Below are 144,179 nucleotides of genomic sequence, written 5' to 3' on the forward strand. Positions count from 1 at the left end.
TTCATCTCCTGCTCTGTTTTAATCTTAAATTTTTCATCCTTGTAATAAAATAATATGCCTTCAGGGTACTCCCATCGAAACCTTATTTTGTTTTCAGTCAATTTTTTTGTCAACTCTTTGTAAACATTTCTTTTAAATAAAAACCGGTCTGGAATATCTCTGTACACCACAATTGGTTTCCCGTCTATATACCACTTCTCCTCCCTACTTTTCTTCATAATTGTATTTCTGGCTTCTATTGAACTCAATGTTACTAAACAGACCCCTGGACATTTTTTTGATCTTGTTTTGGGTGAGTTAACCTTTATTCTGAATGCATTGGTTATCATATAATCAACTTCCTCTTCTTTCAAATCTAGCAACCTAGCAGTTTCTCTAATTAATTTACCCCTTAGGTTTTCCCCCTCCATTTCTGGGACACCGCAAAATCTTGAGTTCTTTGATCTTTCATTCATTTGAAGAAGCGCCAGGTTGTCCCACATATTCTCCTGTGCCAAACTCTTCTTCTCCTTCTTCAGGTATACTGGGCCAAGGCTGTTCTCTTACAATGGCAATTGTGCCCAGCTGAGAGATGCCGGAACTGAGTTGTGGTAAGTTGTTCTGCCTTCCCGCACTGGCAGCTAACCAAGGAGGACCTTGCCAACAGAATTAGGGGGTTTGGTGAGGGACGGCGGCCAGACAAACACCACCATGCACCTGCAAATCCACCCGCCCCTCACATAATGCACTTCAGTATGTCCACAGTTTGATAACATGTGATTTCATGTAGGATTCTGCCCTCCTTTACCATATTATCGGTGGGTTGGGGAAATACAAAGTAAGTGAGGGAAAATTCACCTCGAACTGCTGTGGGCACACAGCACCAGTCAAATGCTGGAATATTTGCCGTATAATCATCAACCTGCTGTTATTGTTTATTTATATTTTCTCTCCTTTTACCTTGTTGTACACCATTTCAGTAGCTTCTGGCTTTATCCAAATTCAAGAGAGTGGCGAGGGGTTGTGGTGGTGGGGGGACGCAGCACACAATCTAGGATGAAGTGGATACTCAAGCATGCTAAGAACTAATTAATTGGACATGGGCTCCTAATAGCAGAAACGACCCTACTGTGTTTATGCCTCTCTATTAATATTGATTTCAAACTACACAGACACAGATTGTTAAATTTATAAATTGGGAAGCGGAGCATTATAAGGCTTCCGACAGCTCTCATCAAGATGCGTCGGCACACCCGCCGTTCAAACAAAATACGCTGAAAATGGAGCTCCTTTAGGCAGAACAGGGTTGTTCTTATTGTTGTTCTTATTGTTCTTATTACTCAGGTGATTTATATCCCGCTTAGCATCTTGGGCAAAATCTCTAAGTGGCCTTCAAGAATCTGGAAGCATTAAATATCAAAATAGAGTAAAAACCAACCAATAGAAACCAGTAAATTCATCACAAAAACCCCACCATTCAAAGCTGCTAGCAAAGAAGGAGGATAAAGTCTCCTGAACATAGGCCTGAACAAGGCAAGTGAATATGAAATATACTCGGAGTCGAGAATGAATTTCATGCTCTTTATTCAGCTCATAGTCATCAAGGAGAAGAAGAGAAGAATGCCCTTTTCCCAAAACCATCTGCTTATATACATTATTTACACAATGGGCTTTGCGTGATTGGCTACTTCAGGGCTACACCTGTGGGCCAATCAGTTTGTGGATTGACTTCTGCCAGCAACCTGATTGGCTGCTCCTGCAGGCCAATCAGGTTGCGGATTCACTTCCACCTGGAGTTGGATTGGGTGGCTCCTGTGGACCAATCAGACTGCTGATTCTGGATCCTATTGTTCTATGATTCAGCTCAGTACATAACAGAATATTTAAGGGATGCTTCCGGTTTGCCATGAGGGCAGAAGCAGGCCAGTGCCACTGCCACAGCAAACTGGCTGCTGGTTTTGGGGTGGCTCATAGGCAACAAGCGCCCCCAAAAAGGTCCTGAAAACGACTGGGACGTTTGTAAAATATTTATTTTGAAATGTAAAATTGAAAACTTATATATAAGTGGGGAGGAGGGAGGGAGGCACCAACTTGAAAAAAATATTGTCCCCCTAAATATTTTATTGGAGGCCCCTGAAAGAACTAGGGCTTCACAGAGTTGGTCTCCCCCCCCCCTATCCAGTACCAGGGCGAATCAGTTCTGATATCTTTCTTTTTGAAATGCCCAATTTCCCATCTCTTTTTCCTCCCCCTCCCCCCCGACAAAGCAAACCTAATATACCGAGATATCGCAACAGGCTCATTCTGCTGGAGCAGGGCTTTATGTGTGAGTAGCACACTTGGAATTCAATCAAGGGTTTAAAAATAACAATAATTTGAGAGAGTCTTTTCAAGTCTCTTGCCACTGCGATATTTCAGGTGATTGTGTTAGATTTTTATTCCAAGAGCCTCAGAGGTACTAGCTCACTGTCAAGATAATTAGGTAAACGCTGTACCAAGATGTAACTATTAAGGAAACAAAAGCAAGAGAAAGTCTCAGCAATATTTAATGCTTCATTCATTGCTGTGCTGCTGTGCGCTTCATTTCTTACAGTATGACAGCCTTATGTAGGACTAAGACTTCAGGACAGGCCCTCCAAGTGTCCCCATTTTCCAGGGACAGTCCCAGATTTGCAGAAGCCGTCCCTGTTTCTGATTTGATTCTGGAATGTCCCGCTTTTCCTGAGGACATCCCTAATTTTATCGGGGAAATGTTGGAGGGTACTGAGTTATGCAACACCCTGAGCCAAAGAATTGAGTAACTATACAGCCTTTAGAAGACAAAAGGGGAAGTTTTTTAAGTCTGTGTGTGTGTGTGTGTGTGTGTGTGCAACCCAGTTAGATGGGCAGGGAATAATAATAATAATAATAATAATAATAATAATAATAATAATAGAATGAGACATCCCTATTTTCATTGGAGAAGTGTTGTAGGGTATGGGTGGACGTATATTTGGGACGTAGGAAGCTGTCAAAGTAGATTCACCCGGTCGACCAATTGACAGAAAACAGATGCAGTGGACTCACTGATAGAGCTGTCAAAGTAGACTCATCCGGTCTACCCATACAAGGTGTGGGAGCGTGTCTGTCCGGAGGGACGAGGTGTCAGCCAGCCCTTATTTACAGGGGGCCATAGAAGAAAGGAGGCTACGTGAAGAAGGGGGGTTGCTTGTGGGACTGTGTGAACCTATATTTAATGTAGAAGGATTGGGGGGGGGGTATTTCTACAACATGGCGAACCAGAGCGGCACACGGAAACGCCGTTTACCTTCCCGCCGGAGCAGTACCTATTTATCTACTTGCACTTTGACGTGCTTTCAAACTGCTAGGTTGGCAGGAGCAGGGACCGAACAACGGGAGCTCACCCCGTCGCAGGGATTCAAACCACCAACCTTGCTATCAGCAAGCCCAAGGGACTCAGTGGTTTAGACCACAGTGCCATCTGCTTCTCACTAGCCACCTCTGAAAGGTCGCAGGTCCACTCTAATTAGGAGCCTCTGCAATAAAGTGGAAGCTTACATTTAGATCTGTTCATACCTGACTGGGCTCTCCTGGCCATGTCTGGCTCTCCTTCTCTGTGAACATTCGCCATTACTTTATTGGGCAGGGAATCACAGAGCAGGGTCTGTGGAACCAGCTGTTTTACAAGTGCCCCATAATGTTGATCTACACTTGCAAGGAATTGACCTTTGGTGTGGCAGTGCCTACTCTTTGAAACTCCCATTGACATTTTAATCATTGAGATCACACCTTTACTAGTTTACCTCTGGCACCCACTGAAACCATTTTTTTTATTTCACCAAGCCTAGATGGAATATGAGAGGGACGCAGGTGGCGCTGTGGGTTAAACCACAGAGCCTAGGGCTTGCTGATCAGAAGGTCGGCGGTTCGAATCCCTGTGACAGGGTGAGCTCCCGTTGCTTGGTCCCTGCTCCTGCCAACCTAGCAGTTTGGGAAGGTAAACAGCATTTCCGTGTGCTGCTCTGGTTCGCCAGAAGCGGCTTCGTCATGCTGGCCACATGATCTGGAAACTGTACGCCAGCTCCCTCGGCCAATAATGCAAGATGAGCGCTGCAACCCCAGAGTCGCGGGGATTCGAACCACCCAGCTCACCCCGTCGTGGGGATTCAAACCACCGACCTTCTGATCGGCAAGCCCTAGGCTCTGTGGTTTAACCCACAGTGCCACCCACGTCTGTTACAAAACCTGGGACCCAGGAAAATCCCCAGAGGGCACTATGTCGGCTATCATAGCTCCTTTCGTTAAAAAAGAAAAGAAAAACGCCTCACAACTTTTTCTGTTCTTCTGCAAACCTTGGGGTTTTCCTCAAGCATGTTGACATCCTCTTCTGTGTGGGTGGGGGTGTTTTCACTGTGCTAGTCTTGGTACTCGCAGAATGAGTTTCCCATTAGTGAGAAGATGAAAATAAAATCAATCACATGAGCGCACTCCCCCCAGCTGCTATGGTACAGTCCAGAAATTCCATTGTAACCTTGCCACAACCCTGCAAAATAGAGTGTGCCGAGGGGGAACAACTGGCTTAGCGTCATCCATTGAGCTTCATGTTCAGTGCCGGATTTACCTATAAGCTAAACAAGCTATAGCTTAGAGCCCCACTCTCTTAGCACCCCTTCCAAAAAAAATTAAAGGGAAAAAAATCAAGTGGATATACATTTCCAAAATATAAGATAAAAAACAAATAAAATAAAACCTACATACAGCAACAGTGTTTGGTGTTGCGTAGGCTCCTATGATGTAAGTCATGGGCTCCCAATCATTTTAAGTTAGAGCTTAATAATTATTTCACTATTAATATACTTCTTAATTGTATTTCAGTTCAACAATTACTTCGATAAAATACATACCAGTATTTTGTTATGTGCAAATGGCTTTAGATACCTATTAGGTCCATAAATTACCATATGGCATATATTCAACACAAAAAACAGTGACAAATTGTTGTTGACAAAGGACAGCTGGACATACAAAGGGCCCCATTACCTTCAGTAGCTTAGGGCCTCATCAAACCTATATCTGGCCCTGTTCATGGGTGAGTGAAGATTTGAACTTACCATATATTCCGGCGTATAAGACGACTGGGCGTATAAAACGACCCCCAACTTTTCCAGTTAAAATAGAGAGTTTGGGATATACTCACTGTATAAGAAGTACGACCCGGCGTATAAGACGACCCCCGACTTTTGAGAAGATTTTCCTGGGTTTCCTAGGTTACCCTCCTAAGCCTCCTCCGTGTAACTTCAGGACACAAACCACCACCTCCCTGCCTGAGGTGAGTTTTGCCCTCTCTTGAGTCACCACGGCTGTGAGTCCTGGTACCTCGCTGGAAAAATACAAACGGACCTCTTGTTGGCAAAAACAGAGATGAAGTTTTATTGTGTTAAAAACATGAGTGATTCTTTAACGTGTCATTTATTAATTAGCTTTGTTCCAGTTGTACAAAATAAACTCAGTCAAACATTTAACTTTAAGTTTTCCTAGCCTCTTAACTGTCTTCATACAAGCCACCTCATAACACCACACCACACCTTCCTCCCTCTCCCTCCTAACTCACCAAACCGACACTCCCTCCTTTCAAACCGGGCACAGTCCCGCCCCCATCAGAGTTCTATGTCAGTCAGGCTGGAGGTGGGTTAACTCTTTGCCAGCCGGGCAGAAATAAACATTTTAAAAGTGCTTCAATTTGTCACAGATGTTAATATTGGAAAATGCCCCCCTGTGTAGCTTGCCGGATAATTAAATGAGGGAGACCCAAGAACGGAATCAGCATTAACTTGCAAATGTTCGCAAGCGTTTGTTTTTAGACTCAAGCAGGATCATTAGGCAAAAGCATTTAGCGCTCGATGCACAGGGATTTAGCAGTGGGACACCCTTTAACATTGCCAGGAGATATGTAGCTCGATTTCAGACATACAAACGTTAACTTAATAGAATCCTCCTCCTGCATAGATTAAAGGCACTATTAAGAGGACGGAGGGAAAAGAGCAATCTATGCCGAAACAATTCCACCAGATTGAATCGGAAGCTTCCTAAACTTAATGGCCGTTGAAGTTAGTGTGCTGATGTCCGTGGCTGGGGTGTGCAATTCTAATGCTCTGGGCATTTCATATACGCAGAGGACTATTTTGGCTCCCTTGAGCCATTGACCAGGAGATGCATCTTTGCCATGGACCAGAAACTCAAAAAGAAGTCCGCCAATGACTTCTTCTGCAGCCATCGGAGTGGGCTCTGCTCTGCACCGCCTCCCCTCCTCCTCCTTTGGCCCACCTGTCTGCCCAGGGCTGAATTACTACAAAAATAGAGTAGGCACTGGCCTATGGCCTTTTAGGGGCCTGGCGACAACAGATCAAAATAATATTGATTTGATCTTGAAAGAAAATTACAGTCAAGCTTTCTTAGTTCAATGCAAGCCCCCCCCTCCCCCCAGATTTTGACTGCCGAGTGGCCTCCACAAGGTTTAATCTGGGACTGTGTCAACCTTGCTCCCTCCCTCCAATCGCTGCTTTCCCTCCTAGCCAAAGCCAGTGGGATTTTTGCATCCCCTGGGCATGCGCCCGAAGCAGACCAACCTGGCCCCCACAGTCACTTGCAGAGGAGCCGACTTGGTCCCTAGGTTATGGGTGCCCAGGTTATGGGGCCCCAGGCTGTGGGTTATGGTTCCATACCTACCAAGTTCCTGTGGGAGAAATAAGGGACCGGACCGGAAGTAGCAGACCGGAGGTAGCACTGCTGCCATTTTGGAACTGGGCGGAGCATGCTCAGAAGCGACTTTTGGTGCTGCTTTGCCCAGTTCAAAAACGGCCGCCACGCCAGACGTCGCACTGCAGCCATTTTGGAACTGGGCAGAGCAGCATCAAAAGTCGCTTCTGAGCATGCTCCGCCCAATTCCAAAATGGCTGCCGCGCCAGAATAAACCGGGAAAAAACAAAAAAATCCGTTTTTTCAGCTGAGAACAGCTAGAAAAACGGGGGTTTCCTGGGGAATACGGGAGACTTGGCAGCTATGTATGGTTCACTCCAGGTTATGGGTGCTGGAAGTCGCGTTCTGAGACCTCGTGAGATCTCAGAAAGCATCTCCTTAAAAAAATAAAAACTAATCTAGATTTTCAAGCTAGCCTACAAAAGAGAACCATAAAACAAATATAAAACAGATCAAAAACATCAGAAACTAAAGCAGTCATGGTAACAACAGTAAAAATACAAAAAAAAGCAGTAGATATAAAATCAGTTAAAACCCTGGGCACTCTTTTTTGTGTGGGTGCTCAGGCACCCAGAGCCCCTGATAGTATTTGGCGCTCCTGGTCATTTACAGACTCACTGTTAAGACTGTGTTCATGGAAGACAATCTTACTTGGCTGTGAGTGATCACCAGAGAAGATGCCCCTGGATACCCGAGTACCAGCAGGGTCGGATTTCGATGCCTAGAAAAGCCACAGGTATCTAAGGAGAAGGTGTGGTTGGCTTGTATGGTGCCGGAAGCCCTGAGAGGAAGCCAAAGTCTGCACCCCCATTCAGAGGAGTGAAGGGCACAACGAGATGCCATCGGTGGCATTGCAAGGCTTGGAAGGAAGGCTGCACAAGATGGCTTCTGCTTCCCAACCGCTGCCATGCTTTGTTGGGGAGGGCCTTCTCGGTAGTGGCACGCACCCTGTGGAACACCCTCCTACCAGATGTCAAGGAAATAAACAACTATCTGACTTTTATAAGACTTCTGAAGGCAGCCCTGTTTAGGGAAGTTTTTAATGTTTGATGTTTTATTGTGTTTTTAATATTCTGTTGGGAGCCTCCCAGAGTGGCTGGGGAGGCCCGGCCAGATGGGCGGTGTATAAGTATTATTATTATTATTATTATTATTATTATTATTATTATTATTATTAGTGCTTTTTTTCTTTAAATTTTTTAAGGGTTATTTTCATTTTGACTCAAGGAAATTATCATTTTATAGTTCAAATCAAGGAAAATAAATACAGTAAATGGACAAAAGTACAAAGATTCACAAAATGTTTAGGGGTATGTGTACCCCTGCATCCCCCCAGGAAAAAGCGCTGGTTATTACAGTATTATTTGTTCTCCAGGAACACCTGCCCTAGTCATTTCCTCTTCCTCCTCCTCTTCCACTTACCAGGTGCTGGGAAGAGAGCAGACTGGTTCTTTTGTCGCCTTCCCCCCACACAAAAGGAAAAACAAAGGGAACACTCAAATGGTAGAGCAGGGGATGTGGAGAGAAGGAATTTATTAATCTAATTAATACCCTGCCTTTCTCCCAGTACAGGACCCAAGGCAGCTCACAGCTTAAATGGAAACAGATGCAAGTAAATATGCACATTAGAAAACAATTAAATTAGTAACCCCATTAAAAATAGCATACCAGAGTTTTTCTTTCATATGGAACTCAGTTCTGGCACTTCTCAGGTGGGGACCATTGCCATTATACGGTAAGAGGTGTTCATGGTGATTTCTGGCACCTCTTTTTCTAGAAAAGCAGCACTGTTTAAAGCCATAGAAAAGCACACACACACAATCATAAAATATGCCACACCCACCCTCAGAAGACCCTGCCACAGCAGCCCAATGCTTGTTGGAACCAAAAAGTCTTTATCTGCTGGGAAAAGGAAAACAGAGGATGGATCTAGATACCCCGGGGGGTGGGGGGAGAGAATGCTATAAATAAGTCAGGAATTAGATCGCTATAACAAAAGAAAGAAATCCCTATGGAAATCCGTGTTTTAAAAATTCCTGCTCTCTGGCGCCATCTGGTGTTGCATGATTATAGCGCATTCAAATTGCTGTTTCTTCACTAATGTAGCTGAGTCCCGAGAGGGGGCTAGCCAAGGATCTGGTTCAGATGACATACAAGACCCTCTCCTGCTCTAGTTGTCTATGATTTTAAATCATATGGTAGTGTGAGATGATGGTCTGCACAACTCTGTTCCTGATTTTCCCAATCTGTCACTAAACACAGCTTATAACATATATTTTTTAAAATGCATTTTCTTCTGCTTTTGAGAGCTAGTGTTTGACCTGCTAACTTGTGAGTTGCTGCCAGGTGGCAGTGCTACACAGAGTAAGCTAACACAGAACTTGCAATGTGAAGACCCTCTTTAAAAGTGCTAAGCAACTACCTACTGATCACATATCCTATCTGGGCCCCTCCAGACAGGCACATTTTCTTTTGCAAGTAACATGCCATCGAAACCATAATAGTTCACAAGTGGCAAATTTAGGCAGAACCATCCAGCCACCATTTGGGTTTATGAGTCATTCTGTAGCGCTTCCCAAACATGATCACATTATTTCCATCTGGAGAGGCACTCCTGCGCTGTAGCACCAATAAATAAATAAATTGGTGGTATCAGGCAATTGGTGGTAAATAAATTGCCTGATCATTGCTGGACCAGGCAGGCTAAGTACTGTATGTGCTTTGGGCAGCAGCAGAGCAGGGCCTTCCCCCCTCGTAAGATGAGATTTCTTTTTCTCCCCACCCCCCAAAGAATATGACAATAGGTTTTTTTTTTTAAAGGCATGGAAGGAGGGGGTGAAATAATGCATGGATATCAGATCCTTTTGTGTGTTGCAATAAATCTACGTTTTATTACTGTTACGTTCTTTTGAGTTATACATCCTGGATTTGTTTTTCACACACAATATTATATAATTCATCTGAAAATCTCAGGGCGGTTCGCAGCATAAAACCACAAAATAAAAGCACAAAATAAACAAGAACAAAGTAAACCAATAACCAATAACACACACACACACACACACACACACACACACACACACACACACACAATATGTAGATATAAATTAGTGTGCGTTGTGTAATTTGGATTAAAAAAACACACACACACAACACCAGATAACTGAGATAAGAGGCAGGATAAAATGTAACCAGTAAAATGTCATTTTACGGTTTAGTATTGCTTTGGCTTTAAATTCCACATGTGAATTACATAAAGGTGTTGTGCGGATGTGGCCTAACTTAGGTCCATTAATTTCAGTGGGTATACCTTGAGTAAAATTTGGCTGAGTTCTACCTTGAGTAGAACCAGGCCTACGTTTCCTGGTTCAGAGTCAGACCACTGGTCCAATGAACTCAGAATTGTTTGCACTGACTGACAGTCGATTTCCAGGGCTTCAGAGCCCTACTTGGAGAGGCTGAGGATTGAACCCAGGACTTGCTCTTCTGCCCTTTGCCGCTGACAACCAGCTCCTCTTAGGCCTCCTTGTTCCTGGCTTCCATTTCCCTTGGGACTGCTGCCTTTGGCTGAGCCCTGACCCTGTAATGCGAGACTTCTCCGCAAAGCCAGACACTTTGGTGTCGAACCGTCACATTCCCCACCCACGCAGCTGATGCCTTTGTGAGACATCAGCAAGCACCTTGCCGTACACATAAATTATTTTTTCTGATGCGCTGGGAACAGGAGCCGAGTTCATCAATCTGCAAAGTTGCACAAATTAGATCATCTCAGCAAGAGGAGCCCGGCGAGGCGAGGCCTAATCAGCACTATTGGCTGTTTATGGAATGATTTATTTGAAAAGGGAACAACGGGAAATTCCGACTTGGTGTTATTTCAACGCTTTCCCAGCTCGGCACGAGGCAGACTTATCTAGTGGAGTCTGAGCCAATGCAATAAATGCTGGAGCTTCGCCAGTCCCCAGTCGCAACAAATCACTTCATTATGTAGTCGAATAGGTATATTTCACTTTAGTAGCATCAACATGAGAGATATTCTGTAACCTTGGTCAGATACTCACTTTGTTAGGTAGAGTCTGTTTTGAGGAGTCAGGCGGTCTTAAAGTTTGGCTCCATGAGTATTTTAAAACAGTTTCAAAGCACTTCCGGCAGGTTTAAAAACATTTACAGTAAAAGCATTTTCGGCAGCAGTCTTGCGCTCAAGGGATGAGTTGCTTGTCTTACAGGTCCACCTATCCTGTTTGAAGGGAAACATTTGTTTCCTGTGAAAATCTCTGTAAGGGACAGATACTTGTGGCATTCTAACATTTTTGGGAGAAGCCTTGTCTCCCTTTTCGCTTTAAAAATGAGCTTTACACTCCATTCAGCAGAAAGGTCCATTCAAAAGAAAGTATGTACAGTGGTGCCTCAACTTACGAATTTAATCCATTCTGAAGGCACCTTTGTAAGTCGAAAAATTCGTAAGTCGAAAAACACCATTGGAAACGTGATTTCCCATAGGAATGCATTGGAAACGGAAAAATTCATAAGTCGAAGCAACCCTATCTAAAAATCCGTAAGTCGAAAAATCCCGCCGCGGTTTTTTCCCGGATGTCGAGACATTCGTAAGCGCGCGGCCATTACCCCCATTTGTAAGTCGAAAAATTCGGTTGTGGAGTCGTTCGTAAGTTGAGGTACCACTGTAGTTGTTTTGCTTCTGCTTTTGGGTGTTCTCAGGTGCCAAAGTTAGCCTCCTGGCCTTGCTCCTCCAGTATACCACAGCAATGGTATACCCAGTATGAATTCCCTGGTTGGTTTTTCATTGACCATAAGCAATATCCCATGTAGCTAGGTGGCAATACTCCCTGGAGAGAAATGCCCCACCTTCGGTGGTGGAACATATGCCCGTGCTGCCCAGGGCGGATGTACTCCCGAATGTGGTGTGGGGCATGGAGGGTCCCTTCCCAGGGGTGAGATAGCTGCTCGGGTGCACAGAGCAGCGCGTGCGCCCTGCAGCCGGGGGCTGAGCAAGCCACCCACGGGAGTGGAGTGAGCCATCGATGGTGGACGTTCGGCGCACCACCGACCGTGACTCCCAAGCCTCCCCGGAGCTGTCGAAACGAAGGAGGAAGGGGGGTAAGCGGCGCAGCTCCCCCCTTCCCCCGATGGCTCGAGGTAGGCTTGGGAGTCGTGGGCGCGCGGCGCGCCAAATGTCACCCTCCTTAGCGAAGGCACCCAGGGTGGGCCACCCCCACAGCACCCCTTCCTCCGCCCCTGCCCACCTTGCCCATCTTTGGGGTTTTAGTTTGGCTTTGGTTTTGCAGAGAAGGAGAGCCAAGAGCGGTACCAGGCAGTGCGATGCCTCCCTTCCCATTGGAGCAGCCCCAATCCCATTCCTACTTGCGTGCAAGCAGGAGGGGGCGGGGATCCCTCAGCTGGGAAGGGAGGCTTCCCAGGAGATCCCTGCCCCCTCCTGCTTGCACGCAAGCTCTGATAGGCAGCATGAAGCCTCCCTTCACAGCTTAAGTTGCTGGGGTCAGGGAATGTGGAGGCAGCCCGGAAGCTGAATCTTAGAGCCCCTGCATCACCCTCATATAGGGACTTCCAAGCAGCTCCTGAAGCCAGCCAGAGGCAACTGCTCTGGGCTGCCCAGACTGCCGCTGCTGCATTTCCCGGGAACATTAAATGAAATCCAGGGGCATTCCGGGGATGGAATTTGTCCGGGGACTTATTCACAAATCTGGGGACTGTCCCCAGGAAACAGGGACGTCTGGTAACCCTAACCCTGCTCTGCCAACACCATAGTTTCTCAATCTACCAGATTTGCACAAAACAGCAGACATTTGTGTGTGTGTGTGTGTTGCTCCAGGCCAGGAAAGCTGAGATCCATGGGTAGTTCTTTACATGTGCACATACACCTTTTGTGATCTACCATGCTTGCACAAAAGAGCAATCCAACAATAAAAATAAGTGATGCCTCACTTGATGTAAAAATTGGGGTTTAGCTTTTGCTGCCCAACTCCCCAATGGGATGCTGAGTCCCCTAAGTCCATGATTGGTCAGAGAAAAATGGATGGAGACTGGATCCACTGGAAAGCAAGGCAGATATTTATTTTTCTGTTGCAACAGAGCTCCCTCTCCTTCTTCCAAGGAGGGAGAGACCCTGAACAAAAGTGTGCAAGAACCTTTAAAGACTTTTGACAGTGCCCAACCCCCTTAGCCAAAGCCAACCCCAAAATCATAATACATACATCATAGGCGGTGGTCTACAGCAGAAATCCTGTCTGCCAGGATACCTGATAATGGTCTCTGATTGCATTACCTGGGCAACCTGGCCATTCTTTTGTGATGGTTAATACTTTAGTTCCTGAATCCAGGTCACAGGCTCACCCTATTCATACACAAATATGCCCTTAAGACGGGATTTGTAAGCGAAAAGACTATGGGAAGGCTTTCCCCATTTGCCTCCCTTACTGCAGAGGAATATTTGAGGTCATTGGGAGAGTCAAAATGGTTTCAGGATTGCTCTCCTGTACTATTTCAGACACGTCATGGTTTATATATTTTCTTATGTGTGCATTTATGAATATTTATTCTATATTTGAGAGCTTAAAATTCTTATACCAGAAGTCAGCGAGGTCCTACTCATCTGTTAATGGAACATGACATAGCTTGCTTTCCACGACACTTTTATTTAATCAGCTACATTCATAACTGCCTTGTTCCACACCAGCCTATTGGTCCATCTATCTCAGTAGGCTCTCTAGGGTTGAGACTGGGGTCTCTCTCAACCTCTCATCTTAAATGACCAAGCAGAGAATTTCCAAGACTCTGATCCAATCATTACACCACTCCGGTTCTCTACTCCAAAGTACTATTATTGAGGTTGGCATTAGATCTTGGAACTGGTGTCATGCCAAAATCAGGATGCTAACATTTCTATGAACCCTTGTGCTGGTAGTCAGCTTGCAGTAATGCTTATCTGTGTACACACACACACACACACACACACACACACACACACACACACAGCCTGTTTAAACCCACTTGATCTAGTAACATGAATATGCCAGGTTGCAGCTGCTGATTACTTGGGTTTTTAATATAAAGTGGAACCTCGGTTCATAGCTGCCAAGTCTCCCGTTTTTCATGGGGAAACCCCCGGATTTTAATCCGTTTCCTGCTGTTATCCCGAATAGAAAAAAATCCCGTAAATCCACCGATTTCCTACCTGCCAGGGAGGCTCCTTCTGCGCATGTCTGGACATGCGCACAACCAATTTTGGGTGCCGCTCTGCCCATGTCTGGGCACCAGAAATTGGGCAGTGCCAGCACCGGAAGTTGCTTCTACGCATGTCCAGACATGCATAGAAGTGACTTCCGGTGCCACGCCGCTGCTGATCCCAGATTTTTCAACGGGAGACTTGGCAGCTATGCCTCAGTTGTTGAACGCTTTGGAAGTCGAATGTTTTGGCTTCCGAACACTGACAACCCGGAAGTGAATGCTTCCGTTTCCGAACACACCTCAGAAGTCGAATTGCTTCCAAGGAACGTTTCTCAGTTTTTTCAATGGATTTTGCCGACCGCCCATTGTGCCTCGGTTGTCGAACGTTTTGAAAACCGAACAGTCTTCCGAAATGGATTACTTTTGACAACCGAGGTTCCACTGTGTTGTAACTTTTAACGGTTCCTCTATCTGCATTTAGAGAACTCATCAATCATTTTAGGGGAAGTCTAAGTCACAAACCTGGTTTTAGTTTTTTCTTTCCCACACTGGAAACTTCCATTTCCTAGTCACAAGCTGCGTGTAAATGGTCTTTCTTGAAAGTGTGGTGAAAAATTCCACCCCCACTGATGAAACCATTACATGAAAAGGCTGAAATTACTAAGTTCAGCTCTCAAGCAACTTGCAAATCATTTGAAGCTGCATTGCTGAGGTCAAAGCTTGCAATTTGCCCTCTGTGCTCGTTTCTCAATGGAAAGCAACCAGTTGCAGTCTGTTTACACTTCAGTCCAAGACTACTTGAAACACGTTTGTGGGGATGCCGAGCTGGAAGCTGCCCCGAGTCGAGTTGCCCAAGTCTTGGCAAGAGTAGCACCTTCGCTTCAGGAAGACGTGGAAGAGAAGATAAAGCCACTTTGGAGCTCCATCGAGATCAGTTCTGTCGAGGAGGCCAGCGGCATTTTCAACCAGGTGATGACACAGGAATTTGCCGACGGGAACACCAACTGGGGGCGGATTTTGACAATATTCGTCTTCGCAGGAATTATCGCAAAGAAGTTGCAACAGCACGGAGTTCCTTTGACAAGAGAAAACATGGAGCCGATTTGTCACTGTGTCACTGAATTTATAAACACCAAAGCTACGTGGATCAGCGAAAATGGAGGCTGGGTAAGTTTGCTGCTCAGTTTTCGATTACTAGCTCTCATCCTCGGTTGGGTATTGTTTAAAACCCTAAATAACTTGGGTCCCTATAGTACTGGATTAAACCCCATGGAGGCCCCGAGGCAGTCAAAATCTCACCCACCCCCTCACATTGAACTAAGAAAGCTGGCTTGTCATTTTCTTTCAATATCAAATATTAGTTTGCTCTGTTGTTGTGGGGCTCCTAAAAGGTGCCTACTCAGTTTGCTAATCTGGCACTGGGAACCAAATACCTGAAGGACCATCTCCTCCTCCCTCAGACACTCTTGAGGGTTAAGATCAGCAGGGGGGGCTCTCTTGGTACTGTAGTTTGATCAGCCTCCAAATCTCTTTTTATGGCGGGGGACAGGGAGAGATGGCCCAGGAGAAGGCAATGTCTGTGGCAGCTCAGAAGTGGTGGATTGCCACTCTTTTCTAATACAGTATAGACATATGCTGAATACACACTTCTTTCCCCTGGCCTCTTGACACCTGAGAGGTACGTTTTCAGGACCCACCCTATTCCTGTGAGTGCAATTTGTAACTGTTTTTGGGATAGAATGTAAAGCTCTTATAACCTGTCCTGGGACCTTAGGGTCAAGAAGAGCAGATAATACATTTAAAATACGAATGCTAATGCTCTTTTCTCATCCGGCACCCTGATAGCTGTACTGAATCTTTTTATTTATCAGTCCATCTACTTGTGTGGTGTACTGAGAAACTCCACTTGCGTCAGGTATGATGATGGATGGGTCCCCAGGTAAACCATATGTAATTCTGTGCACACTTATACCTGGGAGTAAGCACCATTAAACTTGGAGGGACCTGCTTCTGGGAACAGAGGCATAGGATCATATTGCATGTGGCATTAATTAAGTAATTAAAATGTTTATCCCCTGCCTTGCTTTCCCCAGTGGGACATACAAGGTGACTAAGCAGTCAACACATTTACGAAAAAGTCTGTACGTATTAAGAACATTACTGCTTTGCCCCCCCCCCCCAGAGAGAGAGAGAGAGAGAGAGAGAGAGAGGGAGAGGGAGAGGGAGAGGGAGAGGGAGAGAGAGGGAGAGAGAGAGATTCACAGTATCTGAAGAGCTACGTGCAAACTTGCAACAGCAGATAAAGATACAATTATTTTACTTATTTCATAAAATGTATACACTGCTTGATGGTGGGTGGAAAACAAAGCAGTTTACAAAAGAGATAAAACAATAAAATTATCAATAAAAAGAATTAGCAATAGTGATTTAAAGCATTCAAAAAACTGAAACCAACTGTAAACTAAAAACGCAACCAACATTATAATTATCTGGGGCGCAGGCTTGTCTGAACAAAAATGTTTTTAGCAGGTGCTGGATGCAGGAGCTCAGTTGGTAGAGAATGAAACTCTTCAGCAGAAAGGCCTGTTTTTTGTTTTTGTTTTTTGAATTACCAGTTTGCTGCAGATGCATTATGAAGGGATTGTGGCTTGCTGGGCTCAATATTCCTAAGATCTTATTTTATACCAGTATTTATTTATGCATGTATATACTACCTTTCTGTGTGAGGAGCTCAAGGTGGCAGACATGATTCTCCTCCTCCCTATTTCATCCACACATCAACCTTGTGAGGTAGGTTAGGCTATGAGATGGTGAAGAATGGCAAAAGAAATTACTGAACTATGCAGGACAAATTATTACAAAAAAGGGCAACTGCTTAATGCATATTTTTAAAACTATGTGTATAGATTTTTACATTAGTATAACTTTTAAAAGTCACTTGTAACAAGATGAAGAAGGTTTTAAAATTGGATTAAGTATATAAGGTTTTATGGACATGCATAAACAAGTATTTTATAATGGAACCAAGAGGGGGAGTGGAGGGAAGTTGACTAAAAAATTATGGCTTAATTCGGTTTTGTGTCCCCCCCTTTCCCCCAATTTTGTTATTTTTGGAAAATCAATAAAATGTTATTTTTAAAAAAGGCCATGAGATTGGCCCTAGGTCACCCAGTGAACTTCATTGGTGAGTAAGGATTTGAACCCTGGTCTCCCAGGTCATAGTCCAATGCTCTAACCATTACACCACCCGGACTGTCTAAGGCAGATAGTATTTGGAGGTATAAATATAAATTATAGATTATTATTATTATGTGAATGATAGGGGACACGGGTGGCACTGTGGTCTAAACCACAGAGCTTAGGGCTTGCCAATCAGAAGGTCAGCGGTTCGAATTCCCATGACGGGGTGAGCTTCCGTTGTTCTGACCCAGCTCCTGCCAACCTAGCAGTTCAAAAGCACGTCAAAGTGCAAGTAGATAAATAGGTACCACTCTGGCGGGAAGGTAAACGGTGTTTCCGTGCGCTGCTCTGGTTCGCCAGAAATGGCTTAGTCATGCTGGCCACATGGCCCGGAAGCTGTCTGCGGACAAATGCCGGCTCCCTCGGCCTATAGAGCGAGATGAGCGCCACAACCCCAGAGTCGTTCGTGACTGGACCTAACGGTCAGGGGTACCTTTACCTTTATTATGTGAATGATACCCAGGCTCATGAACTCCCCGCTACCCCTTAGACTTTCTCTTCTCCTTCAGCCTGGTCACAAGAAGGAGATCAGAACTTTTTTCACTTCTGTTTTCAATTTAACAGCATGACGTCCAACTACCAAACTGCTTAATTTTTATAGTTAACTAAAATGAACCAGCTTCATCAACCAGAGCTTGACATTGTGGACTATGATTAAGACTAGCCCCAGTTTGTCGTGGTTTGGATGTAACACTAAACTGCAGTTAGTTACAATGGGAAGTGAAAGCTTCCGATCCACTTGTAGTCTGCTCCTCACAGAACTACAGTTCCCAAGATTATTTGGGGGAAGCCAGGTGCTGCAATTGTGCTTTAAATGTATGGCATGGATGTGACCCTCTCCCCGGATGACACCACTGCTGAACATCCTCGTCAAGTTAAAATTCCCTTAATAATTTGAGGGAAGCCATGACCATTCATTTCACCATCAAAACTGATACTGATAGAGTTGTACCTTGGAAGTCAAATGGAATCTGCTCAGGAAGTCCTTTCGACTTCCAAAATGTTCGAAAACCAAATCACGGCTTCTGTTTGGCTGCAGGAAGTTCCATGATAGCTGAATAGAACCTCCAGCTTCGGAGGCAGCCTAGTTTTGAATTTCCATACGCTGCATGCAAAACAACAGGGGGAGGCTGTTCTTTTCCTGTCGAAGGCAAACATACTATCTAATGTAGGACTCAATGAACTCACTCAGCGATATATTTTTCCCACTGGCGAAATGTTTTGCACCAGCAGAATGTCCCTGTCCAGGAGAGTCTATAAGCAGGTCGCTGGTAACTTTTTTGCACAATTGATTGTGCATTCCGTTGCACAATGAGTTAGCACGACTATCGCATTGGATTGCTTTGCCCTGCAATGTTAGAATGTGCCTGTCTACTAGTGCATGACCCCTTGTGCTAGCAGAGAGAGAGAATGGTGGGTATACTGCAATCTTCTTGGCTTAAAAAGAAAGATAATGTGAGCACCTTCCTTCAAACCAATTTGCCCTCTTGGTACGGGGAAGCAAACAGCACTTTGCCATAAGAAATTGACCCCTAACGAGAATGTTATTCTTCTCCCCTACTGCAGGACGGCTTCCTTGCAAAGTTGGGTGAAGATAAGACTCCCTGGCTGGCCTTGCACTACATCAAGACAAAACTCATCTCTGCTTTCTCGTTCTTCAGTCAATATTACTGACAAACTTGGTTCCTTGGTGACCACGAGCTACTTTTATAGCCATGCCTTCCGGGAAGGATTCCTGCTATTAGAAAACCGAGACTGCCTTGTTGAGCCAAAGAGAGCCCTTCTTCCTTTCCATTTCCAAACTTATTTATCTGTTATTTATTTATGTTTTTGTATGCCTGTGTTTGAAACATTGCATCTGATACAATTCACGGTAAATCAGAACTGTTATCGCATGATGCGCAGACAGCTTCCTTTAGATTACATTAAATCTTCTCATATAATTGAGTTGAAATGGTCTCTCTCTCTCTCTCTCTCTCTCTCTCTCTCTCTCTCTCTCTCTGTGTGTGTGTAATATATCGGAGGAGAGAAGAAATAAATAATCCATTAAGACTGCTGGTTGAAAGAATAAAGAAAGGTTTCCTACTCCTGGCAAACAAGGCTATTCTGAGAACAAACTTACAAAAGGAAAGTCCAACACTTAACACTGAAGAAGAAGCAGGAAGGAAGTAAAACTTGAGAGAAGATCTACAGGCAGTTAGTTACTCAGGAAGGGATCAGCAAGGGAAAAATATGCTGTCTTTCTGCCAACTGCCTCCCAGTGGTCCAAGTAGGGCTGCCATTCAACTGGAATTTTCTGGATATAGCCAGAATACAGCAGTCTGAAGCAGTGGCTGGGAGGAAATCACTTAACTGTCAGTAGATTTTGATGAATTTCCTTAAAAATAGCTCCAAAACTTCATTATTCTTTGAGAATCTGCAAGCTTTCGTGTGCGGATTTTCACTTTAGGAAATAAGAGTATGGCAACCCTACTTATAACAAGCATTGTTACTTCACTCCCAGCATTCCAAAGGTAAACATGCAACTTACTTTTACTCAGAGTTAGACCCACTGAGATTCGTGGACCTCAGTTAGTCATGGCCATCAATTGCAATGGATCTAACTCTGAGTACACGTTAGTTGACAACCACCCCCAAATGTTTAAGATGCTTATTCCACTGGCACACCTACGCACAAGAGGAAGATATCAGCAGGCTATGGGGAACAGATGTTTGCAGAAGCACAATGTGTGTAGAAGTATGAAAATCTATAAGGGGGGGAAACCCTTAGTGAGGGGAATCCCGAAAACAATCCGCTGTGGGCTGAGCGTGCTCAGGTGGTTGCAGAAAATTGGCTTGCTGGAGGGTGGGGTAACATGTAAAAGAGGATGAAACAGAATGGCTGAAACCATGAACTTCAGTGGCTGAAAGTTTTAAGTGGCTGAAAATTGGAACTTTGTGGGTTCCAAGGCAGATATGGAAATACCTTCTGGCCCTTCAGATGCTGCTGAACTAAAACTCCCATCATCTCAGGCCACTGGCTATGCTTGCTGGGGCTGATGGGAGCTGTAGTTCAGCAACGTTTGCAGGGCCAAACGTCCTCACCCACAGGGTCTCTCTTTCTACAGCTGTTAACCCAGGCAGTGGGGGGCAGCCTCTATTCTGACCTTGTAACAGAGGGCTAACCCTCCCCTACCCACATGCTTCTTGTATGGGGAGAATCCGGTTCCCCCTAGCCTTGCCATTAGTTAAGGGGAAACAATATATGCACCTGCCTGCAGTGTTTTGTAATGAATAATAATAATAATAATAATAATAATAATAATAATAATTTATTACTTATGCCCCACCCATCTGGCCGGGCCTCCCCAGCCACTCTGGGCAGCTCCCAACAGAACATTAAAAACACGATAAAACATCAAACATTAAAAACCTCCCTAAACAGGGCTGCCTTCAGATGTCTTCTAAAAGTCAGATAGTTGTTTATTTCCTTGACATCACGTGGGAGGGCGTTCCACAGGGCAGGCGCCACTACAGAGAAGGCCCTGCGCCTGGTTCCCTGTAGCCTCACTTCTCGCAGTGAGGGAACTGCCAGAAGGCCCTCGGAGCTGGACCTCGGTGTCCGGGCTGAACGATGGCGGTGGAGACGCTCCTTCGGGTATATACAACCAAAGCCATTTAAAGGTCAGCACCAACACTTTGAATTGTGCTCGGAAACGTACTGGGAGCCAATGTAGATCTCCCAGTATGTGGTCTCGGCGGCCACTCCCAGTCACGTCTAGCAGCTGCATTCCGGATTACTGTAGTTGTAGTTTCCGGGTCACCTTCAAAGGTAGCCCTTTTTCTAATTTGGACCTTGAATTATTATCAGCCAGCCAGGGAGCAGCTGCATGTAGCTCTTTATACTGTGCATAGTTAAAACACAGAACTCCCTCCCACAATAATGTAGTGATGGCCACCAACTTGGATGGCTTTAAAAGAGAATGTGTCAAATTCGTGGAGGAGAAGGCTCTCAATGGCTACTAGCAATGAATGATGGCTATGCTCTGCCCCCATGGTTGGAGGCGGAAATGCTTCTGCAATCAAGGGCGAACGAAGGCGTTGCGACACCCGGGGCAGGGCGTCGCTACGTAGGGCGCACGTGCGGTGTCACTACATATGATGCATGGGCCGTACGTAGTGACGCCGCACATGTACTGTACATGTAGCAGTTTGCCGGGATCCCTCTGTCACCGTTCCAGCCGTGAACGGAGGATCCTCTACATGCAACTGTTGCAGTGATGGAGGGATCCCACTGCCGTCTGTACGGCGATTGAGCGGTGCCGGCATCAAACCGCTATGTACAGCGCATGTGCGGTGTTGTTACGTACAGCACATGCGTGCGACACCGCACATGCGCTGTACATTGCGGTTTGCCACTGGCACTGGGATCCTCCGCTCACGGCTGCATGATGGCTGCTCACGCCGCCGCGAGCCCCCACGGGATGCCTTCTGGTCACCCCCCCCCAGACATGGCACCCAGGGCGCACCACCCCTGCCCCCTGTTGCAACGCCACTGTCTGTAATATCAGTCGCTGGAAACCACAAGAGGGGAAAGTGCTCTGCTCCCACTTGCTGGCTTCCCATATGCATCTATCTGGTTGGCTGCTATGAGAACAGGACGAAGGACTAGACGGATCCTTGGCCTGATCCAGCAGGCTCTTCCTGTGTTCTTATGATGGTCCAGGAGAAATCCTCCTCTCAGGCACTATTATCGCATCGATGGCATGTTGCAAAATACAAAACATGAAGTGAAAAACGTAAGCAAGAAGAACTCCAATCTGCAGGGGGAAGAAATTCCCCTTCCTTATACCACGCATGCTTTCAGTTCTACCTGTGGTGAGATCAGTGCCGGATTTATTTATAAGTTAAACAAGTTATAGCTTAGGGCCCCACTCTCTTGCCCCCCCCCAAAAAAAATTTGTAGGAAAAAAACCTGGATGTACATTTCCAAAATATAAGATAAAAAACAAATAAAATAAAGCCTACCTACAGCAACAGTGTTTTGTGTTGTGTAGGCTCTTACGATGTAAGTACTGGGCCCCGCCTGCTCCCTAAAATATCACTGGTTTGCTCATTCCTATATATAGGGTGCCTACATTCTGCATGGACTGGTTGCATGGCAACATGTGCAAATATATTTAGATACCTATTAGGTCCATAAATCACCATATAGCATATATTCAACACAAAACACAGCGGCAATTTGCTGTTGACAAAGGACAGCTAAACCTAAATCCGGAGCGGGTGAGAGAAGCATTGTGACATAGCACAACCTCCTTGAGACAGTTGCTGTTCCACTTCCGTGTTTTGCAAATGGCCCCCAGCACAACTGGTGCTAAGTAAAATATTAAACTGGAGCTGGAGGAGTTGCAACAGGAGGAAGCGTTTGGAAGCCAAGTTCATCCAGTTCTGCCAATCTAAATTCTGTACTTTTCAGCTTGACCTTTAACCAGCAGACTAGAAAACAACATAACTCAGCCTTAGGTTGAGATTAAGCAACTCTAATCCTTGTTTCCATGTTATGATGCTATGCTATTGCATTTTCCTACATTTTGAATTGCCAAATATTGTTTTAAAAGGGAGACAAAGGTTTCACATTGGAAATTTTCTAAGACAAAATACTTGTTGATATCTCTAGTTCTCATTTTTCCAGCCACATTTCTCCAGCAGTTTACAACTTTGAGGAGTGGGATCCTCATTAAAATAAATCCCAGCATTTCAGAGTCCCCCCCCCCAACATACGATTTTTGTACACATTTTCTGTTTACAGAACTGCGCCACAAGATTCAGAGAAGCATGAATTTTGAAGGGCAGTTGTGTCTTTGTGTATTGGATCAAAAAGTGTGACTTAGGTAGCTTCTAATTAAATGCAAACAAAATGCAAATTCCTCCCCCACCAATTTTTTAGACCACCGTTATATATTCACTTGGCTAGGTCTTCAACAGGAAAATACTGGAACAACTTGAGTCAGGACTGTATGTTTGTGTGTTCATGAGGCACAATCTCTTTTCAAGCTACAATCATATCACATTTTTGGAAATTTGTATGATCAAGTATACTGGGGTAAAAGCCTTCAATCTGCATGGAGGAAATTCCTTCAACTTTAAGAAACAAATAACTGTGGGCAGCTTAATGTGTAATTAACATTTTAAGACCCTGTGGATTCAAAATAGAACACAAGACTTTGAACCCAGCCTTTAAACAAGAAATATACAGCTAAAGCATATATAAACTTTAACTTTCATCTATAAGACCTGGACTTAAATACAGAAAGTCTAGCTAATCAGTAAAATGATCCATTGAGACCACAAGCAAGGTTCTCCTGGATTAAAATCCAAGGCATAGTGTTATCTTTTACCAAACTGATGTATTGTTCAAACTAGGCCTGCACAACTTATTATTTATATCCACCAGGTCTTCAAGAAGGTTTAGATTATAAAAAAACCCCCACACAATTTCAACTGCTCTGTTTTTGCTTTCCAAATACTTTAATCCCTTACCACGAAACACAGTTCTGCTATAGCCCACTCCTTTTCCACCATTTTGTAACTGAGGCTATGTAAACCAGGGGTCCCCAAACTTACGCCCAGGGGCCAGATCAGGGCCAATCGCCTTCTCAATCCGGCCCACAGACGGTCCGGGAATCAGCATGTTTTTACATGAGTAGAATGTGTCCTTTTATTTAAAATGCATCTCTGGGTTATTTGTGGGGCGTAGGAATTCGTTCATATTTTTTTTCCAAAATATAGTCCGGCCCCCCACAAGGTCTGAGGGACAGTGGACCGGCCCCTGCTGAAAAAGTTTGTTGACCCCTGGTGTAAACACTCTACACCAGGCATCCCCAAACTCGGCCCTCCAGATGTTTTGGGACTACAATTCCCATCATCCCTGACCACTGGTCCTGTCAGCAAGGGATGATGGGAGTTGTAGTCCCAAAACTTCTGGAGGGCCAAGTTTGGGGATGCCTGCTCTACACCCTACATTTACATTCCCCCCAACTGAAAAAATAATGTGAACTGTAGTGTAAGAAGGGTGCTCTGTGAGGGATAAACCACAGTTCCCAAGATCCTTTGGGTCGGTGTGGGGAAATGTGCCTTAAATGTATGGTACCTTCACAGCCTTATTCAATAAAACTTAAACCATAATTCCCCCAGAGAATGCTCCCAATGGCCATACTCCTTTTATCGGGGTGAGCCAGGGTTTTTCCCATCAAGGACAGCATTCTTTTTGGAGGAGCTCTTTCTGATGAGATGGACCCAAGGCTTCTGCTGCAAAGCTCCACCCCACTGCCACAATTACATTGCAACTTGAACGATTTCAACAGGATTCTAGAAAATTCGCCATCCTAATAAAGGAGAAGCACCAGGGCAACTTTTGCATTTGACAACCCAGTTGGTCAACGCTTATGTTAAGAGATATCTATGCTTGATGCTTTTGAATTATGGTGCTGGAGGAGACTCTTGAGAGTCCCATGGACTGCAAGAAGATCAAACCTATCCATTCTGAAGGAAATCAGCCCTGAGTGCTCACTGGAAGGACGGATCCTGAAGCTGAAGCTCCAATACTTTGGCCACCTCATGAGAAGAGAAGACTCCCTGGAAAAGACCCTGATGTTGGGAAAGATTGAGGGCACAAGGAGAAGGGGACGACAGAGGATGAGATGGTTGGACAGTGTTCTCGAAGCTACGAACATGAGTTTGACCAAACTGCGGGAGGCAGTGGAAGACAGGAGTGCCTGGTGTGCTCTGGTCCATGGGGTCACGAAGAGTCGGACACGACTAAACGACTAAACAACAATGCTTGATATAATAATTCTTTTATTACGTAGAAAGCATATATTAGACCCTTTATTCTACTGTGCCCTTTTATTTTTAAACTTAAGTAAAGTTGTGCTCTTAATCCAGTTCAGATTGAAAATTTAAGTTGCTAGTTTTGCAGAGCAGTGTGTGCTAACTGAGAGATAACAGTGGTGCCAAAACACATAAATTCTTACAGCTGAGAAATATCCAGGCAGCAGCTTCCAGACAGATGTTCCCATGCATGTGCAGAGAGGACAATATTGAGATAAGCCTGTATTTTGGCAATGGTTTGTTGCTTGTGCAACTTTATGGCGTTCTGGATCGTGTGGGATGGGAGTTCATCTCCCAAGTGTACATAAAGGCAGTTCTGACTGTCACAATGTCAACTCAGAGGATATACAGGGAAACCTCAAGACAGAATGCATTTATAGGCATCTCCTTCTCATTCCTGCCCCCCCTCCCTAATTTTGCTTGTTACAAGGATCCTTAGCTCAGATACTTTGTGTCCGTATTGGAGATAAGTTTGATAATTCCTTCACTCAATTTTCTATTTCCTTGCTTTCAGGGTTACTCTCTATAAGGTAAAGGATGCCCTAGATGTGTAAAATTTTTGGTTAGGAAGGCAAGCTTTGGAACTTTCATTTTTGGTCTGGTTGTTTATCGTTAAATCCTTGTACGTTTCCGAGCACAATTCAAAGTGTTGGTGCTGACCTTTAAAAGACCTAAAGGGCCTCGGCCCAGTACACCTGAAGGAGCCTCTCCACCCCCATCATTCAGCCTGGACACTGAGGTCCAGCACCGAGGGCCTTCTGGCGGTTCCCTCATTGTGAGAAGTGAGGTTACAGGGAACCAGGCAGAGGGACTTCTCGGTAGTGGCTCCCGCCTGTGGAACACCCTCTCATCAGATGTCAAGGAAATAAACAACTATCTGACTTTTAAAAGACATCTGAAGGCAGCCCTGTTTAGGGCAGTTTTTAATGTTTGATGTTTTATCGTGTTTTTAATATTCTGTTGAGAGCTGCCCAGAGTGGCTGAGGAAACCCAGTCAGATGTGTGGGGTATAAATAATAAATTTATTATTATTATTATTATTATTTCATTCCTTTGCAAAGAAAGTACCAGGGCTGTGTACCTCAGGCCTGATCACCTTTGCATACACAACAAGGCTGTTGTTTTAAAAGTTGGCAATCCAGTTCACACTGGGTTGTAACACAGTTCCCACTGACCCTACAATCTGTTTTAGAAAGGAATCAGGAGTCATGGCTGGCTGTAATGCATTAAAATATAGAACAGCCTTGTTGCCAGAAAGAGAGTTGGGGTGCAAATCCAAGAGGTTTTCTTTCTCTGGAGCAAATGTCATTCTCACGAGAAAGCTGCATTTATCTCAGGGGCCGAAACTGAATGAATGCCATTATGTTTCAGCGAGTCCCTGCTGTCTGGGAGACAGAACTGTAGGAGACACATTTCTATCCTGAAGTTTTCTGCGCCAGCAAAATCCATGTTCAGAACAGGACATAAATACCGCCTGTGTCAGCAGCAGCACTTCACCTTGCCAAAATGTGGAAATTTTTAGGTGAAGGATGTTCATTTCCCCATCGAAGCTGTGCTGTCGCACAAAACTGTCACAAGAGTTCATTTTGCGCAGGGCTCCTTCGTGGCTGCCAGTTCCTTTTTCCAAACTGTTATCTCACACCACTCCACTCTTGCCTAACTGTTATTGCTCTGTAGCCTTGTGCTACGTGCACTGCAGACAGATGAATCTGAGTAAAAGGCAGAGGTGCCGGCTTGGACCCAAGATTTTGGCCGGGGGGGGGGGGAGCGTCACATGCCTCTGCTGTCACACACACATACCGTCGCAACTTTTGCGAACATGAACCCGAGACATCCTCAACAATGACGCACCAGGCAGCTTTTGCCTGGCAAATCTAGATGTGAGGCAGGGCAGGGCCTGACAGGGGTGACAAGACAAGACAAGTTTCAAGGCAAGGTGGGATGGAATTCAGGCTGGAGGACCCTAAGCTCACGCAATGCTCTGGAAACAATGAACTCTGAATTTGCTCCAGCAAGCTGAAATACAGCTCTTATAGGTCTTCTACAGATGAATCCTGAGTCTAGGACAGCAGTACCACAACTTTGGATTGGGGTGGGTGGGGACTGAAAGAGGAGTCCTCACAGGCTCATCTGATAGAAGCCTTAGTGGAGCTGGCCCTACTTCAGGTTCGGAGACTTTGCCGGCATCACCTGAGGAACAAAAGGAGAGCAGGGCTGGATCAGGCCAACGGCCTATTGAGTTCAGCATACTGCTCTCACTGCAATGGCTCTCATGGGAAGCACACAAGCTAGGCTAGTTACAGGTAGGTAGCCGTGTTGGTCTGACGCAGTCAAAACAAAATTTTTTTTCCTTCCAGTAGCACCTTGGAGACCAACTAAGTTTGTCATAGGTATGAGCTTTCGTGTGCATGCACACTTCTTCAGATACCAAGCTAGGCTGCAATAGATTTGCTTTGAAGTCACTTCGGCACCAGATGAAAGGGGAAATCGCCCCCCCCCCACCCGTATTTTGCGAGGACAAAGGTGAACAACCCTGGTCACTCTTGACTTGGGCGCCTCTCCCAGCGAGGAAGTGCAGCTTGTTGGCCTTTCTCCTCCGCGCTGAGGCCATTTAAGCGCAACCGACAGCTCCCGCGGAGCCCAATTCTGCGCGCGCGCTCTCTGCGCTCCTGTCCTGAACTGAGCCGGTGTCGTCGAGGCGCCTCCTCGGGGAGGCGGCGGAGGCTGCGCTGCCTATGGAGAGCCGAGGGGAGGGCGCAGCCGCCTCCGCCGGCGACATGGCCGCCCTGCACGCCGCCAAGGGAGCGCTGCGAGCGGAGCTGAAGCGTCGCCTGCGAGCCCTGAGCGACGCCGAGAAACTGCGCCAGTCGCGTCTCGTGCGCGGCAAGGTGGGTGAGGGTCAGCAAGCCTGTCTCGGGAAAAAGCACTTTCGGTGGGTTTTTTTCTCTCCCCGCCCGCGGCCAGAAGTTTCCCCAGAGGCGGCGGCCAAGTCTTCTTTGTGGCCATCGAGGCTCTTTTGCCCTCTTCCCACGCGACGCTGGTTCACGTGCAATTAGAAAAACGAAGCGGGGGGGGGGGAAGCACCTTTCTCCACGGAACGGCGCGCGCGGCTGTTCGGGAAGCGCAGCGCGTGCGCCCTCGTCCCCCCACCCCCGCGCGCGGCTGTTTAAGATAGAGGCAGAGCGAAAGTGAGAGTGTGAAGTTCTGTCTCCCGGCTGGGGAGGGGGAAATTCCCTCCCACCCAGAGAAAAACAAAACCCCCTCCTTGGGTTGAATGAGTGCGCGTAAGGTGACGTAAGGGAGCGGCCCGCACGTGGAAAGGGGCGGACGCGGATATGCCGCTGGAGAGGGTGGGAGGTGAGTGTTTTATTCGGAAGTGAGGTCGGTCCTGCGTCAACCCCCGGAAACGTGTGCCTGGTGAGCCCCTGCGCATACGCAGGCCCCTTCGGAAGTGAGATGTCCCGTTGAGTTCATTGTGGCTTCTTTCACCCCCCCCCCCAAATGGATTGCGTGTGTTTATGGAACTGGGTTTTGTTTTTTGTTTTATATTAAAAAAACCTATTGCTTTTGTTTGTTTGTGTATTCCTTTGAGGGGATGCTGTGCAAACCGCTTTGTGGCCATCGATGGTGAAAAGGTGCTTATAAATGTTGGAAATAAATGCAGAACTAAATGGGTTTAGGGACTGCAAGCCTTACACTTTAGTTTAAAAGATGGAGAGGGGCTGAGGGCTGAAACTTTTCTGGAGGCTGGCAACCTTTTTTCTTCCCATATGTGGTGAGATTGGGTAGAATTCAGCAGTTGAGGGAGATGCACTTTGTGTATGCTCAGAGGCAGCCTCTACTTTATTGACACTTCATGGATTCATAGGGCGGAACATAATACATAAAAAGCAAATCTTTGAGCACTGCTAATGCAAAGTAAGCGGCTTCACTTTTGTGCAGTATCCATCAATTCTGTCATGCCATTCATCATTAATAACCTTCTGTTTCCACTTCACTCCATTCTCAGAGACTGAAACTTCTGTTTCCATAATATTTTGAGATGAGTGAAAATGTCATAGGAATGGAATGTGTTAGTTCTGTGACCTTATACTGGACCCAGCATGAGCATCAAATAAGGACATTGGAAGCTGCCCTGTACTGAGTCAGAGAAATGGTCCATTTACTGTAACTCGAAGCGCCTTGAGAGTTTCAGTCAGGGCAAATTTCTCACATGGGAGAGACCCCTGCTTGAACTCCTGGAGAGCTGCTAGGAGTCATCGTAGGTAAAAGTAAAGGTAAAGGACCCCTGGACGGCTAAGTCCAGTCAAAGGCGACTGAGGTGCGGCGCCCATCTCACTTCAGGCTGAGGGAGCTGGCATTTATCCACAGACAGCTTTCCAGGTCATATGGCCAGCATGACTAAACCACTTCTGGTGTGACGGAACACCATGATGGAAACTAGAGCGCACAGAAACGCCGCTTACCTTCCTGCCGCAGTGGTACCTATTTATCTACTTGCACTGGTGTGCTTTCGAACTGCTAGGTTGGCAGGAGCTGGGACAGAGCAATGGGAGCTCACCCCGCCGTGTGGATTCGAACCGCCAACCTTCCAATCGGCAAGCCCAGGCGGCTTGGTTTAGACCACAGTGCCACCCGCTCCCTATATGTCACAGTGGCCGGAGTGGGCTACTTCAGAGTAACGACGCTACGCAGCTCTGCATTTTATTCTTTTATTGGTGCTGCGTATTTACAGTGCTGAAGTCATTTCTATTTACACGGAGTGATGTGGTCAGTCGGTTCCAGAACCTCCGAATGGCTTTTGGCACGTCTTTCTCCAACACAAAAGCTTTGGCAGACCCATCCTCTTTCCCCTCCTCTTTCTGCGTAATTCCGGAGTTGGGGGGATGGGTCTCCCCCCCTTATTCGCCCCTTCCTGTCCCACCTGGGACCCTGGCTCCTCTACCTTGCCTGAGCCTCGGACACGACTTCCTGCTTCCCCATTGGAATCGGAACTCTCTCTGCTTTCCCCTGTGCTCGGGGATGGGCTTGAACTCAGGAGGGGAGGGACTTCGCGATATCCCCTGTCCCTCACATCCACCCCCCTCCCAAGCTCTCCTTCACCCCTCCCCAGGCCCCCCCAGGTGTCGGTGACGACTGGAAGCCTAAGAACTCAGTGCTTTCCGAGCCCGTTGGTGTGAACACCTCCCCCCAGTCCTGCGAGCCCCCCCCCTTCCGCCTGGGAGGACGGGAATCCCAAAAAGTCCGTGGCGTCAGAGCTGGTAGGGGTAAAAACGTTCTGCCAATCTGCTCCTTCCTCTGACTGGGTGGATCTCGGTGACACCCATACCTCATCCTCTGGTTCCTCAAACTCCGCTTCCCAGCGCCATGGTGAACTGCTCTCCCGTGCTTCCTCCCCCTCCCCCTCCCTTTCCATGTGCCAGGGCTTGGGTCTATGGGGAAAGAGGGCGTGAAATTCTTCTACCAGGAATTCCTCCTGTATCTGAGTGGCTGGAACCCATTCATTCTGGGACGGTGGAGCATCCTCCCATGCCATGAGGTACTCCAGGCCCCCCACCCCCCTCCTTGAGTCCAGGATGGCCGTGGCCTCATTGAGTTGCTCCCTGCCTTCTCTCTCCCCCCCTCCCTCAGGGGTTTGTTCGCTGCCTCGGAGCCTGCTGCTTTCCCTGTATGGCGACAGCAGCGATCTATGAAACACTGGGTGCACCCTCATGTCCTCTGGCAGTGCCAGCCTGTATGCCACCGGGTTGACCTGTTGCGTGACCGTGAAGGGGCCCAACCTTCTGGGCGCCAGCTTTTTGCACCTCCCTCTGATGGGAAGGCCCTCCGAGGACAACCAAACTTTGTCCCCCACCCTAATGACCTCCCCCGGTCGCCTGTGGCGATCTGCCCCCTTCTTGTACGCTTCCTTGGCTCTCTCCAAGTGTTCTCTGAGTTGCTGGTGCACCGTCTCCAGTTCCTCTGCCCAATCCTCAGCCTGTGGGCCCTCCTCCCCCTCCCTCTCTGGGAAAGATCTGAGGTCGCGCCCGTAATTGGCCTTAAAGGGCGACACCCCTGTGGAGACGTGCACCGCATTGTTGTAGGCAAATTCTGCCAGTGGCAGGCGATCCACCCAGTCCGTTTGCCGCTGGCTGACGTAGCATCTCAGGTACTGCTGCAGAATGGCGTTGACCCTCTCCGCCTGTCCATTGGTCTGCGGGTGTCTAGCTGTCGACAAGCTGACCTCCACCTGCAGGAGGTTCATGAGCCGCCGCCAGAACCTGGAAACAAATTGGCGGCCACGATCCGAAATAACCCTTAAAGGTAATCCATGCAGTCTGAATACGTGATCCACAAACAGTTTGGCTGTCTCTTCTGCAGAGACCGCCCTGGCACACGGTATAAAGTGGCACATTTTGGACATGAGGTCCACCACCACCAACACTGCGGTCTTGCCCCTGGAAGAAGGCAGATCTGTGATGAAGTCCATGGACACCACTTCCCACGGCCTGTGTGGCGTGGCTAAGGGCTCCAGCAATCCCGGTGGCGCTGCTCTTACCACCTTTGCCCGCTGGCAGGTGTCACAGCCCCGTACATAGTCTCGAACATCTTCCCGCACCCCTGGCCACCAGAAGTGTCTCATGACTAGGTGAGCGGTTTTGTCCCTCCCAAAATGACCCGCCGTTGGGTTGTCGTGCATCTGCTTGAGGACCGTACGTCTAAGCTGGGTGGTGGGCAGGTACAGTGCACCCTTGTAGAAAAGCAGCCCCCTGCGTTTTGCAAAGTCTTTTGCCTGCTCCCCCCCCCTCTCAGTTCTCTGAAGATGCGGTTGGCAAATTCATCCGCTGCCGTCAGTGCTGTGAGTTCTGCCTCGCTCACCACTGCTGCTCCGCAGGACCATGCTGACGGGGGGAAAATGTGCCTGGGTGCCGGTGGCGCCTCCTCCTCCATGTACTCTGGCTTGCGGGAGAGGGCATCCGCCCTGACATTCTGCTCTCCCGGGATGTAGTGTATGGAGAAGTTGAAGTTCGAGAAGAACTCTGCCCACCGTATCTGCCGCTGGTTGAGCACCCTGGCAGTTCTCCAGAACTCCAGGTTCTTGTGGTCTGTGCACACCTGGATGGGGTGCTTGGCGCCCACCAGGAAGTGTCTCCAGTGCTGGAACGCAGCGTGGATCGCAAGAAGTTCCCGATCAAACACCGTGTAGTTTCGCTCTGGCTGGGTCAACTTCCTGGAGAAGAAGGCACAAGGTCTCCACTCTCTGTTGGCGTCCAGTTGCAACAAAATGGCGCCCACAGCTTTATCAGAAGCATCTGTCTCCACGCGTAGGGGCGCGTCCTGAACCACGTGGAACAGGTTCTGGTCTGAGGCGAACACCCTCTTGAGGCTTTCGAACGCTGCTTGCGCCTCAGGTGTCCACCTGAACTTCTGTTTGCCTCTCAGGCAGTCAGTGATGGGAGCCGTAACGCGAGAGAAGTTCTTGATGAACTTCCTGTAGAAGTTGGCGAAGCCTAGTAGGCGTTGGGCATCTTTGCGCGTCCTGGGGCTGTGCCAGTCCAGGATGGCCTGCACCTTGTCCTTGTCCATCGCCAGCCCCTTGTCTGACAGCTTGTAGCCCAGGAAGTCCACCTCCTTGGTGTGAAACTTGCACTTCTCCAGCTTCACATACAGGTGGTTCTCCTTCAGGCTTTGCAACACCTCCCTGACATCTTTCACATGCTGCACTGGGTCATCGGAATAGATAAGGATGTCATCCAGGAAGACCAAGCATTTCCTGAAGAGGAGGGACCCCAGGACGTGGTGCATGAAGGCCTGGAAGCATGCTGAGCCCCCTTGCAACCTGAAGGGCATCACCAGATATTCAAAAGAGCCCAGAGGCGTGAACATCGTGGTTTTCCATTCATCGCCTTCCCGGATCCTGATCAAGTTGTACGCCCCCCTCAGGTCTAGCTTGGTGAAAATCTTGCCCCTGCGTGCCGCTGTCAGGAGATCATCCACTCTGGGCATGGGGAAAGCCACTGGCTCTGTCACTGAATTCAGCCGTCTAAAATCCACCACAAGACGGCGCTGTTGCGTGTCTTTCTTGTCCACCCAGAAGACTGGGCTGCCCCCTGCTGCCTTGCTTTCTCTGATGAACCCCCGCTTGAGGTTCTTGTCGATGAAAGCGCGCAGATCCTCCAGTTCCTGGTCTGACATGGCGTACAGCTTGGCTGGGGGTATAGTTGCCCCTGGCACCAGGTTGATCTGGCAGTCAAAAGGCCTGTGTGGGGGTAGGTGGTCGGACTCCGCTTCGCTGAAGACCTCCTGCAGGTCCCAGTACGGCTTGGGTATCGCCTCACCCCCTTTGACGTGCATGGTGGCCACCGTGGCTATCGGAGGCCCCTCCCCTGGTTGGTGCTGCATGCAATGTTCCAGGCAAAAGTCCGATCCAAAAGTGATGCATCTCTGGTGCCAACTGATGGAGGGGTCGTGGCGCGCCAGCCAGCTCATGCCCAAGACGATGGGGGGGTCTGAGATGGTGGTGACGTTGAATGCCAGTGTCTCTGAGTGCCTTCCCACCGTCATTTTCATGGGGGGGGGTTTGATGAGTGATGGCCCCTCCCAGCAGCTCTCTGCCGTCAATGGTCGCCACGTGCAGAGGAAAATCCAGCTGCAGAAGCTGGATCTGGTGCTCTTCTGCAAAGTTTCTCGAGAAGAAGTTCGCTGACGCCCCACTGTCAATTAGGGCGAGGACCGTCAGGGGATAGCCATTTGGGAGCGTGAGCGTCACTTCTAGAACCACTCCTGCTCTGGGAGGGGTGGGCTGGCTCTGCTCCTCTCTGTGCGGGTGGGTGGGCTGGGGCTGTTGTCTGCTGACTGTGCCTGGCTGCTGCCCCTTGTCTCCTGCAGCCAGGCTTTCCCGTTTCCCTGCTGTGGTGCTGCGGCAGTGGGGGAGGGCACAACCGTTCCCGCCTTTCCTTGCCACTCCCTGCGATGTGGGCAGTCTCTGACGAGATGCTGGGGGGAGTTGCAGAGAAAGCAATTCCCACCCCTTCCCTCCTTGCGTCTTGGCACCGCTGGGGTTTGAAAAGCCCGCGCGCGCGCGCTATCAATCTGCATGGGTTCCTGGTCCTGGTTGGCCCCAGGCGTGGCTTGAAAGGGTTGTTGGGGGAGTGGCTTCTCCTGCGACCGTGGGAACCAAGCCCGCTTTGCGCGCGTTGCTTGCTTGTCGCTCCACCGGGATTCCTGTCTCACCCCCACCGCCAGAGCCGCTTTGCTCAGCTGATCCATATTACTGGGCTTTGGACCTCTCGAGAGCTCATCCTTCACCTCCTCATGCAACCCCAAGTAGAACGCCGTTTGCATTGGGGGTGACTCTAGTTCCCACCCCAATCTGTGCACCAGCATGGTGAATTTCGCCCAATACGCGCGAACGGTCATATTTCCTTGGCGTAAATTATGAAGTTCCTCCTTAGTCTGGTCCATATGACTATCGGACGAATACATCGTTTTCAAACCTTCTAGAAATAGTTTGACATTCTTCATGCAAGGATTCTTTGTTGCGATTAACGGTCTTAGCCACTCCCTGGCTGCCCCGGTAAGGTGCTCCACAATAAACGCTACCCTGTGCTCATCATCAGGGAACTCATCGTGGTGCAGCTCAAGAGCATACACAATCTCAGTCTCAAAGCCCTGATATTCCCTCGGGTCTCCATTGAACTTGCTTACTAGGGTCCCGGCTCTCCTTCCTGGCAGCACTTGGACTTGGGATGCCCCTCCCGCCTTGTTTTTCTCTGCATCCAGCTTGTTTCGGAGGTCTACCGCCACCGCCCTTAATTCCTGCTCTCTTTCCTGTAGCGCTCTCACCTGTTCCGCAAGTTGTAGCCGGTCGTCCTGGACCTTCTTAGTCTCTTCTTTAGCTGCCTTCAATTCCCCCTGCGCCTGCACCGACAGCTGCTGCAGTTCTTGCTGGGCTTGCTCCGCGATCTGCCGCCATCTCTCCGCCTCTGACACGCTCATCCCGGCAACTCCAAAGTAGCCCAAAAAAAGGATTCGGAGGTTGCTGTCACAGTGGCCGGAGTGGGCTACTTCAGAGTAACGACGCTACGCAGCTCTGCATTTTATTCTTTTATTGGTGCTGCGTATTTACAGTGCTGAAGTCATTTCTATTTACACGGAGTGATGTGGTCAGTCGGTTCCAGAACCTCCGAATGGCTTTTGGCGCGTCTTTCTCCAACACAAAAGCTTTGGCAGACCCATCCTCTTTCCCCTCCTCTTTCTGCGTAATTCCGGAGTTGGGGGGATGGGTCTCCCCCCCTTATTCGCCCCTTCCTGTCCCACCTGGGACCCTGGCTCCTCTACCTTGCCTGAGCCTCGGACACGACTTCCTGCTTCCCCATTGGAATCGGAACTCTCTCTGCTTTCCCCTGTGCTCGGGGATGGGCTTGAACTCAGGAGGGGAGGGACTTCGCGATATCCCCTGTCCCTCACACTATATGTTCCACTGATTTGCTTCTATATAAGGCTCCTTATTTTCCTGTATCGCTGATGGCATGTGGTGCCAGTGTTGATGCTTACGGTATCCGGGGACTGAGGGATACGAACCATAGGATGCATATCTTCTGAGCCTTCCCCCCTCCTCCCGGCATGAGTCCCCAGATGCTGTGTGTGCCTTAATTAGTATCAGACGGGAAGTGCTTTTTTCCCCCTTCCTAATTTATCACACCTCCATCACTTCTTCAGCTGTGTGCGGGGCAGAGCTGTTAAATGATTAAAAGTATTATGGAAGGGAGGCTGGGGACGTGCGTTGTAAGTTGCATATCCACTGATCCACATTCCCAACCCACAACAAAACCCAAAGCACCTTTCCTTACACTGTAGCCTGCTCAGGTTTGGGGCCAGATGAACCAAGTCCTTCTCATGAAGTTCCTAAACCTCACTAATGGTTGCTGAACGGTCTTGTGCTAAGTAAGGGATGGCTGAATAGTTTGTCTCCTGTGTAATTCCTTGCAAGCCCCCCTGACTTCTATAATAACGTGGGAATCCTTATCTCCCAACAAATCAAAGCCAGTTATTAAAACATCTCTGTTTCTTGTACACCGTGAGTGAAGTTAGGAGCCCTGCTCCATCCGATGAGAATTAACCTTTCATCTTCATCTGGCTTTTCAGTACCCTGAAATGTAACAAGATGCTGCCAGTCAGTGCCTAAACAAGATGTATTTGAGTAAAAGATGGGGGGGGGAGAGATGATAGAAGCCCGCCACTGAAATGCCAGAAAACAAAAAGGAGGTGGAGAGAAAATGTATTTATTCGAATGAATACTCATTTGACAAAGGTCTTTTTTTCTTTTTTAAAGATTTTTATTAAAGTATGAGAATTTTTACATACATTATATTCTCTCCTTCTAATTTTTAATTTCCCGTACCGTTTTTCCTTTCCTTTTCTTTCCCTTCCCTCCCCCTCCCCCACCCATAATCCATTGGAAGGGTTCAAACAGTTGTCCTCAGCCACGGGCACAATGTCTTTAATTTCCACTGAATGTCTTCTGATCCAGTACTGTAGTTGTTATCCATTGAAGATAGGGGTTCCATCTGGTCCTTATAATAGTAGACTTGGCCCTCCCATGTTATTATTTCCTGTGACGTTACTGCCACAATGTCTGACTGAATAAATTCAAACAAATAATTAGTCCAGACCTCTACTGTCCATTTTTCTCTATCTTTCCAACCCAAAGCTATTGTTGCCTTTCCTGCTAGTATCATTGCTTTGAAGGTGTGCTGGTCACCTTTCTCTACGGCCGTGTTTCCTAATAAACCCATTGACATAATTGACAAAGGTCTTCATTTGAAATGAGAGTAGCTGTACTGGGTTGACCTCACCACAGGCGTTTAATTAGCCACTGGGTGGCTTTCCTTGCTGAAAGTTTCCTTTTGTGACTGAAGTCCTGCTGGTTTGCATGCTCTGATTCGGCAATAACAGCCATTTCCTGATCCAGAAAAGCAAGCCGATTCCTTTTTTTCTTGCTTGCTTTTGGTAAACTGCTGTACAGTTTCCTGTGTTGTTCACACTGCTGTGGGGTTGTGGAAGTTTCCACTGTGGGTGTCTTCTCTGACTTTAAATAAGATCTCTGTGTCTCCCAGGGGTAGTGGGAGTGAGGCCAGAGCACATCAAAGTACATTTAATTTAAATGCAAATATAGTGGGAAATTTGCAAATTTTAAAATAACCTATTGCCTGATGTCGAAGCTTGGTTGGGAGGGAAAGGTTTGGTATCAGGAAAGGAGATCAGGTTTCTAGGCCAGTTTAAACCTGGCAATGGCCCAGGGCAGAAGTAATTCTGGACTTCTCTAAACTGGGCCAGACCTATCATTAGGTAGGGGGAATGCGACTGATTTGGGGTGTTGTGAAATGACAGCAAATCCTTCACAGAATCACAGATTTGTAGAGTTGGAAGGGACCACGGGGCAATCTGGTCAAAACCATGACCCTGAGATTAAGAGTCTCATGCTGTACTGACTCACTTGTTTGTTTAATTTCATATTTCATATCGCATTGTATTTTCACTCCCAGGGATGGAGAGGGGCTTGTGGGCCATTCAGTCTCAGGTGCCTTTGATATTCTGCGGGGAGCATAGTTTTTTCTTCCCTCTTGGGCAGCAGAATGTCTTCAGTTAGCTCTGCATCTAAGCCATGGCTTGCTCTAGAGCAGGGGTCCCCAGACTTACCGCGCGGCGGGCCGGAGGGCAGGGGAGTGCGCGCGCAGCGGGCCGGAGGGCGGGGGAGTGCGCGCCCGTGCGCATGCGCACACGCACACGGGCGGGAAAAAATCGCCAAAAATCGCTTGTGCGCATGCGTATGGGCCTCCCCCGACCCGGAAGTGCACCAGAAATGACCTCTTCCAGGTCGGGAGAGGCCCATACGCATGCGCACAAAGGATTTTCGGCGATTTTTTGCCGATTTTTTAGATCGTCGCTGCGCCGCGTGCCGTGAGAGCGGGCGGCGGCAGCGGGCGGCGGGGGTCGTCGCGGGCCGGATTGGAAGGCCGATTGGGCCGCATCCGGCCCGGGGGCCGTAGTTTGGGGACCCCTGCTCTAGAGTGATCTCTCTCCCCTCCCCTCCCCCCGCCCCACCTTCCTGGTGTCAACCACAGCTCCATATTGCATTGCACCAGTCTAAACCATGCTTAATGCAAACCATGGACCCCTTGGTCTGAGGTGGGTCTGCAAACTATGGTGATCCTGCCATGTTGTTTGTAGAAACCATGGTTTGCATTGGCATGCATGCAATGCAAAACTGTGATCGGCACCAGGAAGAGGAACGTTCTCTCCAAAGAGGTGGGGTGAGAAGGGAATACATTTTCACAAGACTGGCTCTTGATTTGCAGGTCATGGGGGTTGTATCAAAATTCTACTCAGAGTAGACCCGTTGAAATTAATGGATCAAAGTTAGTCATGCCCATTATGTTCAACAGGTTTGCTCTGAATAGGACCAGCATTGGATAGAACCCATTGTTTGTAGGGAGATAGTTCTAAGTGGTGGGATTCCAAACTTGGATGACGTTAAATCTAATCTGGAGAGCGGCCTGATCATGCCCAGTGTTGTGTCATCTCTGAGCCCAAGAAGATCTGCCCCTTTGCAGTACTTGTTTGCCAGGAAAAAAAAGCATACCCTCAATTTTTGGTTCCTTGAAAGAACAGAAGCATGCAGACATCAATAATGAAATAAAATGCAGTATTGACAACAGTCTTGCGTAGCACCTTGTAAATAAATGGGTGTAATGTTCACATATATCAGTTTAAAATATATATTTATATCCTGCCTTTCCGGCTTGCAGTAGGTTGTGAGCCACTTGAGGCAGCTAACGAGATTTCAGATTAAAACAATCACACGGTATATACAACCGTCAGGCCAATAACACAACAAATAAACTTGGTTGTACGAGGATGATTTAAGAGCCAGTTGACCCATAAACCTGTTGGAATAAAACATGTTTTAGTTTGGCGTCTTCAAGCCTTCAGGGAAGGGGGCAAAGAGCTCCAGAGCCTAACAGCGGCACAAATTCTTCAGAAACCATGTAAAGATTGGCAAATATTATGACTGAACTAGCTGATATTTAGTATGCCTATGGTGTTTTCCTGAGTACTCAAGGGATTTCATCTACATTATTTTCATGATCCTAATAACAGTTTTGCTTGCATTACGCCCACATTACAGAGAGTGTCTTGCCTCAGGTCATCCAAGTGAAGCTCAAAGAGGCGCAGGGATCTCTCTACAGGGACTCCCGGCTCAGTTTTCAGATTGAGTTCATGCTTGTAACTATTATGGTTGCATCGAGTCCCGCTGCAGAGATAAGGAAACTCCACAGCCCCAAATGAGAAAGCCTCTGAAAATAATCCCGTTTCTTAATCGTGTTTACCAGATGGCACTGCTCCCTGCGGAGAAGCTGTCAGAAGCTAAACACTTGGGGGAATTTGAGGGGTTCAAGAGTGGCTGGTGTGTTTGGGTGTGTGTGTGTAAGTTTTAGGGGCGAATGAAATTTGTTGCCCAGGAGAACCCAAATACCTGCCTTGTTCCCTAGCAGGTATGTTAAGAAGAGGGCTGCTGGATCAGACCAAAGGTCCACCTGGTGCAGCCTCCTCTTCTCAATCTGGATGCCATTGCTGATTTACATTAGATAAATGGGAGTTCTTGTTGTTATACACACCAATAAGAATCAGACAAATCAACTCAGGCCATTCAATAACGAGAATAATCCCTATTAACAAACCAATTGTGAACATAGAAAACAAAATTACATGCAACCTTACAATTTCTGTAATAAACTTAAAGTTTAAATAATAGTCGGAAAATTTCTCAGTTCAATGGTATCTAATTGAATAGGTTCCATTAAAGAGTCTTTTGACGCAAAATATCAATACAGTAGTACCTCGACTTACGAAGGCGATCCATTCCGTGGCGCTCTTTGTAAGTCGAATTCTTCGGTTGTTGAAGCATCCGTTTTGCGCATGCGCGAAGCACGATTTTGTGCTTCTGCGCATGCGCCGACCACACATGCCACTTCTGCGCAGGCGCAGAATGTGCGCACGACGAAAAGACTTCCGGGTTTGCCGACTTCGGAAGTCGAAACCTTCGGAAGTTGAGTCATTAGGATGTTGAGGTACCACTGTACGGTGTTTGGTGTAGAAGTCTTTTAAAGTCAGATAGAGACCACAATAATCCGAAGTCAGAATATATCAATACCGTGTTTGATGTAGAAATCTTCTAAAATAAGGTAGCGTCCATAATAATCCAAAGTCAGAAGCCAGGACAGGGCCCTGTTTCGGTGTCTTAAACCTTCGTCAGCTAAGTTTAATGAGGTCAATGTGTACCCAATTGTTCTCTGTATACTGTGCTGCTAGGCATTAGAAGAAGCTTCCTAACAGTAGGAGTTGTTTGGCAGTAATCCAAAAGTGATAGACTCTTTTTTATTGAAGATATTTTAAGCAGAGACTGGAAGCCATCTTAGTACTTGCATCCTATGTTGCAGATCCTGCTCTGAGCAGGGGGCTTGACTAGATGACCGCTAAGGTCCCTTCTGCCCCCTTATTTATATAAATTTATTTATTTGGTTTTCATATTAAAATTTTACAGTCACATATCCAACACAGAGCATAGAAACAAGATTCCAGAGAATTTCCTGGACTTCCCTCCTCCCCTTTGTGGGTCCTATTGTTAATCATTTCCTCCTGCATCTTTTATAATAATCCAAATCTTCCGAATCATTTCCTCCTGCATCTTTTATAATAATCCAAATATTCCAAAATTCACCATTAAACTAGAAGTGTTATTCCAATCCTCCTAACGATTTTAACTGTTTACAATGGTTTTTATGGTAACTTATAAGACTCCTTGGAAAAGACCTTGATGGGAAAGATTGAGGGCGCAAGGAGAAGGGGACGACAGAGGACGAGATGGTTGGACAGTGTTCTCGAAGCTACGAACATGAGTTTGACCAAACTGCGGGAGGCAGTGCAAGACAGGAGTGCCTGGCGTGCTCTGGTCCATGGGGTCACAAAGAATCGGACACGACTAAATGACTAAACAACAACAACATAATTTCCCCCATTCCTTATTAAAATTTAGGTCCTCCTGATTTCTGATTCTTTTGATCATTTTGGACATTTTGGCACAATCCATCAACTTGATCTGCCATTCTTCTCTGGTAGGGACTTTATCTTCTTTCCATCTTTGGGCCAATAACATCCGCGCAGCCGTGGTCACATACATAAATAGTCTTTTCTGCTCCCTTGGGATTTTGGCAGCTAGAATTCCTAAATGGAAGGCTTTGTGGGGTGATGTTGTTGTTTTTTAATAAAAGAAAATGGTATACCGCTCAGGTCCTTTCCAATTGTATGGTTCGATACACCATTAAAAAAACAACAACCTTGGTTACAGTTGGAAACTTGGATTATGTGGTTAAGCCCAATGCCTCAAGGAAAAGATGGGTTCTCTCACCGTTTTTTCTCGTGAACTTTCCAATCTCTCTGACTGCAAACTCCTTTTTTCCCCATGCAGGTGCTGGAGCATCCTAAATACCAAGCATCCCGGAGAATCGCAGTCTTCCTAAGCATGTCGGATGAGGTCCAGACAGAAGAAATCATTAAGGACATTTTCCAGCGTGGCAAAGAGTGCTTCATTCCACATTACAAGCCCCGGAGCAGCCACATGGACATGGTGAAGCTAGCTTCCTATGAAGAAATTGCTTCTCTCCCCTTGACTTCTTGGAACATCCATCAGCCGTCTGAAAACGACATCAGGGAAGAAGCCTTGTCAGCAGCAGGTGAGCTTGGCGAGCAGGGGGCTGTAATTTGATGCCAGAATACATCCTTTTGGGAGAGATGAGTAATGTTATGACATATCAAAGCATGGACAGTCATTGACGGAAAATTGGTACAGTGCTTAGACCAGGAGCGGGGACCCTGTCGCCTTCCAGATGTTGGTCTCCCAATCCCCATCAGCCTCAGGCAGCATGGCCAATGGTCAGGGATCATGGGGCTTGCAGTCAAAACATCTGGATGACACCAGTTTCCACATCTGTGCTCTGTTGCACTGCAAAAACACACATGCAATATAGTACACACGCAGAGAGAATGCAATTGTTCTGGAAACAGACTGGGAATATATCTGCATGTTAGTCTGTGAATCAGATCAGTTCTCTTCAAATTGACAAGATGCACAGACCAAGTTTCCCTAAAAACATGGACTGAATCATCGCCATCATTTATTTATACCCCACCCTTCTGGCTGGGTTTCCCCAGCCACTCTGAGCAGCTCCCAAAAGAATATTAAAAACACGATAAAACATCAGACATAAAAAACTTCCCTAAACAGGGCTGCCTTCAGATGTCTTCTAAAAGTCAGATAGTTGTTTATTTCCTTGACATCTGATGGGAGGGCGTTCCAGAGGGCGGGTGCCACTACCAAGAAGGCCTCTGCCTGGTTCCCTGTAACCTCACTTCTCGCAGGTGAAAGAGTCTCCTGCTGCTGTTTTCTGCAGATGCAATAGAGGTGGTGAAGAAGGTCCCCTTTGCCGTCGCTGTCACCACTTGGGAGGCTCAACATTGAGCTCTAACCCGTGTCCAGTCCGATTCAGAATGAGTTTTCCACCACCGGCACTCTAGCCGTCTCAGTGATTGTTTCATCGCTCTCAGCTCCGGGGAAAACCACGGGGCTGGCCCGGCTCCATGCAATCAGAGAGGGCGCTTCAGAGCCAGACAATTGATAGCCCTGGTTAATTCCACATTCCAATGGGCCACCAGGGAATCAGCTGAAAGGCCATCAACATGGGATAAAACATCCCCTACCACTCTCTGGAAACCATTTGGCTCAGGCTTCCTCAAACTCTGCCCTCCAGGTGTTTGTTTGCCTACAACTCCCATGATCCCTGGCTAGCAAGACCAGTAGCCAGGGATGATGGGAACTGTAGTCTCAAAACAGTTTGAGGAAGCCTGATTTGGATCCATAAAGTGGTGGGGGTGGACCATCTGAATCGGTCCCACCTCCCTGCAGAGGGAAAGGGTCGCAGAAAAAGTCCTTCAAGCATCCCTCTCCGCCCCCCTCCAATTTATAAAATTGAATATACTTCATTCTCTTACAAGACTTTAGAATTGGTACATAAGCTAAGAGAAGGGGGAAGAGCAAATTAAATTGTGGGGCAGAAGAAATTCATTAATCGCCTCCGTCTGTGTGAAGGTATAATGAGCGAGTTATTTTAATCATTCTCAGACTGACATTCTATGGACATTAGGTGCATACAGTACCTGCATTTAAGAAACCCTGGAAAAAATCCACCCGTGTAGTAAATAACATTGTGACGGCCCCATTGAAGGATTCAAATAAGATGTGTGCAAAATGACAGATAGATGGAGCGCATATGTTGGAAGCGGCGATGTTAAATATAACTACATAATGGGGAAAACAGAAAATGGTCCAAAACAAGATTGTAAAGTGATTGCCAGGACTATTAGATTTTCTTCCCTTCAGGGAGGGTTGATTAAAATTTACAGTACAATATATATCCAAGCGAGAGATTAATTTAAAAAGTATTTTTTCCCTTTTCTTTTTTCTTTTTTACACTGGTCATAAAAAAGACCATGGCATGAGACAAAATTGAAAATCAAGGCTTAGCTCTTAATGTAATTTATTTTTTAATGAAATGATTTGAAGTTTGGAATGAACTTCTGCTCAAAGACAATGAGCCATGGCACTTCTGTGTCGGGTGGTTGGGTATCGGGAGAAGGGATTTGGGTCTAGCAAGGCATTAGTATGCTGGTGAAAGAGCCCCTCTGGGGGAAAAGGGGAAGCAGCAGCAGCTTCTGCTCCTACCGGTAGTAGTGCTTCTAAACTGCCAGGGACCCTCAAGGTAGAGATGAATCGAACGGTACTGTCCTTTGCAGGTGAAACTCAGTAGTAAGTTCCAAGGAGTTAATTTACTTATTAAATTTATAGCCTTCTCTTCCTCCCAAAGGAGCCCACGGGTTGGAAACATCAGGTGATAAAATAATAATAAAAAATCTCAAAAAATAACATAAAATCCAGTTCGGATCCAGACCAGGAAAGATCCGAACTGAGAAGCCTTGTTGAAAGAGGAAGGTCTTCAGTCGGTGCTGAAAAGACAACTGAGACCAATCTAAACACTCAAGGGGAGGGAATTTCGTCACACTAAAGGCCTGATTCCTACTTTGTGTAGAATGGCGTTACTGATACAGTGGGATCTGCAGGAGACCCTCACTTGCAAAGTGCATCGATCCATTGGGTAGGTACGCAAGTGGTGAAATGATATTCGCATTGCTCAGAGCCCTTTTTGTTGTGTTTTTGTGGGTGTGTTTTGCAACATGTCACTGGGGCAATAATAGTGCATAAATGGAGGATTTATATTGGGCTGCCTGCACATCATGCCTGCACTTCATTGGTTGCTCTGCAATGCAGGGATGCGGGTGGCGCTGTGGTCTAAACCACTGAGGCTCTTGGGCTTGCCAATTGGAAGGTCGGCGGTTCGAATCTCTGCGATGGAGTAAGCTCCCATTGCTCTGTCCCAGCTCCTGCCAACTTAGCAGTTTGAAAGCAAACCAGTGCAAGTAGATAAATAGGCACTGTTCCGGCGGGAAGGTAAATGGTATTTCCAAGCACTCTGTCCGCCACGGTGTCCCATTGTGCCAGAAGCGGTTTGCTGTCTGTGGACAAACGCCGCCTCCCTGGGCCTGAAAGCGAGATGTGCACCACAACCCCATAGTCACCTTTGACTGGACTTAACCATTTGGGGTCCTTTACCTTACCTACCTAACCCCAGTGTTACTTCATTACAGGGCTGGCTCTAGGGGTAGGCTGGGTGGCGCGGGGCTGGCAGGGGGGCGCCATGGGGCGGAGCAAGAAGCTGCGGCAAGAAGTGGGGTGGGGGCGCCGGAGCGATCTCCGCACCATGGCGCCCGGGCGCCCGACATGCTTGAGACGGCCCTGCTTCATTATTGGGATCCTCTGGCACTATAGTGCAACAAAAGCAAGATGACCCGCCCCCTCCGGGACGTTTGTGGTATAAATATTACAGGGTTTTAGCAGGAAGCTGTGGGGCACGAACTAACTGGAGATGAAACTGCACGTTGTATCCAAAGCTAGCCTTACTCAGAGTATTTATTTTTATCAATTTGTTGCACTGACATCCCACTCCCCCTCCCCCTTCAAGGTCAAAACAAAATTTAAAAAATCCTTCCAGTAGCACCTTAGAGACAAGAAGTGTGCATACACACGAAAGCTCATACCTATGACAAACTTAGTTGGTCTCTAAGGTGCTACTGGAAGGATTTTTTTTATTTTGTTTTGACTACGTCAGACCAACACGGCTACCTACCTGTAACTAGTACTATGGAAGGCGTCTTCAAGGTGGCATGCATGGTAGTCCCCCTCCTCATTTAACCCCCACAGCAACCCTGTGAGGTAGGTCAGGCTGAGAGGCAGCGACTGGCCCAAGGTCACCCAGAGAGCTTCATGGCTAAGTGGGAATTTGAACTCTGATCTCCCAGGTCCCTAGCCCGACAATCTAACCACACTGGGGCTAGATCTATTGGAAGGTGTTTTGGGGTGTTTTTTTTAAGAGAACTGTGGGTGGGGAAATTTGGGTCAGGAAACTGAAATCTGTCGAGCCTGTGGGAAATGACTGAATTGGTGGGTGACCCAGATTGGCTGTGTGCAAAATGGCTCGCTTTCTTTTTGGAACTTGAGCAAGGAGGGCTACTAGATGCCCGAAAACACTCCCTTTAGCCAGCAGGTGTCAGTATTCTGTAGATTTAGTAGTGAGATTGAGTGACACTCCCCCCCCCCAAATGTAATTAAATTCTCGCTCAGTCATTGCAGTCACATACAGGAGACAGATCAGGTATCCCCAGGGAAGTCTGAAGGCAGCTGTGCCATGTGCACAGTCATTTTTCTTAAATGTGAGTGTAAGAAAAATACTTGTGGGGTAGGGGCTGTGACAGGGGCCAATGAAACCATGGATGCTTTGGAGACAATGTATTTTGTTTTGTTTTGTTTTGTTTTGTTTTGTTTTGCTTTGCTTTGCTTTGCTTTGCATTTTATTTTATTTTATTTTATTTTATTTTATTTTATTTGTATCTCACCCTTCATCTGAATATCACAGGGCAGTCCACTACATAAAAATACAACATGGGAAAGCAAAATACACAATAAGACAAAAACATACCAATAACCGCCCCCCTCTCACAAACACATTTAAAATGATTCTGTGTTAATCAGCCAAAGGCCTAGGTAAATAGGAATGTTTTCACCTGATGCCTAAAGATATGTAATTAAGATGCCAGGAGAGGATTCCACAAACAGGGAGCCACCACAGAAAAGGCCTGTTCTTGTGTTGCCACCCTCCGGACATCTTGTGGAGGAGGCACATGAAAAAGGGCCTCAGATAATGATTGAAGGGTTTGGCCAGTTCAGAGGTGGTCCTTTAAATATCTGGAGACAGTCAATGCTCTGCAGGGATTTTCTTCCCCCTCTCATAACACTAGAATTCAGAGCCACTCGGCAAAATTGATTGGATGCGGACAGAGCAACAAATATTAATTTTACCTGGTGTAAGAAGGTTAGTTTATACAAACACAGAGTTCAACGGCACATTCCAGCTAGGCAAAAGCACTCAAGGAGGGTACAAAGCAGAGCTGGGGAAGGGTGTTGCAAGTGGGGTGGGGTGTAGGTTTGAGAGTCCAAAGGGCCAGCTATAGAGAGGCTACATTTGACCCCTGGGCTTGAGATTCCCCCGCGTTGGACTAGATCAGGCAGTCCAAAACTTCGACCCTCCAGACATTTTGCACTACAATTCCCATCTTCCCCGACCATTGGTCCTGTTAGCTAGGGATCATGGGAGCTGTAGGCCAAAACATCTGGAGGGCCGCAGTTTGGGGATGCCTGGACTAGATGATCCTTGGGGTCCCTTCCAACTCCTATAATTTTATGATTCTAAGTCCTGGCATGCGTGTGCGTCTAACCTTTCCATCTTCATTTCTTTCGGGAATGAGCATTTCCACGCTAAAAGGAGGAGGAAAGGATAGCTTTTGTCTTTGCATGTTTTGCAGGTAATTCGCTTGCGAGTTTATTGTCAGGCAGGTTGCTAAATTGCCAGCGAGATGAAATTGCGGAAAGTAATACTCGGAGACAGGCGTCTTATCCCGCTTTGATTCAACATGTTCACAGCTTCTCGGTGCTGCTAGGTGGAACTGGTGCAGCTGATTGTAAACCGATAAGACGTGTGGTTATTTTATGCTTGGGGTTTTTTGTTTTGTTTTTAATCCATGTGAATATATCTCAGATCTTTGACTGGTTGTGCTTCACCACCCACACACAGCGGAACTGGCAAAACCCAGAAGTTTGAGGAAAAATCTTTAACAGTTGGGGGGGGGGCTGTAACTCAAAGGAGTGGAAACTCCCAAAACAGGCCCAGTGTGCTTGGTTGGCATGGAATGTGGGCTGACAGTTGAACAAAACCAGGTTGGAGGGGGAATGGGGCATCCTGGAAAAAGAAAATGGAGGAAGAAAGAGAGATGTGGTAGAAAGAGAGCCATCTCGTCTGGATAGATGAAATTTCCTGGTTCACACTGAGAAGCTATTTTTAAATGCCCTCTGGTTTGGACGTGAGTTGCCCGTAGAGATCATTGGAGACATCCGAAATATTAATGCAGCTAGGATTCCGCCACAAGGATCTTCACCCCCCGCAAAGCAGCCTTGCCAGCACTGAACATGCTCAGTGGGGGGTGGATAGTTGGTGATAACCCCCCCCCAAAGCGGAGTGTGTGTGTGTGGGGGGGGGGTATTGGGGTCTGGCTGGAATAAAAGACCAGATCAGACCAAACACTCAATCTAGTTCAGTATCCTGCTCTCACAATGGCCATGTGGATGCGGGTGGCACTGTGGTCTAAACCACTGAGCCTCTTGGGCTTGCCGATCGGAAGGTCGGCGGTTCTAATCCCTGCGACGGAGTTAGCTCCTGTTGCTCTGTCCCAGCTCCTGTCAACCTAGCAGTTCGAAAGCATGCCAGTGCAAGTAGATAAATAGTCTTGCTCTCACACAAGAAACCAAAGACCACCACAGCCATCCACAAATGAACAACCACACCCTACGCCAACCCCCGACCTCTCTCACCAACAAAGGAGTACAAGCAAACAACAGAGAACCCGCACAAACAACGCTGACACTGAACCCCTACACATATCAAGGAAAACAGAAACATAGGCATCCCACCCCACCCACCCACCCCACCCACCTCTTTCCCCCCCTTCTTCCTAATGTCTCAACAAGCAAGATTGATGCGTAACAATGGAAAAATTATGAGACACAGCATTACCTTTGTAAACTGAGAAAATCCTCAATAATTTTTTTTTTAAATAGTCTTGCTGGCCACATGACCCAGAATTCTGTCCGTGGACAAATACTGGCTCCCTGGGCCTGAAAGCGAGATGAGCACCGCAACCTCATAGTCGCCTTTGGCTGGACGTAACCGTCCAGGGGTCCCTTTACCTTTTTTTTTAAAAAAACCCCTTTTGCTTCCCACTACCACTAAATCCCAATCTGCTTTCTGCCCTTCCAATTATTTTGAAGCTAGCTGCCCTGTAAGGCTGGGCAATATCTGGTTTTCATCATCACAATATATCCCCAGCTAAACATCACAATATACCAATTCATCACAATGTCTGAAATAAGGAGGGGGCTGTGAAGAGGAATTTGCTGGCTTGCTTCACGGTTTTCCCCACATTTTGTGTAGCACACAACACACACACACACACACCATGATTCGTAATCTATTGCCAGGTCAAAAATTATGAAACCAAATATACCATGATACAGACTTGAAACCGGTTTTGGATGATATATCAATATATTGTCTAGCCCTACTGATCTGTATATATCGTCTAGCCCTACTCGTCTCGTCTGTGGGTTAAACATACACAACTTTTCTCATAGGTACGGATGGAATTTAGCTCAATTCTCACTTAAAGCCAACTTTATCACAACCACACTTTCTGAAACAATGTGGAAACTGAAGCACGGCCATCCTTTGAAATCTGCACTTACCTGAAATTTGCTATGCAGTTGTCCAACTAAACAGCGTTAAAAAAATATTATGCATGTATTTTATATATTGGTGAAAGCGGCATGCAAAAAATGCATTCTATGAGGAGAAATTGCTTGTAAAAACATGCCCATTGGTCAAAAGTGCATACAAAAATTTATATAAATTCATTCCAAAAAGCTGAAGGATTTTCAGAAGAGTTTTTTTATTAAAAAAAACCCCCACAAATTCCTGCGGAAAAGTGTAGAAACAAATTTAAGATTGGAAAAATGAGACTGGGCCTTACTGTGAACATCCTGCTGGCTTGTAAGAATTTATGTCAGTCATAGGGGATATCACCCCCTAACAACTTCATCCTTTGCCTTAAAGTGGACATTGTTGCAGGTGAAGCTTAGGGGAAACAGAAATGGAGGAAGGAAGGGGGAAAGAGAGAGAGAGAGAGAGAGAGAGAGAGAGAGAGAGAGAGAGAAAGAAAGAGAAAGAGAAGAGAGAGAGAATGAATTGAACAGGAGCTATCAAATCCCAACAAACCTGAAAGGAGTGGAAGCTGCAGGAAGAATAGTTGTTAGCAGGGCCGTCTCTAGGCCTGGGCTGGGTGGCGCAATGCGCCAGGGTGCCTGGCCACCAGGGGCGCTGCTGCGCCAGACAGCTGACATTTTAGAAGGACCAGTGCCGTCTTAAGACTTAAGCATATCCGCCGTGGTGGACGGAGAAGGCGGCTGGACCCGGCCGAGGGTGCCTGCCGAGGTAGAGGAGCAGCGGCAGCAAGAGACGACAAGCCATGGCCGAGGCAGCAGGAGAAGGCGGCGGGGTTGTTTGGAAGTGAAGGGCTCCCCCCGTCCTTGGCTGGCCCAGCTGAGCCTGCCCCTTCCGGGGCCTCGCCCACCGTCCCCGCTCGGCAAAGCGCAGCGGCCGCCAGCGGGCTAAAGTATCCTGGGAGGGACGGCAGAGTTATTTCCCCGCTCGCCGCCTACAGGCACCAAAAACGCTCCGAGCTGGAGTTGTAGGGCGAGAGAAACTCTGGGAAATGGGGGGCGGGGGGGCGGAGGGATCTTCGCACCACGGTGCCGGATATGCTTAAGACTGTTCTGGTTGTTAGCATATGCCTCTGCCTTGCTTCTCTTAGGTAATGAATGATCAGTATTCCTTTGCCTTAAACCTTTATGACTTACCAGTATATCCGTCCAAGGGAGAGTCATGCTTTTTTGCTCAAGAGGACAAATGTGGGTCGGGAAGGTAAATGCTTCATGCTGACACAGATCTCCGAGACAGAGGAAGAGAGGGATAGGGCTCTGTTACCTGGAAGCTGCTTGCGGATTCTGCTGATGGCCCTCATTTTCTGGGAAGACCGCTTGCAGATTGTAATGATCTTAGGCAGGCAAGCAAGCTCTGATAGGAATTAACGAGTCTCTGGTACATTTATGGTATGTTCGTTTACAATTCACACCCAGAGAGCGGCTCCGTGCGCCACTCTTAGCTACGAGTTGGTCACTCTGAGTTTACCCTCCTTTCGCAGCACAAAGGGCGCCAAAGTCCAGTCCTTCCTCTCTTGTACTTCTGTTGCATTTTAACCCTTTCAGCTCCTCTGGTTCAGGGAGAAGGGGGGTGGACTCCCCCCCCCCGCTCTCAAATGAAGAGCCCTCTAAACTCTGCCTCCCTCCAGGTTGCATAGCAACCCTCTCAATGCCGTCTATCTCCCCCTCCCCCTCTGCCTGTGAGCTTTCTGAGTCTGCTGCTTTATCTGAGTCTGGGAACTCTTGATGAAGGGGGCCCAAACTAACCCACTCCTGCTCCGTCTGCATTCGCTCGTCTCCAGACACTGGCTCCCTATGGAATAGCATTCCTTCATCTCCAGAGCCAGCCTTTTCCCAGGCGTTTGATTCGGCCACGTCTCTGACACAGATACACTCCAGAGGGAGAGTTCTTGAGTGTTTCTGCTGGACCGGAATGTGGAGGTCACCTGTGGGAGGAACTGTAGCTTATTGGTGTTGCACCTGAACTGCAAGTAGAAGCAGATAGTTGAGTGGTACCACATTTGCCTTGCATGCAGGAGGTCATAGCTGAGTGCCAGAGCACCTGCTTTGCATGCCAAAGGTTGAAGATAAGTTGTAGAGCTTTGCATGCAGAAGGTCCCAGAGTCAATCCCCGACATCTCCTGCTAAAAGCTGATGGGGAAGAAAAGTATTCCCAAGCCTCCTGAGTGTCAGGGAGAGATGACCAGAGATGGATAACTTGTGGTCCTCTCCAGGCACTGCTGGACTCCAATTCCTGATGGTTTACTAGGCTACCTGGAACTGATGGAGTCCAACATCTGGAGATGTTCTCCAGCCCTGGAACAGAGAATACCGATCTGCTCTATGGGCAGCTTCCTAAAAGTCTGTTTGAAAAAAAAATATATTTGTTGTTCTTTGTATTAATTGATTTTATGTATGTGTGTGTGTGTGTGTGTGTGTGTGTTTTTCATTTGCATGTTTTGTTTTGAATTTCAATAAAGATTAATTTAAAAAAATAAAATAGATTAATTAAAAAATAAATAAAAAAAATAAAAAAATAAAAGTACAAAAAACAACTTAACATGGTAGAAGCTGCAGATAAAGTGGCGGCATACCTTCCAAGTCTCCCGCTGAAAAATGCGGGATCAGCAGCGGTGCGGCACCAGAAGTTGCGTAGAAGCAACTTCCGGGGCTGCTCTTCCCATGTGTGGGCACCACAAATCGGGCAAAGCGGCACCGGAAGTCGCTTCTATGCATGCCCGGCGGCCATCCTGGTGACGGGCGCCGTCATGCGGCCACCACCAAGATGGCCGCTGGGCATGCGTAGAAGCGACTTCCAGTGCCGCTCTGCCCGATTTCTGGTGCCCACACATGGGAAGAGCGGCACCCAAAATGGAGCCTCCCTGGCAGGTAGGAAATCCAGGGGATTTCCGGGATTTTTTTCCATACAGGAGAACAGCGGTAAACGGATTAAAATCTGGGGGTTTCCCGTGAAAAACGGATACTTGACAGCTAAGACTGGCGGTGATAAGCTATATCTGTCCCCAGCAAAGGGGCTTGCTTTGCCGATCCATTACTGTTGCTTTGCAATAGAAAGACAAAAGAATAAATCCACTTTATTTTTGAGATCGTATGGCAGAGAAATTTAATTTGCTTTTTGTGTCGTTATACTAGATGGGGCAAGCTCTTGGCAAAGATGGCCCCTCAATGTATCAATGTCTGCCATTTCATTGGGTGGCTGTTTCAAACTTAACATGCCATCTCTAAAGCAGAGCTGGAGCAAGAGTGTATATTTGATTTGAGTGTTTGACAATTTCTGGTCTATATGTAGGAAGCAAATTTAGGTAGAAAATGTGTTGCTCATTTGCAAACTCTGAGGATTTATTTTCTTAGAGGGCCTTTCCCCCCTCTCTCCAACCCCCGAAGTATTGTTTCAATATTTATTCAGAACGCTATTTATTTAAGGCTGCATTTGCACATTTATTCAATCACGAATTCCCGCAACTTCTCGTTTGCCCTGCTAACTGTATGTTTGCCTTTGACACCTTGCTGCTGTATTTCAAGCACAAACCATTGCATTCAGCGGATCTTACTTCTGAGTAGACAGGCAGAGGGTTGCATTGGCTGGTTAGAGTGTTTTAAAAACATATTAGTCAAAAATTCTGGATGCTATAGTGTTTTATAGGTGGCTGGGAACTGTAGCTTTGTGAGGGAAAAGCTACCGTTCCCATAATTCTTTGGGGGAAAGGATTATGCTTTAAATGTAGAAAAGTACAGATGGGACGCGGGTGGCGCTGTGGTCTAAACAACTGAGCCTAAGGCTTGCCAATCGGAAGGTCGGCGGTTCGAATACCCGCGACGGCGTGAGCTCCCATTGCTCTGTCTCAGCTCCTGCCAACCTAGCAGTTCGAAAGCACGTCAAAGTGCAAGTAGATAAATAGGTACCGCTCCGGTGGGAAGGTAAACGGCATTTCCGTGCGCTGCTCTGGTTCACCAGAAGCGGCTTAGTCATGCTGTATGCCAGCTCCCTCAGCCAGTAAAGCGAGATGAGCGCCGCAACCCCAGAGTTGTCCGCGACTGGACCTAATGGTCAGGGGTCCCTTTACCTTTAGCTTTTACAGATGGTAATAAGAGTCACATCCATTGTGCCAACTATTTGTTGCCTCTGCCACTGGCATATGGTCCCTGGAAGATTACTTATGAGGGAACATGGCCCTGCAGTCTGAAGTGTTTCCCCACTTTGGAGTCACAAGATCAGCACCAGACATATTGAAATATTTAGACCTTTCAAGGATATTGCAGATCTGGGCTCCATTCTTACTTGAAAAATAATGCATTTACGTTTATTTTATTTCCGTATTTTCTATTCAGATAAGCACAAAAAGCTTTGTCAGGAGCTGTGAGGAAGCCCCGGCAGTAACTACATATCCGACCCCCATCCAACCGCCACTGATACCAATATACGAATAAATTGCATCTCCCAGTCAGAAGCCTCAAATAATTGAGTGAGAGGAAACAATTTACTCCAGACTGGAGACATTAAACAAAAAGGTTGGGGAGGGAAGAGCAGAGCAGAGATGGGGAAGCTAGTGCTAGATTTCTGTTGCAAATATAACAGGAAGAAACCACATCAGTTCATATTGTCAGTAAAAAATAATCTATCGACTCCAATTTAAACATATATTAATATCAGCAGACCATATGCCCTGATAGATTTGTTGTTGTTTAGTCGTTTAGTCGTGTCCGACTCTTTGTGACCCCATGGACCATAACACGCCAGGCACTCCTGTCTTGCACTGCCTCCCGCAGTTTGGTCAAACTCATGTTGGTAGCTTCGAGAACACTGTCCAACCATCTCGTCCTCTGTCGTCCCCTTCTCCTAGTGTCCTCCATCTTTCCCAGCATCAGGGTCTTTTCCAGGGAGATACTAACATAGACAGATACTAACAGCTTCATACCTGCCGTTGCTTGGGAATTCGAAACCCCCCCCCCCCCAAAATGTTTAGTTTTGAAAGGTTCAGTCCATTGCGTTAATCCAATTGTATCCAAAAGAGATGAAACCCTTCCACTTGATCTCAGGAACTATCATACAGAACTTGGTTACAATTCCTTCACAGGTGTCCAAATGCATAGGAAACAAAGAATTTTCAAAATATATATATACTAGGCCATTGGCATACGTCCGGATTTTTCCGGACATATACGGAATACTGCAGTCGGCAGCAGTGCCCTGGGGGAAATCCGGACATATAGCAGCATGTGTTGGCAGTGCCGTTTTTGCCATATTCCCATAAAAAAGCTCAAAAATGGCATTTTAAAAAGCGATTTTGTCCAAAAATCTCAACAACTGTCTGGATTTGTAACTGTTTGAAATAAAGGTAAAGGTAAAGGACTCTTGGATGGTTAAGTCCAGTCAAAGGCAACTATGGGGTTGCGGCACTCATCTCGCTTTCAGGCCAAGGGAGCCGACGTTTGTCCACAGACAACTTTCCGGGTCATGTGGCCACCAAGACTAAACCGCTTCTGGTGCAACAGGACACTGTGACAGAATCCAGAGCACACGGAGATGCCGCTTACCTTCCCGCCACAGCAGGGCCTATTTATATACTTGCACTGGCATGGTTTTGAACTGCTAGGTTGGCAGGAGCTGGGACAGAGCAACGGGAGCTCGCCCCGTCGCGGGGATTCGAACCGTCGACCTTCCAATCAGCAAGCCCAAGATGCTCAGTGGTTTAGACCACAGCGCCACCCGTGTCCCTAATTAGGCAACCCTAATATATACTAGAAACATTCAAATGTAGAAAGGGCAGTAATATGTTCAGATTATTTACCCTTCCAACTTTGAAACAACTTCCACATTTGCTGTGCATCTGTTAGACTCCACATCGCAGGAATATAATTCCTGTGTGAGCACCCACAAATGTCAAGGATTGTTTCCAAAGCAAAGTTAATATGAACAATAATATTTCACCCAAAAGAGGACGCTATACTCCATGCCCACATCAATGAGGTTTTATCAGTATCACATCATTGGCACCTATCTGAACAAGCCAAAACACACACGTACAGCCAAGAGTTTCACGGCACCTTAGAGACGAACAAGATTTATTTTGGTATAAGCCTATGTGAGCAAAAGCCCACCTTGTCACATGTTTGAAGTGTTATCAGAAAGAAGATAGAATTAATTAACAAGATGTATATACCGCTTAATTAAGAAATAGCAATTCGTTTAAAGCATATCAAAGCAAACTAAGTGAGCCTAAAGCTTACTAACAGGCCAGCGAATATCCCAGGGTATCCCTAAAGCAAATGACAGGAATAGCCAGCAACTCCCTTCCCACTTTTCTACTTATACACAGCAGGTTCAGCAAGAGCGTACACAGACCATCAGAAACAGGCTCTCTTCTTTTCGTAATGAAATACACTCCTTTTGCTCCTACATCCATCCCCCCAGCGAATAAAAGTTCCTGAAGTTTCTCTCCTCTGCAAAAACTAACAAGTAAGATGATGAGGTTCGTTCCAAAGGGTTGCACAGCCGCCGCAGGCTCATTTGTTTCAAATTTCCCCTTGGCGATTCCCACTCCATATCGGAACAAAAATAGCAGATCGGCACAATGGTTGCCTTTAAGCTTGGCAGCGGTTCAGGACGGCAGCCGGTTCCCTTCTTCTCCCTGGCAGAGGCATGAATCAACGTCTGAAAGCCCGATGGCCAGCAAAACCTCAGCCCCTGCATGCAAACATGCAATTCAAGCCGAGAATACACCCGGACTTCTCTCCTCCTTTTCCCTGCTAATGTTTCCCTCTTTGCGCAGAATTCCCTCCAGCCCCTGAAATGCTATTTTGCATCAAGAAAGCAACAGTTGTGTGGGGGTGGGGGTGGGGAATGGGACAGACAGACACAAACAAACAGACAGACAGACAGACACACACACACAAGCAGATGGTGGTGTTGGGAAGATGGACACCACAGTGTTAATATTGCATAGCTAAGTCAGTAGAGCTTGAAACTCTTAATCTGAGAGTTGTGGGTTTGAGCCTCACCTTGGGTCAAAGCAGTGCTTTTCCCCCTGGGGGTACGCAGGGGTATTCATTGGGGTGGTTCATAAAAAAAACTTTTTTTGAAAATGCCTGCTCCAAAGATCTTAGCTCACTACACTAGGGATTATCTAGCTATATCTGAAATTTCATGCATATCAGTTAATATCTTGACCCTCCTCCATAAAAATAGCTGTTTACTTAGTCTATGTCGTGAAGGCTGAAATTTCAATTCAGTGGAGCAGGATCAAGATATTAACTGATATGCGTGAAATTTCAGATATAGCTATATAATTCCTAGTGTAGTAAGAAAAGACCTTTTGAGCAGGCATTTGCCCAAAAAAGATTTTTTTATGAACCGCCCTAGTACACATACCCCGTAACATTTGGTGAATTTTTGTGCTTTTGTCCATTTACTGTATTTATTTTTCCCGATTTGAACTAAAAAATTGTGGTTTTCTTGAGTACCCCTAAACATTTTTTTTCTTTTTAGAAAAAAACAACACTGGGTAAAAGGTTCCTGCATTGCAGGGGGTTGTACTATGTAGATGATCTTGTGGTTCCTTCCAGCTCTACAGTCTTATGATTCTATGATACAGAGCACAATAAAAAACCGTAAAAACAAGAACCCCATCCATACCCCTCAAATCACAATCCATTCAGTATACAGTACAGTTGTACATTGGTTCTTGAACACCTTGGTACTCAGAAGGTTTTTTTTTACATGATTTTAATTAATTTTCTATTTACCCCCCCCAAAAAAAAACCCTTTACAGCAATTAACATTCAACATTCTCAGCAAAATATACAATACAGCTTTCTTCTACATATATACAGTTCAAGTTCAGTTCTTTGTTGACTTCCCTCCTTTCTTTGCAGCCTTTTGTATTTTAAAATAAAGTAACCGTGCACAATTATTAATCGTTATACTGCATATTGTCAAAATGTCTTTTCCATTTCTATTCCATTTTTGTATAATACATTATTGTAAAAGGCTTCTTTTTTGTATGGTTATGTATCTGTCCATAATAAAGTCAAAAAGAAGATTTTTAATGCCAATTGTGCCGCCTCTACTGATTGGTTCTTTTATTTTTCAAAGTGTTATCTCAATATATTCTATGAATTTCTTTTGAAAACTTCCTCTCCTTGGTGTCTAACTAACCCAGTCAATTTGGCAATGCCCGCATATTCCAGGTACTCAGATGTTTTGGCTTCCAAACTCCGAAAACCCAGAAGTAAGTGTTCTGGTTTTCGAACGTTTTTCGGAAGCCGAACATCGGACGTGGCTTCCGATTGAGCGCAGGAAGCTCCTGCAGCCAATCAGAAGCTGTGCCTTAGTGGTCAAACAGTTTTGGGAGCCGAACGAACTCCCAGAATGGATTAAGTTAGAGAACCAAGGTACAACTGTAATACAGGGAGGACACCCAAATCAGTTCTTCAGTTTTCTAAGGCAAGGGTAAATTTAAAGAGTATTGGTCCTCATCCAGTATGCTATCATCCTGTGAGCCCATGACAACATTGACAGGCATATTCTGGGATGGAGAAGTGTCCCAGCCACGGTCCCAATCTATAATGAATCCTATTTTCCTTTTATTCCTTATGCTACAGTCCAAATTAACCAGCCTATAGTTAAAATTCTGCAGAGATGTAGAACTACCAGTTGTTTCCTTTCTTCTATTAAAAAGAAAGCCAAGGTAGAATCTTGATTATTATTAACTGCGCAGGCTGAGTTTTCATCTTATTGATTGCATAATAGATCAACTGCAAAAATAATTATACCTGTGAAAAGCTTGAGCAGGGGGGAGGAAAGGCGCCCGCAGCCAAGCAATCCTAGTTTGTAATTTTTTTAAAAAAAGAAAGAGAGTCAGGGATGTGAGCCTGCTTGGAGGAATTAAAACCAAACAGTGAAAGAAACCATCATCAAAGTGCCCTGGCCCACAGCACAAACAAGCATCAAGAGAGAAAAGTGGAATTAAAGAGAAGTACCAGGAACGTGGAAATTATCCTTAAGAGATTGCTTAGTTGTTTCTACATCCATATTGCTTACCAATCACTTGTAACCTTTATGTGGATGAAATGTGAATTATGGTGCATATATCTACGATTTCAAACCAGTTAAAGAAATCCTAGCCAAGCATAAGTGTTTTACTTCTTAATTATTCAAATGAATCTGCATGATTGGGAATGATAGCACTGTTTGTGTGTGTTTGTGTACTCACAAATAGACCTTTGTTGTTTTTAAATGATGTCTGTACAGCTGGCATCATAGGAGCAGACTTTATATACCTCATCAGACCACTGGCCCATCTAGTTAACATAAAGGTACCCCAATGGTCTGACTCTGTACAAAGGAGCTTCCTGTGCTCCTATGATTCTCAGAATTTTGTGATGCAGTTTACTTTTAAAAAGGGTTATTTTAGAGGACGAATGTATACAAAATGCTTACAATGTTCCTTTTTAACCAGGCCTTTGGTTGATTTGATTGACATCCTATGGTGGTGGGTTTTTTGAGGTTTCTTTTATTGGGTTGTTTTAATTTTGATTATATATTTAGATTTTGTTCTGTGAACCACCCTGAGACCCCTGGGTATAGGGCAGTATAATAATAATAATAATAATAATAATAATAATAATAATAATAATACAGTTGTACCTTGGTTTTTGAACAGAATGCGTTCTGGAAGTCTGCTTGACTTCCGAAATGTTTGGAAACCAAGGCATGGCTTCCGATTGGCTGCAGGAGTGTCCTGCAGCCAATCGGAAGCCGCGCCGAATGTTCGGGTTCCGAGGCAAAGTTCGAGTTCTGAGTTGTTTGTGAACTAAGCTGTTCGAAAACCAAGGTACGGCTGTAATAATAATAATAATAATAGATGCAATTTTTATGCATTAAAAAAATCCACAACAAATAAAAATCTACATGGAATAGACCTGTGACTGAACACATACGTAATTAACACAGATCAGAAGAATCCATCAGTCCCTAACATGAGAGCAGAGCTAGCTTGCTGCCCTCAACTGCGATTGAGGACAATGTCCCATCACCAGCATTGGAGGTAAACTTCTACTGCCACTCAAGTTGGTTTCTGTACATGGGAGGAGGTGGAGGGGGGCCAAATTGTCCTTTGCCTCAGACTGCAACATCCATTGAGCTAGCCCTGTTTCTAAGAGGTTAGGTAGCTGAGGAACAAATCTGACAATTTCGGTTTCTCTCAAACTTCTCATTTCAACCCACCCTTAAGTCATAGCTGCTTTTAGATTTCCCCATTCTAGTGAATGGGGAACCACAGAGCTTTTTTAAAAAACACAGCGTGACTCAGAAGCTGAACTGCAGGTCGAAGCAGAGAGCGCACAGAGCGACTCAGAAACAGATGAGAATCTAAAACAACACAGCTATAAGGCAAATCTTGAGGTCTGTGCACACATCAATATATGCCACCCTTCCTAAATAAATAAAAGGAAGGGGGGGGGGAAAGGAAATGATTTGGTGAAGTCAGTACTGTTTCACCCAAAATATATGTTTTTATGTTCTCTCTTCAACAGAGGGTCTGGATCTCATCCTCGTGCCAGGACTTGGTTTTGACCAAACCGGCAACAGACTGGGAAGAGGAAAGGGGTACTATGACACATACCTGGACAGGTGCAGACAGCATCCCAAAGGAAAACCTTACACAATCGCCTTGGCTTTTAAAGAACAAGTATGTGACGTTGTCCCTGCGTCTGAAAATGATGTGAAAGTTGATGAAATTCTGTTTGAAGACAATGGACAGTGACCTTGATCAACAACTGACCAGGAACCAGTTTTTATGAATTCCTAAAAGGCTGTAGAGCTGGCCTACAACTGCACATTCACCGCTGGCTGCATTAACATGTCTGAACGGCTTGCTCCAGATTACAGACCAGGTGAAAAGCTCATCTTGTCCAGCATTCTGGTCTTACAGTGGCCAGCCAGATGCCTATAGGGAGCCAGTGAGCAGGACCCGAGTGGAAGAGCTCTCTCTCCGCTCAAAGCCAGTGGAGTCCACAGAATGTGCAATATAGATGATGATGATGATGATGATGATGATGATGATGATAATTTATTTCTACCCCGCCCATCTGGCTGGGTTTCTCCAGCCACTTTTCAACAGAATAAAAACAGACTAAAACTTTGAACATTAAAAACTTCCCCAAACAAGGCTGCCTTCAGATGTTTCCTAAAAGTTGGATCACATTTTTAAACATAACAGAACATGATACACTTGTGTTTTATATAGGATGTACACCTGTCTCATAATCTGACAATTCAATGTGATTAAAAGATTATTTGTTTCACCTGAAAGGCTTTGTGTTGAATTACGATTTGTCTCTCACTCGCCTATAGACATTTTGGGGGCTGTCCAAATTCTTCTTGTAAACCTTTCATTCCAATTTTAACTCAGAAAGAAGTATTCCACAAATCTATTAGAAGCTTGGAGGAACACAAGGTATCAGTGGGACTGCTTTAGTCATTTGTAAGGGAGATGTGAGTGGCGCTGTGGGTTAAACCACTAAGCCTTGGGCTTGCCGATCAGACGGTCGGCAGTTTGAATCCCCGCGATGGGGTGAGCTCCCGTTGTTCGGTCCCAGCTCCTGCCAACCTAGCAGTTCGAAAGCACGCAGTGCAAGTAGATAAATAGGTACCGCTCCGTTGGGAAGGTAAACGGCATTTCCGTGCGCTGCTCTGGTTTGCCAGAAGTGGCTTAGTCATGCTGGCCATATGACCCGGAAGCTGTATGCCGGGTAAAGCGAGATGAACGCCTCAACCCCAGAGTCGTTCGCGACTGGACCTAATGGTCACGGGTCCCTTTACATTTAAGGGAGATGAATTTTTGTTTTTGTTCTTTTTCTCACCGTGCTCTTGTGAAACACTTCCTGTTTACATTCTTACCGTTTCAGAAGTCTGCTGAACAACATTTTTAAAAATGATAGTAGAAAATGTTATGAAGTAACTCAGGATTTATTTATTTGTTTGTTTGTTTATAGGATTCATTATCCACCTTCAGGGAATAGGCCCCATAAAGTGATTAGCACATAGATGCTATGATAATGAATGGCAGGGTGCTGTTCTGACTGAGTCAGGATGAAGTGGGTTGTGACTGACTTAAGCACATCCAAGAATTCTATAGTCCAGGACATTTGAGTTTTAGGACATTCTCCTTCCTATTTCAACGGAGGTGTCAGGGCTGGGTTGTGTGCAACGATCCTGAAAACGCCAGGAGCTAAGAACTGCAATTTGAGACTGATGCCCTCAGGAAGAAACTGCAATCAGGATTAGAGGACTATAGCTAGAAGGCAGGATCAGAGAACAAACATGGAGTTGGGACAGAAGAGCAAGAGACAATTTAAGGCTCAGTTTTTTTCTACAGCTTTTTTTTCCCAAGTGGCCAACCTGGTGTGGGATATAATACATTAGAGCAGTCAAATACAACATTCCTTGTTTCCCTAGAGTGGACACAGACAGGGGGATGTTACTCCACCTAGTTGAACTTCCTGTTACACCTGGTCTGGGGACATCTTACTCCTGCATGTGACCAGGTAGGTGGGCGTGACCCCGGCAGACCCTACAAAGGGGCCAGTCATGCAACCTTCTTCTGTAACTACAAGCTAAAGCAGGCTTCCTCAACCTCGGCCCTCCAGATGTTTTTGGCCTACAACTCCCATGATCCCTAGCTAGCAGGACCAGTGGTCAGGGATGATGGGAATTGTAGTCTCAAAACATCTGGAGGGCCGAGGTTGAGGAAGCCTGAGCTAAAGCCTGCCTTCAGGGATCATACTGTGAACTGAATGTAAGTAAACGTCTTGTTACTCTTTAAGGAAAGACTGTTGTGTCTTTACTTCTTTTTAAAGAGGGAACAAAAGGGGACTTACAAGGAATAAACTCCAATTTGGGCATGCCAGATTGGATTGCTTAACTAAAGAGATTCAGATGAATCTGCAAACTAGCTTCCTGCTGTGTAAAGGGGAATGAGCTCTGCTATATGACTCACTAGCGTGAGTCAGGAAGGATAATATTTAATCAATATATCCTCTCCTACTATCCACAACATTCCCACACCTAGGTGGGTGCGTTTTACCAGGTCTGGAAAGGTTCTGACACCTGTTTAGTGATTCACTACATGGGGCAGCTGCATGCAGCGTCCGACACTAGGTTGCTTAATCTCATGGGGCGGTGGTCCTCAGTTCCTGACTGTAGGATGGGGGTTAGTCCAACCCTCCAGCACCTTTGTTATTGGTGGCACCCCTAGGTAAGCAAAAAAGAAGCCGAGGGACAAGATGGGGGTGGCTGGGCAGTATTGCATAACACTTTGTCAGCTTTGAAAATAAAATGGGACAATCCCCATAGAGGCTGTCTTGAGCTCTATGGAGACATATGAGTATGAATAGGCTCCTGGGAACATGGAAAGCTGCGTTATGCTGAGTGTCAGGCATGGAGAGTCCTCCCCTCTCTTCGGTAATTTCACAGATAAGAATTAATGAGCAGTTGATAGATTTATAGTCCTTCTATTACAGTGTCATGTTGCAAGCACAAATACACAGCTCTCTGCAAGTTGGCTACTCTAAACCAGGCATGGCCAAACTTGGCCCTCCGGCTGTTATGGGACTAAAACTCCCATCATCCCTAGCTAACAGGACCAGTGGTCAGGGATGATGGGAATTGTAGTCCCAAAACAGCTGGAGGGCCAAGTTTGGCCATGCCTGCTCTAAAACCTCCTTCTGACTTCCACAGCATTTTGGGCGCCAACGGGAAGCTCCTCCCTCTCTATGACTCCTTTGCTCTCTGATATGTTCAGACCTCCAAGTCGGTGGTGGTGGTGGGGTCCCCCACACTCTCAAGTGACGTCTCGACTAGCTGCCCCCTCCCTTCTGGTTCCCTTGCCATTATATCATAGCTGGGTAACTCCTCCCTAAGCTGTTCAGCTTCTCTCTCTCTCTGCTTCTGAACACGCTGTGGACAAGGGGAGGCGACTCTTCCCATTTCAGCTCTCCATCGGGGAGAAGCTGATCTGCCATAAAATGCATTCCCCAGTCCTCGTCTTCAGACCATTCAATGACACCGAGTCAGACTGCTGGCCCATCCAGCTCAGTATTGTGTGCACTGACTGGCAGCAGATGTCCAGGGTTTCAGAGAGGGCTCTCTCCCAACTCTTCCTGGGGATTGAACTTGGGACGTCCTGTGCTCAAAAGGGATGCTCTACCACTGAGCTGTGGCCCTCCAATTTGGATAGTCCAGGGTGACGGATGCATATAAATGTTCCTTGACAGATGGAGCTGTGTGGACACATGGGTCTCCCTTTGCTGGAAACTCATGTAAATGTTAAAATCCAGGTGGGAGTTAGGCCATCTGTAGTTCTCCAGCAGGTGCACCAGAAACATCCTAGGAACAAGAAATCCTCAGGGCTTACCCTCTGTACTTATTGTCATGGAATTCTACTCAATATTGATCCAGACTAGATTCCAATGTATAGCTAGCAGAGTAACAACTTAAACACATTGCAGGATTCCCAAAAAAATAGACCAGAGGCAATTAATACTTCATCCAGCAGACCTTTACTGCTACTGAAGGCAAATGAGCATAATGGTTACAAATTCAAAACATTTAGGATTGGCACAGTCCATCAGAAATCCAGTTGCAGCAGACTTAACTTAAACTTACAATTACTTATAATAAGTCTAAACCGTAACACTATAAACAGAACACCACACCAGAAGCAAAAAAAAGATAGAAAATGAAAGTGAAACCCAGGCTCCTTCTGGCCTTACTTTTATAGTCAGCATGACCATAGCTGCCAAGTTATCCCTTTTTTACAGGGATTTTCCCTTATGCTGAATAGGCTTCCTCGCGAGCAAAGGGAAAACTTGGCAGCTATGAGCATGACCTTGACAGAAGAGATAACAGAACCAGTGTAAACCAGCTGTACTCAGCTTCTCTGAAGGAATAACCCAAACATCATGAACCTCATAGCTGCCAAGTCTCCCGTTTTTCGCGGGAAACCCCTGCATTTTAATCCATTTCCCGCTGTTATCCCGAATAGAAAAAAATCCCGGAAATCCCCCAGATTTCCTACCTGCCAGGGAGGCTCCATTTCGGGTGCCGCTCTGCCCATGTCTGGGGACTGGAAATCGGGCAGAGCGGCACCGGAAGTTGCTTCTACGCATGTCTGGACATGCGTAGAAGCGACTTCCAGTGCTGCTCTGCCCATGTCTGGGCACCGGAAATTGGGCAGCGGCAGCACCGGAAGTTGCATAGAAGCGACTTCCGGTGCCGCACTGCTGCTGCTCCCGCATTTTTCAGCGGGAGACTTGGCAGCTATGGAAGCTTCTGCTTGTTTCTTTCACACAGAGAAGCTTCCAGAGTGCCTCCTTAAAATGACTGGTTTTTAATGTATTCATCTGCCAAGCAAATTCCGTATTCCCAACACAAAGCCATCAAAGCACACGGTAAAAGCAGAATCCAGCTCCCGCTCCAAGAAGAATGAAAACAATTCAGCAACCAATAAAACCATCCAATCAAACTCAAAGAGCAACAAAACAATTTCATCAGTTATAAAATTGATCTTCCATAAATGACTGGGTTGCACTTCAGGGAAGGCCTTCCTAAACTAAAAATGTCTTTGGTAGGCCCCTAGACACCACCGTGGTAAGCACCTGGCTGGCTGGTAATTGAACTGGGGCAGCAACACGAAAAGCCTGGCTTCTAATATAACCTATGCACACCTCTGGGGCATATCAATGGCACATTCATCTTCTTCCTTGGTGATCACTTGTAGCCAAGTAAGATTGTCTTCCAAAGCAGGGTTTTTAGCAGTGAGTCCGTAAGTGTCTGTGGAGGCCAATTCTGGATCCACACGTCCTTCCACAGTGGGGACATAGGTTTCTGGGCGGAAGTTGATCACAGTGAGGGTTTGCCAAACATGCCTTCCTCTTGGCACATTTCTCCCTTTCGTCCTGAGTTTGAGTGTCTTCAAAGTCCATGACACCTTTGGTAAAGGCTGTTCTCCAACTGGAGCACTCGCAGGCCAGTGTTTCCCAGTTGTCGGTGTTTATACTATGTTTCACTTGCTGGATCATCACCTTGTCGTGGTGAGTGGGCTTGCACGTTCCTATGACCCTTGTGAGTGAAGCCATCGGGAGCCTTGATCTCACAGACTTGAGAAACAAGGGTCACACTCACACCATGCATTTAAAGGACCATGTTACCACTTTAAACAGTCATGGTTTCCCTGAAAAAATCCTGAGTTTGTTAAGGGAACTGAGAGTTGTTAGGAGACCAGCTACTCCCCTCACAGAGCTACAATTCCCAGAGTTCCAAGGGAAGAGGGACAACTCTCAGCCACCCTTAACAAACAATGATTCCCAGGATACTTTGGTGGGGTGGGAGGAAGCCATGACTGCTTAAACCAGGCATCCCCAAACTGCGGCCCTCCAGATGTTTTGGCCTACAACTCCCATGATCCCTAGCTAAGAGGACCAGTGGTCAGGGATGATGGGAATTGTAGTCCAAAACATCTGGAGGGCCGAAGTTTGGGGAATCCTGGCTTAAACTGTCTTAACTGATTTTATCTTCTACATCTCTTTGTACACTGCTTAGAAACTACAGAGTTAAATTGGTCTAGAAATCATTGAAATAAAGTGGAACAAGTCTGCTTTAAATTTACAGTGTGGATAGAGGCCTTACTCACAGTAAGGTAAAGGTAAAGGGACCCCTGACCATTAGTTCCAGTTGTGACAGACTCTGGGGTTGCGGCGCTCATCTCGCATTATTGGCTGAGGGAGCCGCCGTACAGCTTTCAGGTCATGGCGAACCAGAGCAGCACGCGGAAACGCTGTTTACCTTCCCGCCGGAGCGGTACCTATTTATCTACTTGCACTTTGACATGTTTTCGAACTGCTAGGTTGGCAGGAGCAGGGACCAAGCAACGGGAGCTCACCCCGTCGCGAGGATTCGAACCGTCGGCCTTTTGATCGGCAAGCTCTAGTTTAACCCACAGTGCCACCCGCGTCCCTTACTCAAAGTAGGCCTGTTGAAATAGATGGGCATGACTACCTTAGGCCCACCCATTCCTGTGGGCCTTCTCATGAGTAGAAGACAACCCAAAACACGCATGCCCAGGTTGACAACTCATTCCTGCAATGTTACCTAAGAGGAAGGAAAATCCAGGTTACTGTAGTTCATGAATCATAGAACCTGAGGGAACGAGCATTGGAAATGCTGACATCTTTAGGATCAAAATCTAGCTTGTGCTTCTCTCCTCCAAAGGGGAGCAGATTAACCCACCCCCAACATGACTGTGCTGCTGCCTGTTGTTGTTCATCTCAAAAGGAAGGTGTCGACTCTGTGAAGTGCAAGCTGATAATTATTTTGACAGACGCATTGCAAAGGACCGGCCTGAGTGCAACCTTCAGTATTGCGATAGCCTCTGGTAATTGCTCTGATTAACAGGGAGCTAATTAGAATGCATTACACATTCCAAACATAGATTTCACCGTTCCCTCCCCCTCCTTTCGTGATTTGCATTTGCCAGAAAGGGAAAGGTTCAGTTTTATTTATTGCAGCCGGTTTGGGGTTCCCTAAGGACATATGTAGCAATTAACAATACTTGTGCTCCTCTTAAGAACAAGCAGTGGCTTTCCTTAAACCAGCTAAGTTAATTCATTAACTGGAGACATTAATTCATTAAGTAAAAAGCATAGCTCGGAAATTTGCACACCAAGGCTCCTTACATATGGCCCCCGCCCCCCAGCCGGGGTGGGGTGGGGGGAGGAAGGAAATATGTGCACCAGCTTCCAAATTCTGATAGCATCTTCCTTTCAAAAACAAGAGAAATCCCCAGTGATTTCATATCCATTTGCTCCTAGGGATAAAACAGCCCTGTGCAGACATTCAAAAGGATACAGTGTAGTATTATTATTATTATTATTAGTAGTAGTAGAAGAAGAAGAAGACGACATCTGATGGGAGGGCATTCCACAGGGCAGGCACCACTACTGAGAAGGCCTTCTGCCTGGTTCCCTGTAACCTCCCTTCTCACAGTGATAGAACCGCCAGAAGGCCCTCAGAGTTGGACCTCAGTGTCCGGGCTGAACGATGGGGGTGGAGACGCTCCTTCAGGTATACTGGGCCGAGGCCCTTTAGGGCTTTAAAGGTCAGCACCAACACTTTGAATTGTGCTTGGAAATGTACTGGGAAACAATGTAGGTCTTTCAGGACTGGTGTTATGTGGTCCTGGCGGCTGCTCCCAGTCACCAGTCTAGCTGCTGCATTGTGGATTAGTTGTAGTTCCTGAGTCACCTTCAAAGGTAGCCCCACATAAAGCGCATTGCAGTAGAACCAGCAGGAGATAACCAGGGCATGTACTACTTTGGCGAGACAATGTGCAGACAGGGAGGGTCTCAGCCGGCATAGGGTGTGTGTGTGCAGAACAGCCCTGTTGCCAACATCCTCATATGCACAGTCTTCTCCAGATTTTTTGCCTGGTGGGCAGGAAGGTCTGTACAAGTGTCAAAGCAATGATTCTTCAACATCAACTTCGTTGAACTGGTCATGTTGTTCGGATGACTAATTTCCATCTTCCGAAGCAACTACTCTGTCCCCAACTTAAGAATGGAAAGTGAAATACCAGTGGACAACAAAAGAGGTTTAAAGACACTCTGAAGGCAAATCTAAAAAAATGTAGTGCAAGTACTGATAACTGGAAAACACTGGCCTGCGAGCGCTCCAACTGGAGAACAGCCTTTACCAAAGGTGACATGGACTTTGAAGAAGCACAAACTCAGGGTGAAAAGGAGGGATGAGCTAAGAGGACGGCACATTTGGCATACCCTCATCGTGATCAGCTCCCACCCAGAAACCTATGTCCTCATCCAGGAAGGACCTGTGGATCCAGAATTGACCTCTACAGTCACTTACGGACTCACGGTTAAGACCGTGTTCATGGAAGACAGTCTTATTCGGCTACGAGTGATCACCAAAGGAAGAAGGACAGAGAGATTTTAACCACATTCAGCTGAAGAAGAAGAAGAAGAGTTTGGATTTGATACCCCGCTTTATCACTACCCAAAGGAGTCTCAAAGCGGCTAACATTCTCCTTTCCCTTCCTCCCCCACAACAAACACCCTGTGAGGTAGGTGGGGCTGAGAGACTTCAGAGAAGTGTGACTAGCCCAAGGTCACCCAGCAGCTGCATGTGGAGGAGCGGAGACGCGAACCCGGTTCCCCAGATTAGGAGTCTACTGCTCTTAACCACTACACCACACTGGCTCTCCTGAACACAGTTAGAATCCTCACTTTGACCTGGAACCCTGATTGTGCAGGATTTTCTATTGCAGGAGTCTAAATATACCCAGCTGAATGCAGGTCAAGTGTTCCCCTTGATCTGGAACCCTAATTACGCAGCGTTCCATTTGCAAGGTGAGTTCTAGCCATGTTTGGCTGAGCATGCTTAGAACCCTCCCTTGGACCTGCACTCTTGATCGTGGGGAGCATTTCAGCTGAGTCCAGCTGAATATTGTTAGAACCCTCCCTTTCATCTGGAGCTCCGATTGCACAAGGTTCCCAGTTGTAGCGAGGTTTCTAACCCTGTTCAGCTAGAACCTCCAGGTAGCCCTTCATGAGCCAATATGCTGAAGGTTGGACAGAGGGTGACAAGGCCGGTATCCTGTGTCCCTGCACAGTTTGAACCCCATACGTCCTTTTGAATGGCTGATCAGGGCTAACACATCTCTGTCGTTCTGCATCCTTAAGAAGCAATCTCCTTAACAAAGGACAGTTGCCCAGCACTGTGACATTGTAAGAATATTACATATTATCTGGAAATTGGAATGTTTCGCACAAAGGGTTTTGGGCATTCGGAGGAAATGGGTTGTGGTTTTATATTTCCCTTGCAGCTCTTGCCTCTGAAGCTTCTGAAATCCCAAAGCCCATCAGCCTCAAACTTCTCCAGTGTTGCACTCTGTACATTGCAGAGAACAGTGCAAGGAAGGTACTCTTCAAGCATCAAATTAATCCCCTCTCTGCAAGTGGGCACAATTCCCCCTTGAAATCAACAGACTGAGTTTTCTTCCCGGGAACCTTTGGAGGCTAAGAGAGAGGAGAATTCAATTTTGATCTTCAAAAAGCTGTTTGTACACTTGGTGACTTCTTAGAGATGTCTTAGGAAAAAGGTCGCTGAGGGGAAATGCAGGATAAAAAGACACTGAGTGGAGCTAATTGCAACTGGGGCTTCTATAGCAGTTTTTTTAAAAATACAATACAATACAGGAAATAATAATAATAATAATAATAATAATAATAATAATAATAATAATATACCCTGCCCATCTGGCTGGGTTTCCCCAGCCACTCTGGGCAGCTCCCAAAAGAACACTAAAAACAGAATAAAACTTCGAACATTGAAAACTTCCCTAAACAGGGCTGCCTTCAGATGTCTTCTAGTCAGGTAGTTGTTTATTTCCTTGACACCTGACTTAAGTTTGAACCAGTACCTTTCTGCAACCTATCCTCAGTGCTTTACAGTCCTGGTGATGCCACCCTTCAATTCAAATCAAAGCGGCTGAAGAAGTTAGTTTTTCTTTAAAAACTAACATTTCTGTTTTGTTAGTCACTGTCAAAAATACATGGCTTTTAGGGATTGACTGCCTCCTTCCAGTCTGCAGTGCTATTTGCTGCTTTCAAAACCCTCTCCCTCCCCCCCACAATACACACACACACACACACACACACACACACACACTGTACAGAACTCTTCTGAGTGAGAGGCAGACATCCAAAGCACTAATGTACCACTTTAACAGCCATGGGTCGCCTCAGCCATTATGGACAGCTTCCAATATATAGAAAAACATAATAAAACCTTCAACATTTAAGAAACTTCCCTATACAGGGCCGCCTTCAGATATCTTCTAAAGGTTGTATAGTTGGTTATCTCCTCGACTCAAGGGTTGCATAACTCCATACCCTCCGACGTTTCTCCGATGAAAATAGGGATGTCCTATTCCATATCCTCCAACATTTCTCTGATGGAAATAGGGGCATCCTAAGGAAAAGCGGGACATTCCAGGATGGCTTCTGTAAATCTGGGACTGTCCCTGGAAAATTGGGACGCAATTGGAAGGTCTGCAATGGTTTAACTCAGCTTTGTATGTTCCTAAAGCAACAGGAATCTTCTGATGCTACTGGCTCCCTTGGTGGGAACATGAGGGTGAATGATACTGAGTCAGACCACTGGTCCACCTAGCACAGTACTGTTTGCACAGACTTGCAGCAGCTCTCCAAAGTCTTTCCCAACCCTATCAGGAGAGAGCAGCAACTGAATCTGGAGCCTTTTTGTATGTAGAGCGTGTGCTCAGCCACTGAATGGGGCGACTCTGATGCCATCGGAAAAGGCATGGAAGAAAAATGCTACATGCCTGTCCCAGATCCCTAGATCCCAAACTTTGGAGCTGTTTGGGAGATGTAAATAGGAAAAATAAAAACAATGGCCAATCCTAATAGCATGAGTCTGGTTGGGCCCTAACTGATTATTTTCAGCTGTTCATTTCAGTAGAAGTTGCTTCTAGCAGTCTTCTCCGAATTGCAGCTTCGAGTGGTGCTGTGTACTCATAAAAAACACTCTTCACACAAAATTATCAGCCATTCTCATGAAGGGTGGCGGGCAGAAATGGCTCTGAGCACCGGAGAGATATAAGCAATATGATAATAATATGATAATTATGGAAGCAGAAAGAGTAAATTAGCTCTCATGACTTCGGAAGATGCTTTTGAGAAGCTATAAAGGCAAAGCAAAACCGAGACTTTTATGTGCAGCTAATTTGGAGAAGTGTTTCGTCTTCATAAAGTTTCTAAGCGTCTATTCCCTTTGTTGCATTTTAGTTTTGAACTGCCTCCACTCTGCTTGCAAGCCCATTTTTTTTTTTTGATGTCCCAGTTTTAATATGCAAGAACTCAGCAAAGGAGGTAGCTGCTAATCACCACAAATGCAGCATGCTCCCTCCACACTGAGATTTACAACAACAACAACAACAACAACAACAACAACAACAACAACAACAACATCCACCACCATTGTTTGGTACATTTATAGCTTGCCTTTTCTCCAAGCTGCTCAAGGTCATGCACACAGTTCTTCTCTTTCCTCAATTTTTTCCTCACAACTGCTGTGTAGTTTAGGTGAAAAAACATAGTGACTAGCCAATGAGTTTCATGGCTGAGTGGGGATTAAGAACTCAGGTCCGAAAACTCCAACCTGCCTCCCTCAACCTCGTGCCTTCCTGATGTTTTGGTCTACAACTCTCCAGCTAGCAGAATCTCTGGGGAGATTCCCGCTGGAAGTTTTTCACGGTGCTGAACTTCTAAAGTCTTGTATGGAGCAGAACTGTGTTTTGAAAGCCGAAATGTGGAAAGCATAAATCACCAGAACAGAATGAACGCTGGCCCTCCTTGCTTTCATCACATCCATTTAAAGCTAACTTTGCCATTTATCTTTCATGAGATTTTCATTAGCTCCTTACCCACCAAGGACACGATAAAATAGTTAGCTTTCTCGTTCATTTGTCTAATCTTCTGTTCGCTTAATAGGTTACTCAAGCATTTTGAGTGTGATATTTCATTGCCATACTCCATGACAGTTTGATATCCAAACTGTTTCTTTTACTAAGGTCAAAAATTACTGACTTATCTTTTTGGAAGGGAGAGCATCCTCCGGAAAGCTTGCAGATCAGATAAAAATGCAAAACATAGCCTTCTGTGATTTTTTTTGGGGGGGGGTGTGTGCAGTTGCACCTACCCTTTAAAGCTGGATTTGCATATAAGAAGAGGCCCAGCCCCTCCAAGTGTCCCTATTTTCCAGGGACAGTCCTGGATTTACAGAAGCCTTACTGGTTTCCGATTTGATCCCAGAATGTCTCGCTTTTCCTTAGGACACCCTTATTTTCACTGGGAAATTTTTGGAGGGTATGGAGTTATCCAACCCCCAAGCCATCTGAAGACAACCCTATATAGCGAGGTTTTTTAATGTTTAATGTTGTACAGTCGTACCTCTTGTTACATCAGTCTCCGGTTGCGTTTTTTCAGGATACTTCCGGATTTCACTGTGCATGCGTGCACAGAAGCATTCTGCGTGCTTCGTGCATGCACAGAAGTGTTCTGCGCGCTTTGTACATGCAGTGCGCATGTGCTGAAGTGGTGCTCTTGTTGCGGACTTTTCAGGGTGCGAATGGCACCCCTGAACGGATCGAGTCCGTAACTAGAGGTACCACTGTATTATGCTTTTATAGATTATGGAAGCTGCCCAGAGTGGCTGGGGCAACCCAGTCAGATGAGCGGGGGTATAAAAAGTAAGACTATTACTATTAATATTATTATGGAATAGGGCGTCCCTATTTTCATCGGAGAAACATTGGAGGGTATGGAGCCCCGCTGGATCAGACCAAAGGCACATCTCGTTCAGCATCTTGTTCTCACAACCAGATACCTATGGGAAGACCACAAGCATGGACGTGAACTCAACCACACTCTCCTCACTTGTGATTCCTCGCAACTGGTAGTCAGAGGCATATGGCCTCCCACAGTACAGCCATGCCTTGGTTCCCAAACACTTTGTGACTGGAACGTTTAGGCTCTCGAACGCCGCAGACACGGAAGTAACTGTTCCGGTTTGCGAACGTTTTTTGGAAGTCGATTGTCCGGCGCGGCTTCCGATTGAGTGCAGGAAGCTCCTGCAGCCAATCAGAAGCCGCGCCTTGGTTTTCAAACGTTTTTGGAAGTCGAACGGACTTCTGGAACGGATTCCGTAGATGCAGAACGTAGCCTTCATGGCTTGCAGCCACTGAGGCCTTATCCTCCATAAATTGCTGACTTTCATGTTAAAACAGCAACAACAGCTTGGGGAACATACATTCACATATTCTGCTGAGCATTCTTACTGAGCGATAAATCCTCTGAAGAGAAGATAAGAGGTGAACCTGAATCCAAATAATCTCCAAGGTTGTCTGAACCATATTAACATAGTTTTTAAGCCTATGCAATAAAAACTCTCTCTTTTACTCTGTTTGGGGTTCCCATTTACACATTTTGATTCTACCGGCTCAGCGGTTGCCCTGAACATTCTCTGTTTTTCATCTTAGAATGATTTCTGTGCAACAGAATTTTCTCCCCCAAACATTGGGCAATTATATTACATCTGGACAGCTATCTTCCCTTTACTGGAATGTGAAACAACGAGCTCTTTCCTCCTCTGTGCTTGTTTTCAAAGGCAACATTCTCACTTTGTGATAATTTGGCACTAATCAAATCTGCATGCAATCTGATTATTTTCCAAGTTTCCAATGGGATCAGGTAAAAAGATGTTTCCCATTTCCCGTTTTTCTAATGAGCTTTGGGCCCCTGAGTCGTTTCACATCCTACACGATCATGATACACAGAAATAAATCACCACATTACATCCCCCCTGCGCTCGGCTCGGCATTTTGCATCTTTCCCCAATAGACAACAATTAAATATAATCACATTAGATCTAAAGTGTCCCATGCAGAAAACAAACTCAGCCTTGCAATTATTTAGCCATCTCATTAAACAAGCTAGATCCCCATCAATAAATAAATGTACAATATTCAAGGAAATACAGTGCTGGCTATTGAATCACAACCGATCCTGCTTAAGAAGATGACGTTCCCCCTCTTCATTCATGCATTGCCTTATGCCTTTTAAAAAAATTCTTATTCAGCATTTTTGTTCGAATTTCTCCTATTAAACACATTTTTCTATGCAGTTTTCTATGCCCTCCCTGCTTTGTACTATGAAACCATTCCAGTGACTATTGTATCATGATTCATCCGTCTTATTGTCATTTACTTTGTTTATAACTTTGCTTTGAGTTTCTCATTTTTGGAACTCCACATTTTGGAGTCCCCCCACATTTCGGCAGTGATTTATATATATATATATATATATGTATGTGTATAAATACTACAGTGGCTTACCAAACAGATTTCCCCCCAGCATTTTTCTTTGAATTTCTCCCAATAAACACATTTTTTAATGCAGTTTTGACAAATATACACAAGTTTGGAAGTAATCTTCCCAAATATAATTCACTTTTCTATGTTACTTTCACTGACATACACATTTATATGCCTACTTTACCCTATACTAATTTTTGTACACACTTCTTGACCGGGGAACGGCATTGTAAAATTCAGAAAAGTGTGAAGGGTCATAGAATCATAGAATTGTAGAGTTGGAAAGGACCCAGAATTTCATCTAATCCAGGCATCCCCAAACTTCGGCCCTCCAGATGTTTTGGACTACAATTCCCATCTTCCCCGGCCACTGGTCCTGTTAGCTAGGGATCATGGGAGTTGTAGGCCAAAACATCTGGAGGGCCACAGTTTGGGGATGCCTGATCTAATCCAACCACTTGCAATGCAGGAATATGGAACTGTCTTATACGGGGTTCGAACCTGCAACCTTGGCGTTATCAGCACCAGGTTCTGGCTGTGTTCCAGCATGATACAGTCATACTGCATGTTGCGTCTTTTCGGCTCGCGAACACAGCTAACCTGGAAGTGTATATTTCGGGTTTCGCCATGTGTGTGTGTGCACAGAATCATTCTGCGCACTTTTTGCATGCGCAGAAGCATTCTGCGCACTTCACACATGCACAGAAGTGCTCTATCGCACCGCACGTGTGTGCAGAAGTGGCGCTCTAGTTACGGACTTTTCGAGGTGTGAACGGCACCCCGGAACAGATAGAGTCCGTTACTAGAGGTACCACTGTATTGGTTTGGAAAGTGCCATTTGTTAAACTTGCCTTAAAAACAGAAACTGATTCTAACCTCCCCCCCCCCATCCTAGTCCCATGTCCTTCAAACTCTCTAACCACTACACAGCGTGGTGTCTCCCATGAAAACTTCTCTGATGAAATTCTGATAAACACTGTGTAGTGTATTATGGATATTGGCAAAAAGGAACAAGTTTTTCAAGAAGGAAAAAATAGCACAGAAGAGACACAGGTACCCATGCAAAATTGAATTTTTCATAGCTCTGTGAAGATGTGCATGTCTTCTGGGTGCTTTTGTGACCCTGTGGATTTGTGCCTTCCATGATAATGGTCTTCAGATGTGACTGGGAAGGAAACACGAATGTTTTGGACCTTTGAGCCAATGTTAACAGGTCTAAAAACTGTTTCTGCTCAGTGTTCTCTTATTTAATCCACCAATAAAGCAAACCACTATTAACAGTCACAACACACCAGAAAACGACGAAGGGGGGAAAGGGGATTTGAGATTGATGTTTTTTTCCTTTAGATTTGTTATCTTACAGAAAGTAGCAGCGGAATACAAATCAAACTGTTCTTTCTAGCAGAAGGAAGTAGAGGAAGATGGAGAGAGGGAAGGAATTTTCAAAGGATTCTTCTACTGATTAAAATACTTAACAGTGTAAAGCTGGAAGCAGGGATCTCAGGACCTGGGACCAAATATGGCCTCCAAATCACTCTGCCCGGCCCTCAGGACTATTGGCTGAATAGGGCTTGGCTGTCAGGCTACAAGCTGTCCGCTTTATTTACAGTCGTGCCTTGGAAGTCGAACGGAATCCATTCCAGAAGTCTGTTCGACTTCCAAAATGTTCGGAAACCAAAGCACGGCTTTTGATTGGCTGCGGGAAGCTCCTGCAGCCAATTGGAAGCTGCGGAAGCCCCATCGGATGTTCGGGTTCCAAAGAACCTTTGCAAACCAGAATACTCACTTCCAGGTTTGCAGCGTTTGGGAGCTAAAAAGTCCGAGTACCAAGGAGTTCGGGATCCAAGGTATCACTGTATTATGTATTTACTTAAAAAAATTTCTATTTATGAACTTATTAATATGCCACTATTTATATACTGCAATGTCAAAGTGGTGTTCAGCAATAATACATAATTAAAAGCAGTATAAGCCTTGCAAATTATCCATGATTGCAAACAGAACAGAAAGAAAAAAGGAACAACATGAGCTCACATCAAAACTATGAACAATCCAATTTAAACACCTATGTTGATTTTTCAAATACCTGTTTTTAATTTGGACACTGCCTTTCTGCATTGCTCTGTGCAAGGCAGTTTGCAAGCCGCAGGAACGAAAGATCACACACCCTAAAACAATCTGATCCAACGCATAATGAAAAATGTGACCACATAAACAAACAATTTAAATCATTTGAAGTAATATTCAATAATACATTTGAAATGCAATAGTATAGTCGTACCTTGGAAGTGGAACGGAATCCGTTCTGGAAGTCCGTTCGACTTCCAAAATGTTCGGAAACCAAAGCGTGGCTTCTGATTGGCTCCAGGAAGCTCCTGCAGCCAGTCGGAAGCCGCAGAAGCCCCGTCAGACATTCGGCTTTCAAAAATTGTCCGATAACCGGAACACTCACTTCCGGGTTTCGATCGTTCAGGAGTCGATTTGTTCGGGAGCCAAGGTGTTAGAGTTCCAAGGTACAACTGTATATGATAGAATCAATTCTCGATATCAGAAAATAATAATCAAACAGGAAATCATTCCCATCCATCACCATAAATGATTGTTAGACTACAATTGGTTAAAAAAAAACCCACAGCAGAATTACAATATATAAAAATATGTGCAGTCCACAAGTCCAAACTGGTTATCCAGATGAGATTAAGAAGATACATGTTCAAATATAGAAAGAGGCAGTGAGGTTTTCAGGCCATTGAGTAACAGATGATGAGTTTCAGTCCTTCCAACTTTGAGGTATATGCCTCTTGGCAACTTTGGTTGTCCATCAAGCTGTCAGGCTTTTGTATGTGGAGATTGCTCCTAGTTCAGTGGGGAGAAGGGTAAATAGTACAGTCCAAGGTTCGCCGAGACCCAGGTTCCAAAAGCAGGCAGCCAAAGAACAGAAGGATCAGGAGACGTGTGTTCATGTCCTGAAGCAGGAGGTCACGTTCCAAAGACAGCAGCGTGGCCTTTTAAAAATGGGACTTGCCATCTTGAGAAAGAATGGGACTAGGACGCAACTCGCAATGTCAGTTATGTAGCCAGCACGGTTAGGGCGAGGGGACTAAGTGCTCCTAGGCATGGCTTGGTTTCATATTTTGCAATCTATAATTCATGGCTCGGGGTCCCTGGAGAGATATAAATATGGGATTTAAATGAGCTGAATGAAACAGCAGCCTATGGAGCTCAGCAGGAAACATGCTTTCATTTAGAGCTCATATGAACCAGAACTAAACTTCTCTCTTCAGTCCAGATTCATAAGCAATACCCTCCTCTAAATGGGGATGTCTCCAGAATCAAAAGTGTGTTGCTGTGATTGATGCTGTCAGGGACATAGTGGGGTGGGGTGGGGGTCTGAAGGGGCACCAGGCAAAGTGTTGTGAGCTGCCCTGTTGTGAGCCGTTGCATCCTTCTCTGGGAGGCAGCTGAGAAAAACGCAACAGGAACGTGCCCTGGGCTCGTGGGGGCCAGGGCGCATGCCTGCTAGTGGTGCCTTGCGAGCCCTGTGTCGTTTTTGCAAGTCTCTTTGCAGCAGTGAGCTACAATTCTTGGCTTCACTCAATTTTGTTTATAACCCTGGCAAGGCATCTGATCCTCACCTGAATCCAGTGGCGTAGCTAGCCGCCAGGCTGCCCGGGGCAGCAAACGCGAAGGCACCCCACCGGGGGGCGGGGTGTCCGTTGTGCGCATGCATGCACAGGAGGCATGCACCGCGGCGGCGCAGCAAACCCCACGAGCAAGCCGCGGAGTGAGGCAGTCTCGCTTGCATCGGGGCTTCTCCTCCATGGTGGCGGCCGCGTTGTGCGGCAGCGGCGGTGGCGGCCGTCGGAGGTGGTCAGCCCCGTCTAGCCTGCTGCCCGGGGCAGCGCCCCCCACCCCCTATTACTACGCCACTGTCTGAATCTGATCCTCACCTGAATCTCATAGCTCTCCTGACGAGTGCTTTGGTATGCTGCTACAGTGTGGAAATAAAGGATGAGATTGCCCACCAGGTACACTACTACTGTAGTGTAGACATTTCTGAGTCGAATGGACCAATGGCACTGGGCAGCTTTCTGTGTCCTTCTATTCTAATGTTATTATACCGTATTGACCCGAATATTAGCTGCACCTGAATATAAGCCACACATTTAAAGGTCGGGGGGCGACGACAATATCCGAATATAAGCCTCTCCCTTCCTCGCTTTTTCCCTTACCGGCCTTGGGGGTGAGGATGGGGGACTACACGTAGGGCAAGTTCCGCTTTGCCACGCCCCTGGCCAGGGCCAGATTTAGGTTTGATGAGGCCCTAAGCTACTGAAGGTAATGGGGCCCTTTCTATGTCCAACTGCCCTTTGTCAACAACAAATTGTCGCTGTGTTTTGTGTTGAATATATGCTATATGGCAATTTATGGACCTAATAGGTATCTAAAGCCATTTGCACATGCAGAATGTAGACACCCTATATATAGAAATGAGCAAACCAGTGATATTTTAGGGAGCAGGCGAGCAGGCTGGGCCCATGACTTACATAATAGAAGCCTACACAACACAAAACACTGTTGCTGTATGTAGATTTTATTTTTTATCTTATATTTTGTAAATGTACATCCAGGTGTTTTTTCCTTTAATTTTTCTGGGGCCCCCAAGAGAGTGAGGCCCTAAGCTATAGCTTGTTTAGCTTATATGTAAATCCGGCACTGCAGAGGCGCTGTTTGCCCCACGCTTCTGGCTGCATACTGGATAATCTTTGTAAGGTCGCGAATATAAGCTGCACTTTAACTTTTCATGGTCGGAATTTGGGGGAGGGGGGGAAGTGCGGTTTATATTCGGGCCAATATGGTATTTCAGTGTTGCACCCATGTGGGGATGTATGGCACCCCTTATTTATGGCCCTACCAGGGATCTATTTGCAACTTGGGTTGGTCTAGTTTGGTTCGCTGGTGTCCTTGCTCAAAGTATCCTTAAAATTGCTCTGCGCTTTTCTGTGCTGGCAGAACAAGAAGGCTGAGTGGAAATATCTCCAGCTTCTTCCATTGTCCGCTCCAGATTGCAGCAAGATACTCCTTGTTCCACATCAAAGGATCCATAGTATTGATTTCCCAGAGATGAAAAATAAGTTCAAGGCAGAAAATGTAGGGGGAGGGGAAATCGATATAATTTAAAGTGACTGAATGCAACTATCAGGTAGCTTATCCTGTCCCATAATGTCTTGGTGTCGAGACCTTTATTTTCATTCAATTGGTCATTGGCAAAATGCTCACCTCCCTGCTGCCTGCCCCGCAACCTGAATTGCTTGGAATTAAATCAGAATTAGAACTATTTTTTTTTATATGATAGGTTTGATGTTGCAAAATGAGTGGAAGGGACAGGGAAAAAGATGGGATGGCAGCAGGCCTTGCTGAACTGACGTCATTCATTGCAGGGAACAATTTGCAACATGGGAGACTAAGAAAGATGATGATTAACTGCACAGTACTTTTAGAGAGCGTCTCAAGAGAGGTTTCTGCTCTGAGGAATGTGCAATCTCATAGCAGAAGGCTCTGCTCCGAGTGAATGAATAATAAGTGTGTATTAAGTGGACGTTGTCGCATACTGTCCATCATTTCTCTGATGAAAATAGGAACATCCTATTCAACAACAACAATTTTATTATTTATATCCCGCCTATCTGACTGGGTTGCCCCAGCCACTCTGGGCAGCTTCCAACATACATAAAAACATGATAAAACATTAAACATTTCAAAGCTTCCCTATACGTGGCTGCCTCCAGGTATCTTCTAAAGGTTGCACAGTTGCTTATCCCCTTGGCTCAGGAGTCACATACCTCCATACCTTCCAACATTTATCTGATGAAAACAGGGACGTCCTAAGGAAAAGCGGGACATTCTGGGATCAAATCAGAAACTGGGGCGGTTTCTGGAAAATATGGACATTTGGAGAGTCTGCAATAAGCAGTGAGTTGACTGGGGATTAGCTCCTTGTGAAAGTTTCCTTCGTTCCTCATACTGGTCAGGGGTGATGTGGGCTGAAGTTCAGCAACATCTGGAGGACCAAAGGTTCCCCTCACTCGATCGAAAGCCTTTAGAAGCCAAATATTTACAAGCACTTCTTCGTTTATTGCATTTATATCTCAGTCTACAATGCTGGCCTACTCAGAGTAGATGTACTGAAATGAATAAACAAGACTATCCCTTATTAGTTTGTTTGTTTGTTTGCATTTATAACCCAGCTTTTTCTCCAAGATGCTCAATGTGGTGAATGTGGTTTCCCTCATTTAATCCCCACAACAATCCTGTGAGGTATTCCCCCCCCCCCCCGGCCACTGGTTCTGTTAGCTAGGGAGGATGGGAGTTGTAGTCCCAAAACATCTGGAGGGCCAAGTTTTGCCATGCCTGCTTTAGAGGAACCATGAGAGGAAATTTAATTTCAAAAACCAAATTAGAAGTTTAATCTGCAAATGCAGCTTTTAAAATGTCAGTCAGATTGTGATTGTTTGTAGCCAGCAGTCTTTACAGTGGCCAAGTGAATGGGCCTCACAATATTACAAAGAGGCTGGCCAAAGGGCCATTCAAATGATCATGATGTTCTGGCAACACAGTGGTACCCGCTATCCCCTGCCAATATAATGCTGGAGGGGCTATCCATATTTGTAAGAAAATGCATCCATTGCTGTAAACTGAAGCAAGTGGGTGTGGTGATGATTGAGGGTGAGGAAGGGGAAGATAGCCCCATTCGTTTTGCTTCATTTGCTGAAAGAAAGATGAATTCAATTTGCTCGATGCCATTTTGAAATGTCGGTGAAGGTTATCATCGACAACCTTCTGTGCTAAGCTCTTGTTTGCTTAAACAAGAGTTCATGTTGCCAACATATGGGCAGAAGTCAGGCTAGACATAAGAAGAGCCTGCTGGATCAGGCCAGTGCCACATCCAAGCTAGCATCTCACAGTGGCAAACTAGATGCCCATGGCAAGTCTGCAGGTACAACAGCACCCTGGATTTATGCAATACGTATAAGGGACTCTCTTCTTGAGAGTCCCATGGACTGCAAGAAGATCAAACCTATCCATTCTGAAGGAAATCAGCCCCGAGTGCTCACTGGAAGGACAGATCCTGAAGCAGAGGCTCCAATACTTTGGCCACCTCATGAGAAGAGAAGACTCCCTGGAAAAGACCCTGATGTTGGGAAAGATGGAGGGCACTAGGAGAAGGGGACGACAGAGGACGAGATGGTTGGACAGTGTTCTCAAAGCTACGAACATGAGTTTGACCAAACTGTGGGAGGCAGTGGAAGACAGGAGTGCCTGGCGTGCTCTGGTCCATGGGGTCACGAAGACGACTAAATGACTAAACAACAACAACAACAACAACAACAACAACAACGAGGGATTCCCCCTTTGGAGACCAATGTAGCAGATATTTTGCAGCTTCTGCTGATCAGGCTACAGTGGTACCTCAGGTTACAAAGACTTTGGGTTACAGACGCCGCTAACACAGAGGTAGTCTCTCGGCAGTGGCAGAGCTTCCTGCTCTGGCACTGGGGGGCAGAGAGCAAGTGGGGGTGGGGGTGGCGCGTGTCCTGGGGACAGGGCACGCTGCCTGTGGGGGCGTGGCACCCAGCACGGGTCAGGACAACCACAATGGCACCCCACCGGGATCACGCTGCTGGGGGCGGTTCGCTCCCCCCGCACTCCTCTTTCTCCGCCACTGCACCTTGGGTAAAGAACTTTGCCCCAGAATGAGAACAGAAATCATGCGCAGTGGCAGTGGGAGGCCCCATTAGCTAAAGTGGTACCTCAGGTTAAGAACAGTTTCAGGTTAAGAACGGACCTCCAGAACCAATTAAGTTCGTAACCAGAGGTACCACTGTACTGGTTTCATGCATGCATGTTTCCCTCACTCCACCTTTCCAAATATTCTCTACTTTTTTTTGGTGTGGGGGGGGAGGGACAGACATTGTTGGACTGCAACTCTCATCAGCCATATCCAATATGGCTAGTGTTCAGGAATGATGGGAGTTGGAGTCTAAAAGGTAAAGGACCCCTGGCCGGTTAAGTCCAGTCAAAGGCGACTATGGGGTTGCGGCGGTCATCTCGCTTTCAGGCCAAGGGAGCTGGAGTTTGTCCACAGACAGCTTTCTGGGTCATGTGGCCAGCAGGACTAAACCACTTCTGGTGCAACGGGACATCGTGACAGAAGCCAGAGCACACGGAAATGCCGTTTACCTTCCCGCCGCAGCGGGCTTTTGAACTGCTAGGTTGGCAGGAGCTGGGACAGAGCAATGGGAGCTCACCCTGTCGTGGAGATTCGAACCACCAACCTTCCCATCAGCAAGCCCAAGGGGCTCAGTGGTTTAGACCACAGTGCCACCTGCTTCCCACTAGCCACCTCTGAAAGGTCACAGGTCCACTCTAATTAGGAGCCTCTGCAATAAAGTGGAAGCTTACATTTAGATCTGTTCATACCTGAGTGGGCTCTCCTGGCCATGTCTGGCTCTCCTTCTCTGTGAACATTCACCATTACTTTATTGGGCAGGGGATCACAGAGCAGGGTCTGTTTTACAAGTGCCCCATAATGTTGATCTACACTTGCAAGGAATTAACCTTTGGTGTGGCAGTGCCTACTCTTTGAAACTCCCTGAACATTGAGATCACACCTTACTAGTTTACCTCTGGCACCCAATGAAACCATTTTTTTTCCCCACCAAGCCTACCCTGGAATATGAGAGGGATGCAGGTGGCGCTGTGGGTTAAACCACTGAGCCTAGGGCTTGCTGATCAGAAGGTCGGCGGTTCGAATCCCTGTGACAGGGTGAGCTCCCGTTGCTCGGTCCCAGCTCCTGCCAACCTAGCAGTTCGAAAGCATGTCAAAGTGCAAGTAGATAAATAGGTACCGCTACAGCAGGAAGGTAAACGGCGTTTCCATGCACTGCTCTGGTTCGCCAGAAGCGGCTTCGTCATGCTGGCCACATGATCTGAAAGCTGTACGCCAGCTCCCTCGGCCAATAATGCAAGATGAGGACTGCAACCCCAGAGTCGGTCATGATTGGACCTAATGTCAGGGGTCCCTTTACCTTTACCTTACCCTAGAATATATTTTTCTTATGCTTTATTGTTTTAAAATGACTGGTTTTATTTGTATTTTGGCTTTAAAAATACAACAACTGCTTTTTATTTATACCCTGCCCATCTGGCTGGGTTGCCCCAGCCACTCTGGGCAGCTGCCAACACATATAAAAATAATAATAAAGCACCAAACATTAATAGTAACAATCTGATCCAATATAAAAAGTTGCAATAACTTTAAAATAAACAACTTATAATTATATCAAAGAAAGCAGCATTTAACAATACATCAGAATCTAAGAGTAAACAGTAAAATTAAGCTTCAGCAAATAATAATAAAACTGCTTACACTTATTGCAATAAAGAATTACTAATCTCTAATCAATAAAAATAACAGCAAATCAAAATGCTTCAATATATCCACAAAACAAACAAAACCATCTAAAAGGATCAAATTGAGAAACTATTTTGACTTGTTTTTAACGCTTGCTTACATTGGTGTTCTTTAATGAATATTTATGTAAACTGCTTAGAGGTATATAGTTAAAGATTAAATAACGTAATAATAATGCTCGATACAAAGGCACGGTTAATATGTGGGGATCCATGTTAACCTTCAGTTTCTGGAGAGCTTATTGATCCTGATTGTTCCCATATCCTGATTTTTTTAAAATAAAAAATAAAAAATCCTGATGGTTACTTTGGAAAGAGAGAGAGAGAGAGAGAGAGAGAGAGATGGAACGTGAAAGAGAGAAACGGAGAAAAGACTAATCTTCTTCTGGCAAGTCTTGCCACAAGACTGGCTGGAGGGGAAACACAGATGGTGATCTCAGTCTGCAAAGCTTGCATTTCTCTTGAACAGCCTGCTGGGAAGGATTGATTACTCAGCTCCCCAAAAAGGGGGAATCAGCAGATGTTATTGATACGAGGCAGCATTTCTCCACCAGCCATGCTGTTGATGTGGAAAAATGCCACACACGGCAATTTCATATATAATTTTTGATCTCTGGGAGGCATGAAGAGGAAAAAGGTGAGCGTCTATAACTCAGTGGTAGAGCACCATCTTTGTACACAGAACCTTTGCATCACTTTGCACTCTAACCAAAACATCCCAGGTATGGTGGAACCCAAAGGAGAGATCAACTGCATTACCATTTAAATTACAGTAAAAAAGGGGGAGGAGCATCTATGCGTGAACATTAGCACATGCAAATGTTAGGCAAATCTGTACCCACTTTTTGTTTTCATATTGTTTTTCTCTCTCTCACCTCCAGATAAGCTGACCAGGGTTCACCTGCAAAGGTGTGGTGAGGCATCGCCCTAGGAGGGCACTTTGTTGAAGGCTTCCTCAGATCAGGAGCTGGCCTTGAACAATTGTATCAATAGCCATTTTGGGCAGTTAACCATTGTGAAAATGGGGCCTTGCTACTACTGTGAATTACGTTCATGTAGAGTTAGGCATCAGGGTGGGGAGAAATGCAACTTTGTTTAGGTTTTAATGAGAAACTATTTAATTTGCACTTTATGAGCCAATGCACGAACTGAAGCACAACTCTTCCTGAAAACCCACACCTATTTGAATTTTGCATTTCAAGTTTCACAAACAAAGTATGCAGAAAAGCCACTTCCGCCTTGAAGAGGAGGTGGGGTTGCAAGCAGCTATGACCCTGCCATGCGTGCAGGGGCTGGGGTCTCAGCCCCTGTGTGATAGGGGGATTGCCACCCATGCCGCTCCCAACCCGGTCGGTCTGGGGGCATGTCCTGCGCTATTTAAGCAGGGTGCGGGGCGGGAATCCCTCTTTGTCCCTGCTCACCAGCTACATCGGTGAGCTATATCGGAGCTGCCATATTCTGGATTAGTTGTAATTTCTGGGTCACCTTCATAGGTAGCCCCACGTAGAGCGCATTGCAGCAGTCTAAGCAGCAGATAACAGAAGCATGCACTGCTCTGGTGGGACAGTCCGTGGGCAGGTAGGGTCTCAGCCTGCATACCAGATGGAGCTTGTTGCAGTAGCAGGAGGAGAGCCCCATGGCACTTCACCAGCCTGACTCACCTCGGCCTCTGGGCCTCCCACTCTCCTCCTTCAACTTCTGTCTCTGATTCCAGAATTCTCTCTGCTACAGACCCTCCCAGCTCACTAAGCCCTGTTATTTCTTCAGCTTACGACACCTCATCGCCGTCCCACCACCAATCCCCGGGCTCTGAGCCTTCTTCCTTTGGTGGTTCTCCACTGGTTTCTCCTGCCACTCCTCTTCGTCCAGCCAGTCCATGACAACTGGCATGCAGCCCTTGAAAGGTTGCCCAGATCTGATTGTGTCCCCCAGGCTGAAAAAGTTTCTCCATCTCCAAGATCCATAAAGGATCTTGAGGAGTGATGAGATGTTTGCAATGGGGGAAAAAATATGAGAAGTGAGATTTCTTTTATCCCTGGATGCAGAGTTTAGACAATCGGTCCCTTCCCTTGTGCTCTTTTGAAAAACAGAGGTCAAAAAGATCAATTGTTCTCACCGTGAAGTTCAAATGAAAGGTGACTCCAGTCCTGGAATCTTAAGCTTCACTAGACCCAGCCTTGAATGGGGTTGGTTGAAAGGGGTGTAAATTATTCCAAGCCAGTGGCTATAAACCACAGAGAGGTCCCAACCCAATTTCTAAAGGTACAGCACATCATAAAGCCTGATAAATTTCGCAGCCTCAGCTGCCGAGGATTTTAGGTAATAAAGCAACAAGGCTCCAGAGGTTTCTCTCGCAGTGTTCATTATATGTTCCCCCGCATGCCCGTCTTTCAGTAGCAATTTGGAGATTTAGTTACAAAACAACAGCAGCAGTGTGACCGTTTTGCAATTTGGAATAAATAGCTTGGTGAAACACCAAAGGCCAGGAGAGCTTAAAATCAACCTAAACGGTGTTCCTCTTTTAATTCCATGTTATTCTAGAGAGCTTACCTGCCTGCTACCTGCTGTAAGTTGTTACGGTTAAATCATCCATCTGGGCAGAGACCAAATTTAGATCTTTTCAAATAAAAATTGGGGAACAAAGGAAGAAGCAGGAGCTATGACTGCAATAATTGTCTCGAAGGTGGTGTGGGAGAACAGAGTTGCTTACCTCTCAGCAGGTGAGTCACTGTAGCTTACTGGAAGACTGGTGCAGTGCAAACAGGACCACTAGATTTGCTCCTCTGGGTGTGTTTGTGCCATGCCATTCTTCCCCCTCCCAGGAAGCAACAGCAACTCACCTGCTGAGCAAACAGGTAAGTGTCTTCACCCTCGGTCTTTGCCTTGGGAGGGAGAAGGATTGCAGTGGTACCTACTGAGCACATAGCTCCTGGGATCAGAGCTTGGTTCAAATAATTAATAACAACCTTAGGTTCATTCCACATCATCTCCAGGTAGGACTAGAAAAGTCTTCAGCCTGAACCATAGCAAGCCATCATAGATATAATTGGGTCCATAGCTGCCAAGTTATCCCTTTTTTAAAGGGATTTTCCCTTATGCTGAATAGGCTTCCTCGCGAGTAAAGGGAAAACTTGGCAGCTATTGGGTCATGTTGTGCAGATGCCTGATGATCGTCTTCCAAAGCAACTACTGTACTCTATTCCAAACTTAAAAATGGAAAGTGTAATGCTGGTGGTCAACAAAAGAGGTTTAAAGACTGTCTCAAGGCAAATCTTAAAAAATGTAGTACAAACACTGACAACTGGGAAACACTGGCCTGTGAGTGCTCCAGTTGGAGAACAGCCTTTACCAAAGGTGTCATGGGCTTTGAAGAAACTCGATCTCAGGACGCAAGGGAGAAACGTGCTAAGAGGAAGGCACGCTTGGCAAATCCACACCGTGATCAACTCCCGCCTGGAAACCAATGTCCCCAATGTGGAAGGACGTGTGGATCCAGAATTGGCCTCCACAGTCACTTACGGACCCATTGTTAAAATCGTGTTTATGGAAGACAATCTTACTCGGCTACGAGTGATAGAAGAAGAAGAAGAAGAAGAAGAAGAAGAAGAAGAAGAAGAAGAAGAAGAAGAAGAAGAAGAAGAAGAAGAAGAATTTGGCCTTATCAGTGTTGGGGGCGGGGGGACATTTTTCAGCTGACATTCTCTTCCTGGAAACCTTCCAAGGACCACATGAGCCAGAGCCAGAGGCAAAAGTGGATAGAGCCAGAGCCAGAGCGAGAGGCAAAAGTGGACAGTGCAAAGAATGTAAAGTTTGCCTTTGTGTAGTATGCTGATTTTTAATGCCCTAAATGACCTCGGCCCAGTATACCTGAAGGAGCGTCTCCACCCCCATCTCTCAGCCGGGACACTGAAGTCCAGTTCCGACGGCCTTCTGGCGGTTCCCTCACTGCAAGAAGTGAGGTCACAGGGAACCAGGCAGAGGGCCTTCTTGATAGTGGCGCCAATCCTGTGGAATGCCCTTCTGTCAGATGTCAAGGAAATAAACAACTACCTGACTTTTAGAAGACATCTGAAGGCAGCCCCGTATAGGCAGGTTTTTAATGTTTTATTTTTTACTGTGTTTTAATTTGTTGGAAGCTGCCCAAAGTGGCTGGGGCAACACTGTCAGATGGGTTGTGTATATTGTTGTTGTTGTTACTATCATCATCATCATCATCATCATCATCATTTATTGAATTTATATACCGCCCTATACCCAGGGGTCTCAGGGCAGTTCACGGAATAAAATCAAGATATAAAACCACAAAATACCCAATAAAAAAAAAAAAACCCAATAGCCCCCCATCCCCCCAAAACACATTTCAAATGGGCATTTAAATAGGATCAACCCAGGGCCTGGTTAAAAAGGAATGTTTTTGCCTGGTGCCTAAAGGTGTATAATGAAGGCGCCAGGCGAACTTCCCTGGGGAGAGCATTCCACAAATGGAGAGCCATGACAGAAAAGGCCCGTTCTCATGTTGCCACCCTCCGGACCTCTCAAATAGGTGGCACACAAAGGAGGGCCTTGGAAGATGATCTTAGGGTCCAGGTAGGTTCATATGGAAAGAGGCGGTCCTTGAGGTATTGCGGTCCTGAGCTGTTTAAGGCTTTATAGGTCAAAACCTATTATCATTATTATGCTAGTTTCAAGAAGCATGATCAGATTTCATGGATGCATTCCAGCCAGGCAAAAACACTCCAGGAGGGTCCAATGCAAGGCCAGCAAAGGATGTGACTTATAGCAGATTTCCAAAGACTTGGGTGAGAGGAATGAAGTGCTGTAGCTGGCTCTTGGGCCCGCAGCTCCACACACCAGTGCTACACAGACCCAACGGCCTGACTTGTTGTTATGAAGTTTCCTTTGTTTCTAAGCATGAGAAGCCAAATGTCAGTTGTCTGGTATAAGTCATACAGAACTTCAGAGCAAAGTAGGGTTAGTTGTTGTTGTTTAGTCCTTTAGTCGTGTCTGACTCTTCGTGACCCCATGGACCATAGCATGCCAGGCACTTCTGTCTTGCACTGCCTCCCGCAGTTTGGTCAAACTCATGTTCGTAGCTTCGAGAACACTGTCCAACCATCTCGTCCTCTGTCGTCCCCTTCTCCTTGTGCCCTCAATCTTTCCCAACATCAGGGTCTTTTCCAGGGAGTCTTCTCTTCTCATGAGGTGGCCAAAGTATTGGAGCCTCAGCTTCACGATCTGTCCTTCCAGGGAGCACTCAGGGCTGATTTCCTTCAGAATGGATAGGTTTGATCTTCTTGCAGTCCATGGGACTCTCAAGAGTCTCCTCCAGCACCATAATTCAAAAGCATCAATTCTTTGGTGATCAGCCTTCTTTACGGTCCAGCTCTCACTTCCATACATCACTACCGGGAAAACCATAGCTTTAACTATACGGACCTTTGTTAGCAAGGTGATGTCTCTGCTTTTTAAGATGCTGTCTAGGTTTGTCATTGCTTTTCTCCCAAGAAGCAGGCGTCTTTTAATTTTGTGACTGCTGTCACCATCTGCAGTGATCAAGGAGCCCAAGAAAGTAAAATTTCTCACTGCCTCCATTTCTTCCCCTTCTATTTGCCAGGAGGTGATGGGACCAGTGGCCATGATCTTGGTTTTTTTGATGTTGAGCTTCAGACCATATTTTGTGCTCTGCTCTTTCACCCTCATTAAAAGGTTCTTTAATTCCTCCTCACTTTGTGTCATCAAGGTTGTGTCATCTGCATACCTGAGGTTGTTGATATTTCTTCCGGCAAACTTAATTCCGGAAGTCTCTCCCCTTATATACCCAACCAAACAACAATTGTGTGCTCTGTAGGAGATTTCTGGAATGTTCTCCCTGGTGAAATATAAGAGGCTCCATCAGTATTGGCATACTGCTTGCTCTTGGAGAAATAATAATAATAATAATAATAATAATAATAATAATAATAATACAGTAACAATAATGGGCATTTTTAAACACACACACACACACACACACACACACACACACACACACACACACACGGCAACAGCAAACTAGGCGTGTTTGCTTTAAAATGTGGATTGGACAAATTTATCTTCCATCCCTAATGAGCTGTTGGTTTGACAGATGAAGATCAGTACCACGGATAGCTCCCTACTGAGCAAAGCTCAGGATAAGATCAAACACCAGATTTGCTGATAAGCTACAACTGTGACTTTATTAGGGATGCACCAGGATTTTGTTGGGTCCACATTTTTTAGCAAACCAACCTGATCCAGATACCAGAATGCAGTTATCCTTCCGTTCCCTCTGAATTTTGCAATGCAGTTCTCAGCTCAAAAAGCACTATCAAATGAGTATAAAAATGCACAGATCTGCTGAAACATTGTAGAAACACAGCTTTCTTTCTTTCTTTCACACTGCTTTCAGGAGCAGATGATGCTTGCAGAACACCATACATTCAGAAACTCCTCTTGAAAGTAGCCACAGACATATGTGTATGTGAAGTTTAGACCAGTTACGACTTCAAGGGAATCCTGGAAGCCAATGACTGCAGGGCCACCCTGGCTGCTGCCTCCTTCCCTAGGCTAATCACATTACGGCACAGCGGGTGGCGGAAACAATCTGCGGACAGCTCATTAGCCTAAGGCGTTTGCAGTTTCCAGAAACAGATAAAAGATGTAGCATCACCATCTTGTTGCCTTTCAAGTTGCGTCTCTGAACATGGCATCTGAACTGTTCCGTTTTCAAAAGAGAAGTGATATCTCCCCCAAATTTCCTCCTTGGGGATCCTCCTTGAATTTTTATTGTGCAGGCCTTTTAACTTGTAGTGAGACAAAAATGTCCAGCTTGGGCTGCAGAGAGCAGGCTGAGGAAAGCCTGGAAGCAGGAGTAACAGGACGTCAGGAATCAGGGCTGAAGAACAAGTCAGACTGAAGGAGAAGCCAGGAGACAGGCTGGAGGAGCAAGCCAAAAACCAGAACTGAAGAACAAGCAAGGATACAGCAACACTCCAGAGCTAAGGAAGACCTTGTTGACAGTGGAAGCTGGTCTGTTAAGGAAAGTGGGGACCTGCCGCACTAACCTCAGCCTGCCTGCAGCCAACCCTCCACTTGCCTACCTTCCTACTTCCAACCAATCCAAGTCAAGGGGTGGCCCTGGCTGTCAGCTTCCTCCTCCTTAAGTCTCAGTGGTGCATTTGCAGAATTCATCAGGGAGGAGGAAGTGGGCAAAAGTAGAAGGAGGTGGCTCCATCTGTCGCTGGCTTTGACTATCCCTCCTGTTTCAGCTTTCTACCTTCTGCCTGATGAGTCCCAATGAGACACCAGACAACCCTGCTTGTTGGCTTTCATTCTTGACAGGAAGCCGTCTTAACAGCCCTGGCTGTCCAGGATGACCACAGGCCAGGAACAGGGAACATCAGGCCTGGGGACTGAAAGTGGATCTCTAGCCCTTTCTCTAGCCAACCCTTGTCTCGCCAGAGTGGTGCGTGCTCTAGTTATCTCCTGGTTGGACTACTGCAACGCACTCTACATGAGGCTACCTTTGAAGATGGCCCAGAAGCTACAACTAATCCAGGATATGGCAGCTAGACTGGTGACTGGGAGTGGCCGCCAAGATCACATAACACCAATCCTGAAAGACCTACATTGGCTCCCAATATGTTTCCAAGCACAATTCAGTGTTGGTGCTGACTTTTGAAGCCCTAAACAGCTTTGGCCCAGTATACCTGAAGGAGCATCTCCACCCTCATCATTCTGCCCGGACACTGAGGTCCTGCTCCAAGGGCCTTCTAGCAGTTCCCTCCCTGTGAGAAGTGAGGTTACAGGGAACCAGGCAGAGGGCCTTCTCGGTAGTGGCGCCTGCCCTGTGGAATGCCCTCCCACCAGATGTCAAGGAAAATAAACAACTATTTGACTTTTAGAAGACATCTGAAGGCAGCCCTGTTTAGGGTATTTTTAATGTCTGATGTTTCATTGTGCTTTTAATGTTCTGCTGGAAGCCGTCCAGAGTGGCTGGGGAAACCTAGCCAGATGGGTGGAGTAATAATAATAATAATAATAATAATAATAATAATAATAATTATACTTGAGAGTTTCCCCAGGCACGGCCAACCCACTATGAGGTAAGGTCAGACGACTACCTGAGGTGGCAAGATCCACAAGGTCAGCAGATCCCAATGTAGATCTTTGTTCCCACATTGTTCCTGATGTAGATCTTCACTCACCCCTTCTTCCCTGTGTGAGTGTGTGTGTGCTATTTTGTGGTTTGCCTCAGATGCCAAAATGCCTTGGGTTACCTCTGTCCCCAGGTCATACCCCCTTCCCAGGTCTATACGGGCCCTGCTTATGTGTGCTTCTGCCTGGTTGCAATATGTCCTTGAGCTGGAATAACAACAACAAACTGGCAGGAACATGGAGCCAACCCAACCACAGGGGAAGAGGCAGACTCAGACATTGATCTAAGTGAGTGAGTGAGTGAGTGAGTGAGTGACTCTCCATATGAGAGCTGGTTGACAGTCAAGACAGAGCAGTTTGACACACACACCCTCCCGAGAAAGACACTGTCAGCTCTCAAGAAGAGGGAGAGTTGGAAGGCAGCCAGAGTGTTGCTAGGCAATCAGCAGATAAGCAGAGGACTGAGACTGTGTCAAGTGAAAGTGGGGAGGGCAGAGGCCAGCCTCTCAGTCCCCGTTCTAGGAGATTGGATAAGATCAGAGGGCAACAGAAGGGCAAGAGGGGAAAGGCGGGAATTTGGCGCCCTTCCTGCTGTGAGAGGGGCAAAGATTCAGACTGACCAACTATTGTCAATGTGAGCAGGCGAGAAGCCATGCTCTGGATGTGTTTTGTTGTAAATAAACATACATTAAAAAACTGCCGGAGAGTCATTACTTCTTATTGGGCCTTGCTTGCCTGCCAGAGGTCATTACACAAACAACAACAACAACAACATTTATTATTTATATGCCACCCATGTGACTGGATTGCCCCAGCCACTCTTGGCAGCTCCCAACAAAATATTAAGAACACAATAAAACATCAAACATTAAAAACTTGCCTATGCAGGGCTGCCTTCAGATGTCTTCTAAAAGTCAGATAGTTGTTGATTTCCTCGATATCTTGATGCCTATTCCTTGCCTGTGTGGGAGACAGAGAGCTGCATGTGTGGGGAAGGATGTAGAAAAACCTCTGGGTTTTGCATGGCTAGAATGTCGCCTACCACAGAAAGGTAAGGGTCCCATCCATTTCTGTGCCCACGTTTGCCCACCACTTGAATGTGGACGCTGGAAAATGTTCCTCAGGAGACATTGTGGCCCCCAGGCTGAAAAAGATTCCCTGCCCTATCATAATTATTTGGTTCTGAACGGCTGGCATCTATGATGGAGGAAGGAGCATCTCCCCAGCAATCGAAAGCAGCAGTGAGAGTGATCCATTACTGTCTAAGTAGCCGATTGCTTGTTATTTTTAGATAAATCTAACATGCAAATGTGTCCTTTGTCCCTTCCCAAAGAACCAGCTTCTTTTTAAATAATTCAAACTGATTTAAGAGCATATTATTATTCTGAGCGGAAAAAAGATAGGCAACTATTAAATGCACAGAACGCTTCCTGCCAATTGCGGAGTTTAATTGTGCTAGTCACAGTTCCAGAAATACCCAAGGAGGTTCCAATTAATGAACAGCATCCATTTTACAAAAGAAGAAGAAACAAGAGAATAAGTTAAGAAATGCCATTGGCTTTTCTGTTTGTCTTTTTTCCGCATTATGAGAAAATGGAGCATGTATCTCCTTCTCCTTTAAGCAGGTGATAACAGAAACAAGCTTCTGTGGCAGTCAGAATTTAGCATGTAAAGTCATCCTTCACTGGGGACAAAAAGCTTTGCAACATTGTACCTTGTTGCTATTATCGTGTCATTACCTTTTCCTTAAAAAAAAAAAGTGCAAGCAATCAGAGATACACACTTCACACTTCAGTCTGAAAACCGGTCTCAATGAAGGCTGGCTGTTGAGACAAAGAGACACTGCCCCCCCATCAGCCTGCCCTTCCTTGCCTGCTGTCTTATCTACAACCAGTTCAGGAAGTGGAACTGGTTGTCAGCTTCCTTAAGTCTCGGTGTTGCCCCTTGCAGAGCTCCATAGGAAGCTCTAGGAAGGAGGAAGGAGGCAAAATTAGAATGAACTGCCTCTGTCATTGGCTCTGGCGCCACCTACTGTTAGCCTCCCTGTCTTCTGCCCTATCAGTTCTAATCGGCAGGCACCAGCCACCATTGAAAGGTTTTGCTTTCGGCATGTGCCAAGGTGCCAACATTGACAAAAATGGGGGCACACATGTCTTTCCTGCCATTTCTATGGTGTAATAATTGGGGAACAGAAGCACACAGGTGCGGAAAAGGTGCACGGGGGGGGGCAGATGTTGTGCAATGTGTCTGCTGTGTAACCAATTTACCAAGACAAAATGGTGTATTGGTCAGAAAGCCACAGTTCCGTAACATAACAGGTCCTGTAGTATGAAAGGAGCTTTGGGAAAATAGGGCACAGGTGCTGGCATTGTTGTTGTTGTTTAGTCGTTTAGTCGTGTCCGACTCTTTGTGACCCCATGGACCAGAGCACGCCAGGCACTCCTGCCTTCCACTGATCCCACAGTTTGGTCAGACTCATGTTGGTGGCTTCGAGAACACTGTCCAACCATCTCGTCCTCTGTCGCCCCCTTCTCCTAGTGCCCTCCATCTTTCCCAGCATGAGGGTCTTTTCCAGGGTGTCTTCTCTTCTCATGAGGTGGCCAAAGTATTGGAGCCTCAGCTTCAGGATCTGTCCTTCCAGTGAGCACTCGGGGCTGATTTCCTTCAGAATTACAATCTGGGAAATGCCAAATTCCCCATGTCTGAATGCACTCCAATAATCTCACTTGGTAAAAGGCCAGCTTCATATATCTGTCAGTCAGCCTTTCATAGAGGAGGGGACTATTGGTGGCTACTTGCCACAATGGCTATGCTTCGAGGCAGCAGTGCTTCTAAATACTAGTTGCTCAAAACCATAGAAGGGGAGAATGCTCTTGCGCTTGAATCCTGCTGGTGAAATACCCACAGTGGTTGGTGATTGGAAGAACAGGATGCTGTTGGGCTATTGGCCTGATCCAGCAGGCTCTTCTTATAGTCTTGTATTATGTTCACTGAGATCATCATCTCAATCCTCATTTTATTTGTATGCTGCCTGTCCATAGTTAAAACAATGCTCCAGGCGGCTTAAAACATGACGAGATTTACATAATTACCAACATAACAAAAGTCATAAACAATAAATAAAACACATCAAAATGGAAAACAATTTCCGCATGAATCATAAAATCAAAAACTAAGAATACAGCATTAATATCAATCACAATTTTAAAATGACATTGATTAAAAAATAAATAAAAGCAATTTTAAAAACAAAACAAAAACTGAGCCCTCTCTGCCCAGCAGCAGCGGCAGCAGTCTTTTATGGAGCCTGTCAGGCCCCGCCCCAAGCCAGGTGGAGAGAAGCAGGGCAGGGCCCTTCAGGCTCCCAGCAGGTCAGGTGGGAGATGATCAGGTCTTGATGGCTCAGCTCAGCAGTCCGCCCCATCCGAGCTATTTCCCATAGTGGCCGACCAGCTTGTAGGGCATGCAGTTGAAGAAACTTAGCATACTTCAAGTTCAGAATTTGCTTTCTCTTTCGTTAGTAGAATGCTTTTGTTCTTGCGAACTCTGCAGGGGCCTGTGTTGTCTGGAAGACATTTAAGTGTTGTAAGAAAATAATAATAATTGGAATGTGCATCACAAAACATCCTGTTCTTTCCCAATTACGCAAGTCACAGCTTAGGAGGTTGGGGAAAAAAACAGCTTTGCCTGGAGAGCTGTGTAACAGTTCCTTGATTTGCTGTGCACTCTTTAAAGGAGGCAATAGAATATAATAGCCTTAACAGCTGGTTGACTCTCTTTAAATTGATTCAAAAGGCAAGAAATCTTCACATTTTTGCAGGGTCGTTTCGAAAAGAGCCTAATTGATATGCTGCCTGAGTAATGAAAGGCTGTTCTGTTGCGCCACGAAACTTTGTCAGTCATCAATATTTAACCTGTGTTTTGTTACCTCCCACATCTGCTTTTACTGATAACTGATTTCCCCCAGGAAATAGATTGTGTCAGCCTGAATTTTGAATCCTTTAGGGGCAGTGGAGTGGGGAGAGAGGGGGAGTCCGGGATTTAGTAACTTTGCCAGATGCTATTCAGAAGCAAATTTATGCAACTGGAGTTTTGTTTAAGTTCTGAACTGCAGAGAAGAATGGCTGTGGAGTATTGAAATGGAACTACAAAACAGCATAGCTCGGGGACTTTTTTTTCCAGAACAAGGAGCAATGACGTTATCTGTTGGAGCACGGAGGTAATTGGCATGAGCTCCTTACTCTCTGGCAGGTGAATGAGGTGATAATCATGCTGTCAAGTTTGTTTGTGACATATTAGCCCAGAGGAAGTCAGAGGTTGAGGAACACGTGAAATGAATCAGATTTCTTCTTCATTCATTTTTTGACAGGCTAGTTCAAGGCTTCTACTTAGAGCCAAAGTAGACTTTCACATTGTCACCTCTGTTATGCATGTGTGTGTGTGTGTGATTGATTGGGAGTGTGCTGTGTGGGGAATTTAAGGGCTGATTTTCAACCTTTAAAGCTTTATACAGCTTGGAATACCTATATTCCCCCATGTGAACCCGCCTAGTCATCTTGAAATAGAAGAGGCCCCATCAGTACTGGCATTCCGCCGGCTCTTGGAGACACACCTGTTCAAGGAGGCGTTCCCCTGAACCTCAACTTTCTGTTTTAACTAAGACATATTAAGAACACAAAAGGAGCCCTTCTGGATCAGACCAATGACCCATCTAATCCAACTCCCTGCTTTCATAGTGACCAGCAAGACGGCTATCATCATCTGAGGCCCTTCTCTGTGTGCCACCTCCAAGGGAAATCCAGAGGGTGATGATGAAAGAGCAGGCCTTTTCTGTGGTAGCTCCCCATCTATGGAATGCTTTCCCCAGCAATATGGGCTGGCTCATTAGGGCAAATGGGCTGCCAACCTCAGTCCTGATTTATCCACGGCCAACACTTTTCTTACAACCAGTCTCTCTCGCTCTCTGTATATATAATTTTTATTAAATTTTCTGTTTTACCATTTAAAATATTCATTTAAACCACCTTAAAATGTCCATGACTTCCCTTCTTCTCCTTCCATGGTTCATTTTTCATATCATAAATCCCTGCATATATTACATAAACTAAACCATTCAGTATGCCATTATTACATCCATCAAAACTTTTTTACACTGTTGAATTTATCTTAATGCTGCCAGTGTTTTCAAGTGACACAATTCTCCCCCATATATTCAATAAACTTTTTCCGAACTTCTTTAAACGTATGTTTTTTCTTGTTCTCTTATTCTATATGTTAGGTCCGCAAGCTGCGCATGTTCCATCAGTTTAAGCTGCCATTCTTCTTTAGTTGGGACCTCGCTTGTTTTCCATTTTTGGGCTAACAAAACATGGGCCACAGTAGTGGCATGCATAAATAACCTTTTTTGACACCTGGAAATTTCCATCTGAATTATGCTCAACAAAAAGGACTCTGGTGGTGTTGGTTTTTTTGGGAAAGTACTTAATTTTTTTTTCAATTCATTATGAATTATTTCCCAATACTCTTTTACCCTTTTGCAGGTCCACCACATATGAAAGAACGTACCCTCGACCTCATTGCATCTCCAGCACTTATCTGATTCAGTCTTATACATCTTAGCATCTTATACATCTACTTGAGTAGGCTTCTTACAACCAGTCTCAAGGGTAGCTCTGTCTGCCTGTTTCTTCCACCTTCACTTCAGTGTTGCCCTCGCAAAACTCAGCAAGTGAATGGGGAGAAAACTAGGATTAGTTGGCTCGGCCTATCATTGGCTGTGGCACTATGTACCGTTGGGACCTCAACTTTCTGCCCCACCCATCCCAATGGGCGCCATCCGCCATTGCTCCCCATAGAGGCCTACCTGGTATCAACTTTGCTATTGTTTCAGCCTCAGACGAAAACTTTGTTTTGCAGGACACATAGGCAGAACCAGTGATCAGATTTTTTAAAATATGTTTTAATACATTTGCCTCTCTTTATTGTCATGAATCACTTTGGGGTTTTGTAGTGGGAAGCAGTGTACAAGTTTAATTTATTACATTAAGAATGTAAATGCAGGATGCGGGTGGCACTGTGGTCTTAACCACTGAACCTCTTGAGCTTGATCAGAAGGTCGGCAGTTTGAATCCTCGCAACTAGGCCACATTGGCCTAGACCAGGCATCCCCAAACTGCGGCCCTCCAGATGTTTTGGCCTACAATTCCCATGATCCCTAACTAACAGGACCAGTGGTTGGGGAAGATGGGAATTGTAGTCCAAAACATCTGGAGGGCCGAAGTTTGGGGATGCCTGGCCTAGACCAATAGCTTTTTCAAAAGTATTTTTATTAATAAAATCAGGAGTGTTTATTACACTCACAACACATTTGATATTTGCATAAAATAGCATTAGTTAGGACCGTTAACGACATGCCACTGTTCATTTGCTTTCAAGAGCTGCTTAGGAGCTTCCTTCCTGCAGTCAGATAATATTGCCCAGTCAAGGTCTCCCACTAGGCAGGAGATAATCTTCAGCTCCTCTATTTGCATAAATGCTAATGTTTGGCAGAAAGTGACATCAGAACTGACCGCGGAAAGCCTTTAAAAATGCTCTGCCAGCAACTCTGGAGTAGACCAGAAAAAAATTCCCTTTCCAGAAAGAGAGGAACATAGCATGGTGGCCACTGCTAACATCCACAATCACAAATATAAATTACATCTAAATCAGGCATGGGCAACCTTGGCTCTCCAGATGCTTTGGAACTGCAACTCCCACGATCCCTAGCTAACAGGGCCAGTGATCAGGGATCATGGGAGTTGTAGTTCCAAAACATCTGGAGAGCCAAGGTTGCCTATGCCTGATCTAAATGAAATAGTCAGAGGCCACTGTGATACCACTTTAATCTGTCCTGGCTTCCCCAAAGAATTATGGGAGCTGTAGTCTGCTGAGGGTGTTGAGTGCTGTCAGGAGACCTCACAGAGCTACAATTCCCAGAGTTCCCTGGGAAGATGGATTGATTTTGAGACCATTCTGGGAATTGTAGCTGTGAGGGGACACAGTTATAAAGTCACTGAAGGCCTCATCCACCAACCTCTCTGCCTTTCTTCATTTTCCCAGGTCTGCCATGTTGGCCTCAAGGGAACGTATTTGTTCCTGGACAGCCAGGAGCTCATTGCACCTCAGACAGACCCATGACTTCTGTTCCACACAGAGATAGTCATATACCCCTGCTGGCTTTCTGCTTGCACACTTGCTTTTGTACTTTCAGTTACTTCCTTGGTTTTGTTTGCCGTCTTAATCACGAATCCAACTTTATGATGAAAGCATTAGCACAGGCATCCCCAAACTTCGGCCCTCCAGATGTTTTGGACTACAATTCCCATCTTCCCTGATCACTGGTCCTGTTAGCTAGGGATCATGGGAGTTGTAGGCCAAAACATCTGGACGGCCGCAGTTTGGGGATGCCTGCATTAGCAGTTCAATCATGCTGATTAGCTGACTGTACTTGATATTCCAAATCATAATTTCTGCATGCAAAACCCAGCTCACACTCTCTGCATGCCTCATGGCAGTCAATTATACAGGGTATAAAACAACATTAATATCTTTTTGAAATTATACTTTCTCCCGAATCATTTGGCCCAGACCTAATAAGCGATCATTTACTCGTGCATTGAACTTCTGCCTACAGTTGTCGTGGAACTCTCTCCTCCACCCCTGCCCTCCCCCCAGTTTTTATGCACATCGAACATATTTATTTCCAACAGCATGGCTCACTAACTAGTAACAATGATGTATTTCCCCCTTCCCCGTATATTTGTGCTTCATTCATCTCCTCCATCTCAAGAGAATGAGTCGTTCATCACATCCAAATAAGAAAGAGCTTAGCTGTTACTATTATTGCCGGCGACATTATGTAAAGAAACATAATGAAGTGTAAGCTGGGGTGGAACCAGAAGCACAGTACAGATACAGTGGGGAAAGTGTAACAGGCACATGCCAGGTTGAGAGGCTGGATTTGGCAATATCTGCCTCCAGGCTTAGCATCAGCTAGGGAAGGAGGAGAAGTTTGATTCAGTTTGCATTTAAAGGTGAGCCTACTTTGCTGGGACTTTTTGAAACAATGCATAAATCGAAATGCAGCCAGGCTTTGGAATTAGCACTTCTCTGAATCTTATCATGCAGTTCTGGGGGTAAGTAATGAGTACAAAAGTGTATATACTAAAGTGTGCATAAAAATGCATATGATAGTTAAGTTCACGTAAACATGCATTATCTTGGGGGGATTGCTTTGCAAAAATGTATATATTAAGCAAAACTGCATACAAACATGTGCATCTTTGGAGAAATTTGCACTGAGATGTTGATTAATTTTTCACGAGGGCTTTAAAACAATTAGAAACTGATGTGGAAATGTGAAGAACTGAACTGAAGACTGGCAAAATGATAAACTTAAGGAAACTGAAATGGACAGAGTCATCCATCCCTAGTATTCATCACATACCTGAAGGAGCGTCTCCACCCCCATCATTCTGCCCGGACACTGAGATCCAGTGCCGAGGGCCTTCTGGCGGTTCCCTCACTGTGAGAAGCCAAGTTACAGGGAACCAGGCAGAGGGCCTTCTCGGTAGTGGCACCCGCCCTGTGGAATGCCCTCCCATCAGATGTCAAAGAGATAAACAACTATCTGACGTTTAGAAGACATCGGAAGGCAGCCCTGTTTAGGAAAGTTTTTAATGACTGATGTTTTAATGTATTTTTAATCTTTGTTGGAAGCTGCCCAGAGCAGCTGGGGAAACCCAGCCAGATGGGTGGGGTATAAATAATAAGCTGTTGTTGTTTTGTTGTTTCTTTGTGTTGTCCCTGGGGTGAGGCCTGTGCTGTGAACAAAAGCCTGGTGTGAGGAAGGAGCTGGGAACCAGGAGCCATGGGGACCAGTTAGTAGTCAGGCCTGAAGAATAAGTTATAACCACAGGGAAAGACAGGGTGAAAGAGTGAGCCACAGAAGGGGGAGGAGGCCAGGAACACACAAGGAGGACCTGGTTGCTCAAGCCAGGCTCAGCTGCAACAGGAAGTCCTTTTATACTGTTTCCTGTCCAATGGCCAGCCTGGTTGGGTGGCATTAGTCTAGGACCTGAAGGTACTTCACCGAGAGGTTTCCACCAGCAATTCAATAGAGAGTTGCTGTCAGGCGCTGGACTGAGGAGGAATGGTGGGGGCTGCCCCTGTCTCCTAAACCTTCCTGAGAATAGGAGGACAGTATAGATTTAGAACAGCTAAGTCAGAATGCTTAGCTCCTAGGCTCACTCTGGAGAAGGTGTGAGGGAAGAGCACTGAGGAGGAGCTGTTTGGTACACTCTAAAGCTAAGCATTCATGAGAACACAAGGTACTTCAGTTTCAAGAGAACAGGCTGCACGTTCTGCTATGTACAATGGAACTGCAAGGAAAGCACAACTTGAGCCACTCGGAAATAAGATATTGGAGCACTCCAAATCATTTGCCCATGTATGGGCACAGAAAATAATAGCTCTAGTTGAAGCACAGCCCATGGAGATCTGCATTGATCATTGTGATGCATCCCTAACTCTAATTACTGTGTAATCATAAGATTGTAAATCTTAGAAGGGGGCATGGCTGTGAGAGGATGTGGTTGTGAAGGGACTCTGGACTTCCAAATTTGCTGTGATACCATTGCCAGCGATTTCCCAGGATTCAAACAGTGTTCTCTCCCATCCCCATGTGGAGACACCAGGGATTGAACCTGGGACCTTGTGTATTCAAAGCAGATGCTCTACCACTGAGCTACGGCTTCCTCACCAATGCTGGGAACAGAAAAGTAGACCTAGATCTGATCCAGCAGGGTTCTCCTAATGTCCTCGTGTTCATTCTTGTGCAGAAATTGATTCTGATTTTAGCCGGCAGCACTTCTGAAAGTTGCTTAGGGGCAAACAAACAAAAGATAAACAACACTGTAGTCTTTTATTGAATAGTGCTTCTGAAAGAAATAAAAAAGGAGACACACTTTCAGACAGATTGTACATCTCCCAGTTATGCTCTTAGGGTATTGCCCTACTTTCCTTATCAAAGCACACATGAACATATTTTAATAGCTCTGAACTCTTTTGAAGTTCAGCGGTTGCTGATGCCCTTTTACTAGAGATATTGTGTACCTGCTGCTATTTGAGTTATCTCTTGATGATTAAGGGGTGGGTGGGAAGCAGTCAAAGTGCCTTAGCTAAGGAATTTTACAAACACCCCTGTTTTCTTGAGGGACCTTCATTAGTTCCAGACTTCTTGATTCAGTCTCCAAAGCCTTTTTGACACATCATTTATGCAGAAAACATTGACACGCTTCCTCGGTGCTTTGTGTTTTATAGATCAGTTCTTAAAGAACCCAGGCAGCAGCCTGGGGCTAAACAGTTGTATAATCTGCTGTTTACAGTATTAAAGAAGGGCTTTTTGAAAGTTGGCTTAACAACACCTACAGTTTTCTGCCGGACAAATTACCAGAGAAGAGAAGCCGTAGGGGAGATTCGATAGCAAAGACCCAAAGGGCTACCAAACAGAAGAGAACTGAAGAGTTGTTCTCTTCTGGACTAGATCTAAGGGGACGGTGGATTTTGGTTTATTTATTTATCTGTTACATTTAAATCCTACCTTTCTCTGATTTGCTCAAGGTCGTTTACATGGTTATACCCTTCCTCACAACAATGATGTGAGGTAGATTTGGCTGAGAGGCAGTGATGGGTCCAAACTCGCCCTGTGAAATTCACAGCCAAGTGGGGATTTGAACCCTGGTCTCCAGGACCTGAAACACCAAACCATACTGGCTCTCTGGCTGAACATTGATTGAATGTTAGGTGTGAGAAATGTATATGTTGTCTTCTGAGTTTGCTCCTAGAATCATAGAATCATAGAATCACTGCGACTGATACCAAGAAGCACCAGCATGCTTACGATCCTGCAGAGTATTTGCAGTTTGCGTAACAGAACTCAGTAGCCCAGCATTTTGGCTAATCTACTTTTATTTACATATAATACACTCGGAGCATTCTGACTTAGCTCCTTCCTCTTTCTCATCAGACAGCAAAGAGAAAAAGAACAAAGGACAATAGTCCCACATTCCAGAATTCACAGCAGTACAAAACATCCTGTCTCCGTCACTTCCTACACTGTGGAATGAAAACATACACCGTCATGTGATAGACAACAATCTCATGACTGTAAACACAGAGCAAGAATCCTAACACAAGCATGTTGTGCTTGGGCAGTAGGACTCACCCTTTCCCCTGCAGAAATAGGGGGTTGCGGACGGTGCTCATCTCGCTTTCAGGCCAAAGGAGCCGGCGTTTGTCCACAGACAGCTTTCCGGGTCATGTGGCCAGCATGGCTAAACCACTTCTGGCACAACGGGACACCGTGGCGGAAACTGTGCACGAAAATGCCATTTACCTTCCCACCGCAGCGGTACCTATTTATCTACTTGCACTGGTGTGCTTTTGAACTGCTAGGTTGGCAGGAGCTGAGACCGAGCAACGGGAGCTCACTTCGTCACGGGGATTCGAACCGCCGACCTTCCGATCAGCAAGCCCAAGAGGCTCAGTGGTTTAGACCACAGTGCCACCCGCGTCCCAATGCCTGCAGAAATGCACACAGCCTACACAAAAAGATGCGACAGTGTTGATGAATCTCAATGAAGAACTACATGGCCAACAAGAGCAGGCACAGGACACATCAGAACGATGAGGGGAGAGCTGTCAATTTGGCAAGGCGACCCCTTTGGCCTTAGCCCAAGTCGAAACGATCCATTCTGCAGGCTTATTTTTATTGCTTGCTTTGAAGAGCTGACATGCCTCCTAAATGAATGCGAATATATATATATATATATATATATATATATATATATATATATGGATGGATTTGTAGGCAGGGCAGGTTTTCAAATTAGATCCTGGAACTAATAAACTGTTATTGTCTCATAATTATATCTGACGTGATGCGCTCCTCTCTTTTCCGGGAGGGGGGGAAACTGGTGCTGCATCAAAAGCCAAAAGCAATGGGAGAGCACAGAATTAGCTCTTATCCTCCTGCCAGCAGATGCCAATCAGCCTTCCGTGTGCCACACGCCACTGCGGTTGTTTTCTTCGTCTCTTGCGCAAATAGCAGAGGTTGGAGATAAAGAGCCTTGCGTGAGATGTGGACTGTGGATATCTCCCTCTCTTGATGGGAGCTAGTTGCTTTCATTTCCTGCCACACTGGCAAAGGCCCAGGCCCAGGGCTGGTCATGCCAGGGGAGGGTCAGGGATTTGATTCAGTTGGCAGCAAAAGGTGAACCTTCCTAATTCTCAGCTCCTGAAATAATATGTGGACCGAAACAGAGCCGTCCTTTGAAATCTGTGTGTCTCGGAATTTTGCAACACACTTCTCCAAGTTCAGTGTGCATAAATATGTATACGGCATATGAAAATGCGTTATATTAAAGTAGGGAAGGTTGCTTTTCAAGAATATGTATATTAGTATGATTTACATGTATATGGTTGTATTCAACTACAGTTGACCCTCAGCTTACGTTACCTTCGGGCAGGGGTGTAGCGAGGCGCCGCGACACCCGGGGCGGCAAATTGCCACGCACCTGGGGGGCGTCGCCGCTACGTAACGACACATGCAGCATTACGTGGTGGGGTATCGCCGCCCCCGCACCTCCAAAGCCGCGCGCCTCCAGCTACAAACTCCGGATAGAAAGCCCGCCATGTTGAGCGGGCTTTCTACCTGGAGTTTTGTAGCTGGAGGCACACGGCTTTGGAGGCGCAGGGGGGGGGCGATACCCCACCATGTAACACGCATGCGCAGCACCCCCACCCCACGATTCCAATCTGCGTGGTGCAGCGGGGGGGTGCCACTTGGCGCCCCCACCCCCACGACTCCCAAGCTGAGCATCCAGCCTACCAGTAGAAAGTCCGCTTGACGCGATGCTGGAGGCTCGGCTTGGGAGTCGCGGGGGTGGGGGCGCCAAGTGGCACCCCCCGAGTGGAACCTGGGGCGTACCACCCCCATTGCCCCCCCATTGCGATGCCCCTGCCTTCGGGTAACATAACTTTCAGTTTGCGAAAGTGTATACTTCCTGGTTTCGCCATGCGCCCATGCGCAAAAGTGCTCTGCACCCCCCATGTGTGCAGCAGCTCTCTATCGCTCCGTGAGCATGTGCAGAAGCAGCACCTCATGTTGCAGACTTATGGGGGTACGTAAGGACCTCCAGAACGAATTAAGTTCGTATCCGGAGGGTCCACTGTAAGTCCTATTCAGAGACCCATTGAACCTGTCAGTGGTGTCAATTAACTTCAATGGGTCTACCCTGAGTAGGACTGGTATTGAATACTACCCCTATCCTGCTCTTCCTCCCAAAGGTTTTTAATGTTTGATGTTTTAATATTTTAATAAGTTCTGAGGATGGCAGATACAAAAATGTTAAAGCAATACAATTAAAAACACACATTTTAAAGGTATGGGTAGACAGGAATGTTTGTTTTAATTATTGTGAGCGGCCTTCAGCTCCGGTTCGGGAGGTAAGGTAGAATGTAAGTCAGTAAACAAACTAACAAATAAATACAATTTAAATTCTCCCTGAAAGTTAATAATAAGAGGCGACAGCTGCACCTCACTAGGAAAGGCATTCCAGAAATTGTGATGTTGCATGCAAAAAACATATATATTTCATGGGGTCACGAAGAGTCGGACACGACTAAACGACTAAACAACAACAACAACAACAACAATTTCATTTGGAAGGGAACATGAAGGTCGTTTTGCCACCTGATGTGCTGGACATGAATTTGCAAAATCTACCTTGGGCAAGGTGTGCTCTAAACTTATTGTCTTCGGAATTATCATTCAAAACTGATGTTTTCAAAGGTGGCAAATTAATTGAATTCCAAATCTTTGTCGTCTCTTTCTCTCTCATTCTTATTGTTTCAGCACTAATTTAGATAAACGAAGCTGAGCTTTGCTTTCCAATCATGCAGGAAATTGAAGCTTAACATTCACGCAAGGGCACCTGAACAATACTAGGATGGAATGGGACGTCGACTAACCCCCTTTTCTCCACTTACTTTGAATAGCGAACCTGCCTGACCTCTCACAGTGTGCCATCGAAAAGTTCAAAAGGGAGCTACAACTGAAATGAGACATGGCTCTTTGAGAAACACAGATCTCAAGTGCTTCCTGTGAAGGTTGGGCTTTCGGCTACTAAGGACCTCCATAGCCAATTCCTGGTCAACTACTTTAGCCAAAACATGGAAAATTGGGCACTGACATATAATTGCCAAGATCTAAGTGAACAAGAAATCCATTCCCACCCCCCAAAAAGACATTGCCATGATGTCCTTCAGGAACAGATGGAACTGTATCATCTGTCAATGGGATGTGGATTATCTTTTTAAAAAATAATCCCTCAATTTCTCCTATTTTACTGGAAGCAGCCAGGAAAAGGAGGATGCTAGCTTGCATATGAAAAGAATCAAGTACATTGTCCATATTCTCAGATGTCAATAATTTCAGCCCATCCAATAAAAAGTTCCCCAGGCACTTCTGCCGTTGACTTGGATAGAGTAATAGAATCAATATTAGTATGCATGTGAGAAATAATTTATCCCCTTGATTATTTTGGTTGCCCTTTTCCGAACCTCTAAGCTAGCCTCCTGCTCTCAGGATTGTTGTTCCACCACCATTGTGTGAAGTCAGTGCTTTTTTTCTGGGGGGACGCATACCCCTAAACATTTTGTGAATCATTGAGGGGCAGTATTTCAATATGAATAGGGAAATGAGAGTAGCCCTAAACATTTTTTCTAGAAAAAAAGCACTGGTGGAAATAAAATTCAACTGCCAGTTCTGTCAGATTCTGTACACAGAAATACAGTCATACCTCTCGAACGGAATCTGTTCTGGAAGTCCGTTTGACTTCTGAAAACGTTGAAAACCCAAGGCACGGCTTCCGATTGGCTGCAGGAGCTTCCTGCACTCAATAGGAAGCCACAGAAGCCGCGTCAGACGTTTGGTTTCCAAAAAAACGTTTGCAAACTGGAACACTCACTTCCGGGTTTGTGGCGTTCAGGAGTCAAAACATTTGAGTCACAAGGCATTCCAGAACCAAGGTACGACTGTAGAATGAAGCACTTTCCCTTCACCTCAGGTGGCAAAATTTCCCTGGAGTGTCTTGATCCATACCAAAATGGCTTCTGCCCAGCGCAGGGGAATGAGTCTGTTTTGAATTCCCTGGTAGACAACTAATCTGCTTATTCGAAGGGCTGCCTGCGCCATTGTGGACTTGCCCCTGACTTAGACTACAGGCCACACTTGGTTGATGGGAACTAAGCCTTCTTTGTGGTGCATTTCCCTCCTCAAGGATGTAGTGTTGACCCCATCAATCATGGCTTTCAAAAGGGCTTTGAAGGATTCTCTGTTTCATGTCTTCAAACTAACATGATTTGATTGGCTATGTTTGTTGTATTGATCCAAGTTTGCCTTGAGATCCTTCAGGTGGAAGGTGATTAATACATAAATGAATATCAACCACAGTTTTCCTTCTCATCTTTTCTTCAGCTGTTCTGAAGAACAGCTACATATTTCCTACATTTCCTACAAATGAATGCAGGGCTGCCACATTGCCCCTGCGATTGAGTTTCTTGTAGTCCTTTTTTAATTTCAAACATTACAGAGAGATGGTCTAGAACCCAGCCTCTTGGCTAATGGCATTGTCCCGAGTGAATACGGGTGCTGCTAAGTGCCCTCTGTCTTCAAGTTCTTTGCTCTCCTTCTTTTAACGCTCACTGGGTTCTGGGAGATGGTGGGTCTGGAATGACAAGGTGTCAGGAATGTGGCCCCCCAGAGTGCAGCGGAAGAGTCAGCCTCAGAAACTGAGCTGAGCGAGCAAGGGACTGACTCTGCAGATGAGAGCTGTCTGTCAGAGTTTAGAGAGGACAGCCTGGCCCTCCTCCACGGTTAACTCCCAAGGAGAGGAAGAGTTGGAAGTTGGCCAAAGCCTTGCCAGGCAACCAGCAGATAAACCAGAGTCGGAGGCTGTGTCTTCTGGGGAAGAGACAGGCCAGCCGTTCAGGAGACTGGAGAAGCTTAGAGACAACTGAAGGGAAGGAGAAGAAAGGTGGGATTTTGGCTTTCTTCCTGTTGGGGGAGGGACAATGAGTCAGACTGAGCAATTACTGTTAATGAGAGCATGCAGAATGCCATGCTCGGGATGTGTTTTTCTTGTAAATAAACTTACATAAAACTGACGGAGAGTCCTTGCTGCTTATCAGGCTGCCTGCCTGCCTGCCAGAGATCGTTATACAATGTGTTAGCCAGCTGCTGTTCCGGCTTTGCCTGCTCCTCTCCCATTATCTCCCAACTTTCCCCCCTCATCTGCCTCTGAGCTGTGACCTATTGCAACCCACTGTTGTCAATCTATACTGTCTTCCTCTTCCTCCTCCCTGGAAGGGTCAGGATGGGGAGGCGGCCTCCACCATTCCTCCTCCTGTGCCCAGCCCCTGACATCACCCCCTCTCCAGTGTCCTCCTCCACTGCCCAGTCCCTGACAGGTGTGCCACTGTGGCCAACACAGATCTTTGGTGGGCCCCGGCCCTTCCATCAGAAAATGGTGGGGTTGTGACCCCCCGTCCCCAAACTCAGTGCCTACGAATGAATGTACGGACATACTACCTCTAAACTTGAGGCCCAGCTGTTTACTCTCCAGATTCCTCTTCCCTGATGCTACTGCATTAGCACCCTTGTCCCTAAGCTGTCACCAGTGTGGTCTGCTTGACAGTTCACGGTACCTTTTTGGATGTTGTGGAGACACCACAGATCTGAGATGAATAACAAATCGCCTTTCTGAGGCAAATTAATATCTTGTCATCTCAACGGATGCCTTAGGGAGCATCTCTTTCCCCCACCCCCGGAAGACTGGATGGCTATATTTCATGACAGGATTCTGAGAAGGCAAGTCAAGAGCTGCTGTTAACACTCCTGCGTCCCAGTAGCAAGGGCGGGTGGGGGGGGGGCAAGTGGGGGTTGACCCGTAGCTAGGGATGGAGGAGAAATTCAACCCAGTTTGCATTTAGATGGCAAATCAACTGAACCCACACTTCCCGAAACGGCATGGAAACTGAAACACTGAAACATCCTTCAAAATCCACACTCCTCTGAGTTTGGTAATGCAGTTCTCGAGTGCTCTGTACAAAAATGCATGTGCTGCACGTTGCCCAGAAATGAGCAGTAGACTCACTCAACGTTCCACTATATTTCTGGGAAGGGCTTTTATTGCATGTGAAAGCTCAAATATAATCTGGAATTTAATGGGTAGTGAAGAAACTCGAATAAACTGCTCCGTAAATACAGCCTAACTCTAGTTTTGTCACCGTCCTCCTTGCTGAGTTGAACAAGAGGGACTGAGGAGGAGGAAGCTGAAAAGCAGTGCCATCCTGTGGGCTGTTTGCAAGAAGGAAAGTGGGCTGAGGGAGAACTGAGATAGGTGGGGCCGTGCCCCCATTTACCCATATGGGCCAGCCTCCATTGTGTAAGTTGTGAATACATCCAAATCTGTATCTAATGCATGGGCGTACCCAGGATCAAAACTAGGGGGGGGCAAGGGGAGGGGCCAAGGCACGGAAGGGGAGGGGCCACAAAGTGGGCGGGAACAGCGAACTCGCGCTCCGCCGGGCTGTGCCCCTCCCTAGAAGCAGGGCTGGTGGGCGGAGGCGGAGCCCAGCCCAGCGGAGCGCGAGTTCAGCGTTCCCGCCCGCCGCGCCGCGCTCTCTGGTTCCCCGCCGCGCTTGGCCTTGCCAGAGGGCGCGACGGGGAGCTGGAGGGAGGGCGCAGCGCGGCGGGCGGGAACGGCGAACTCGCGCTCCGCCGGGCTGTGCCCCTCCCTAGCAGCAGGGCTGGTGAGCGGAGCGCGAGTTCGGCGTTCCCGCCCACCGCGCCGCGCTCCCTGGTTCCCCGCCGCGCTTGGCCTTGCCTGAGGGCGCGCCGGGGAGCTGGAGGGAGGGTGCGGCGCGGTGCGGCGGGAATGGCGAACTCGCGCTCCGCCGGGCTGTGCTCCGCCTCTGCCCAGCAGCCCTGCTTCTAGAGTAGGGCAGCTGCCCTAACTTGCCGCATGGTGGGTACGCCCTTGATCTAATGTTCTCTGTATTTGTATACCCGATGTTCTGTATACTTCTCACATTCAGTTTGCCAGCATTTATTCCCAGGGGAAGGGACACCCCCCGTTTCCTTTTATTCCATTCCTTAGGATGTCACTCCAAAGTCCTTGTGCCCTTGCCCAATGTCCTTTGCAGCTCCTAACGTTGCCTCCCTGCCTCGCCAAACACAAGCCAAATTCTTTCCAGGACACAGATGCTGCAAATGAAAGACTGACACCTTGATGCACCAGTAGTAAACCAATGTTCCTACTGCTTGCGTTTAAATTAGCCCATGTGTCCTTTGGGCTAGCTTGTAGAAAGTCTGCATTTGACACATATGGGGAAGGGTGGGCTTACGTTGCAGCCTTGTCTCCCAAATATAGGAGATGGAAAATTGACTTTCAGATGGCAGCTCTCCTATGGCTGGGTTTCACAGCCTGAACAGGCAAGCTTTGGAAGGACGAAGTCAGCAAACATCTGCTGTTCTGGAGGGGGCATTTCAGCTCATGTGCTCTCAGACAGTTATGGCTCTGAGCGGCAAGCTGCTGATGCTCTCAAACAGCATTTATGGGCAGAACATGGAAAGCAGAATAACATCATTTGCCGTCAACAGCAGCAGCACCAGGAGCTCTCATAATACAGAGATGACTGCAATGAAAACATTTGGCTCCTTTTGCCCCACGAATAAAAAGTTGTTTTCACTATCGCATGGGGAGGTAATACGGTCCCTGCTTGCAACTCTACATCTGGGCTTCCTCACTTGAATATGCAGGAAAATAAGAAGCTGCCTTATACCATCAGGTCATTGACCCTCAGGCTCAGGACTGGCAACTTTGACTGGCAGCAGCACTGCAGGGTTTCAGAGAGGGAGTCTTTCCCATGAATTGAATCTGGGACCTTCTGCTTGCAAAACAGTTGTTGTTCCACTGAGCTTACAACCCTGCCTGGAGCTTAGTGGCAGAGCACAGTTTCCAAATAAGGGATTGGTAATTTCCCCCACATGCTGCCTTTTCATGCAAGGAAGCCTCCCTCATCACACACGACGGGAAATGTTCACACACACCCATTCTGCCCACATGCAACCTCAAATGGTAGTGCCCAGGCAGCTCACGAGACCCCTCCCCTGCTGTGGTTTGCAGGACCTGGGTTCCTGAAGCGTTGCTATAGGATGAGTGCCAAAGGATGGGCAATTAAGGATGGGCTGTGCCTGCAACTCTGGCTTCTAATTTGTTTTTTGTCTCCTCTTGCTCAAGAATCCTGTGAGTTTGTAGCAAGGCAGAGGGCAAAATCAGGTGAAGGATTATTCAGGCACCTCCTCATGTGCTCACACTTGGCCAGGCCTTGTGAATTTCACCTTGGCCCTCTCGTCTGTTGCTCACACATTATGGATGATCAGCAGATTGCCAGAGCACCAGGGGAATGGCGTGTGTGTGTGTGTTTATGCTGTGCTCTGTGGTCTTCCTTTGATCCACAGTACAGCTTTTATAATTACCTGGCCTCTTAGATGCAATCTTTTATATTCATTTTCTCATTTAAGAAAGGGGGGGAAGGAGAAGAATGTCACTGGTCAGAGACATGGGATGAGGGACCACGTTTATTCAGTTCACATTTAAAGGCGAACCAAAACATAGCTATCTTTCAAAATGTACGCTTATCCGAATTACCAGTAGTTCTTGAGCCAAGTAATGTGTACAAAAATGCATCTGCTAACATAAAGTGTATATTTAAATGCATATATTTGTGAAAATAAAAGGGTGTGTTATATTAGTGGAAATTGGTTTGCAACAATGTACATTTTTGCAAAATTGCATGTGAACGTGTATGCAGTAGTAGAAATTTGCACAAAAAACGCTGACAAATTTTGACGAGAACTTTTTGTAATTGCAAACTGATGTGGAAATGTGGAGGGTTGAACTTAAGGATGGGAGAAAAATGACAGAGAGAAACTTAAATTAACAGATTTGCCCATCCCTATATAATGCAACTGAATATTATGAGATGAAGCGAGATGAGCGCCGCAACCCCAGAGTCGGACACGACTGGACCTGATGGTCAGGGGCCCCTTTACCTTTACCTTTATATAATACAACTGAATATTATGAGATGAAGCAGTTCATATTATGATGAGCTAGGTAATTATTAACCTTGACAGCCTCACCCCCAAAGTATTTACTTACTAACTGCTAGGATCTAAGTAGGCGAAATCTTCTCTTCTTGTTATGATTTTGTTTAATTTGTCATAATCAAAACACAAAGCAGAGCACCCTCTCCCTTCCTAAAAAAGGAGGAGGAAATAATTGCAATTACCCTCCCTGTTTGCTCACTTCAATTTTGGTTCATTTAGCATAAAAGCAAGCAGGCAAGCAAGCAAGCAAATGAACAAACAAACAACAAGCAATTTCTTCTGAGGCATGGAGTTAAAGCATATAATTTTTCAATGGGGCCATTGCAGTAGGATGGAGTCAGTCTCCCAACAGCAGCATTGCTGCAGCATACCTGCCTGGATTGGGAAGGAGAAAGGTGGCAGCAAGGTTGGGCTGTGTGGATACACTGGTGGAGCCAATTCAGTGCCTCCGCAAATGCATCCACACAGCCCTGAAGTCGCTACAACCTTGCTCTACCCCAGCCCAGTTCAGATAAGCTGGAGTTAGAAGGGTGGTTTCAATCCAGTATACACTCAAACCTCGGTTGCCGAACGTAATCCGTTCCGGAAGACCGTTCGACTTCCAAAAGATTCGACAACCGAAAACTGAAAGTGGCAGCCTCAATGCAATAAGGAAACACAAAATGGAAGCAGCGTAGCATGCTTGGCTTCCAAAAATCGTTCGAAAACCGGAGCAGTTACTTCCGTGTTTTCGGCATTCAGGAGCCGAAACATTCCTTTTTTTAAAAAAAATATTTTTATTAATTTTCCAATTAAAACCAATTATATCACATTCAAAATTTCAAATTATACACATATATATATCAATCAAACCGAATGTTATGCCAAATCATCTAAATAATTTATTTTTGGGTTCCCATGCTTCAAGAAATTGGGAATTCCTCGCAACTGTCCACTGCCGTCTTATTTCTAAAGTTCAAATCGTCCTCCAAGCTCATAATATTCCAAATCTTCCCCTTACAGTCACCTAGATGTTTTCCACTTTCATCCGATTGTTCCAGCTGCTGAGATAAATGTCAAACGAAGTTTCACAGATGTTCTTTCTCCTGTGTGAGTTAATCAGTCCAGCCTCCCCATAAATCTTCTTAGTGGAGCTCCCTGTTGCGACGGAGTAGCAGCGCCATCTTAAAAGGCTCAAATCACTTTCATTTTCTCTCATAGCCATGAAGATTTACGATTTATTTATCTTTATAGAATTTACAGCTTTTTCAGGCAGGAGACCCAAACATCCAACCATGAACTCTTGGTAAATTAATGGATCTCCTTGCCCTATAGCTGAACTTAGCTTCAGGTCGCTGCTCCAATTTAAAGTGCGTCACAGCTCATAAATCCTCCGAACGCGTCCAGAACTCCTTCCGTCTGACTAGGGGGGGGCTTTTCTCATCGGCAACTTCACATCTTTAAGAAATATGCTCAGTAACAACAGCTATAAAGCCGAAACATTCCAAAGCGGAGGCTTGACTGTACCAGCCACTACTGAAGTTTTGCAGTGATTTGGCTTTGCCTAATTAACAGGTTCAGTTTCCAAATTACTGGCCACCGATCTTCCATAAAATTCCATAGGTGTTTTGATAGATTTTCATTTTTGTGTTACCACTAATCAGGTAGCTGTGAAGATATTTTGAATTAACCATAGCATTTCATATGCATATCATTAATATAACCAGTGCACTTTTAAAAAGGGGGGAGGGGAGTGCCACTATTCACCATAAAGTTGTTACAGTAAGTGCCACACTTTTAACATTTGGGGTGGAAAGGTGCCGGTAACTGTGTACCCTCGAGTACCCCCCAAAAAAGCACTGACATAACCCGAGCATTGTTAAAGGGTTAATATTCATATGATGTAGGATTCTTGATTCAATTCTATCAACAACGGTTTGTTCGGTTTCAGTTTCCTAAGAGCTAGAATGGAAGTAATATTTTGTGAAATTCGGATTGCACTAAAGTTTGCTTGGAATTTGAAACCTGCTTTTCTGAGATGCGAAAAGACCAAGGTTTGAAATTTGGCTGATTTTATTGGTTAGGCTAAATGAACCCATGGAATTTGTATAAAATGTATGAAATTCTAAAAGGCACAACTTCAACCAAACAGTATAAAATACTAACTGCTATTGCATGTCAGCTGGGCCCACCTGCTATTCCAAACAAATGGTATTCAGAGGCAGTTCCTCTGACAGTGGAGGCAGAGCTGTCTTCTTCTTCTTCTTCTTCTTCTTCTTCTTCTTCTTCTTCTTCTTCTTCTTCTTCTTCTTCTTCTTCTTCTTCTTCTTCTTCTTCTTCTTCTTCTTCTTCTTCTTCTTCTATCACTTGTAGCCATGTAAGATTGTCTTCCATGAACACGGTTTTAACAGTGAGTCCCTAAGTGACTGGGGAGGCCAATTCTGGATCCACACATCCTTCTACAGTGGGGACATAGCTTTCTGGGCGGGACTTGATCATGGTGAGGGTTTGTCAAGCATGCCTCCCTCTTAGCACGTTTCTCCCTTTTGTCCTGAATTTGAGTGTCTTCAAAGTCCGTGACTCCTTTGGAAAAGGCTGTTCTCCAATTGGAGCACTCACAGGTCAGTGTTTCCCAATTGTCGGTGTTTGTACTACTGTTTTTTAGATTTGCTTTGAGAAAATATTTAAACCTCTTTTGTTGACCACCAGCATTACACCTTCCATTTTTAGGTTCAAAATAGAGTAGTTGCTTTGGAAGATGATAATCAGGCATCCGCACAACATGACCAGGCCAACAAAGTTGATGTTTGAAGAATCATCACTTTGACACTCATGATTTTTTGCTTCTTCCAGTACACTGGCATTAGTTTGCCTGTCTTCCCAAGTGATGTGTAAAAATTTTCAGAGACACCGTTGATGGAATCTTTCAAGGAGTTGGAGGTGCCGTTTATAAGTGGTCCACGTTTCACAAGCATACAGTAAGATTGGTAGTACAATGGCTTTGTAAACAAGCATAGGCATCATGACTAGCAGTCATTGATTGCCTTCTCCTCTATCAATTTACCCAGTCCTCTTTTAATGCCACCCATTTTGGTGGCTATCACTGCCTCCTGTGGGAATGACTTCCATTCTGCTTTTGCCTCCATGGTCCTCCCTGTTGAATTACACAAGGCCAAGGCCAAGACTCAGAAGTAAGAAACTATGATGGGCAATCCTACCCCCTGAATTGGTTGCAATTATAAAGCCAGGCAGGTGAATGGAGTGACTAAGAGCTGACTAAGGTTGGTAGGGGAGTGCCCCATTTGTCCTAACTGGACCAGCCTCCCCTGAATATTGCATAGGCAATTTAAAAGAAAGAGACTAGCACCCTCCATAACTTGCCCTACCTAACTACACACTGAATAACCTTGTAGCTGTGTGTGTGTGAGAGAGAGAGAGAGAGAAAGAGAGAGAGAGAAAGAAAGAGAGAGAGAGAGATACAAGTTAGTGGTAAAGCTAACAAAAATTATCGTTCCTTCCTGCAGATGCAACAAGGGAAACAGCTCAGTCCTTGAATTCCTCACTGTAATAATGCCGCAGCAGAGAGAAAATAATTTTTCCCTTAAATGCTCTGCTTGAGACACAATCTTGCATTGTGACATATTCTAACAGGCTCCAGCGATCGCATTACATAACGGGATTCAAGCTAATGATCCAAGATAATAAGAGGGGAAAACGGAATATATTTGAAGAGGAAAAAGGAAAGGCACAGCCCGCATAAACATGAAGTAAGAAATAAATTTCCTATAGTATGAAATGAAAGATCTTGCATGAACTAACAAGCTCGTGGAAATAGTGTACGTTCTCTGAGCGCCTGTGCTTATGTAGCCAGAATTGCACCATCCATTCACAAAAGGAAAAAGACTTGGGGAATGGGTATTCCAAAGTTTGCAGAAATATAGAAAAAAACTTTAGAAAAAACTCTAATGGGGCTGGGGTGGAGGACATCCAAACAATCTAATTGTGGGATAACCAGTCCCATATAACCAACATGCTTCAGTCCAATTAATGCATGAAAGGGTTAATACCATAGAGTAAGCTGTTCTGCCAGGCTTAGCTATGTCATTTCCTTTACCATGGTTGGAAATAGGTAAACAAGCCTGTTACCCCCTCCCCCAAATCTACCTGAGAAGCTCAGTGTGTAGAGGTTTGAGCTGACTGCTCTAGCTCAGCCATATGGCTCTCACCAACCTCTTTTGAGTTCCTGTGCCAATTTTTACCACTAAGTTTTACTGCTTGTGCAACTTTTCTGACTGAGGTATGTAAAAGCACATGAACCAGACCTTTGAAGAGTTTGTAAGTAATCTACTTTTTAACTTACCAAACATGTAGTCTTTTCCTATGCTGGGTGAAGACTGCAATTTTGGAACTCACTCGAAAGGGCATATTTTAAAGGTCTAACACCCTATATTTCCACACTTTGCTCCATATTTTTGACTTCAAATATCTGCCGGTGCTCTGTCACTGAAGAGTACTTGCCCCCAACTTGGATTCTATACCCACCCCAGTACCAATGAAGACTGAGCGCCCTAAGAGGGCACGGAATGACAACCAAAGAAAAGACAGCGGGGATTGAAAAGTAGAGAGGGCGAATTAAATGGAGTCTCTTGGGAAAGGGGGCCAGAGGGAGATATACATAGGTATAAAAAGGTTAGAAAGAACCATCTCATTGTTTGGATAGGTCATTTTGTGATTCCCTCTGAAAAGCTATTTTTAAATGTCCCCAGGGATGGAAGTGAGAGTTCTACAGAGAAAACCAATGGAGAAATGCAGAATTTTTTTAATGTAAGTGAAATGTGGGCACTGGCACTCCCTCAAAAAGATATAAAGGGGGGGGACCTAAAATGGCCAATAGCCCAATGAGGACTTAGCATGTCTAGTAGGCACTAGAAAAAAATGAATCAGAATTGAAATAAAAAATATTCCATCTTCACTTGTACCTCCAGCACAGTCATGTTTAAGAGCAGGAAACCTAGATCATTGCTGTAAATGACAGGAGGGAAGAGTGCTTTTGTGCTTGAGTCCTGCTTGCAAGTTTCTCGTAGGCATCTGGTTGGCCACCATCAGAACAGGATGCTGTACTGGACTGGCCATTGGCCTGATCCAGTAAGGCTCTTTTTACTGTCTTATGTCCACTTCAAAACCCACAGTCTGGTAGATTCCAGGTGGTCTGAAGGCTGCATGCTGCCTCCGTTCTCCCCTCCAAAAACCTGTCCTTGAAAACTCATAGCACTCGGGATAATGACAATAACAAGGGTGTGCTTTGCCTGGTGTGTTGGACCAATGCCCATTTGAGATAACCCCATGGTTGTCCTGGAGGCCACAAAGTCTCAATCTCCCTCCTTCCTGCTACCCCCATTCTGTCTTTTATTGTTTTCAGCGGAGCCTGTCCTGGAAACGGCAAGACATTAATTGCAGGCCTGCCAAACTGTCAGCCTTTGGCCCCCATCCTATCTCAGCTAAAACACTTGCGGGGGGGGGGAATGTGCAAATAGAGCAAGTTGCCTGGGAGACAATCAATATGAAAGGCTTTGCTATCTAGCTCACATGGGAGTTCAGTGTTACACTCAGTGACATGGCGCATAACTTTGCGGCACGGCTGAGTCTGATGCTGTTGACATCTTTTTTCAGGCCAACCTGACAGCCGGAATTTGTAAGTCCTGCAAACTCTGATCTAAAGTTCTTTTTGCTGGTTATCACAGATGGGCAATGTGCTGATGGACTCATGCACAGCTTGTCGGTTTTCCATTGGCATCTGGTTGTCCACTGTGAGAACAGGATGCTGGACTAAATGAGCTATGGGCTGACCCACAGAGATCCAGCAGACTCATCTTCTCTCTCTCTCTCTCTCTCTCTCTCTCTCTCTCTCTCTCTCTCTCTCTCTGTGTGTGTGTGTGTGTGTGTGTTGGCCATGAACTGTATAGCGAGCTTAAAAAAGAAGATTAACACCACAAACCCTAACTGTGTCTACTCAGAAGTAAGTCCTGTAGAATTCACCTGGGCTTACTCTCACGTAAGTTGCATGAACAGGGAGAACATGACTACAGCAGTCATGGCACTGGTAACTTCAAAACCAGATTGCTGCAATGCTGTTTACATGGGGCTCCCCTTGTGGTTGGGAGTGACCTGAAGAGTGTCCCAAAGACCAGAAAGAGACGTATGGATGCTCCCATTTGGCCCTCAGTTCTGTGGTACAGCTAAGTACAAGTGATCATCTCTCCAAAATCATAGCTCACTCACCCACATACACATGCACACGAAAGCTCATACCAAAATAAAAACTTAGTTGGTCTTTAAGGTGCTACTGAAGGAATTTTTTTATTTTACTTCGATCCAGACCAACACGGCTACCTACCTGTCACCCACATTCCTTATTGATTCACCATTCTCCATTTAAAGGACATGAAGGTGGTCTATTTAGGACTTGGATGTTCAACACGCAAACTCCAGTTATCTGGATCTCTCATATCTCCCTGCATTGCTGCATATTGAGTGCACTTTCTGTCCCTTATTCCAATATCCTTTATGACCTTCTGCATCCTCGAGACCTTTATCACCCGCAAATTTCCTGTCTCAGAAATAGAGAGAGAACAAGATTTCTGATCAGAGACTTGCTTCCATTGCCAGTCATAAGCAATAGCTGTTAGTCCGAAGGGCAGAACTTGGAACTGGGTGTCTCCATCTATTTCATCCTTTTCAGCAAGGATGTTACTGAAGTTTCTCACACCCACCTTTATGAGGGTTTGCCCTGAAAGTTGGGCAGGGCACTTTGCTGCCAGTGGCAAAGGACTAGATAGCACCCTAAACCCACACATGTACAGAAGTCCAGTCGTATTGGACGTCGGTGCTCATTGTAGGGTTGGATCCTGCAGCACACCAGAGAGCACCCGACTGTCATACACCCTGCAATGGCATCAAGGTTGAGGTTGGATTGGACAGCCCTGGTGTAGAAGGAGGAAGAAACAGAGGAGGCCACTGAATGGTGGGAACATGGGTTGGAGGAAGGGGTGTCTCCCCTGTGTGTTCTGATATCCACTGTTTTGGAAGGGGGAACAGGAATGCTGACTCTTCTATCCCCTGAACTTGCTGCAGAGTGGAGAACAACAGTGGAGGTTGGAGAAGGTGCAATCAACTGAGTGGGGAAGCAGGAGGGCATCAGCAATAGAGCAGGAGCCAGAACAGGAGGGTGCAGCCTGGTCATCTAGAACCAGGTGCCATCTCCACCCGCCCCAACACAGCACATCCTTGAAAGTTTGACATTCCCACAAGGCAAGAGAGTCTCATGAGTGAACACATCATGCCTTTAAAGCTTGGCAGGAGGAGCAGGGAAACTTGTTGGAACATCCTCGTTGCTTTCCTATATTTCTAAACTTCTTGCCCTGCTCCCGAGCTCCTGAATTGTGACTTGCCGAGCCTTTTCTCCCTTAAAAAAAATCCTCCTGAAAACCCATCAATATTCTAGTGCAAATTTCACATCCTTGTATGCAATTTTGTCTAGTGTACACATTCTTGCAAAGCAATTTCCCCTAATATAATGCATTTTTGTATTTTATTTTCATGATGAAAATATTTTATTTTATCCAAGGGTCTGTATGAGGTGCCCCTAATTGAAGCAATGGAAATAGAGGGAACTGTTTTTCCAGGGCTCTCCAATCCCAGTGTTTTGGGTGGAGGAAAATGCTGAAGGAAATAAATAGCTTTGATTTCACATGCTTCTTGCTTTTCTCCAAGTTCTGCATCTGAGGGGCATTATATATTATATATATATAAATGGAACTGTGGTGGAGCCATTGAAGACTTTTCATTTACTTCCCCTCCAAATCAAAACCAGTCCCTTTCCTTCCATCCCTTTCCTTCCAAACCCTTCCGGATCTTTTCATTTATTCCCTTTGATTTAATATTGCTGCTGTTTGTATTTTGGTCCCTCCACACTCTTCTACCCCATCCACACCCTTTCTTCCAAATCACAGTCATTTCCCATTTATTCTTTTTCATTTCAACTTGCTGCTGTTTGCATTTTTGAGTTGGAGCGTCTTAAGTGTTGTTTGCATATTCTTAGCAGAGGCAGTGGATCCCATCCCCATAGAACAGTTCTAGTCTCAGGAGCTTATTTTACGGTCAATGTCTATAGTCTGTTTTATACAGCCTCTCTCTCAAGTGATTTTATTCCGCCATCGTCTGTCTTACACTATTAAATTCTTAGTGCTCTTCCCCTCCTCCTCCTCCTCCTCCTCCCCCCTCCTCGGTTCTCCCCCTGCAATACAATAACCAAGCAACAGAGTTCTGCACTAGCTGCAGCTTCCAGACCATATTAAAGGGTAGCCCTATGTAGAGTTCATTGCAGTAATCTATTTCTCCCCCCTATAATTTTTCCCCTGTTTCACATTTTAGAATATTCATTGAAACAACCTTAAAATATCAATGACTTCCCTTCTTCTCTTTCCATGCTTCGTTTTGCATATCATAAATCCCTGCATACTTTATATAAACTAAACCATTCGGTATTCCATTATTACATCCATCAAAACTTATTTTCACTGTTGAGTTTATCTTAATGCTGCCCACATTTTCAAATGTACACAATTCCCCCCCCCATATATTCAATAAACATTATCTGATCTTCTTTCAACAAATGTTCTTCTTGTTCTCTTATTCTATATGTTAGGTCCACAAACTGCGTATATTCCATCAGTTTAAGTTGCAGTAATCTATTTCTGAGGTTATTTGGGGTCGTTTGTGGGGGGTCTGAGGCACATATCATTACGAATGGATCTTTGGCTTCATATTCTCTTCCACAGGGTGAAAACGACCCTGCTATCCTGTATGTCTGAAACGCATCTTGTCTTGTGTGTGCATAAGAAGATAAAAAGAGCCTGCTGGATCAGGCCTGCAGCCCATCTAGTCCAACATCCTGTTCTCACAGTGGCCAACCAGGTGCTTGTGGGAAACCTACAAGCAGGATCCGAGCACAAGAACACTCTCTCCTGTGGTTCCCAGAAACTGCCATATCCCTGCTGATACCTCCCCACAGTGGCAGCCAAAAAGCAGATAAACAAGAAAAGTTCTTAGCAAGTAATTTATTACTATGCACACACAGAGAGGAATGCAGTATTCCTAAGATAATGGTGTTGCTATGAGTAAGGTCCTACCTCCTCCATCTCTCCTGTTCCATGTCACCCCTGCACCGGCTAATCAGAGTTTTCTGCCTCTGAGCTTTCTGTTCTACTACTCTCAGGGCACGCCTGGTCCTGGGAGAGGGGGGGATCAGGAATGCTTTCCAAAGACACTGAGTCTGCCAGCTGTCTCTCCCCTGGTGCGTCTTCTACTTGCTGTTCCTTATCCAATATTTGCCAGCTTCTCCCCTCTGCAGCCTCTGAACTACGGCCTTCTGCAAACCCCTGTTCTAAATCTATACCGTCCTCCTGTTCTTGGGGAGGTTCAGGAGAAGGAGGGGCAGTCCCCACCATTCCTCCTCAGTCCAGCCCCTGACAGCAACTGGCACTCAGAAGCAAAACCGCCTCTGCCCATGAAGGCAGAGCCGAGCCATCAGGGCTAGTAGCCATTGATAACCTTCTCCATAAATCTGCCAGCTCTTCTCTTTTAAAGCCATCCAAGCTGTTGGCTATCGCCGCCTCATGTGGGAGCCAGTTCCGTAATGTGTTGTGTGAAGAAGTACTATCTTTCCTCCGTCCTGAATCTCCCAATATTCAGCTTCATTGGCTGTCCATGAGTTCTTGCGGGGGGACTGAGGGGCCACCACCCAAAAAATTTCACGGAGGGGGCCAGGTCCCCTCAATATTTCCTGGCAATGTACACATGTCATGCGCACATGCGGCATGGCACTCGTGCATACACTCATGTCATGCACGCAAGTCACATTGCATGTGCATGACATGTCAACATGTGCATATCACATGGCAGCAGGCCACTGAAGTGCGGGGGCAAGCTGGCATGCCTGAGTTCTCGGTTGGATCTAGCTACATTTTTTAAAAAAAAATTTTTTTTCAGGAAAATGTGTTGGAAAGCTCCTAATGGGAATCACGTTGCTGAAGGACCGAACTCTACAGTGCCATCTGGTTTCACAGTGTTATAACTCATGTAAAACTTTTTTTTTTTTTTACTAATGTAGCTGAGTCCCTAGTGTTATGAGAGAAGGAGGAAAACTTTTCTCTGTCCACTTTCTTTCAGCCGTGCCTAATCTTATAAACTTCTATCATATCCCCTCTTACTTGCCTTTTCTCCAAACTAAAACACTCTAAATGTTGTAACTTTTCCACACTGGGGATTGGCTTCTTCCCCTTGATCATTTTGGTTGTCCTTTTCTGAACCCTTTCCAACTTTACACTTTCCTTTTTGAGTGTGTGTGTGTGTGTCCATTATCCCTATCCTGAATGGAGATAAGCTCAATGCAAAGAAAGTATTTTAGAAGCAGCACTTGAGTGACAGTTTGCTGGCTGGTCAAAGGCCCTACCTTTGCCAAAAACCCAGGTACCCTCTGAAGCTTGTCACAGTGACCTACATATTCACTTACATCTTGCAAATGCTGAAATGCTTGCAGTACAATGCTGCTTGCAAACAATGGGCCATTTGGAAACAGTACCATGGAACAATCTAGCAAGAAAAAGGTGGAAATTAGGGTAGACTTGAGGACAGTTATTTACTTTGGTAAATACGTATAAAGAAGATTTGAAAATGTTTATTAAATACATGGGGGGGAATTGTGTACACTTGAGAAAGTTGGCAGCATTAAGATAAATTCAACAGTGTGAATAAATTTTGATGGAAGTAATAATGGAATACTAAATGGTTTAGTTTATATAAAATATGCAGGGATTTAAACAAACCATGGAAAGAGAAGAAGAGATGTCGTTGATATTTTAAGGTTGTTTAAATGAATATTCTAAATTGTAAAACAGAAAATGTTGTGTGTGTGTGTGTGTGTGTGTGTGTGTGTGTGTGTACAGCGTGCCTGTTTGCTGGAAGGACCTCACACCTGCCAGTCACCAAATTTCCAGTGTGTTGATGCTCCATCTGATGGGCAGACCTTTCGCCTGGTTTCTGAAGTGCTCAGAGCTATAGGCTTTGCTCATAATGAGCCATGGCAGTGATATAGAGCTGTTGGCACAACTCTGCTCAAGCTCTCTCTCACTCTTGGCAACCTATCCCTGGCTGCCACAGCACTCCCAGATGCTATCAGCAGCCTGTTGTCCATCTCTTGCTCCAACAAACTGTCACCGTCTGAATGCCAAGGCAGGTGCGGAGCTGTGGGTACAGCAGGTGGTGGCACCTGTGCCCGTTCAAGGCAAGCGTCCAAGACAACCTGCCCTCCCGCCGTGAGAGAGGACCATTCACCTGGCAGGTAGCGACGCCTCCAAAATCATCCACGTCTGAATTCCTCCTTCAGTTTTGCAGTTCTCCGTTACCTGGCCTTGCTTCTGAAATGGAACTGATGTTTTGGGGGATTTTGTGTTGTTCTGGGTCTGTCATGCTTCTGCGGTTAGTACAGAGCACCACTCAGGCTCAATTTAGCTCCTCGCCTTTCCCCCTGCTCTGCACCACTGATGCATGTACACATGTTGATCAAAATGCTTCAATCCAACACTGTGCTGGGTGGGGCTGATCACAGTTGGAGTTACTGGGGTGGCCAGCTCCCAAGAGACTGCGATCTACTCACAGTTAAAAACTGGCAGTGATCTACCCCCTGGGGGGGGGGTCAGGTCAAAGTTGTTGAGCTGTTTTTAGGAAGGAGTAAGGCCCGTTTTTAGGGTTTCAGGTCAAAGTTGAGGAGCTATTTTTAGGGGGGAGGAAATCCCTGGTTTTTTAGGGGTGCAGGGCAAAAATGTTGAGCTTTTTTTTTGGAGAAGCAAAAGCTGTTGAGCTTCTTTCGGGGGAGCCACTGATCTACCACTGATCTACCACTGATCTACCAGTAGATCACAATCGACCAGTACCGCAACATCTAGAGAACCACTGCTTCTCCATCCCTGCTTTAACCACGGCACCCAGGACTAACTCAAGGGACTTTGCTGCCTAAGGCAGTGTGTGCCCCACCTGCAAGGCAAGATGCACAGGCCCTCAAACTGGTCAAGTTATTTTCCATAGAATCATAGAATTGCAGAGTTGGAAGAGACCCCAAGGATCATCTAGTCCAACCCTCTACACTGCAGGAATATGCAGCCATCCCATACGGGGATCGAACCTGCAGCATTGGCATTATCAGCACCATGTGCTAACCAACTGAGCTATCCAGGCCCCCAAAGCAGGAAATCCCACAACTGCCTTTCCATGGGAGTAAAAATGCAATACTAATAAATTTAATAAACAATAATTTGCTGCCCTTTCATGACATCCAAAATCAGCTGCCTGAAGCAGCCTCCTCACTCTGCCTTACAGCAGGGCCAGCCCTGGCTACACCAGGATTCAACAGGGCTTACTTTCAAGCAAGTGCGATTAGGATTGCAGCTTTATCTACCAGCTTTTACATGTCCCGGATAGTTCTCAGCTCGGTTCTCAGCTCGAGAAATAAATCACAATGAGGAAAATGAACCCAAAGAAATGCATTTAAATGCAAATTTTAATGCAGATTCTTTTTTTAAAAAAAAAGATGAGAGGAAGTACATTCAAAAATGCATATTTAAATGCAAATTTTAATGCAGTTTCTTTAAAAAAATGTAAATCAATGGAGGAATGGAATGAAATGTACTTATGAATGAATGTAGACTGGAAATAGATTGATTTGTCCATCTTTAATTAAGACTGAAGGAACAATTTGTTGAGCTTCTGTGTGGAGGCTGTAGGAATGGCCGAGTGATATTTTCGCAACATAAATGTATGAGTTTAATATCATCCGTGGGTTTTCCAGGCTGGCATTCAGCAAAGCAAACTCCCCTGGATGTTGCAAAGATCATATGAGGGCAGGAAAAAATGTTAGCTGGGTGACCCTGAAAAAGAGGAGCCGAGTGGAAGAGAGAGCCCTGCACTTTCTGAGGCACAAGGGGAAATGGGATTATTTCTTCTGCTGTTGCTGTTGATTGCAGCGAAAGGGAGAAAGCAAGATTAATTTCATCGGCTGACATTTTGCAGCCCTGCCAGGAAAGTATATTACCCAGAGATGTTGCCTAACAAAGCTAGCGCAGTGTGGCCAACTGTGAGTGAAAGCTTTATGAAAACAACTTGAAGGATCAGTAGAGGAATCTGAAATTAGATGTGTTTGTCACAGCTCCCGACAAAGCGTCTGGTGTTGCGACTTTCCCTGCCTGTCACAACTGAGGTGACAAAAGCACATTCCAGCGGTGGCTGCAACTGATCTCTGCGGCAACACGTGGACCGATGTATCAAAATAAAATTCATCCAGTGATATAATTTGAATGCTTAGCGATATATGTCGATGCAAATAATAGCAAATAAGACAGTGATCCGGATAATGACACTGTTTCAACATGGTCTTCCTCAGTGTTCAACTACAAAAAATATATATAAAAAATTATATCAAGGACAATAACCAGCATGAACAAGGTTCTTAATAATCTTGGTTTTGGTAGCAGTGGTTACATAGTTTTATGACCACTGCTCCTTAGAAGTTGGCTGTATACATTTCTGAGGTATGCTACTATTTTGTTTACTTTTGTGTTGTTTACCTTTATTGTATTGGATGAAAATTAGTGTTTTTGATTATTAAGAACAACACCAATGCGGGGGAACCGGCCAGGCTGCAGGGGTTTGCAAGGGGGGCAGATAGAGCCGTTGGGGTGATGGGTGCTGTTACGTGGAAGGAAGATAATGTCATACACGGGAACTCTGAAGGGGGACTCCGAAGGTCCATTTAACAGACTGAGCCACAGCAACGCGTGGCTGGGACAGCTAGTTCAATATAAAGCAGCTCCTTGCATTTTCAGTCTTATTTCACTTTTTTCCTGGTAGAGTTTTATCTATTTTTGATACTTCCCAATATATTATCACCGATTGCTTTGCCTGCAGTAAAAACAGGCAAACAAACAAAAAGCTCACTTCTCTCCAGTGGCAATAAGCTTGTTTTAAACATCTTTAAATGCTACTGTATGCCGCTGCAAATCACTTGTCATAGCTGCTCAGGAAAGCTAACAAGTTGCTGTTTTGCTGAGAAGCGGTTTCTCAGCTGTGTAAATCAGATTAATAAAGTGAGTGTTGTGCAATTCCACTCTTCCTGGGGCGGCTGGAGGCTTGTCTGAAATATGTGCGTTGTGATTTTCCAGCTCTGCTACCTCTTCGGGGCCATTCAGTAGGATGGATGGACCAGACTGTCAGTTCTGCATGTATTCATTCATAAATCCATTTCATCTGCCCCACTGATCACTGGCATGTTGTTTCTTTTCTCATTCATTGATGGCATATGATCAGGGAGAAAAACATGGAAGTAAAAATGCAGGAAAGAGAAGAAAATGCAGCCATGAGGTTCACCTTAATCAGGAAAAGTCCAAGCTGGGGAGAAGCTCCGTGACAGAAAGCCATGAAGTGAGGAGTTCCCTGGACTGTGGAGAGAGCAACAACAACATAAGCCTCTGCTATTTTTGTGTTTAAACAGCTTGTGCAATTCCACACCGGTGCCTGCAAAGGAAAAGAGTGTGCAATATGGCATTAGGGCTGCAAAGCAAGGTTTGCTGGCTTAATCTCCTAAATGAGTCCAGAAAGAGTAGGGTAATCTTTTCCTGGCTCCTTTTCATCATCTAAGCTCTCCTCTCTACTGTCGTCAACACGGTGCTTCTCCTCCCTCCCCCAACACACTGCACAACACAATAGAGATGAACGATTGCCTTGTCCCTGCAGCATTTTCTGCTGCACTTTGAGAATTCTTGGTTCATGTTGTTAATGCTTAATGGCAGGATCTACCATTCATGGCCTGTTTCCTGTCCTATATGTTAAACCCAGAATGTCGAAAAACAGGGACCTAAGAAACCCAGTTTTTAGGTGTGTTTTAAATTGGGTGTATGCAATTTACACTTGGAGGGGGGAAGACTGCACCCACTCGCCCTCCTCCATCATTGCAACAGCCCACTAGGCCTTCCCCAACATGGGTGTAGTCAGCATGTCTGAAAAGGCATGGCAAAGGGAGACACAGCTCATTTGTCGGTTACAATGTCCGTCAATTTCAGTTCTCCACATTATCACAGCAGCTTGCGATTTTCTTTAGACATTCCTCGTGAAAATGTACCGGCATTTTAGTGTGAATGGACACATTTTTGCAGGCAATTTTAAATAAATCCCCCTCTTTTTTTGCGAGCCGTTTTCCCTAATGTGTGGTATTTTCATCAATGTGCACATTTTTATGTGCACTTCTACCTAGCATTTTTAGGCACACTGTTTCGTTGGATAACTGCATTGCAAAATTTGGACAAGTGTGAATTTCGAGTACGGTGCTACGTACAGTCATAACCTCGGTTTAAGTATGCTTCAGTTTGAGTACTTTCAGTTTAAGTACTCCACGGACCCGTCTGGAACGGATTAATCCACTTTCCATTACCTTCAATGGGAAAGTTTGCTTCAGGTTAAGTACGCTTCAGGTTAAGTACGGACTTCCAGAACCAATTTCACTCATACTTCGGGTTAAGTACGCTTCAGGTTGAGTACTCCGTGGACCCGTCTGGAACGGATTAATCCACTTTCCATTACTTTCAATGGGAAAGTTCGCTTCAGGCTAAGTACACTTCAGTTTACGTACTCCGCGGACCGTCTAGAATGGATTAATTCACTTTCCATTACTTACAGTGGGAAAGTTCACTTCAGGTTAAGTACGCTTCAGGTTAAGTACAGACTTCCGGAACCAATTGTGTACTTAAACCAAGGTACCACTGTATTTGCTTCAAGAAGTAGGATTGGTAGCCTCTCATTAGAATGCAAATGGAATTGAACCTCTCTGTCATCCCGACACACAGTTGCATGTATACACAGATGCTTCATGTGGTCAGGAAATTCAGAGTGTGCAGAGTTCCCAACCTCGTGGAACACCTGCCCAAGTCTGGCAGAGGTGAGCTGAAATGATTGCCCCAGGCATAGGGAAGAATTGAGGGTGGCTGCTTTGGTTTATTTAGGGGGTCAGGGATCACAAAAACAAAATACCTTTTTCATCTGCACACTGAGAAGAGAGAACAACCGATGGCAGATCTGTTGCTGATGTGGCAAGTTTAGGGAGCCCTCCTATGGACATAAAGTCAGCATTAAGCATGCCAGTGTGTGTAAGGGGAGCAGGTGGCGCTGTGGTCTAAACCACTGAGCTTCTTGGGCTTCCTGATCAGAAGGTCGGTGGTTCAAATCCCCGCAATGGGGTGAGCTCCCGTTGCTCTGTCCCAGCTCCTGCCAACCTAGCAGTTCGAAAGTATGCAAGTGCAAGTAGATAAATAGGTACTGCTGAAGCGGAAAGGTAAACAGCGTTTCCGTGCTCTCTGGTTTCTGTCACATAATTCTGTTGTGCCAGAAGCAGTTTAGTCATGCTGGCCACGTGACCTGGAAAGCTGTCTGTGGACAAACGCCGGCTCCCTCGGCCTGAGAGCAAGATGAGTGCCACCCCCCCATAGTCGCCTTTCACTGGAATTAACCGTCCAGGGGTCCTTTACCTTTACCTTTTTTAAGGTTACACCAGAATATGAACCAGCCTTATAAAGCCAAAAAATACAAATACAAATTAACATATAACTCTTAAGAACAATTTAAAACAACCCCTCCCCAATAAACAACACCCATTAATAAAAGAGATTTGAAAAGGTAAAGCAATCTGGGTAAAAGAGTATTGGGAAATAATTCATAATGAATTGAAAAAAAATATGTTTAAAAGTATTTTACTCAAGAAACCAGAGCCCCTTTTGTTGGGGATAATTCAAACGGAAATTCCCAGGTGTCAAAAAAGGTTATTTATGTATGCCACTACTGCAGACTGTGTTTTGTTAGTGGAAAACCAGTGAAGTCCCAACTAAAGAAGAATGGCAACTTAAGCTGATGGAATATGCCCAGCTTGCGGACTTAACATATAGAATAAGAGAACAAGAAGAACATGTTGTTGTTGTTTAGTCGTTTAGTCGTGTCCGACTCTTCGTGACCCCATGGACCATAGCACGCCAGGCACTCCTGTCTTGCACTGCCTCCCGCAGTTTGGTCAAACTCATGTTCGTAGCTTCGAGAACACTGTCGAACCATCTCGTCCTCTGTCGTCCCCTTCTCCTAGTGCCCTCAATCTTTCCTAAGAACATAGGCTTAAAAAATATTAGAAAATGTTTGTATGGGTGTATGTTTATATACACTTGAAAATGTGGGCAGCATTAAGATAAATTAAACAGTGTAGACAAGTTTTGATGGATATAATAATGGAATACTGAATGGTTTAGTTTATGTAAAATATGCAGGGATTTATGGTATGCAAAATGAACCATGGAAAGAGAAGAAGGGAAGTCATTGATACTGTAAGGATGTTTAAATGAGTATTTAAAACTGTAGAACAGAAAATCTAATAAAAATTATATATATAAAAGTAAATAAAAGATAAAGCAATCAGAGCAGTTGTATGTCTTATGAAACCATAGCCCTGTTTGCTCATGAAGGCTCTTCTCCATACATCAAATAAAGATGTGGATTCCAGGTGACAGCAGCTTCCACATCCAGCACTGTGCATCAACATCTGGAATGGGTGTGGAAGGGCCCTCTCCTATACATAAGGCCTATCCAGTACTTAGGGAACAAACAAAGCTGCTTTACACTGAAGTCAGACCGATAGCCCATTTAGCTCAGCATTGTCTGCACTGATTGGCAGCTGGTTTCTGGGGTTTCGGAGAAGAGTCTACCTGGAGATGCCAGGGATTGAACCAGTCATCTTCTGCATGAAAAGCAGATGTTCCACCAGTGAGCTACACTAGGCTACAGCCCTCCCTTCCCCTTCAAGAACCATTCCTGTCCAAGAACTTACCATGAACCTTGTTCTCTTAGAATGGCAATGGAGCCCTACCTGAGAGGTGCCAGAACTGAGTTCTGGTGAGTTTCAGCTTTAAAAAGCCCTGGTTCTTCTCATGAGTCAGTGGGATATCAGATAAGCTTCTTAAATCCCAGTAACTTCAGGCAGAGCACCTTTTAGCACATGGGTAGGCAAACTAAGGCCCAGGGGCTGGATCAGGGCCAATCGCTTTCTCAATCTGGCCCGCGGACGGTCCAGGAATCAGCGTGTTTTTACATGAGTAGAATGTGTGCTTTTATTTAAAATGCATCTCTGGGTTATTTGTGGGGCATAGGAATTCATTCATCCCCCCCCTTCAAAATATAGTCCAGTCCCCCACAAGGTCTGAGGGACAGTGGACCAGCCCCCTGCTGAAACAGTCTGCTGACCCCTCCTTTAGCAGTTTAGCTGAAATAGATTATTATGAACTGATTTACCCCATCAATTTCCAAATGTCTAGCTAAATTTAAGCATGTTGACTTTATGTATTCCAGATTATTGCTGATTAACTATGAGTACGGCCTCGGCTTCCACTCTTTTGACATCTTCTGCACATGGCTATTTGACATCTTTTAGAACAATAATATTAAAATTCCAGTACCATAGCAACTAGAAATGCTGGTCATGAATTATTCCATTATGATGAACAAAAGATCGTTGGGATCACTTCCCGAGCTATCTTTCTTCGCTGTTAACCTGTTTTATGGTTCTGTAGCACCAAGAGCAAAAACTGTTCCCGCTTGTCATTTAGGAGATGAACTTGGCAGACTCTCTGCAACAGCCGTGAGGTAATGGATAATGTGCCACTCTGTGGGATTTTATTCTGTAGGGTTGGGTAAAAGTGAATGCTTTTTCGGCAGATGATGTAATCAAATCAGGATATCTCTCTATGAACATCAGTCAATAGTGCCAGAAGAGCTTAGCTAATGTAGGTCTATAGGGACACTTGTCCCAGAGGAGGTAAGAATACTCTTGCTCAATTTGATGTCTCCAAAAATTTATCCCTCTGTACAATCAAAGGACTACATTTTTCATACAAACCAGAGCTGGAATGCCCACATGGAGACATGGGCGTAGCCCGGATTTATGTTAGTGTGGGCAGGATACCGACCTGTCATCATCCTGTGTCTGGCTCTGTCTAGCAGATTCAGAATGAAATGTCTCAACAACAGTTGCATCAAATTACTTTCTTTTGACCCCAAGTGCTCAGAAGAATGTGTTGAAATCTTCAGCCATTTGAAAACCAGCAATTTACATTTAAAAATAACACCAGGAAGTACTTTTCATGCAGTTAATGAGTATATTTTGCAAAATTTCATCTTATTTTGTTTTAAAAAAATCTAAACTAAACTAAAATGAGTTTTCTTTTCTTTTTTAATTAAAATCCTATTTTATTTCATTTCAAATATCTTCATACATCATCGCATCAAGAAATTAGTTAAATCGTATTACAAATCCTCAAACCAAATCACATTACAAATTATAAGATCAAATGACAATCACATTACAAATTATAAGATCAAATTACAACTCATCGGATTTACATCCCCCAAAATATATCCCTAATGCCCCATATTTTACCCTAGAACTTCTTTCCCCCCTCCCACCACCCTCCTCGTGACTCCCCCTTCCCCATGTGTGATCTCAATCTTTAAATTTTCTGTTCCTGTTTCCTTTTTCAGTTGGGTTACTTTTTGTTTGTTACTATTTCTGTTATAATTGATTTCTCTTTACTTCTTTTCCTGTGTGCTTTTAACATCTTTATTTATAGCATATCCATTCCTGAGCAGTACTTCCCCAGTACTTCAATCCTTCCCATTTTTCAGTTATTTCCTGATTCGAATGACCTGTGATATTTGCTGTTAGTTTGACCATCTCCACAAACTCTCTAAGTTTGCACCTCCATTCTACTAATGTTGGAATTTTTTCCCTTTCCAGTTTTTTGCAATTAGCAATCTGGCCGCTGTCGTAGCATACAGGAGTATATTTTTCTTATGTTTGGGGGTGTTATCTGGCATTAAACTCAAGAAAAAGATTTCTGGTTTTTTGTTAAAATGAATTTTTAGTATTTTCTTTGTTTCTTCATATACTTCACTTCCAGAAACTCTGCCTATTTGGTAATCCAGCCCAGCCCCTTTGGCTGCAGGAGAGAGGAGAAACGGAAGTTGAGGGACGCCTCCTGATTCGCTGCAGCTGTTCCCCACAATGAAATGGGGAACATTTGTCAGGCACTTTCGGATGCTCAGCAGCCCTGTGTAGTTACAACAACCCTGTAAAGTAGGCCAGTGCGAAGCGGTCCCCAAGTTGCAGCTGAATCCCAGGTTGGCATCCAACCTCTGCTTAAATGCCTCCAAGGAAGGAGAGTCCACCACCGTCTTACTGTTGTGTACCTAGTCATATTGGAGCTATTCTTCCTCCGCACAGGGTCCGCCTCCTGGCTGGCGTGACCCGACCAATCACCAAGTGGAGGTGGACACTCCAATCAGAAGCCGACAGTTAGTCTAGTTTTGGCAGTTGGCCAGGGACTGTCAGTTGAGCTTAGGCAGCCACACACTCCACATGGGGTTCTTCAGAGTGCTGTCCTACTCTGGTGTTTGTTAATAAAAGGAATGTTGGAAACGGAACTGACTCAGCCTCTTTCTAGATGTGGATTTAACACTTACCAAGAGAGTCTTACCATCAGAAAGTTCTTCCTAATGTTTAGTCCGAATCTCCTTTCCTGCCCTCCCCTATGGAGCAGCAGAAAACAAGCTTGCTATCCTCTTGCAGCCCTCAGCTATTGGAAGATGGCTCTCCTTTCACTCTCCTCTTCTCCAGGCTAAACATACCCAGCTGCCTCAACCGTTCCTCATCAGGCTTGGTTTCCAACTGCCTCTACCGTTCCTCATCAGGCTTGGTTTCCAGACCCTTCATCATCCTGATCGCCCTCCTCTGCTCACCTTCCAGCTGCTCAATATCCTTCAACTGGCAACAGCTCTCCAGGGTTTCGCATGGGGGAGGGGACATTCCCAGCCCCCCCCCACCAGAGATACTGCCCAGGACAGAAGACCTGCATGCAAAGCAGATGGTCCAATCCTGCACTATGGAGACCCCTAGCCTGCCTTGAAGGATGTTGGGGGGGGGGTGGTCTTCCTTTGGAAATGAGGCTGCAGGAAGAAGGATGTGAAATGCTGGTGTGAATCTGCCAAGAGAAGATGCAGCCCAGCTGCAGGCGGAACACCAGGTGCCTCCAAGTTCTGACCGTGGAGCATCATCTCTGAGGAGGGGCCATGTGCAGGTGGGGGGTTGCCACGGTAACAAGAACCTGCCCTCCTTTGTGACATCTCTTGCTTCTCCCTTAAAAGCCACAGGCTTGCAGGAGGCCATTGTGGGTTAGTAGTGAGGCGAGTTGAGTAGCAGAGAGAGGGGTGGTGGTTGGGGTTGGGGATGATAAGGATAGGTGTTATTTGATTTATTACTTTTATTTGATTCATTTGATTTTATTAATTTTTATTTTATTATTTTACTTTTTTATTTTAACACTTTTATTTTACTTCTTTATTTTTTGTTCTTTATTTTCGTATTTTACATTTTGTGCAAATTTGTGCACATTTTGTATATACTTTGTATAGATTTATTTTGTGCATAGAGGAGTAGTTAAGGTAAGCGTAGGGCGGGGCTTAATCTTGGGCTTGGGGTTGGGGTCAGAGCTTGGGTGGGCATTTTAGAAAGTTAGCTAGTTTAGAGAGGAGGGTGGGAACTTTTCATGAACAAAATGTGCAGACTGTAAGTAGCATTCCGTTGCTTTCTCATGGTCTCCTGGGGGCAGGGTGTGAGTCCTGGGGTCCTCTGCACAGCCTTAAAAGGTAAAGGGACCCCTGACCATTAGATCCAGTCGTGACCGACTCTGGGGTTGCGGCCCTCATCTTGCGGTATTGGCTTCCAGGTCATGTGGCCAGCATGACAAAGCCGCTTCTAGCAAACCAGAGCAGCACACGGAAATGCCGTTTACCTTCCCGCTGTAGTGGTACATGCTTTCGAACTGCTAGGTTGGCAGGAACTGGAACCGAGCTGCAGGAGCTGGGACAGAGCAATGGGAGCTCACCCCGTCGCGGGGATTCGAACACCTGACCTTCTGATCGGCAGGCCCTAGGCTCTGTGGTTTGACCCACAGCACTACCCGTATCCTTAGCTCTCTTGAAATCGACCCAGCCAGCCTTCTCCAGAGAGCTCAGCTCCTCCACACTCTTTCCCTGCCTTCCCTTTTTCTATCCCCTCTCATCATTTACATTTACTAGGACATTCCTAGCCCACTTTACTCCCAGGAGCTCAAGGTGGCCTTCATGATTCTCCTTGCCACCAATTGTTATCTTCACAGCAGTCCTGCAAAGTAGGCTAGGTTGGCCCAAGGTCCACCAGGGAGCTTCATGGCTGAGTAGGGATCCGAACCCTGCTCTCCCAGGTCCTCTTAGTCCAGCCCTCCCACCATTACACCTCTGTCTGGCTCCATTTTGCATCTCTCCAGCTGCCCTAGGACATCAGCCTTCTCCTTCTTGGGGGTCTCTCTGGTGCCAAGGAAGACTCCACCACCTTCCTCATGTTCTGCTCCTCTTCTGGGACCCCATGATGCTTGGAGGACCCTCCTAGGGGTCTCCTCCCTCTTCAGGAAGGGCAGGGCTGTCCTAAGAGGACAAGGCAGAGCAGCCCTTTAACAGCTGACAATACTTCTCTTTTCTTTGGGCTGGAGCTCTTGAACCCGTAGCACTCGGGGCCTCCTTTCTCTCTCTGCCAGCCCTTTGTGCTCTGGGCTGCCTCGTTCCAGCTCTGATGATGCTCTTTCAGGTCACTGAACTGCAGAGAGATGGAAGGAATTGGGCGAGACGCCCCGCCTCACACACAAACACCCCCCCCCACAAAAATTGGGGCTGCTGGCTTCTGAGTTGCTCTCTCTGCTCATCTCTTCTAGGTTCAGGTGCTTAAGACACCTGACCAGCCACAGCAACAGGATGGCCCCCCTGCAAGGCCCGGAGCGGCCGGTGGCGTCAGGTGAGCAAGTGGCCCTCCTTTTGGGGACAGAGGAGAGCAGGAATGGTTTAGGGGGGCAGCTAGTCAAAAGATGCACAGAGCCAGATGACTGGATCCGACCCAAGGTCCATCTGGGCCAGCGTCTGGAAACCCAACCCCCCCCCAGCGACCACCCCGTTTTGTGGGGCCTGATGGAGGAAGCAGGGGGCTGGGCTGCGGAGCAAAGTGGGGGGCAGTTGTCTGCGGGAGGGGCACCTTTCCTAGGGAGCCATGTTCTGGGGGCAGGAGGCCAGGATTGGCTCCCAAGGCCTGGGGTGTCCCTTCCCTGTAGCAGGACTTGGAATCCAGGAGAGAACTCTTGGAATAGCCTTGCCGGGGGCTCAGGGACGAACTCACTCCACAGGTCGTACTCTCCCCTGCCTGCTCCTCCAGCTGGGAGCGGGGGCAGCGGCACGTGGCTGGGCGGAGCATCGAATGTCACCCCCCCTCAGGATGTCGCCTGGGGCAAAGTGCCCCCACTGCACCCCCTTCCGATGCCTCTGCCTAAGCTAGAAAAGAGACCAGTATTCTGCCCCCTTCCAGAAGCCTGGATTCCGCATAGGAATACATACCTACAAGTGTGAGATGGAAGCCAAAATCTGGGTCAGGCCAGAAGGGATCTCTTCTATCGTAAGTACAGTAATTGCGAGCCAAAGGAATTTCTGTTGTCAGAAGCTGAGCTGTGATCAGCATCTAGGAAAGCCAGCAAACTCCCTGATGGGCAGAGAGAAACAAAGTTGGGCAGAAAGGATGCAAGGATTTCCATCCTTCCTAGGTTTTGGGACAGGCAGATGCAGTTCCAAATGTTTCCAGACTTTCTGGTTGGTTCTGAGTACATTCAGAAAGACACGAGAAGGGAGATAGGCAAACCTGTCCATTCTGGTGGTATCCCCCCCCCCAACTTAATTCCCCCCATAAAGTTTTATTTGGCTTTACAAGTTTGTTCACACAACTAACATTCTTGCAAATATTAAAATTAAAACTACACCCCACTGGCACACTGTGTAGAGTGAGGAGGGTGAAGTATCTTGCTTTACAAACGTCAGGTGAAATGGGTGCCCAATGTGAACCGAGTTGTGAATTTCGGGAGAATCATTTTGGCACACCCCTATAGCAGGGGCACCTCAGGTTCCCGCACCCTCCCCATCTCAGTAACACAAAACAGCATCAAGTTCTCTGGTGCTGCTCTGCCATTTGAGGATTTCTGATCCTCCACTGGATTGATGGGTTTTATCAGGTAATGGACACAGTTGGGGCTGAGGTTTTCTATTACTTCGCAAAATTGAAGAAACTGATGCGTTGTTCCAATATATCAGAAAAGCAATGCACCTTCTCTTGCTTCCTTGCAAAAATGACAGACGAGGAGGTTGGAAAATAGTTTAGTTTTTCAAAAGGGCCATGTGGTCGTTGTTTTTGCTGAACCAAGAAGAAAAGATGCCCCAGCGAACTGAAACTCTTTAAATAGTATTTGCACAGAAAGCGCACACAGATGGATAGGTTCATATAAAGCGCCTTTATTATCTGGGGACTATTGCCCTAGTAACAGCCATATTATTCTCATTCTATATTTACCTTCTAATGACTATTCTGTTGCTACTCAATTCCTACATTTTGTAATACTTCCATGCTTTCTTTACCTCCATGCTTTATCTGTGTGTACTTACATGCATTAACACAGTGGGGCCAGTTCAGATGTGACAACCATGTTGTAAAACACCAGGAGCCTTGTGCTTGCATGCTCTGTCCCCTCCTGTTTGTTGAATCCCAGGGAACTTGGGTACTTCTGTGTTGGTTTATTTAACCATTGTTTCCCATCGCACCAGAACCAGGAAACTCTGGTTTAACCACTCTGCTTACAAACAAGGCTTAGGATAGGGGTCAGCAACCTTTTTCAGCTGTGGGCCAGTCCACCATCCCTCAGACCACGTCGTGGGCCGGACTATATTTTGAAGAAAAAAATGAACGAATTCCTATGCCCCAGAGATGCATTTTAAATAAAATGACACATTCTGCTCATGTACAAACACGCTGATTCCCGGACCGTCTGCGGGCCGCATCCAGCCCACAGGCCTTAGGTTGCCTACCTATGGCTTAGGGCAGGCATCCCCAAACTGCGGCCCTCCAGATGTTTTGGCCTACAACTCCCATGATCCCTAGCTAACAGGACCAGTGGTCAGGGATGATGGGGATTGTAGTCCAAAACATCTGGAGGGCCGAAGTCTGGGGATGCCTGGCTTAGGGTATATACTTTGCAAAGGGCAGTCCCTAACATTTCTTTAAAAGAAAGGAATGAACGAATCTACTGCTGGATGTCACCGAATGAATGATCAACAAAGCACATGCCATTTTGCCGCCTGAGTCAAAGGACAAGATGGCAACCCTCTCCCATGAACAAAGGCCAAGTGGACTAGCAGTTGAATCTTCCTTCAACAACAGTGGCAAGATAGTGAGGTACACACAGCTCTGTCCTCCAGCACAGAAGGAAAGCCTGGGGATTGAAAAGGGCTGCCACCCTCCAGCACCCGCCACTTGAGGCAGTTGTCTCACTTTGCCTAATGGTAGGGCTTGCCCTGATCATTGACCAATCACCTTGGGCTTTGTGGTAGCAAGTGAATGGTCAGCCATAACCATCAATTTATTATTCTGGGTTTTTTTCTGATTAAAAAAAACACCAAGAGAGGCACAGGAGTCTCAGGAACTGGTCAGTGGTTCTTTTTTCAGCTTCACTGATACAAAAAAAAAAAAGAAAACACACACACAAGCCCCTTCTTCACTATACATTTAAAGCAGTATCATATCGCTTTAAAAAGTAATGGCTTCCCACAAAGAACCCTGGAGTCTGTAGTTTGTTAAGGGTGTGGAGAGCCACAATTCCCAGAGTTCCCTAGGAAGGGAGAATTAATGTTCAGCCACTCAGGGAATTGTTGCTCAGGGAGGGGCTACAGGTTTCCTAACAACTCTCAGAACCCTTAACAAACTACACATCCCAGGATTCTTTGGGGGAAGCAATCACCGTTTAATAAAATGCAAAGAAGTGTTCACGGTAGCCGTGCGGAGAAATGTGTCTGGCGGGTGCATAAAAAATCTCCCTCTTTGACTCCACTCACTTTCGCCTCTGGCCATGCCCATGTTTATTTATTTTATTTTTTTGTTTAATAAAATTAATACACTGCTTATTTTATTATTATTTTTAAATACCCTCAATGTTTCTGGCCTTGCATACCACTGGTGCTCGGACCTCAGAACGTCATCCAAGAGGAAATCCGACCCTCAAGCTGAAAAAGGTTCCCCACAACCGGTGATTTTCTGTTGGTATTAAACACCTTCCCTCTTTCTGTATGTTTTTAACCTTCCTGTCTAAGCTTCAGGGATTGAAAACAAGGTTTCCCTTTGTTGTTGCTACTGCTGCTGCTAGCAAAACTGTTCTTTTTTTTTTAAGCAGGAGGGGGGGAACGGGGGGGGGATTCTAATAATGGAACCAGTTGGAAGAGGAAGATTATAATAGCCCATCCAATCAAGGAAGTGACAATAGCCAATCAGGAGAGCTGAGAAACAAGAGTGTCATGATTATGCAAATCCCTTTGTGGTGATTGCTCTACAGCTCTCCTTAACCAATCGGCATTCACAAGTCCAAATCAGAGAATTGAAGAAAGGAGGAATGTGGAGCAGAAGCTTACAGTAGCAATTCTAAAACTGAGTTTTGGGCCCTCAACTCTGAGCTGATGAGACCAAACAGTGTATTTTCTTAACCGGTTTTTAAAGTAGTTTGCTTTAAATAAATGTGTGTGTTTTTTATTTATGCACCCAGATAATTCAAATTCCACCCCAAGGAAAGGGTGCTTCTGTGGAGAAATTATGCTTTGTATGCAGGAGATCTCAGGGCCAATTTCAATCCCCAGCATCACCAGGTAAGACTGGGAAAGATCCTGGTCTGAAACCCTGCCTGGAGAGCTGCTGCCAGTCAGTGCAGACTCTACTGAGGTAGTTGGACTAATTGTCTGACTCTGTATAAGACAGATTCCTGCATTCCTAACCTGAATACACTTTGCAAATTGAGAAATGCAAGTGATATCTCTTGTTTTACACCAATCCTTCTGCAAGGTTTACTATTTCATAATTTAGAACAGATTGCTAGATAAGCCATTGGATCTCAAGGATCATTCACTGGTAACTGTATACCTGTTTGGCTCCCAAGATTCCAGCAGGCAACGACCCCCCCCCCCAGGTGTATCTGTGCGATCATAAGGACTAGCATCTTAGGTTTTTTGTTTTAAAGGAATCTGCAGTTCTCAAGGACCTGCATTCTGCGTTTTTCTGCTGCTCCCATGGAATTGAGGCTAAGTACCCAGAGTCCTGGATGATACATTTCTGTATTGATCTTAGTTATGTTGCCAGATCTGGCCAAATGTCTCCAGTGCAAAGCACACTTCCCCATGGAGCCATTGCCGCTCACCTGAAGGTCAGCACACAACTAAAAACTCTGAAAATGAACTCTGAGTCAACACTGTTTGTTTAATTCGAGCAACTTATTTCGGAGCAGCCATTAAATCATTTCTCAAGTCGCTAGCACGACCCAGAATTGCCCACGTGTTTTCCAAGGTGCAATTATTCAACATGACTGAGTAGTCTTTCTGCGTTTTTTTTTCCTTGTGGCTGAGGATGAGAAGCAGGGCAGCAACATCCCCATACCAGAAGTTCACACACTTTACTTTGATTCTAGAGGAAGGAAAGTTGCAGCCTTTGCAGATATCCACTTACCCACAGACTGAGGAATGGAGGCCTGGAATGAAGAACGGAAACATGCAAAAACGGGAAGCTGCCTTATAACAAGACAGACCATTGGTCCATCTAGCTCAGCACTGACTACAGTCATTGGCAGAAGCTCTCAGGGGTGTTCAGACAGCGTCCTCTCCCAGCCCTACCTGGAGAAGCCTGAAAAAGCAATACAGTGGTACCCTGGTTCTCAACCTTAATCTGTTCCGGAAGTCCGTTCCAAAACCAAAGCGTTCCAAAACCAATGCGCACTTTCCCATAGATAGTAATGCAAAGCGGATTAATTCATTCCAGACTATTAAAAACAACCCCTAAGCATTAATTTTATTATCTAACGAGACCATTGATCCATAAAATGAAAGCAATAATCAATGTACTGTACTATAAAATGAATAAGACACTATTGTAGATGATAAAAATCAAAATTATTATTTTTTCTTACCTGCACGGATGATAGTCATTGTTTGGATGGAGGGCTTTTCTCCATTTCCACAGTCACACAATCCGTCAATCAGTAGCTGAACTGGGTTCCACAAAGTCACAAAAACAAATTAACTGAAAAAGCCTCAAAAACAAAAATGCAAAATAAATAGCTAAAACAAAAGCGCCAAACTTAATCCGTTCCAGAAGTTCGTTTGACTTCTGAAATGTTCGACTTCCAAAAAAGTTTGAAAACTGGAACACTTACTTCCGGCTTTTCGGCCTTTGGGAACCAAGGCGTTTGAGTACCAAGGCTTTTGAGAACCAAGGTACCACTGTACAGAATACATAAGAACTTCAAGCACGTGTGAAGTTCCAATACAGCCCAGAGAAACTTGGATCCAGACCACGCTAGATGCCTTTGGTTCCCACTGAAATCAATGGGACTAAGTCATGGATAGCTTGCCCCAGTGAATTCAACTAGACCTAAACGCTGCCAGGTTAATCTGGATCCAAGCCAGAATGAACTGGTGGTTCCTGTAGGTCTGGGACATGACATCTGTGGCCCTGCAGATGTTGCTGGGCTCCCTAGTCACCTGTCCAATGGTCGGGGATGATGGGAGTTACAGCCCAACATCACCTAGAAGGCCATGGGTTCCCCTTCCTTGCTGCAGATGAATGAAATGCAGATTCCAGAGCCAGTGAAGCAAGGCAGAGCTGGATCAGAGTCAAAACTGTTCAGGCAAAGCACTTTCCCAGCTCATGATAATCCTTGGCTGGCCTGAAATCAATCTATTATATCTTACTGCTGTGCATTTGATGTATTTTGGGGTAGACTCATTTCTCCTGCTTATCCAACACCTAGAGCAGTCAGTGACTGGCATACATCGGGACTGTGCCTGTTGGGCCAGGCAGCGGCCTCAGCCAGGTTTGCAGCCTGCAGATAACATGCAGAGGAGGAGGATGCTCAGGTAAACCTCTCCTAGCACATTCCTTGCCCTACTGCTGCACAACAGCCCTGCAGTGCTCCCTGCTGGGCTTTGCTACCCAGTAGCAGCCACCACCACCACCCTCTCACTCACTCTCACAACCCAGATGGGAGGCGACTGGGATGCACCAAAGCAATTTCTTAAAATAAAAAAGCTCTATGCTAGGCATAGGCAAACTCGGCCCTCCAGATGTTTTGGGACTACAGTTCCCATTATCCCTGACCACTGGTCCTGTTCGCCAGGGATCATGGGAGTTGGAGGGCCGAGTTTGCCTATGCCTATGCAACCTCCACTCCTTGGCCCAACCTGCTCACAACTTGCTGGGGGAATCAGGGCTGTCTTCCAGTTGCCTTATCCCACTCAAGAGATCAAAGCAGCTTGCGGACCCCAACCAACTTCCTAAAGCCCAGGAACTCTGAGACCAATGCACCCTGAGTTTCTCAGAGAGCTCCCTCCCAGTTTGCTCAGTGAGTAAAGGCAGCTCCCCGAGTTCAGAAGAACATGCTGGTTTATTACGACTCTGCTCTTCAACATTTGTTAGAACGGATTCCAAGCGTCAAGACAAGTGGGGATGATCAGCTTCCTGGTGGCATGGGAAATCTGGCCCAGATCTGGTGCAAAGAACAAAGCTGTAAGGGTGGCTCCACTTTTAAAAGCTCTTCTTCCTCTCCGTGGAGGGAGTGGCCTCTGGCTTTTTCTGGCCAATGAGAGCCACAGACAATTTGCTAGGGATGCCATATATCCCAGGCAGGGGTCCTAAGTACCCTTGTTCATTTGAATAGAACTGGTGGGAGATACACGACTGCATGGCTTAGATAAATGGCGGGGGCAGGAGACCATGCCAGATGCACATGGCTGGGAAACAAGGGGTCACGTACCACTACTCCCACTTCAGAATCCTGGAAACAAAGTCAAATCAGGTTCCTGTAAGCAGAGGGTAGTTCCATATAAGTGAGGTCAAGCAAAGCCGCACTCAGGATCCAAAAGGCAAGAGAGCAAAGCAGGTAGCACCCTGGACAGCTCCAAGGAGGGCCTAGCCAACGAAACAAGGCCAGTTTGATTATGGCTCCAGCAGGCGACCAAACCAAGCCTTGGCTGTAAGTAGGGCTGAAGCTCTTATCAAGGGACCCAGCCTATTTTAGTACCATTGACTCCAATGGCAAGGAGGAGGCCGTGGTTCTGCTATTTCTTCTGAAGTCCACAGTAAACAATGCAACCCCTGGCACCATGTGGTGTTAGAACTCCTGAAGATGCAGGGGCTTTGAAGACTAGTTCTGAGGTCCAATTTGCCTCCTGGTCTGAAGCCCTGGAGAGCTTCTGCTAGTCATTGTAGGTGGACCATGGCAGCTGCATAAGGCAGCTTCCTATGGTCCTAAATACTCTATGGAGATGGGCTGTAGCTCAGTGGTAGAGCATCTGTTTTGCAAGCAAGAGGTCCCAAGTTCAGTCCCCAGCATCTGCAGGGCGGGCTAGGCAAGACTCCCCATCTGAAACCCTAGAGAGCTGCTGCCAGTCAGTGTAGACAACACTGAGCTAGGAGGACCAGTGGTCTGACTTGGTATAAGGCACTCTGCTATGTAAGTTGGTCAAAGATGCCCTCCGTTTGCATGGCCTCTTCTCCTAAGGATAGGGAATCAGAGCCTCGGCTCATGACTGACTTGGCATCACTCAAATTGCAAAACAACCTATAAAATGTTCCAATGAGAATTCAAGAGGCGATCCCTCCTGCAGACCTGCAAATCCCTTGGCAAGAACCTATAATTTTAAAAAATCCATTTCCCCCATAAGCAGCAGCAACCTTCTCATTTCCCTGATGCTGGTCCCATTGCAAACCCTGCCGATGTGAAACAGAACGTGTTGTTAAGCCAACCCTTCGCCAGTCAGGCTTATGGCGTTGTCTTGGATGTCCCTGGGAAGAGGAAACATGACCGAGGGATGAATTAATATTTCTGTTTAATTAAGCGGACTTCGAAGGATGTGCACCATTTTTAAAAGTTTATTGGATGTCACATTTTAATGAACTGAAAGGCCACATTGTACAGTAACTTTGTTAAAGAAAGGCATCATTACAGCTGACAGTTACCAAATGCCCCAGTTAAATTAAAACAGATGCACCCTAAAAACCTGGGAAGGATGGAGACATCCTTCTTGCCTTACTCTTTTAAGTAAACTGGATGATTTCCATATGGTGGTACTGACCCAGCAAGAATTTGGTGTGGATCACGTCCCATGGCAAGCCATGGGACCAAAGTTATTTACAATTCTAATTTCTTGACTTAGTTGCAATGGAACCTTTATTGTGACCAGCTGAGTCAGGTGCAACCCTTAAAACACACTAAGAGAAGTAGGATCAGTTCTAAACAGTTTGTTGACTTTATTAATTTTCACAGTACCCTTTCGTTGTGTATATAACCATTTTATTTATAAGGCATAAATACAAAAAGAAATACGCTCATCATTATTATTTTAAGTAATACCACCTAGTACATTTTTTTTCTCAGTCACACTAAGGATTATAATGTACCTATAGCTGCATTGTTATTATTAGTAGTAATAGTAGTAGTAGTAGTAGTAGTATCTCCATATAAAAGTCTATAATGTAGAATACAGTATATAGCGTTTTTTTGTTAAAATAACTGTTACACAAGATTAAACACGGTATAGTTTGCCAGCTACTGCTGCCAGATTATTTCTACTATACAAAAAATAATAAGGATCCACCTTCCCTGAATTTCAACGCTCGCAGTGAGCTTGAATCGCACTACAACTCTTTAAATATCACCACCCTGATCCAGCAAGGGAAATCTGCACATTTAGTCAGCATGAGTGCACCCCTCCCCACATGTATCATGATGTTCATATATTCCCTTCTGAAGTGATTGGAGGAATTTGAAAGGGGGGGTATCCCCACCTGGGGCCATAATTTGTTATGTTAGTTGCCCACAGGTGTAGC

At 45.8% G+C, this 144,179-nt stretch overlaps 2 protein-coding genes across 4 annotated transcripts; both read left to right on the forward strand.

The window, feature by feature from the left end:
- The first annotated feature begins 12,803 nt into the window (after positions 1 to 12,803).
- BCL2A1 (BCL2 related protein A1) lies at positions 12,804 to 19,122 on the forward strand. The gene is made up of 2 exons (XM_035132336.3): positions 12,804 to 15,102; positions 18,742 to 19,122. Exons 1-2 carry the CDS (start codon positions 14,686 to 14,688, stop codon positions 18,847 to 18,849), a joined length of 525 nt encoding a protein of 174 aa, XP_034988227.1. The 5' UTR covers positions 12,804 to 14,685; the 3' UTR covers positions 18,850 to 19,122.
- A 7,693-nt stretch (positions 19,123 to 26,815) lies between these two features.
- Positions 26,816 to 107,373, forward strand: MTHFS (methenyltetrahydrofolate synthetase). 3 transcript variants are annotated; one of them, XR_015946762.1, is made up of 4 exons: positions 27,464 to 27,935; positions 41,558 to 41,822; positions 44,232 to 44,297; positions 59,678 to 60,455. XR_015946762.1 is itself a non-coding variant. In XM_035131517.3 (3 exons), exons 1-3 carry the CDS (start codon positions 27,783 to 27,785, stop codon positions 59,905 to 59,907), a joined length of 648 nt encoding a protein of 215 aa, XP_034987408.1. In that variant the 5' UTR covers positions 26,816 to 27,782; the 3' UTR covers positions 59,908 to 60,455. The 3 variants fall into 3 exon arrangements, 2 of the variants coding, with proteins under 2 accessions (XP_034987408.1, XP_088512646.1); XM_035131517.3 differs by lacking the exon at positions 44,232 to 44,297 and having other exon boundaries at positions 26,816 to 27,935; XM_088656520.1 differs by lacking the exons at positions 44,232 to 44,297; positions 59,678 to 60,455 and adding an exon at positions 105,713 to 107,373 and having other exon boundaries at positions 27,462 to 27,935.
- The last annotated feature ends 36,806 nt before the right edge of the window (positions 107,374 to 144,179 follow it).

Source organism: Zootoca vivipara, chromosome 13 (genome assembly GCF_965207765.1).
Source record: "Zootoca vivipara chromosome 13, rZooViv2.hap1.1, whole genome shotgun sequence".
In the NCBI taxonomy this organism is placed as follows: domain Eukaryota; kingdom Metazoa; phylum Chordata; class Lepidosauria; order Squamata; family Lacertidae; genus Zootoca; species Zootoca vivipara.

Coding starts and splice junctions, on each gene's coding strand:
- BCL2A1 (XM_035132336.3), top strand. CDS start 14,686: ATGGAAAGCAACCAGTTGCAGTCTGTTTACACTTCAGTCCAAGACTAC. Junction 15,103..18,741: donor TCAGCGAAAATGGAGGCTGG/GTAAGTTTGCTG, acceptor CCCCTACTGCAG/GACGGCTTCCTTGCAAAGTT.
- MTHFS (XM_035131517.3), top strand. CDS start 27,783: ATGGAGAGCCGAGGGGAGGGCGCAGCCGCCTCCGCCGGCGACATGGCC. Junction 27,936..41,557: donor CGCGTCTCGTGCGCGGCAAG/GTGGGTGAGGGT, acceptor TTCCCCATGCAG/GTGCTGGAGCATCCTAAATA. Junction 41,823..59,677: donor AGAAGCCTTGTCAGCAGCAG/GTGAGCTTGGCG, acceptor TCTCTTCAACAG/AGGGTCTGGATCTCATCCTC.